This window comes from Dendropsophus ebraccatus, chromosome 2 (genome assembly GCF_027789765.1).
Source record: "Dendropsophus ebraccatus isolate aDenEbr1 chromosome 2, aDenEbr1.pat, whole genome shotgun sequence".
NCBI classification, from domain to species: Eukaryota; Metazoa; Chordata; class Amphibia; order Anura; family Hylidae; genus Dendropsophus; species Dendropsophus ebraccatus.
The window spans coordinates 204,590,810-204,732,556 of NC_091455.1; the positions used below are offsets into that span (position 1 = coordinate 204,590,810).

A 141,747-nucleotide genomic window follows, 5' to 3' on the forward strand; every position below is an offset into this window, starting at 1 on the left:
TATAACCCCTGAGTAAGGGCCCTATTCCACCGGACGATTATCGTTTGCATAATCGTTAGCGATTAACGATCTCAAACGACCGCTATTGTGAAAGACCTGAAAACGTTCACTCATTTCCATGGAACGATAATCGTTACTTATGATCGTAATTACAATAGTTTTTCTTCGCTATTTATTCACTATTGCGTTCGTATCTATTGCAAACGACCGAACGACGTCTTATTCAATGCGAACGATTTGCGAACGTTTTGCGAACGAGCAACGATAAAAATAGGTCCAGGTCTTATAAAGCGATCAACGATTTCTCATTCAACCGAACGATTATCATTTAGATTCGAACGATTTAACGATAATCTGAACGATAATCGTCCGGTGGAATAGGGCCCTAAGGGTAATTGTAGTCCCCCCTGGGATTTTGGTAAGGCTAGTTTAGTATATGCAATTCTGGGTTTCTTCTTTCTCCACAGAAAATGAACAAAGGCCGATTGTAGTTTGAGGTGATCCGAATGCTTTAGCAAAAGAGGAATTGTCTGTAGAGGATACAAGAGGCGGGCAAAGCTCACCATTCTCAGAAGGTGCGCTCATCCTGCCAATGATAATGGCAGGTCCGTCCATCGGGATAATTGAGTAACGATTTTAGTTTTCAGCGGTGGAAAGTTCAGGGCGTAAAGATGGGAAGGTAGTCTACCAGGCCGGATACCCAAAAATTGGATGGCTGTGGTCTCTGTTTGCACTCGAGGGGCATAGTCAGCAGGGGCTCCTTTCAGAAAGAGTAATTGGCTTTTGGACTCATTAATCTTATATCCTGTAAACTGGCCTAACTCAGCCAAGCATGCCAGGATCCCTTCCAAGTGATCTTGCGGGGACTCCAGATATAGCAGAAGGTCGTCTGCAAAGCAGGAGACCTTAACCTCAACACCACCCACTGTGATACCTTTGAACACCGTTGATTTAATCAGGTAGTTGACAGATTTTTTTAAGCCAAAGCCAGGAATGGATCTGAAAAGAGGAGAAATCTCAGTCTTTCCTTTATTACCTGTTCTCTGTTTATGGTCTGTTCCTGGCTTTGGCTCAAAGAAATCTGTCAGATAATCTGTTGGTGTAATAGAGCCCTAACTATTGGTGGGGGGATCAGCATCCAACTTCTATGACTTGCCAAAAGTTTTTTCAACTGACAGGGACACTTTACAACACTGGGTAAAACACAGCAAAAGTCTTGAGGAAAGACTCACGAGATGCACGTGTAGCCATCATGTCAACCATGAGAAGTACCTGCTCACAATCTTACAGTCTATATTGTAACTCCCCTGACACCATGAGGTCTGGTAAAACCGGGTATTTATAGGAAGCCATGCAATAATGCTCCTCCATCCACAATAGAAAGTTCTAAGATGCAAATTAGAGAACATGCTGTTCATCTGTAGGTGGCAGCAGAGAGCATAAATATCTATGCATGGAATAGGAAAATACTATATGGGAACTGCACAAAGGGGCATAATACTATATGGTGGCTGCACATAGGTGCCTAATACTATATGGGAGCTGCATGAAGGGGCATAATACTATATGGGGGCTGCACATAGGTGCCTAATACTATATGGGAGCTGCACAAAGGGGCATAATACTATATAGAAGCTGCACAAAGTGGCATAATACTATATGGGAGCTTCACAAATGGTCATAATACTATATGGGAGCTGCACATAGGTGCCTATTACTATATGTAAGCTGCAAAAGAGTAGCCTAATACTTTATGGGTGCTGCACAGACACAGATGAGCCTAATACAATATGGTTCTACATAGAACGGCCTAACTATTTAGGGGCATAGAGGGGGCCTAAGGGTCCCGTGTACAAGGCCCTCAGTACTACAAGGGGGCACAGAGGGGGTAATACAGATCTAATGCTTCTAAAATGATGAGGATGGAGCAAAAGCAACGAGCCTAAACATTTGTCTGTCATATTCTGCTGAGATGAGTCATGACTGGGAGAAGTTTTCATGCAGGCCTAGGTTGGATGGAGAAGAAGAGGTGAAGTGAATGACTATGATTTTAAAAAAAAAAAAAAAAAAAGAGAAGAATTGCTCCCTATGAGTCACTGGATGCAACTGCACTGTAATCACTTATATGGTGTACAGAGCCTGTGTAGAGTTGGATCTACCTCTAGATGGTCATTGTATACGTGATATTGATTTTTGTACAATGAATTTTATTCAGTATCGGTCCTTTGCCCCTTGTATACTGATGTTATTGGTATCATTGGTATACTGGATTTGCTCAGTAAGTGTTGGAGCAGAAGGGTGGGCCCTAAGAATGATTTTCTCTGATTAATTTATGCAAAATCACACACCCGATACATGCCCTGGCCAGTCCAAGATGATGGGACAAACTTCCTGCCAAGTTCTTTCAAAAACTGTGCGCAAGTGTACTGTGTACTGCCCCCCACACGATTTGCTTCATTCACTGACATGTATCTGTTGCACTGCTCTTGCTGTGTGTATGGCTTTCTTATGTTTGTCCCTCTTGTTTCCCTATATCCTAGCGGTGATGTAATAGCTTCCCCTGCTGGTGGCAGCCATCTTTCTTCATCATTGTACATGTGCTTGTTTGTATCCTGTGCTTAGTCCTGGCATGCATCACTGCTTCACTCCTGGTTCACTTCGCATCTTGTTAATTGATCAAAATTAAACTATTAAACCTTCTCGTTCTACAATCTTCTTACTATGCCGGAATTTTTCACACCTTCCTAAACTATTTGCACAATACTATAACTCTGTCGAGTCTGAATTCACAGCTTAAACTGCTTAATACTGCTCTATAATGTTCCCAGTGCTGCTGCTGATGTTTAGGAGTACACCCTACAGATATAGGAGATCAGGATCCCCTCTACCGTGTGTCCAATGTATGGAGGCGTCACCTACACCCACCAACCAAGACACTATAGATGGAGATGTAGTATATGTCACCTGCAGTCCTATGTAACAGCACAGATAACACAGTGATAACTCTCTGAGTATAGATAATGTAGGATATGTCACCTGCAGTCCTATGTAACACCACAGATAACACAGTGATATCTCTCTGAGTACAGACAAGGTAGTAGATGTGACCTGCAGTCCTATGTAACACCACAGATAACACAGAGATAACTCTGAGTATAGGTAATGTAGTAGATGTGACCTGCAGTCCTGTGTAACGCCACAGATAACACAGTGATAACTCTCTGAGTATAGATAATGTAGGATATGTCACCTGCAGTCCTATGTAACACCACAGATAACACAGTGATATCTCTCTGAGTACAGACAAGGTAGTAGATGTGACCTGCAGTCCTATGTAACACCACAGATAACACAGTGATATCTGTCTGAGTACAGGTAATGTAGTAGATGTGACCTGCAGTCCTGTGTAACGCCACAGATAACACAGTGATAACTCTGAGTACAGATTATGTAGTAGATGTCACATGCAGTCCTATGTAACACCAAATATCACAGTGATAACTCTCTGAGTATAGATAATGTAGTAGATGTGACCTGCAGTCCTATGTAACACCACAGATAAACACAGTGATATCTTTCTGAGTACAGCTAATGTAGTAGATGTCACTTGCAGTCCTATGTAACAGCACAGATAACACAGTGATAACTCTCTGAGTATAGATAATGTAGTAGCTGTGACCTGCAGTCCTATGTAACCCCACAGATAACACAGTGATATCTCTCTGAGTACAGCTAATGTAGTAGATGTCACCTGCAGTCCTATGTAACAACTGTCTTATAGTAGACATTATCTGCAGTCCTATCTAACACTAGACACATGCAGTATTTCTGTTAATCTTTTTTCAACCAAAACCAGGAGTGGAGCTGACAGGGCAAAATTATAATGTATAGATTTGCACAGTTTCTGACGGAAATACTATGTGTGAACCTAGCCATACCATGATTTCTGTCAAATGACAGCCTGGGCTGTGCTCCGCCTGTGTGCTGGGTGTGTGGGTGGTCAGTGCGGTGTCAGAGCTGACAGGGGGTGGAGCGCAGCGTGCAGGGTGAGGGGGGGGTGAGGAGCTGCAGCTCTTGATGTCAGGCTGAGGGAGGAACTTCCTGCTTCCTTTCCTCTCCAGCAGATCACTGAGGGGTTTCTCAGGCCTAGGCTCTGCTGCGGGGTATCTGGGGGTGCAGCCCCGGTTCATGGCACAAGCGGAGGGGCCCTCGGCCGTCGTCAAGTTGTGTTAGGCAGGCGTCAGCCCCCGGCCTGGCCCCCACATGATCTGCTCGGTGACAGCTGGAGACAGGCTGAGCCTCTCGTCCGCCCGGAGAGAGCTGGAGAAGCCCCTACCGGAGGGAGACGTTGCGCAGGTATGAGGAGGTGGGCAGGGGTGGCACAGCCGGGCACAGGTGTCAGCTGCTACCTAATGATCTGGTATATAGCGCCAACATATTCTGCAACACATGTAACCCATCACATCAGGGTCTATCTATCTATCTATCTATCACCTATCTATCTATCTATCTATCTATCTATCTATCTATCTCCTATCTATCTATCTATCTATCTATCTAATATCTATCTATCTATCACCTAACTATCTATCTCCTATCTATCTATCTATCTATCTATCTATCTATCTATCTATCTATCTCCTATCTCCTATCTATCTATCTATCTATCTATCTCCTATCTATCTCCTATCTATCTATCTAATATCTATCTATCTATCTATCTATCTATCTATCTTCTATCTATCTATCTCCTATCTATCTATCTATCTATCTATCTATCTATCTATCTATCTATCTATCTATCTCCTATCTATCTATCTCCTATCTATCTATCTATCACCTAACTATCTATCTCCTATCTATTTATCTATCTATCTATCTATCTATCTATCTATCTATCTATCTATCTCCTATCTATCTATCTATCTATCTATCTATCTATCTATCTATCTATCTATCTCCTATCTATCTATCATCTATCTATCTATCTATCTCCTATCTATCTATCTATCTATCTATCTCCTATCTATCTATCTCCTATCTATCTATCTATCTATCTATCTATCTATCTATCTATCTATCTATCTATCTATCTCCTATCTATCTGTGGTGGCTTACTACGTAAAAGTCTCTGTCACTATTGGTATTACTCGACCGGTGATGTGTCGTGACGCCAGTGCTAGTCCAGCACACAGGTGTGATGTTGGTACCTGCTTTAAAGAGGATGTACCACCTGGTACATCCTCTTTAACCTAAACCCACTGATCGAACGGCGCGGGCACGGGGAAGCTGATGCCGCTGTCCGTTTTTCGGACCGAGGCCCTGTTCCCGTGCACCGTGTTCACCGTTCTATGCACCGGAACCGGCCGGTGCTCAAGCACTGAAGGCGGGCCGGGCCGCCCCCAGTGGGAGGGAATTCCCTCCCCTGTATGATGCAACTCCCTTAGAATGAATGGAGCCGTGTCATACAGGGGAGGGAATTCCCTCCCACTGGAGGCGGGCCGGCCTACCTCCAGTGCTTGAGCACCGGCCAGTTCCGGTGCATAGAACGGCGTCGTGCACGGGAACCGGGCCTCGGTCCGATAAACGGACCGCGGCACCGGCTTCCCCGTGCTGGCGCCGTTCGATCAGTGGGTTTACGTTAAAGAGGATGTACCTGGTGGTACATCCTCTTTAATGTGGCTGGTCTGTAGTGTTCCCCAAATGGTTGGTAACCTGCCAGGTTGTGATGTGTCGCTTAGGCTCTTGTCATGGTAGTCCTGAGTGGCAAATGACCCACCCGGACTATCGGTACCTCCACCTATTGTGTATAAGTGCTGGTGTGGAGGAAAAGATGACTGAGCTTTACTGTACAGTCTCTTGATAGTACAAAACCCTTTTGTAGAAAATAGATAAATCTTTACACAGGCTTTAGTCCTTGAAGTTGTGTGTGCTGAGGAGATGCTTGAAGAAGTAGAGTAGAGTAGAGGTAGTTGTAGCGGTGCTTGAAGAGTTGAAAGTAGAGTAGCGTAGAGGAGAGGAGTTTGCCAAGGGAGTCCCAACCCAATGTAGCAATGTACTCTGCTGGAACTTGAGAGAATACTTTAGAGTTAGAAGTTTACTTGTACCTGTATATAGACTGTTGTCTGACCACCTTGTGCCCTACAGTGTGACTCGTCCTCCTAGGGTGATACAAGCCCCAGTCGTGGTTACCTGGGTAAAGCTAAGCTCCAGGGGGTGTCCCAGTTACCTGCACTCTGAGATAGGATACGTAGACCTTCTGGTAGTTTTGTCCTATCCAGGCTAGTTCTCTTGTGTATCAGGATACTGCCCTGCACTTTTTAGACTGCTTCACAGTGTGGACTAGGATGTTCCCAGACTCTTCTCCCTTAGTAGTGTTTAGCACTGCATAGTAGATATAGTAAAAGTACTGAAAGAACTAAGGGGGATATTTATCAAACTGGTGCAAAGTAGAATTGTCTTAGTTGTCCCTAGCAACCAATCAGATTCACCTTTCATTCCTCTCAGATTCTTTGAAAAATATGAATATGATTGGTTGCTAGGGGCAACTAAGACAATTCTACTATACACCAGTTTGATAAATCTCCCCTTATGTGTCTCTAGCTGCATCTGACCACAAGTGTCTGACGCGACACCTCCTCCCACCAAGTGACTACTTTCTACAGGGCTAAGTAATCTACTCTGTGAGTGGTGGAAAGGAGTGTGTGCAAAAGAAAGAAAGATAGGCTACAAGTAGAGAGAATCTCTGATAGGTCAGCAAAAGCAAGTAGTACACATAAAACAGTAAAACTGTAAAGTGCACTCCATCACCACTTAACCAGGAGTAAAAAGCTTTTTTGAGAGGTGCAAATGAGAGATAAAGAACACCCGTGGTGGGACACCACATATCTATTATCTATCTATCTATCTATCTATCTATCTATCTATCTATCTCCTATCTATCTCATATTTATTAGTGCATATAAGATAAGAGCTGAGTTACACTCCATCCCTGCAGGACACAATACGTGTTCTGTACATATTGGGTATACAGCACCCATACTTTACAATATGTCTACTTTCCTTCACTGTACTGTACAGTCATGTGTCAGATGCCGCAGTGCACAGCTCTGACATATACACGGGCTAATGTACTAAGAGCTATATACCACCCTCTTGTCCTGAGGAATATACAGGGGTCTGCTCTCACAGTATGGTTGGCATCTGAGCAGTGCAGTACCTTCAGTGACCAGTAGTTGACACCAGAGACAGCAGTTTACTGATTTTTTTTTTTTAGTGATATCTGTTTCTGGGAAAGCTGGATGAGAACCAGTTTGGCCGCCATTACAAATCCTACAGGGGAGTCCTGTATGAGAGCTCAGCCTTATGGTAGCGATGGTTGAGCGTTGACATACAAGACTGAAGGGGGATTTGGAGGAGTCCATGGAAATGCTAAAAATAGGGGACTGACCATGGACCGACCTCTGACCCCGTTCTCTTTTTTTTTCCAGGTCCCGGTCACCTTCGATGATGTTGCTGCGTATTTTTCGGAGGATGAATGGAAGGACCTGGAGGAATGTCAGAAGGAGCTGTACAAGGACATGATGAAGGAGAACTATGAGGCCCTCATATCCCTGGGTAATGAGATATCCTGCAGACTATTACACCCCTGACTGCTCTAGAGAACTGCAGAACATTTCTCTCTACCCCCTGACATACCTAGTGATATAACCTGCAGAATATTATATCACTGACCTCTATAGAGATCTGCAGAACATTGCTCTGTCCTCTCTACCTCCTGTCATACATAGTGATATATCCAGCATATTATTACACCTCTGACCTCTCTGTAGTACATTGCTCTGTACTCTCTACCTCCATAGTGATATATTCTGCAGATTATTACACCCTGTCCCCTGTAGAAATCTGCCAAACTTTGCTCTGTCCTCTTTGCTCCCTGACAGATACATAGTAATATACCCTGCAGATTATGAGACCTCTACGCTCTGCAGAACATTGCACTGCTAACACTGGGTCCATTTTCCTCTGCAGAAGATGCGTCAGTCAGCGAGAAGGACAAGACGAAGTACGGTGATAAACTGGAGAGCGTTGACTCGTCTTCACTTCCGGTGCTGGATCAGTCTGCATGTCCAGAGATTGAGGACGACCTCCGGCCAACCCCCAGCAACCTCTCCCAGGCCGGACACCAGGTCGATAACACTTCTGCTTATCCCGAAAACTTCAGCCCCGGGACCGTTCAGCCCGACTCTACGAAAGACGAGGTGGAGAAGCTTTACCAGTGCACCGAGTGCGGCAAGAACTTCAGAAAACGAGACAGTCTGAAGCGACACCAGCAGACACACACCGGGGAGCGGCCATATAACTGTATAGAGTGTGGCAAAAGCTTCATCCAGAAGCAGCACCTAGTGACCCATCTGAGGACTCACACGGGGGAGAGGCCGTACAAGTGTGAGGAGTGCGGGAAAAGCCTGAGCACCAATGAACGTCTGAAGATCCACCAGAGAATTCATACGGGGGAGAGACCATACAAGTGCGGGGATTGTGGGAAGAGCTTCAGAGCTCACCGAGTACTTAAGGTTCATCAACAAACGCACACGGGGGAGCGAATCCACAAGTGCGAGGACTGTGGGAAGAGGTTTAGGCACAAGCAGACTCTCTTGGCTCACCAGCGGAGTCACTCGGGGGAGACCACCTATAGCTGCAATGAGTGCGGTGAGAGCTTCCGCACCTTCAAGCACCTTAAGTTCCACCAGAAACAACATCGGGGCGAGAAACCGCACGAGTGTAAGGACTGTGGAAAGGGCTTCAGGAAACGAGAGCATCTGAGACGCCATCAGCAGATCCATACTGGTGAACGCCCCTTCTCCTGTGAAGAATGTGGCAAAGGCTTTATACAAAAACATCACCTTGTGAGACACCAGAGAACTCACACCGGTGAGAGACCGTTCACTGTGGTCATTGTGGAGGAATTCCCCTACAATAACTCCTCCACCGGCATGTGCCGCGGTAGCCCTCATATCTGCAGCGAGTGCGGTAAGAGCTTCACCACCTACGAGCATCTAAAGAGGCACAACAGGATACACACCGGCGAGCGGCCCAATAAGTGCAATGACTGCGGCAGGACCTTTAAGTCTCAGAAACTGCTTAAGGCACATAAGAAAGCACAGGACGAGCAGACGGGACTCTGCAGGGACGAAGACAGTGAGAACAGCGAGAGCCAGAGGGCAGGACCCGGCGAAAAACCATTTGAATGTGGCGAATGTGGCAAAACTTTCCGATTCCTGAAGCACTTGAAGTTCCACCTCCACACTCACACCGGGGAGAGACCCTTTAAATGTGAGTCGTGTCAGAAAACGTTCCGGAAACGTGACTGCCTGAAGAGACATCAGCAGATACACACGGGGGAGAGGCCCTTCACCTGCGCGGACTGCGGCAAGGGCTTCATCCAGAAGCAGCATTTAGTGCGACACCATCGGACGCACACGGGGGAACGTCCTTATATCTGTAGTGAATGTGGGAAGACCTTCAGCACCTGTGAGCACCTTAAAATACACGGCCGGACCCACACGGGGGAGAAACCCTATAAGTGTAATGACTGTGGGCAAAGCTTCCGCAAGAGAGAATACCTCAAATGCCACCAGCAGACCCACACCGGAGAGAGACCCTTCACCTGCTCGGAGTGTGGGAAAAGCTTCATCCAGAAGCACCATCTCATCGCCCATCTACGTACTCACACAGGAGAGCGGCCATACCAGTGCAATGACTGCGGCAAGACCTTTAGGCACAAGCAGAATCTCACCACACATCAGAAGACCCATGGGATTGGCCTGTAGAGAGGACGCGGAGATCTGCTCTCCTCTACCCTCCATTATCTAGTCCTTATAGTCACGGCCAGACTGTGTAGCGCTACTCAATAATAAGTTGTTTGTGACCGGTCCCACCAGACTGCAGGTGCCTCAACGCCAACAAGTCAGGTTCATGGTTCTTATAACATTGTTGCGTCTCTACTTGAGGGGTAAAAGGGAAACGAGATGTGCCAAGTGTCAAGTTGGACTTTTGTCTTAAGCTTCTTCCACCCGTATTATGAAGACTTTGCTTTGTTACAATGTAACGTGCCGATCCCTACCCTGGTTCTCTGCCCTTCACCCTTACAGGGCCTTGCACCAAGAGGGGGCCATGTTGCTCAGTATAAAACGGTTCACTTTATGGTGTATTGTGGCGCGTGCCAACATACCCGAGATATGCACTTCTGGCGTTTACCCACATGGTATTACTAGCACAGGCGCCATTGTTGGACTCCTCCCCTATTTCCCGATCGCAGGACGTCAGGACAGGTGGAGTATCTCCAGATATAAGATCCTCAGGGGAGCAATGGCCGACCTTGTGTGAGCCGCCATATAACATGTTACATTGTCCGCCGGTTATGTGGAATGTGCAGGTCCAGACCGTACCATTATTTTTATAATATAAATGCAGTATTTACTTTATGTCTCCACCTTTATTTCTCCTCTGCGAGCTCCATTTCTTCCCTAGTGAACGGGGGCGTAGCTAGGATTCACGGGGCCTCATAGCAAAAATTTTAAGGGGCTCCTCTCTCCTATGCACATCACCAAGCACTGCACATATATATATATATATATATATATATATATCTGCTTTACTGCTGGTTTACTGATAACCCCTGACCTCTGCATGGAGCTCTGCACATTTTCCTTTTCTACTTGTTTGCCATCTGGAGAACAGAGGTCAGAGGTTATCGGTGCAGTGAAGCAGAGATCTCTGTCTTTTGCTTGTTAACCCTTTTTTTGTGTTGCATCATGTAAGTAAAATTGGGTCACTTACACACTGCAGTACATAAGGGGTTAAGCAGAAGGACGCACACTCTTACTATCATATGATGTATCATGTGCCCCCACTGCTAGACAATGCTCTGTGAGCTCTACAGCCTGGACACCAGAATGATACATTGTACATAGCTAGTCCTGCTCTCAGCTGTATCCAGTGTAGACAATGCTCTGTGAGCTCTATAGTCCTGCCCTCAGCTGAGAAGTGATACAATTGTATCCAGTCTATCTTAGAGTGCATGTCCCTTTAAGAATCAGCTTCTTTGAGCATTGGTCAGATATGGGGGCCCAATTTGCCAAAGCACGGACAAGCAGAGCCCAGTATCATTCAGGGTATAGAGGGGTGTGTGGGCAGCCCCCATGTGCTGTGTCCATAGCTTGGCAGCCAGTTTATGAGTGAACATCCAGAATACCAATGTGAATACAGCCCAGGACTATTAGGGTTTATACTGGATAAGTTTTGAGTACCTCCAGTATGTGAGGTGTGAACTGCAACACAGACAAGTTAATGCCCTCCTGTGGTGCAGAGATGAATTGCAGAGACTACTACTGCAATACACAACTCCCAGCATCCCAGACATTATACACACATTATACTTTATATACATGAAGGAAGGTATTTTCTGTAAGACTTGGTCTATATGGATCCAGAATTAAAGGGGTATTCCAGCTATTTTTTTTTCTTTCTAGTCAACTTGTGCTAGAAAGTTATATAGATTTGTAAATTACTTGTATTATAACACATCAAGTTTTCCAGTACTTATTATCTGCTGTATGTCCTACATGAAGTGGTGTATTCTTTCCAGTGTGACACAGTGCTCTCTGCTGCGACATCTGTCCATGTCAGGAACTGTCCAGAGCAGCAGCAGAAAATCCCCATATAAACCTCTCCCTCTCTCCAGACTGGAAAGAATACACTACTTCCTGCTGGACATACAGCAGCTGATAAGTATTGGCAGACTTGTTTTAATAGAAGTAAATTACAAATCTCTGGCACCAATTGATTTAAAAGATTTTTTTTATAGAGTACCCCTTTAAGGTGCTATATATCTTCAGTAGCTGTCAATAGCTATTTCTACATACACATAAGTCTTAAAGGGGAACCCCAGCAATCCTATAAAAAATAAAATGCACAAAAAAGCATATAGGTGCATTCATTGACACCCCCCCCCCCCCACCGTTTGTTTGATACCTTTGCCACTTGTCTATGCTGATCCTAGTCCCAGATTCACACTTTTACAAATGATCCCAGTTTTACATCATAGCAGTCAGCCAGGAAACTACATCTCCCAGCACCTCACAGCCAACTGCTCTACTACTCAGGAGAGGCTATTGTTTCTCCGCTCCTTAGCCAGGTGATCCCTTATTGGTGCGATGTCAGTGGTGGGTGGGGTTACAGATGAGGTGTTACAGCTTACCTGGCAACAGAAGAAACAGAGATCATGTGATCTCTGTCTCATAAGGGAGGGGGAGGACAGAGGAGTGGAGACAAAGTGGACCAGGAAGTGAGGCAGGATGTGCTGCAGACAAACAGCCCAATTCATGTAATAGAAACCTATTACAAACAAGCTTAGATTATGGGTTGGGATTGAACAGGGTTAAATCTTTCTTATCTGGAGTTGCCCTTTAAGGTTGCCTAAATGTTCATGTGTCAGTCCCATCCGCTGAGTGTCCCTATAGGCAGTGTCAGTCATGTAGGACCACAGCTGTAACAGCCAATCAATACCCAGAGTGGTTCCAAGTGCCTGTCTGATGGTCAGGGTGCTCAGAGAACAGGCCGCTTTGCAGTTTATTAGCAAGATAGTGAACATGTGAGCTGCGGTATTTTTTGCTCAGCATTTTAATGTATTTACAGTAAGGCTTACTACTCATTACCCACATTGTACAAACAGTTCTGTACTTTACAAAACAGCCTGAAACTAAGTCTGCAATGTTAGGGGTAGACACTCACCCTTCACCTGTAATAATAACCTGTATACAAAGCTCTGCAGACCTGTTCGTGCTCACACAGCTGCTTCTCACTCCCGTTACAATGTAGCAGTATGAGAAAGAGCTTTCAGTCAGAGATCCAGACAGAAGAAAAGTAAGTGTAGCCGCAGAGGAAGATGGTGGACAACCCAGGGCCCCACTGCCACTCACATAAGAAGGCAACTGTATCATATGGCACATAGTGAATGCCGACCTCGATACAGAATTTGTACTGGGGCACACGCTTCACCTGTTAATTCTGCAGCTGCATTAAACTGGCAGTAATTGGAGTTGTTTCCTGTGTTCTGTCCTAATTTAGCTGTTACTAGAGACAGAAATCCCCTGACAACATTCAGTGGACAGCAGATTGCAGAGAAGGGAGACACCTAGTGGTCAGTGGTTTAGGGTCATTTATCTGGGGTGGGGAATCATAGTTGTTAAAATGATTTACAAATATATTAGGAATCACATAGATGATCACATGTTTGACAGCACGGCAACCATTGAATGATACGATGAAGCTTTATTTATAAAAAAAAGCTGAGGAAAAACTGACACTCACCCACACATTAAATTGTACCTGTCACCATAAAAAAAAAAACATTTTGATTTCATAGAGACATGTCAAAAGTTTTGATCGGACCAGGTCTAAGTGTTCAGACCCGTACCGACTGGAAAAAAAGTCACGGTCCATAGACTTACATTATGAGCCCGACTGTTTTTTCTACGGCAGAGCTGGAGCAACCTATGCTGTAGCACGTCCTCTCCCGCTGGTTCTCCCGATGGGAATGGGACTTGACAGATCAAAACTTTTGACATGTGTCTACAACATGTCAAAAGTTTTCATATAATACCCAAGGGCTGGAGGTTTTACTTCTTTAGTAAGATCTTTGAGAAATTCTGCAGTTTTTGGATTCAACAAAGTAGAGAAATTTTGAATGATTTACGTCTTCATCCTTAGGGTACAACAATGGGACCTTAACTAGTGCCACACAATGCCAGGCTATTCCAGTTGCAGCTGTAGGAGTAAGAGAGTCCATTCCTCTACCAACCACATCAATATATGACATTATAGCTGTGATGATCGGTGGTGGACCCAGTGCCAAGCATCTAAGATCTTAATAACAGTAAAGCATAAAAAAATGCAACCTACAAGGTAACAGTGTTCATCTATACTCGCTATATAGGTGTCTCCTCTTCTTAAAGCAGGACTCCTGGGAATTTTTTTCCTGCATTCCATGCTTCTTCAACTGCAGCCATCTTATACGGAGAAGCGCTGTCAAGATAAGACTAGTTAAGCAATTGATGTGACTTCGGCCTCTTCCAGCAAGATAATGCCCCAGGGGCCATTAGACATTAGAATGTAGACATTGTCCAGGAATGAAAACATGATAAAGAGATCAAGGTGGTGACTTCAGATTCTCCAGATCTCCCCGATCGGTTATCTGTGGGATGTGCTGGAGAATCAAGTCCCATCAATGGAGGTCACACCTCACACCTTGCAGGATCTGATGCTGATACCACAGGGGACACATCACGGAGATATGGGGTCTGGGCCCCATGGGACAAATACAGCATTATGGGGTCCAGACTATAAGGGACACATCACAGGGCTACGGGGTCTGTGCCCCAGGGGGGGGGTCACATCATAGGACTACAGGGTCTGGGCCCCAGGGGACACATCACAGTTCCAATGTATGGGGTCCAGGCCCCTGAGAGGTCATAGCATGAAAGGGTTGACACAATATTAGGCCAGGAGGGGGTGGCTGAGGTTCTGCCTTGAGCCATCACTAGGTGGAGATCACAGTATATGGATTTATGCCGCTAATATTAAACTCAAAAAGGGGTTTACAAATCTGTATGAAATGAGCTCCCCCTATTGGTGGCTGCATGTATGTACTATAATAGTGTCAAAGCAAGCAGTGGAAGTAGTTCAGTGTCGCCTCTTACCCTTCCACTAGGGGCCTCAGAGCAGTCCTGTCCTAAGCATAGACGTTCCATAACCTGGAGTAACCCTATTCATACAGACGGTCCTGTCACAAGTCTATAGGCCAGAAGACTGTATAACAGAGAATGTAGTTCCACTTGAAGTTTATGTAGCTGGGTAAGGAGTTATCCAATCCAAATATGTGTAACTTCCTTTTTTTATTTTCGCCCAATCTTTAGATAACTTCAGTCCGATATGTTCTGGTCTGTAATAAAAATAAATGTAAACTTGTAGAAGCAGATGAAGCAGGTGTAATATGGTGGGAATACAGGCTACCTGTGAGCTCAATGTCAGGCAGCAGCTGCAAAAGCAAAACTAAATTTAGGATGTATAAATATTGAAATCTGTCAAGATATTGATTTATGGTGCGTTCACACCTACAGGATCTGCAGCTGAGTTTCTGCAGCAGATTTCATTTAAATAACTGAACACAGCATCAAATCTGCTGCAGATCTGCTGCAGATCCTGTAGGTGTGAACGAACCCTAAAAAGGGATTCTTTTACAGTAAAGGCATTAAATTACTGTATACCTGATGCTATAAATTATTGGCCTTATTGGAGTGGATAATATGCGGCATATGGGAGGAAATTGCTGCAGACTGGATTTTGAATTGACGTAATGGAAAGGGTTCTTTACAGTAAATGTATTAATCTAGGTGAAATGCTATTTTTAACCTAAATTGTTTGTATCTATCCTAAATGGAACAGCCAATATGTGAGGATATTGAGGTAGATGGTGATTTTCATCTGCATGCTGGAAAGGGTTCTTTACAGTTAAAGCATTCAAGTCCAACACCTATACTTTAGGTTGAAAACAGTATTTCCTACACATAATGAATGTGAAATAGGATACTGACCTGTCTCCACCATGTACAGTGCAGAGCCATAACAAGCAAAGCAAAAATGGCTGCACATATTGCTCTTACTGCCAGGGATTGAATAAAACATTGTCTGTCATCATCCTCTTCACAGGAGTTTTGGGTGGAGACTGAAAAGACAAGACAGGATAAACTCAAAAGTAACCAAACCACCACTTTGAATTGTTAACATGTGTTTGCTGTCAGTGAATGAAAACCTAAGGACTGGAAACCTATACTATCCCAATACTTCTCACAGCAGAACAGCAGAGGGTTCGTTACAATTTGACCAGTTTAAAAAAAATTATTAATTTACTGTATATGACTCCATGACTTTTAACATCCAGGGCTTCATACCGGGGTCACTGGACGCCGTCTCTGGGTCGTGTATGATGAGCATCATGGATCGGCTTTGGTTCAGCTCCTGAAAGGTGATGGTGTATCGTCCTGAGTCATTCTGCTGGACGTTCCTGAGCAGGAGGGAGGCGTTCTCTGGGTAGAAGACCACTCTATCCTGATACTTCCCCACCAAAACATGGTACTCATTGATGATCTCTAGCTTTGGTGGCTCCCCTCTGACACACGTGGTCATCTCCGAAAACAGGACCATAGACTTCTCATGGCCCCACATGACCTGCAGAGTGGCTGGAGGCTGAGCGAAGCTGTAGGTGACCGGCAGAAGAATAGATTCACCGACGATCCCCTGTATAGGCACTGTAGGCACTGTAATATGTAGGCTTCCAGATAATTCTGTAATAAGATGAAAGGTGTTATCAATAAAAAGCAGGTGCTTAAAGTGGTAGCTGGTTTAGAAAACCCCAAATCATACACCCTATTAGGGAATTCTGAGTTAGTAGATGACAGCTTTTAGGTCAGGACAATCATCTACAATCAGGAGATGCTGCAAAGAGTGTCTACCTCTCTGGAGGACTCAACTAGCCTATTCACACAAACATTAACACATCTCCGTATAGGGCCCCGCCGGCTCTGTTAAGCATAGAGCCAGCATGTCACCTGTGGCTCCTTCACTTCTATGGAGCCGAGGACAACACTTTTCCGGCATACTCGGCTCTTTAGGAATGAATAGAGCCGTGGGTCATGCGCCGTGCAAGCGGCTTTATTCATAATAGAGTAGGCGGGGCCCGATACGGAGATCGGCTGTGGGTACAGAGGTCAGCCCCCGCAATCACCTACTTTTCTTCTGTCCTGTGGATAGGGAAAAAAAATATTTTTTCTGAAATACCCCTTTAAGTCTAGTCTGGGGTCTGTATTAGTTTAGGGGTCTGGGGTGTGCATTTTATTTTTCCTGGAATACCCCTTTAAGACTAGGACTTTCTGAAATATTACCTGTCCCATGAACCACACCAGAGAGACAGCAGGAGATTAGGGAGGTAAATAAGTTGCTTTAAAGCTGGTGTAGGGTAGAGGGGTTTGGGTTCGTGGAGAACTGGGCCAACTTCTCTGTCTGTTACAGGCTCTATGGTAGGGATGGGCTGCATCTTAATGGGGAGAGTGCAGCTGTGCTGGGGGAGAAGATGGCTAAGAGTTTGGAGGAGTGTTTAAACTAGAGACGAGGGTGGGGGACATCTACAATATAGAAGGTGAAGACAGAGTAGATGGAGAGCTGGGGTTAGATTATAGACCTGGAGGTGGAGCAGAGAGAGGGGATAGAATAGTCACTAGTGATAAAAGGAAAGGAAATATGGACAAACATATTAAATGTATGTATACCAATGCAGAAGAAATGAAGAGGAATACAATATAGTGGGGATAAGCGAGACATGGCTGGATGATAGCGGTTAATCTGCAGGGTTATAGTCTGTTCAGAAATGTTAAATCCTGCCTTAAGCCCATACTGCGGGAGGATATATGTGATGATAATGTGGAGTCTCTTTGGGTAGAAATAAGGGGGGGGGGGGGGAGAAGGAATAATAAAATACTTATAGGAGTGAGTTATAAATCTCTAAGTATAGTGGAAGAAGCAAAAAATCTCCCAAATCTACCCAAATATAAACTGGAAAGCAGAGACCTGCAACTCCAGCAAAGGAAATGGATACTGGAAATAATAAAATATAATTACCTTTCCCAACTAGTACAGTAACCAAAAAGAGGGGAGGTACTTTTGGACCCAATTTTAATCAATAGGCCAGACAGAATATCAAAAATAGAGGTGGGGGCCACCTAGGTAATAGTCACCACAACATAATAAGTTTTCATTTATCCTTTTATAAAATTATTAGTATGGGGGCTACAAAAAAATTAAACTGCAGGAGGGCTAATTTCCAAAAACTAAGAGAGGACCTTGGGAACATAGATAGGAAAAATGCCCTCAGAAGTAAACATACACAAGAGAAATGGGAAATTTTTATAAGCGTCCTATGTAGATCTTGTGAACGACACATACCCTATGGTATCTATTTTGCAGGAATTAAGTACTCTGTCAGAAAGACCCTTATTCCTAATATTTAAAGATTCTATACTAACAGGGATTGTTCCACATGAATGGCGCATAGCTAATGTGGTAACAATAATCAAGAAGGGGTCAAAAAGTGATCCTGGAAACTATAGGCCTGTAAGTCTAACATCTATATTGGGTAAAGTATTTGAGGGATTTGTAAGACATGCTATATTGGAGTATCCTAATGAAAATAAGCTTATATTACCAGCATGGGGTTTATGAGGGATCAGTCCTGTCAGACTAATCTGATCCACTTCTATTGGTTCCACTTCTATTTAATATGTTTATTAATGACCTTGTAGAGGGGCTACAGAGTATTTGCAGATGATATTAAACTAAGTAAAGTAATCACCACACAGGAGGATAATATCATATTACAGATGGATTTGGAGAAGCTAGAATCTTGGGCAGAGAAATGGCAAATGAAGTTTAATGTGGATAAATGTAAGGTTAGGCCGTAGAAATAATAAGTACAGTTATGTGCTAAATAATAAAACACTGGGTAACACTGCTTCCTGAAAAGCACCTGGGGGTATTGGTGGACCATAAACTCAACTTTAGTGATCAATGCCAGGCAACAGCTGCCAAGGCTAATAAAATAATGGGATGCATCAAAAGAGGCTAAGATGTTAAAGATGAGAACATAGTTGTGCCTCTTTATAAATCACTGGCCAGACCACATGTGGAATACTGGGTACATCACCGGGCACCTGTATATAACAAAGACACAGCTGAACTGGAGCGGATGCAGAGGAGGACGACAAAGGTCATTAAGGGAATGGGTGGGTTACAGGACCAAGACAGGTTATCAAGATTGGGGTTATTTATGCTAGAAAAAAAGACGTCTTAGGGGAGATATGATTGCAATGTAAAAATGTATAAATGAACAGTACAGAGATCTTTCTAGTGATTTTTTACTCCTAGGCCTGTAACCATGACAAGGGGGCATCCTGTATGTCTAGAGGAAAGAAGGTTTCACCATCAGCACAGACACGGATTCTTTACTGTAAGAGCAGTGAGACTGTGAAACTATCTGCCACATGATGTTGTCACGGCTGATTCATTAAATAAATTCAAGTGAGGCCTGGAAGCTTTTCTTGAAAATTATAATATTACAAGTTAGGGGCACTAGATTTCATGTGATAGGACGCTGATCCAGGGATTTGTACTAATTGCCATACTGGCAAGAATGGCTTTCACTGATGCATTGTAGCAAACACCCAGCTGTGTGAACAAGACATAATAAGAATTCAGGGACGTAACTAGAAATGGCTGGGCCCCATAGCAAACTTTTGATTGGGCCCCCCCGCCCCCGGTAGTATAACCCTATGTAGTATAGCCCCCATGTAGTATAGCTCCCCCTGTAATATAACCCCATGTAGTATAGCCTCCCCCTGTAGTATAGCTCCCCCTGTAGTATAGCCCCCCCTGTAGTATAGCTCCTCCCTGTAGTATAACCCCCATGTAGTATAGCCTCCCCCCTGTAGTATAGCTCCCCCCTGTAGTATAACCCCCATGTAGTATAGACTCCCCCCTGTAGTATAGCTCTCCCCTGTAGTATAGCTCCTCCCTGTAGTATAACCCCCATGTAGTATAGACCCCCCTGTAGTATAGCTCTCCCCTGTAGTATAACCCCCCTGTAGTATAGCTCCTCCCTGTAGTATAGCTCACCCCTGTAGTATAACCCCATGTAGTATAGCCTCCCCCTGTAGTATAGCTCCTCCCTGTAGTATAACCCCCATGTAGTATAGACCCCCCTGTAGTATAGCTCCCCCTGTAGTATAGCTCTCCCCTGTAGTATAACCCCCCTGTAGTATAGCTCCTCCCTGTAGTATAACCCCCATGTAGTATAGCCTCCACCTGTAGTATAACCCCCATGTAGCATAGCCTCCCCTCTCCCAGTGAAAGTATTGAAAAAAACAAAAAAACAACTCACCTCTCACCGGATCCCAGCAGCTTCCAGTGGGGCCCTCTCCCAGCGCCCGGAAGTCACCTGGTGCGACGTTCCCTCTAGCTGTACGTGCGTCTTAAAGACGAACGCACAACTAAAGGTCACGCTTGCCCAGGGATCTGGCATTTGAATGCCAGATCCCCGGGAAGGCTCCCCCCTTCAGTGGCGGTCTGGCTCCGGCGGCGCTACACAGACACTGGAGCTGTGTACATCGCAGCTGTGAGCGCTCACCAGGAGCACTCACAGTGAAGGAGCAGCACCCGGTCGGCCCGCTCGGCCGCCGGGTGCTAAACAGGATATCAGCGGGCCCCGTAGCAATGGTTATCGTTGCTACGGCGGTAGTTCCGCCACTGTACGAATTGGGTCTTACCATCTAAAAATTTAAAAAAATTATGTTCCCATTCAACAAAGGTTATGTTCATATTACATGATCAAGACATTGCCACATTGCAAAACAAATCAAAAATCATTGGTACATGACTCCAACATATAAACATCAGCCATGGCCTCATACCCGGGTCACTGGACGCCGCCTCTGGGTCGTGTATGATGAGCATCATGGATCGGCTTTGGTTCAGCTCCTCAAAGGTGACAGTGTATCGTCCTGAGTCATTCCGCTGGACGTTCCTGAGCAGGAGGGAGGCGTTCTCTGGGTAGAAGACCGCTCTATTATGATACCTCCCCACCAAAACATGGTACTCATTGCTGATCTCCAGTTTTGGTGGCTCCCCCCTGACACGCATGGTCATCTCCGAAAACAGGACCAAAGACTTCTCATGGCTCCAAACAACCTGAAGAGTGGACGGAGGCTGAGCGATGCTGTAGGTGACCGGCAGAAGAATAGAGTCACCGACTATCCCCTGTATAGGCTCTATAGGCACTGTTATATGTAGGGTTCCAGATAAACCTGTAATAAAATGACAGGTGTCGTAAGTAGAAGTACTTAAAGCGTAACTGTCATATTTTTTTTTATTGCAGAAATCAGTAGTATAAGCGATTTTAAGAAACTCTGTAATAGGTTTTATCAGCCAAAAAAGCCTCCTTCTGTACTCAAGAAGCAATCTCCCAGCCTCCCCCCCTGACTTCTTATCTGTGCAGTATCAGGCAAACACGTCTTCATTACAGAGAAACCAGTGAAGACGGGCTCTGCTCTCTCCATTGTAAGCCTATGAAGGGGGGAGGGGCCGAGGGAGATGAGGGAGCAGGAAGAGGTGACATGAAGGTCAGCTGTTTGTAGACTCTCTGGGCACCTAAAACGCAGGATTCAGGTGTCAGAAAGGTCAGTGCTTATCTATGAACTTACTGAGAGAAGATTGCAGGATGTTGTGCTGTGCAGAAATCCTCCGTGCTCAGTCACTCTTAACAGCCCCTCCCCTCTCCATAGCCACATAATGGAGACAGAAATCCTGCTTCATCTAATGTGAGGGGGGAGGCTAGGAGATTGCTTTTTCAGTCCAGAAGGAAACTCTTTTAGTACATAAAACCTATTACAGAGTTTCTTAAAATCGCTTGTACTATTGATATTTAATGTTTTCAGAAAAATGACCCTGAAATGACAGTTACGCTTTAAAGGAGTAGCAGGGGTAGCAGTGTAGTTTACTTCAGAGTAACAGAGTAGTAATTCACATGCTGGACTAGATTGGTGGGAAAAATGCTGAAATGCTGAATGTGATTAAACAGGGAGTTTCTGTAATAAGGTTGAACAGTGCACCGTGCACAATTATTGTCCTGATACCCGATCACTCATATAGGATACTTATTATACAGCATATGAATCATACATAGTACATGTGACCTCCTCACACCAATATGAATATGCTCCCAGTTAAGCACCCCTAAATACAGGACCCTTTTAACATAGTCCCTAAAACACTAGGATAAAGACATTGGGGAGATTTATCAAACCTTGTGGAAAGCAACAGGGGAGCAGTTACCATAGCAGCCAATCATCTTACTTAGAATCCAGACGCCCCTAAATTAATACAGACCCTAGAACAAACCCATGAAATTAATAGATTTAGTACAGAATATAGACATCCCCAAAGCACATATACTGAGACCCCAAACCAGTCCTCTGTAAAGAGCTCAGATCCTGCTTAGTACACACACCAGACCCCTAAACTAATACAGACACCAGATCAGACCCCTTAACTAATATAGACACCCGACCCCTAAACTAATACAGACCCCAGACCAGACCCCTAAATACAGACCCCAGACCAGACCCCTAAACTAATACAGACCCCAGACCAGACCCCTAAACTAATACAGACCCCAGACCAGACCCCCAAACTAATACAGACCCCAGACCAGACCCTCAAACTAATACAGACCCCAGACCAGACCCCTAAACTAATACAGACCCCAGACCAGACGCCCAAACTAATACAGACCCCAGACCAGACCCCCAAACTAATACAGACCCCAGACCAGACCCCTAAACTAATAGAGGTACCAGACCTGATTCCTAAAATAATACAGACCCCAGACCAGACCCCTAATGCAGATTGTAGACCAGATCCTCTGATCTAATACAGAGCCTAGAAAAGACTTCCAAACTGGAACAGACCCCCGAAATAAAAAGTCCTATGATTCCCCAAAATAAATGTCATTTTTTTTTTGTTTTGTTTTTTTCAAACCTGATAAAGTGATCAGTTGTACCTCGAAAAATGTAAAAAAAAAAAAAAAGTTATTGCCACATTATACCGACATGTGCAGGGCTTCTTCTTTTTTTTTTTTTATAAATTCTTTATTTAAATCGATGTCAGACAAAAACATCTCCAATTCCAGATACAAATATACGACAATGTAACATAAGAGTATTCACAACAGCTAAAGACAGAGTTTAAGTCACTCTTGAGTGCGACCAATAGTTTCCAAGAAAATAAAAGCTATTTAGGGGCGAAGTTCCAACATTTTTTGCCCAACATACAAAATTTTTGAAATTTTATATAACAACGAAATAATACAAGAAACAGGGGCCCCAAGATCAGGGTCTAGGGCCTGAATAGAAAGCGGAGGCGTAGGCCTCGCACAGAAGGGAGAGCAAGGATCGGAAGAAGTGAGAGAAGGTTGAAAGAAGAAATGTAGCGCTTCTGTAGACAGCAACATTTAGGTGTTCCAGGATTAATGGCACTATATGAGTCATCCACTACGACAATAGTGGCATCTAGAAGGGGCAAATACCTTTGCCCAGCCCTTATTTTTTTATAGCCATAGGTAGCGTATAGACATACATCCACGAATCCTTCCCTGATATCCATGTTCCCCACCATACAGGTTACTTACCTATAAGTAGCACATAGAGGCACAGACGCAGGGGCGAAGGCAGCGGTGCAGGATTCATCTCTGAGGCTCGCTGGCTGCAGGGGATGGGGTGAGTGACAGGAAATAAGCAGCTTTAAGACTATATACTTTTACTTGTTGTAGACTTTCTTCCACTTTCCATCTACATTACAGTCAAGCAATGACGTAAAGCCTTGGGCATGGTAGCTGAGTCTCCACACACTGCCAGTTCCCTATTGAAAGTTCTTAAGCTTTATGTCTATTTGGCGGCTTTTTTACTTCTATTTCTGGGAAAGCTGGGTAAGAACCAAAATGACTGCTGATACAGCAAGAATTGTCCTTCAGTTTCCCCCCTCTGCTTTCACCTGTAAACACTCCTCATATAAACTATTCGCTGAGCTTCTGCTCATACACAACAGCCAATCTAAAAAAGCAGACACTATGGGGGGGATTTATTAGGCCCTGGTCTTATATAAGCCCCGCCCCCTTTTTACAGGCAGGATTCACAAAGAGTCGCACGCCTCTTAGTGAATCCGGCCGGCCGGGCGCCCGAACCTGCACCCGGTGTACTTAATCTACACCTGCTTCTGGCTCGGAGAATTGATAAAAGTGACACTGATCATCTGAGGATGGGAAAAACATCCAATCTTTAGTTGATTTTTTATAGGCCACATATCGTCCTATGTAAATAGCCGATGTGAGGCCCCTAACGATAAAATAAGACTTATAGTATAGCCATGTATATATTGGTGCTGTCAATTTCCAGAACATAAGCAGCAGTATATACTTAGCATGTGCGCTGCTTGTGATCCGGAATCCCATTCTCCAGTCTTCCACCTGTATCAGGCACCGCCTCCTCCAGAATGATTGACAGCTGTAGGAAGCGGGGCCTGGAGATACAGCCGGTGGCCGGATGCTGCTTCACAAGCAATGGGCATGGTAAGTATGTACTGCCCCTTCATTTTTAATAGAGGAGCGCCGTATTTGGCCGATTATCGATTGGTGTAATAGCTCCTATTCAAAGGTAATGATCAGCTGACATGCACAATCTCCGCTGATCCTTGTCTTTCAACATGTTGAAAAAAAAACCGAAAGAGGAGCAACAGGAACAGAAACAGACGACCGTCTCTCTTTCCTATGGGCTACCAGGACAATCTAACCGTCGACTGGGCAGCGCATAAACATCGGGCCATGTAATAGGGCCTTTGGTTTTTTAAGACGTCATGGGGCAGACCCGTCTATTGGTATTGGGATTATATATTGAAAGAGCCACTTCTAACCTTACAGATCAGGGCCCCATGATGTAACACTATTGCCAGGAACCCCATGTAACCTGTGTCTTATGAGAAGTCTAGCTAGAGTCCGGAAGCTTGGCAGCTATGGTGGAGGTGTGAAATGGCTAAATTGGTCAACCACGGCTATGTTACTATAGGAAATAGAGATTTCTCTAAAGGAAACCTGATACAACTAGCAGCTAAGCGATAGTAATAATCACAAAGATCTTGGGTGGGATCCTGCTATTAATATAAGAGCTATGTGTGGTGAGTGTGTTTCACAACTACAATGTAAAGCACTGGACATCCAACTCCTACTTAAATGGACTATATCACCTAGTTTTTATTTTACTGATATTTTTATTAAATTTTTTAACATTGTTATGGGGCTGCCATCTTGCCCGAGCAGGTAAAATTTTTCAGGGCTACTTAAAATGGAAAATGAGAAAAAATATCACAAACTACTCACATTTAACACTTCATTTAAACAATAGGCTATTTTCTGATGTCACTTTCGCTTCAAAGGAGAAGTCCAGTGAGACTAATTTTTTAGCAAGTGCTGGGGAGGGAGAGGATAAAAGAAATGCTCTTACCTCCCCCACTTCAGCACTGGTGGCTGCATACTGCCGCACCAGTCCCCGTCTGCTTCCTGTTCTCAACGAGGACCTGGTTCCTTGTCTTTCAACATGTTGGGAAAAGAAACAGAATGAGGAGCAACAAGAGCAGAGGCAGACGACCACTGCCCTCTCCTATGGGCTACCGGGACAATCTAACGGTCGACCGGGCAGCGCATAAACCATACCCCCCCCCCCCCCCCCCCCCCCCGTAGCTCGCTGGTGAGCAAGTGAGCGCTGATCCGACAGGTCAGCACTCGTTGGCTCCTAATTATTGGGCCATGTAAAAGGGCCTTTGGTTTTTTAAGACGCTCCTCAAAGAGTGGATCCCATTCATAGGGTCTACTGTGAGGTGGATCTGGCAAAGTGCCCCGGCTGCCTTGTTACATGAAGCACAATGTGCACAACATCACCTACAACTTATTCTTGTCCAGACATGTCCTAATAGTTTGTTACAATGTGTCAGTGCAGGTTGCATGTATTTGTCTTAAGTGAGGACCAGTCACTATATGTGTTGCCTTCCGCTGCAGGCCATGCCTGAAACATATCACCGCCACCCCACCTCTGGCTCCAGTGATACGCTGGTAATGTCATTGTTGTGGTGTTGGTGTATGACCTGGGACCTCTGTATATAACCACAGCTTCATCCCCCCCAACAGAACACAATCACTTCTGTCTTTTACTTCTGTTTTTTTTTTTTTAAATCAGATTTTCATCACCCATAGTGTCTATAGGTAACAACTAATCTAATGTGTAATGTTCAGGGTTTTCACTATGAGGATGATCAGTCTATTTGGTCAGTTCTGCTTGTTCCATCTGTAAAACCACAAAGCCAAAAACTACGTTGTGAAAAAAGCATTCAGCATGCACATAATAAATGGAATAAGAATGCAATAAAAATGCAATAAAAAAAATGCAGAAATACTGCAGTGTGAGAACACAGTCTCAGCCGTCTCTTCTTTCTATTACGCATGAAAATAAATGGCTTGATACACACATACGACATCACAGTATTTGAACAGTACAGTACATTAGTACAGTATTGTATTAGTACTCCACACACAGGCCGCTCTAGCACTAAATTTCTTTCCTGGATCGATTATGGCATCCAGAAAAGATATTTAATATAGCTGAACTGGTTTATCAAGTACCTTGAAAAAAAAATTGTAACTTTTCTGAATTTTTCAATAAAAAAAATTTGATTGTTACACTTTATGTTCACACTATGTAAGTTACATATTAATCACGGCCGTTGTTGCCGATTTGCAACAACAGACGAAATTACTACATAACTTACGTAGTGCTGCCCTCTATGGAATCCCAGCCGCAGTGTATACACATGGTATGCACTCCGGCCAGGATCCCTAGCGGCAACGCAAGAAACTGTCAGTGCACACAATGGAGAGTGCGCCATCGGCTACACGCTTCATTGTCTGTAGAGGGGAATTCGGATGTGGGCGCACACTGATGCTCTCGCAGCCAAATTTAGTGGTAGTGAAGATCATGCAGTACCGGCCAGGATGATCTTCTCTGACACCAGCCGTTCTGTAACCTGTCCGGGTCACGGAACGGCCAGTATCTTATACGTGTGAACATAGCCTAAAGCCTATTTGCACAGGCCAACTATTGGGAGAATGTTACAGCTGCGGCACAAACCTCTCTCCGTGGTCTCCCTGTCATCCCTGTCTGCGGTCATATGTGTTCTCTCGCTCCTGCCCCATACCGCGCCGCCACCTCCTCCTGCTCCCTGCTGGCCTGGCACACACGTCTCTGACTCCTAGGGAGGGAGTGTGCACGCGCCGCCTCTGCTTCAATTTAAACCGCCAGAGCGCCCTTAGTTGGTGGTTACAACCAAACATTCTCCTATAAATCCCAACACCTCCATAACCCCTAGGTTTAAGCCTCTGTATGCTTCCTAAAGCATGTGGTCCGAGCTCTTCGTGATTCCTGCTGCCTGTTGTTCCAGCCATCAGTCCTGCTGTGTTCTTGCTGCATGTGGTTCCAGCCATGAGTCCTGCTGTGTTCCTGTCTGCTTACGTGTCTCCAGCTGCACCTCGCCAGCCGCCGCTAGCAAGCCAAGCCAGGGGTAATGATCTAGGGGTCGCCTGCCCCAGCAAGTCCATCCTGTGGGCATTGGTGTAGACCTGCGGTCCCTTACACTCCGCTCCCTGGTGCAGCTTATGCCATCGCTAGCGGTGGTACAGTGGATCCACAACTCCAGTCGTTACAGAGAATAAGTATTTATAGAATATTGCTTTCCTGAAATTGAGAAAACCAGCGAGAAAACACTTTTTTGTTGACTGATCGCATCTCTTGTGCAGCCATTTAAATTGATAAAGACGCAGTAACAATTAGTAATACAGCCCAGCTTGTGATTGATTGAGTATTGGCAAGGTTCATAAAACGAGAGCTGATCTTGATGATCGGAGTTATTGTGCTTCCATCAGCCATGTCACACCCAATGCTGTAGTCACAATTCTGCCAGTGAGCTGAAATGTCCTTTGAATGTAGCTTGTCCATAGTTGGGTGGCGCACTGAATTGACACTTAAGATTGATGCTGGTTGAAAATGTTGGTTTTAGTGGGATGTCAATCATCTAATATGTATTGGGGACTCCCAATGTGGATCAAGCATGTCGGATTTTAATGTGACAAAGAGAAAAGCTGCAGGCAAAGCAGTCTGACAATCGCTTTCTTACTACTTCCTATTCAGAATATATGAATGTTCAGCTGAGCCAACTGTGCAGGTGTATGTGGGAATCGGGAGAGTTGTGTTGTACTGAAACAGTGCGTGCTGCTATCACTTCTAACTATAAGTAGGTCACCGGTGGTTTATACAGATGTACAGCGCACAGCAAAGACCACAGACTAATATAGTCGTGAGTCACAATAAGCTCTGCTGAGGTTATGTGTGACTGACTTCTGACTGAGTGGAAACCTGCCGTGTCCGTCATTGACACAGCAACCTCACTTTTACAATAAATACCTCCAGTCTGATCTGAAGCGAGGGGGAAATTAGCCTCAGAAGGTGTCTTTGCCTCTCTATGGGCAGCCAACACATAGCAGCCAGGATAGGTTTTAGGGGACGGTAACTCCCCAAGTATGGAAAACCCATGAGTGAACTAAAACCACCTATTATGGTTATGTATGAAGATGTGAACCCTCCAGGCCTTAATGAGACTGGAGGGTGGAGTATAAAGATATCCCTGGATTTCATCCTTAATCTTCGTAAGGAGATGTGGACTTTGGAGATTTTTGGGTTGCAGCCCTTACAATAGTCATGAATTAGAAGCTATAGTATTGTAGGTGAGGAACAAAGTAGGTAAACGTCTACTGAATAAAAAGTTATGAAATAACGGGAAATCACAGGGTCGGCAGACAATATATTGGTATGTAAATGCTGAAAAATGGAAATAAAGCACCCAAAATATCTGTATTTATTCAGTAAGAAGTATGAGAACCACACGTAGATATACACGCACTTACATGTTTTGGTATGCCATCAATGAAGTTATTCATGGTTGTCTGAGGAACGCAAGTCATCAGGATCCACTGCTGGAAGTTTTCTTCGCAAGTGCTGACCAATGACATCCCAGATGTGCTCAATGGGAGACAAGTCCGGAGACGCTGCAGACCATGGTAGCATGTTTCAAGACTTGGTGTTGCCAAGTTCAAAGACGGCTCCTTAAACACATCAGAGAAATGGCTGCATCAATGGTTAGACAACCGAATAGTTGTAACTCCAAGTTTAGTGTACCTGGAATAAAGATTTATATACCCCACAGCATAATCTTGCAGTGTAAGAAAGAAAACAAAAAAAGGAGGAAGGACCACACCTTGTGTAATCCTGTTTCCTACAAGTATACAGTAGTTAAGGTGTAGATGGACTCTCACCTTTTACTACCTTGGCCTTTAACCATATAACTCCTATGCAAAGGGCTAGCTTGTTGTCTTGGAGAGGGCTGATAGATGGACGATCCAGGTACCTGGATGCTCCCACACAGTATGCCTGTTTACAAGTAGGCAGAAGAATGGAAGAAAATTGGAAGATGTCCTGGCGCTGCTGTACGATGTCTCCAAGTCACACGGCTCTATTTCCATCTCTCATAACTTCTTCATCTAGTTCTTCACTCTGATGTAGCTGACTGTGGTAGCTGCTTAGGAGTAAGAAACTATCCTTCGTCTGCACACCATAATCTTAGGAGAAGGACAAGTGCGATGTTCCTTCATGAAGACCTCTTCATGGCATTGACCACATGGTCCCCAGACTAATCTCTGAATATCTTTGTGTCCAGGACAAAAGCGGGACTCATTGCTAAAGAGGAATGACCTCCACTCCAGCCTCTATTGTTGCCTTTTTCTGCACCATAACCTTACTACTTTTTCTTCTTAGCTTTGCAATTTTAATGTTAGGCTCCGTTCCCACTGAGGAAAGGTAGCGGAATTCCGCAACATGTTCATTCTTCAGCGCGGACAGGGCAGGAGCGCGCGCCTCCCATAGACTCCCATTATGAGCGGGAGGCTAACGGCATTCCGCGGCTGACAATTTCGTCGCAGAATTCCGCTACCTTTCCTCAGTGGGAACGGGGCCTTAAGGAGGAAACGTCACACTGTTTTGTATGTGTTTCTATAAATCTAACAATAAAATATCCTCTTTACAGAGTAAACAAATGAACCACTTGTAAATAATCCTTCTTAATGTAGAATGAGGGACTTTACATTATTTGGAAACTGCCATAAAAGAAGGTAATAAGTGCTGGGGAGCAGAAAGTTTCAGGCATCTTCTGTTCTCCCGACAACCTATTTAAAACACACCCAGGTGGTTCACACCAGCAAACTTGCCCAAACTTCTCCTTTTAGGCTAGATTCACACAGGACGGATCCATAGCAGATTTCACGCTGGGAATTGCAGCGAAATCCGCTGCAGATCCTTTCGATGTCACTTTGAATACAAATACATACTTGCAGCGAAATTGTCATCCCACTGCGAGTATGTAAAAGGCAACCCCCCCCCCCCCCCCCCCGTGCGCGCAGCCCGGTGTATACAATACCGGGTCTGTCCTCCGGCTTGCTTCAGGGGCTCGCGGCATCTGGATGTCCCACTCAGTCAATCAGCACGCTGCCCCACTGACTGTCCAGACGCTGGGACTACAGAATTCAACTGACCATAGAATGGAGCCTATGTGACCAGCGGAACTTCAAGCGGGAGCGCGAATTGGCGGAATCCGTGGCAGGCTATTTGCATGATTTCTTTAGTGTGCAAGGGGCCCTTAATCCCTAAGAAGCAGTAAAGGTGCACTTCATTTTTCACATACTGCTTCTGGTACAGTTTTGTAAAGTGTTGTGTTGTTCATCTGAGGTTATAGTCTTCAAACATAAAGGATCAGGTTCTAAGGACCAGTCTTAATTCAAAACCAAACAATTCAAAAAGAGGGTGTACTTTCTTTTTCTCATGACTGTGTATGTGGTGTTCATGTGATAAAACAAAACACACAGCCAAGTACAAAAATAAAGTTAGCCTCTATATTCTTACCAAAGTTCACACTTTGGTTTCACTACTTGTAAACCACATGTAATGGTCAGCAGATATGGACCTGCTGTGGGCTTTCGGTCACACCAGGACACAACAGTGCCAGGGCCAGTGACTGGCTGAGCGGCCTGTCACTTTTAAACTGGCTCAAAAGTTCCAGTGGTGCCTGCAGGTAGAGGACAGAAGCAAGAAGGACATTGGGGTACATAGACAGGTATGTACAAAGTTTATTATATTTTTTACAAAGGCATCCGCCGTCAGCTGCACACCGCTATGTGTAATTGCCCAGCGGCCGATTATTTTTAGGCTGGAATAAACAATAGCGATCGGACGATAATCGCTTCATCAGCTGATCATTGTCTTTATTACATTGGGTGATAATGTGCGTAACCGTCCTGATTTGGCAAATTATAGCTCCATGTAATAGAGCCGTTACTCTCAGCTTCTTCAATAGTCCCATGTTCGATACAAGGCCTTAAGGCTTATTGAAATGAAACACAAACGGCATTGATAGGAAAGCCCTGTCGTCCATTCTTTCCCGGCGCAGCATGATGTATCAATATTGCATCGGTGTCATTACAGTGCTGTGAATATTCAAACACTTTCCCAGTTCCAGGCATGATACTAAGGCCTAATTCACACGTGCGTTGTTCTGTCCGCAATTGCGGACAGAACATAAAACCGATGTTATTCAATGGTCCCATTCACACGTCCGTACGTGTATACAGGGCCACAATCCGTGCTGCAAAAAATCTGGACATGTTGTAATGCGGACCGGTTTTTGCAGCACGGATTGCTAGGGTGAATGAAGTGTAATGTAGTGTTCTGTGAAGCACGGAGCGCTACGGATACACATTCGTAGTGCGGGCCGCGGTCGCGGACTGCACTATGGGTGTGTGAATGTGGCCTTATACATCATGCCGCATGGGGAAAGAATCCACGACAAGGCTTCCCCATCCATGCTGTCTGTATTTCACAGAAAGTGGGGATAAGCCCTTAAAGCGTAAAAATGTTGAGGGGTCAACCTGTGAGGTTAAGAAATAAAAGAGGTAAGAATTTGGGCAAATAATTGTTGTACACAGAGATTCGCCAGGGTAACCAAAAAATAAAATTGACATATAAAAGAAAACTAAAAAAGACCAGTTCAGTTGAGTGCACAATGAATCTGGCGTACACAATCCTTGGGGGGAAGGCATATGAGTGGATGATAAGTAGAATCTGTGTGTAACATTCACTATGTTTTCATACACACTGAAAATGTCATAAGTAGGCAATTTTTTTGTGTAATTTATTACCCTATTGTGTTTACTTCATTGTTCTGCACAGCATTACTGTGTCCCTTTATACATCACTAATTCTTCATTCTCATTAACATTATTTGTGCACAAAAGTCAAGTGTCCCCAGGTCAGTGTGACCCACGGCTTATTCCTTATGCTTAACCATTAAGTTTATTTTATGGTTAATTAATAATCAAAAACTTACAGTACATTAACTGAGTTCTCATATTATTATTATAGCATTGGGATTTATTATTTTCCCTGTCACATATGGGGCAGTATTGTAGTAGTTATAATCTTGTACATAGGGGGCAGTATTATAGTAGTTATGGACAAGTCAATAGAAAGCAGAGCCCGCACTAGAGGTGTATGCGGCTATATGGCTAGGCTACAGATTATAGTAGTTATATTCCTGTATATAGGAGCAGTATTATAGTAGTTATAGGCAGGGGCGGTCTTGGCATTTCTGGGGCCCCAAGCAAAGTCATGTCTGGGGCCCCCCCATGCCCCCCCTCCTCGACATGCGCTGCCCCCCCCCCCCCCCAGTAGTCCTCTTATAACCCTCTTACCACCATACAGAGATTACATATCACCTCAAAACTGCTCTGAACAAAACAGGAAGATATTACCAATGATGCCATAACATAATACTGCCACACCATGACCCCTATCACTACAGACCCTATAACAGAGTGCAGTTACATCCAGTGACTTACAGGAGGAGTCTTCTCTGATCAGCGTCTTTTACTTTTTTTTCCTTTCTCTCTCCATCCAGCCTGGGCCACCTTGAAGTCTTCTCCCGGCTGGTAATCTTCCCTCCAGAATCTGTCAGAGAAATATTTTAGGCTCCAACACATACAGTAGTTAGGTCCCCTCTACGTCTATATAGTAGTTACGCCCCTCTGTGCCCCCACAGATTAAAGGTGTCCCTGTGCTCCCACTTAATAATTAGGTATGTTCTGTGCCCCAGTATAGTAGTGAGGCATATAGGCACTTCTGTGCAGTCCCAATGTAATTAAGACCACTGTGTGCTGCCCCCAGTTATATAGACCCCTTGTGCGCTGCCGACAGTAGTAAATACCACTTGTGTGCTGCCCCCTGTAGTATATACCTCTTGTGTGCTGTCCCCAGTGGTATATAGACCCCCCTGTGTGCTCCCGCAGTTATATATAGACCTGTGTGATCCCCCAGTTATACATAGCCCCCCTGTGTGCTCCCCCAGTATACTATATAGACCCCCTGTGTCCTTCTCCCAGTCGTATATACCCGTGCGCTCCCCCCAGTTGTATATACCCCCCGTGTGCTGCCCCCAGTTGTATATACCCCGTGTGCTGCCCCCAGTTTTATATACCCCCTGTGTGCTCCCCCACTTGTATATAGCCTCCCTGTGAGCTCCCCCACTTGTATATAGCCCCCCTGTGAGCTCCCCCACTTGTATATAGCCCCCTGTGAGCTCCCCCACTTGTATATAGCCCCCTGTGAGCTCCCCCACTTGTATATAGCCCCCTGTGTGCTCCCGTTTATATAGCCCCCCTGTGCGCTTCCCCCGTTTATATAGCCCCCGTGCACTACCCCACTTATATAGAGCCCCCCTGTGTGCTCTCCTGTTTATATAGCCCCCCTGTGCGCTTCCCCGTTTATATAGCCCCCCACTTTGTGCTCCCCCCGTTTATATAGCCCCCCTGTGCGCTCCTCCGTTTATATAGCCCCCTGTGTGCTCCCCCCGTTTATATAGCCCCCCTGTGCGCTCCCCCCGTTTATATAGCCCCGCTGTGCGCTCCCTTGTTTATATAGCCCCCTGTGCGCTCCCCCCGTTTATATAGCCCCCTGTGCGCTCCCCCCGTTTATATAGCCCCCCTGTGCGCTCCCCCGTTTATATAGCCCCCCTGTGCGCTCCCCCCGTTTATATAGCCCCCCTGTGCGCTCCCCCCGTTTATATAGCCCCCCTGTGCGCTCCCCCCGTTTATATAGCCCCCCTGTGCGCTCCCCCCGTTTATATAGCCCCTCTGTGCGCTCCCCCCGTTTACATAGCCCCCTGTGCGCTCCCCCTGTTTATATAGGCCCCCTGTGCGCTCCCCCCATTTATATAGCCCCCTGTGCGCTCCCCCCGTTTATATAGTCCCCCTGTGCGCTCCCCCCGTTTATATAGCCCCCCTGTGCGCTCCCCCCGTTTACATAGCCCCCTGTGCGCTCCCCCCGTTTACATAGCCCCCTGTGCGCTCCCCCTGTTTATATAGGCCCCCTGTGCGCTCCCCCCATTTATATAGCCCCCTGTGCGCTCCCCCCGTTTATATAGCCCCCTGTGCGCTCCTCCCGTTTTATATAGGCCCCCTATATATAACACACAAAAAAACCCCAAAAAAAACATTTTTACTCACCTGGGTCCGGCGTCTCCTCTTCTCTTCTCTTCTCGTCTCTTCCCTCTTGTGGCCGCGGGAAGTGTTTCCCCTGCGGCCACATAAGGCCGCTCTCCCGTTGTCATGGCACCGGCGCTCCAGTGACGCCTCGAGCGCCGGCACCAGAGACACAGAGCAGCCTCTTGTGACCGCAGGGAAAACACTTCCTGCGGCCACAAGAGTGACTGACAGGGAGGGAGCCAATGGCTCCTGCCCTGTCAGTGCCGCTGCTGCCTGTAACTATGTGCACTCGTTACGAGCGCACATAGTTAGCCGCAGCGGTCTTGGGCACCAGAGCGGGGCCCCCCTGGATGTCGGGGGCCCCACGCAATTGCGTGGTATGCGTGGTGCCCAAGACCGCTACTGGTTATAGGTAGCAATGAGAAAATAGAGGCGGTCACTCACCACAAGGTTGCCGTGAATTTGCTTTATTGGTCCGGCTAGTGAACATTGCAGGGAAGGGGGAAGGTGGAGGAGCGGGTACAATCAGACAAACGTTTTCACGTGGTCACGCGCTTCGTCAGGTCTGGCATACGTCACACCGGTAGAGGTGTGTTTATAACAGGTGCATACTTAATGTAAATATACAAAATGAAATAAATATACCAAAAAATCACATTAAAACCAAAGCTGTAGCAGTTTCAAAATAAGAGGGCATTTAAATTGTTTCTTTATTTTAAGCCGGATACTCCAGTTGCATCTAGCCGAATTATCCATTTAGTTTCACTTTTTAACAGAAATCTCAGCCAGTCACCACCGCTGCCGGGGGGATTAACTCTTTCTAAGCCTATCAGTCTAAGGCATTTAGGATTGTTAGCGTGGATATCACGGACATGGTTGATAAGACGCGGAACACTCTTGCCAGATCGCAAGGAGTACAGGTGTTCCTTGAACCTTATCCACATTGCCCGTTTTGTCTTACCGATATAATATTGGTGGCATGGGCATATGACAGCATATATGACATGCGTAGTTTTGGAAAATCGTCATTTGAGAATCGTATAGTCTCCCTAGCCGAAAAAGAAGTCCGTCTATTTTGGACTGTTAACTCATTGAAGTCTTACACTGCCAGTAATAGAGTCTATCGAGGACTACGATCCTTCAAACCCCCGTCACAATTTCTGGAGGATGATACTTTCAACAAAGCATGGCAAGAAGCGCATCAGATGCATGCGATGAATTTGATGGCACTCGTTTTGAACAGAAATCAGATAGAACATAAACAAGTTACCGCTGATTTACTGAAGGCTAAGTCAGAGTACCGATCACGCATTACTGATGATAAAGTCGCTGCATTTATGTCTAAACTTGATAACCATCTACTATCTTTCCAAGATGAATTAAAGGAAATCAAGAAGTCTAAATTCCTCAGAGATAAGCTCGATTACGATCAGGGCAGAATCTTCACCTGGAACAACAAACAAAGGAATAAAACAGCTAACAAAAAGAAAGTTACCTTCCAGCAGAGGGCCATGGATTATGGCACTACCGATTCCAACTCCAGCCAATCCGATAATGGCACTAAACGAGCTACATCTTCCTCCAGAATGCAGAATAACCCTTTAGGACGAAGATCCGGAGAGGCCGCTCGAGGGGGAGGAAACATGCCCAACAAACAAGCCTCCAAGAGGAAGCAAGTATCATGGAGGTAACGCAGATGACTCCTGTAGATCCTCCAAATGTGGTTAACATTTCAGGAATTGAACTACCCGAAGGCTGTGAGAGCTTGCTTAACAAGGGCCTGAATTATGGTCTACATGATAAATTCTCTTACGAGACTTTTGAAGCTCAGGAAGTCCGTGAGGAATATCAATTTGCATAAGTACTTCAACATCCATAAGATGCCTTCCGACAGTTCTGTACAAACCAGACCACAATACAACATCGGCCCTTTGGGATTTCTCTGACCAGAAGAACTATCCGAACCTATTCGCCAGACCACGGACTCATTCAGAGGGGGTAAACCATCTACATTCTCCCCCCAGATCCCACCAGGTGGAGCAATCGACATTTTTCATAAAGCTGTACTTAGAGATGCTAAAGCATTGACATATCCCAAACCATTAAAAAAACCTTACCAGTACTGAGACCCGTGCCCTCGAGTGGCTCAGGAAACGTCCGGACCTCAAAGTCATCAGAGCAGACAAAGGAGGATCGACGGTAATTATGCAAAGAAGCTATTACCTGGAAGAGGCTCACCGGCTACTCGACGATAAGAAAACTTACGTGAGGATCGAAAAGGACCCGACAGTCAAGATCAAAGAACACCTACGGGGACTGCTGCATAAAGCACCTGGATAAAGTCCTGGATCAGAAAACTGCTGAGAAACTAATACCTAATTCCCCCGTACTCCCAAGTGGTATCTTTTACCCAAGATCCACAAGTCGCTGAGCCGGCCGCCGGGCCGTCCCATCGTCTCGGTGACTGAAGAAGTATCCCAGTTCTTGGACTGGACTCTTAGGCCATTATTATCCTCCTTTCCCACATATTTGAAGGACACAAATTACTTTTTGCATGTTCTTGAGGCCATCTCCTGGCACCCTGAATACTCCTTGGCGTCTGTGGATGTCAAAAGCCTCTACACCCGCATCCCTCATGATGCGGGTGTGGAGGCTCTCGATCATATCCTCAGGCACACTGGTGAGCCCCTTAATTTCAGATCTTTCATTAAGGATGCACTTTTTGTTTTGGGCAATAATTGCTTCACCTTTGAGGGAGATTGGTATCCTCAGGAGACCGGCACTGCCATGGGCACGCCGGTCTCCTGTACGTATGCCAATCTCTTTCTCTCCTGGCTCGAACAAGATTTAGTATTTTCTGTTAACAACCCCTTTATCAAATATATTGTCTCGTTCCACAGGTACGTCGACGACATATTCGTTATATGGCGTGGCACTCCCATTATGTTCGAACAATTTGTCACATATTTAAATACTCAGAATAGGGCTAATATGTTCTTTACTTATAACTTTGGAGGGAAATCTCTAGAATTTTTAGATGTTAAAGTAGAGATAGTTAATGATGCTATAGTAACATTAGTCTTCCGCAAAGAGACAGCATCTAATGCTATACTGCATCATTCTAGTTCTCACCCTTCCTCTGTAAAAAAAAATCCATTCCTTATAGCCAAATGATAAGACTGAGACTTATAAATAATACAGATGAATTATTTCAGAAACATGCCCAAGAACTGCGTTGCCGCCTTATAACCAGAGGCTATGCGCTCGCAACCATTAATGAAGCCTATATTAAAGCATCTGAAATGAGCCCCTCTAGCCTCCGTAAAAAAAGACACAAAAACACTAATCTTGACATCTGTAATACTGACCATAAAAGATTTACCTTCTCATTGCAAAATTCCTACATCAACGATACTCTGATGAATATCATCCGAAAACATTGGTATATTCTCGAAAAAGATGATGACATAAAAAACGCAGCCCTTCGTAAACCATTGTTCACTTTTAAAAGAAGCTCCACTATAGGTGATAAACTCGCCTCCAATAAAGTTACTCATACTAAATCATTGTTAACTCGTTTATTGCCATCTGGTAACAGACGATGTGGCCAATATCACTACTGCCCCCAGTTAATAACATCATCTTTCATCATTTTGGGAGGCGTAGAATGTTTTATGAGACAATTTATCACATGCAAAACTACGCATGTCATATATGCTGTCATATGCCCATGCCACCGATATTATATCGGTAAGACAAAACGGGCAATGTGGATAAGGTTCAAGGAACACCTGTACTCCTTGCGATCTGGCAAGGGTGTTCCGCGTCTTATCAACCATGCCCGTGATTTTCACGCTGAGGATCCTAAATGCCTTAGACTGATAGGCTTAGAAAGAGTTGACCGCGTGAAAACGTTTGTCTGATTGCACCCGCTCCTCCACCTTCCACCTTCCCTGCAGTGTTTACTACCCGGACCAATAAAGCGAATTCACGGCAACCTTGTGGTGAGTGACCGCCTCTATTTTCTCATTGCTACCTATGTTGGACTGTTTACTTGGCGTTGGGCACCTCCACTAGCCGACTTCACTATGGTATACGGGTCTTTGTAATCTGCTGTAGTAGTGCCGGCCACCGGACTCTTTCATTTACATTATAGTAGTTATATTCTTGTATATAGGGATCAGTATTATAGTTGGTATATTCTTGGATATAGGAGCAGTATTATAGTAGTTATATTCTTGTATATAGGAGGCAATTTTTATTTGTATAAAACAAACATAAATACAGAAATACTTTTCCATCAGAATAAATAAATAAATGATCTTACAGTATAACTTATACTTGTGCAAAGGAAATTGAAATTATACTAATTGTACCTTAAGTGCTTTTTAACTAAAGGGGAAAAGAAAAAGAAGTAAATAATAGCCTCCATGACAATATACAATACAATACATCAGTCCAGATGGACGTTCCTCCATAATCTGATGTTCTCCCCTTTTTTCCTGACCTCTAGTGCCTGGATCCACCTGAGCTCTGACAGAATGAGGGATATGGCTTTGCTGTGATTGAATGGCTCACTATGTATGGAGACTCTTGTTCTTGTGTGCCAGTGGTAATACTTGGTCACAGAGATGATCAGATACAGGGTCCCCCGGTTGATGTTATACCCATTAGATGTGACCCCATAGATGATTTCTGGGTATTTCAGGGACTGTAATGTGGGGATCTGTAGCTTGGTGGATATGTCACACCAGATTTTCCGTCCACCCCAACACTCTGAGATGAAATGATCCATAGTCTCCTCCTGCTGACAACCCAAGGGACACATGCGATCTGACACACTGAGGAACTTTAGATTTCCCCTAACAAAAAGCTTCCCCTGTAATGACAGCCAGGAGATATCCCAGAACTTAGGGGGGAGCCGCGGACCATTGAGAAGCCTCAGACTGTCCTGCAGGGTTGTGGTCGGACAGTCTCTAAGTACAGGCTGTACACTGTAGAAGGTCTTACACACTCTGGAGTATAGATCTTTCCTGGTTTTACTCTCAATGAAACACTTATCTATACTCCATTTCTTGAGACATCGTATTCCGTACTCCAGATACTGGGGAAGGTGTCCAGGAGTCAATCTCCCCCTCTTGAGACTGCCGCCTCGCATCCAAGGTTCTGCAAAAGGCAATATCCAGTCCCTGATACTATTTACCCACAGAGGACTGTTGTTTGAGTCCAGGCAACCAAAATTTACTTTAAGAAACATGGAGTCAAAGAACACCCTTGGATTTAACATATCTAGCCCACCCTCTCTCCTCTGCAGGTAAGTTATCCCTCTTTTTACTGGGTTCAACCTGTTCCCCCATAAGAGCTGGAAGAACAGGCTAAAGAGCCTAGCCGAGAAAGATTCTGGCAAAGGAAAGACGACAGAGACGTACAAGAAGACGGGGACCAGGTAAGTCTTCAGCATTGAGATCCGCTCTCTATAGGTCAGCCTCCAGTTCTTCCACCGCTGAACCTTTATATTTCCGGCATCCAACTTCACTTCCCAATTTAGCCTGGAATTATCGTCCCTCCCGAATTTAACCCCAAGGATCTTAATATGGGTGGAGGCCTTGGCAAACTGCGGCAGATCAAAATCTGGGTCTTTATTCAATGTCCAGAAAGCTTGACTCTTCTCAAGGTTGACCAGAGACCCTGAGGCCTCCGAGTAGCTTCTGATGGCTGCAGACAACATCTCCACCTCACGAGGCTCAGATATCACTACAGTCACATCATCCGCATAGGCAACAACATCCAGGGGCAGGCAATGGGGGACCGGTACCCCCTGAAAACCACACCGCTGCAGCGATCTCAGGAACGGATCGATAGCAAACACATACAGCAGTGGACTCAGTGGGCAACCTTGTCGCACCCCTGCCTCTACCCTGAATGTGCCACCCCGCCAACCATTGATCAGAGGAAAGCTCTCAGCCTCACAATACAAAGTTCTCAGCCAATCTATGAATTGTCCGGGAATACCGTACTTTGATAAAGTGGCCCATAGATATGCATGATCCACTCTGTCAAAGGCTTTAGCCTGGTCAAGACCTACAACATATCTCCCACACCCAAGGGCTTTACATCTCTCAAACATCTCCCTGATGGAGAGCACCGCTCCAGAGATGTTCCGCCCTTGTACTGTGCCATACTGACAGCCTGCCAACAGTGCTGGGGACAAACAAACTAATCTACAGAACAGAATTTTTGCCAGAATCTTCCTGTCGACATTCAAGAGGGCAATTGGCCTCCAGTTCTTGATGTCGCTAGGGTCTTTACCTTTAGACAGCAGAATCAACGATGAGACCCTCATGGATGGAGGCATCAGGTGATTTTCTAGACAATTCCTATATACATCCACTAGGATTGGAGCCAAGAGATCTCTGAATTTCTTATAAAATTCTGCTGTAATACCATCTGGACCTGGTGCCTTCTTCAGATGTAACTTATCAATGGCCTCTTTGACCTCCTCCACCGTTAGTTCTGCTGTCAAAGGAGAAAAGTCCAAATCATTAGTATCAGGCACTGGAGTTGCCTCCAAGAATTGGGTCACTTTTTCCTTATCCAAAGCCTTCCTCTGAAACAAGTCAGTATAGTAAGATCTCACGACCCCCAAGATACCCTCCCGCGATTCCTGCAAAACACCCTGGGAGTCAGTGAGACCCGAGATTAATTTCTTTGCCACCCGCTCCCGGCAATTCTCATAGGGATCAGGAGACCCTAAGGACCCATAATCCCGTTCAACCACCAGGGAGGTATACCTACTGTACTGATACTGGCTCATCTCAGATTTCAGCCGGTCAATCCTTTGTTGGTCACCCCCACCCACCGAATAGAGTGACTCCAATTCTTTACGCAGTCTTAGATACTGGCCATACTTACTCTTCCCTCTCTTAATAGACAGTTTCTTCAAGAGGGAGCAGATCTCCTCCTTGACATCCTCCCACCAGTCAGCCATACTGTCATAAAAATCCACTCTCTCAAGTTGGTTCTGGAGGAGGGAGTGAACACAATTCTGGACATAAACGTCATCCAGGAGGCTGGAATTAAGTTTCCATAACCCCCTACCAAGATCTGGACGTTTAGCGACTCCCAGGCAGAAACACAAGGCCAGGTGGTCGGAGTATGGGACGGCTTTCTCACTCATCCCGCTAACAGTTTCTGTAGGATTCACGAACGCCAGATCTATTCTACTCCTCCTGTCACCACAGCAATATGTGAATTTTGGCCTCCTTCCACCCTGTGCAAAGACGTCACTCAGACCAGCCTGCAAAATGATGTTGTTAAGGACTGTAGAGTCCCTGGCCACAGCTCTGCCGGAGGACCTGTCACCCGCTGACCGGGCAACGTTAAAGTCTCCAGCTAATACAACGGGAATAGAAGTAAACAGGTATGGCTTCACCTCATTAAGGACATGGATCCTTTCAGTCACTGTCTGTGGGCCATAGATGTTAATAAGCCTGAGCCGTCTGCTATGGACAGTGACCTCAAGGACCAGACACCTCCCCATAACAACCTCTGTCATCCTATGTACAGTCACGTCAGTGGTGTTAAACAATATGGCTACTCCCGCATAAGGCTCTACAGCCAGCGACCAAAAGGACGGACCAGACGTCCAATCTCTCTGGGCCTCAGACAACAGTCCAGATGACGTTAGACGTGTCTCTTGTAAGAAGATTACATCAGCATTCAGGTGTTTCAGATGGTCGTATACCGCATGTCTCGTCCTTCTTACTTTTATGCTGTTGGCATTACTGGAGATGATGTTTAAAGTGAACCCAGCCATGAGAAGACAATAGAAAAGGACCATATTAGTGACTGCCATCATCACATGTCAGAATCGCTGTCTCTACCTCCAGTCTCCATATCTGACTGTGTCGGAGTCTCTATAGTGGGGGTTTTCTTTTTTGTGCGGGGGAGCCCTGTGTCCTCTTCACACTCTTTGTCAATCCTTTCTAGCTCCTTCTCATAGTCACCATCTGATTCCGAGAGAACATCATATCTATTAGATAAGACCATGACTCCATCACCGCTAGTGACTGGTTTCTTGGCCCTCTGGCCTGCACTGGGACTCTCCTCAGGTTTGCGGGAGGACGGGTCTTTTTTCTTCCTCTTATTGCTCTTAATTTCCTCAAAAACAGATGGTGACTTAGAGGAGACTGTCTGTGACTGCTGTTGGTCTGAGGTGGCCTCTATGGGTGCTTGTACCCCCTCTGTGCGTCTCTGTACCCCCTGTGTGTGTGCTTGCACCCCCTCTGACGATGGACCTGGATGTACATTATCTGACCCCTGCTGGACCTCCTGTCTGGTCAGTATTGTCCCTGAAATTAGAGCCTCCTCCTCTAACACATCTGTCGCTGCCAGCAAGTCCTGGTCAGGGAGATCTCCACATATGTTGTGCCAGGCATCTGGGCATTCCCTGTGCGGGTGGCCAATCCTACCACATAGGTTACAGCGGATGTTCTTGCAGGTGGAACTGACATGGCCGACCTCCCCACACAGGTTGCACCTCAGCACCGTGCACACACTCGCCACATGACCAAGTTTACCGCACTTGAAACATTTCCTGGGCTGACCGGGGTAGAAACAGACCCCCTTCTCCCTCCCAATAAAGAAGGAATTGGGGAGATGCAGCGTAATGTTATTGTGCTGGCGCAGTTTCACCAGTGCCCGCCACCCTCCAGTCCAGATACCATCATCGTCACGGGCTTTGGTGAGGTCAGACATGAGGTCACAGTGTCGCCTGAGCCATACCACTATATCCTGGGGGGGAACAGACTCATTCCAGAAGATGATATTTACTGTGGCCGTATCGGGCTTAGAAATGGGAATGAGAATGAACTTATTCCAGCCCTCTGTGTCCCTAAACCTTGGAAACTGCGCCCAAAACCGATCCAGACTGGACATGAGCTTAAAGCTAACGTCATAGCCCTGTCTGTCTGGAAGGTTTATTACGGCCAGGATGTCGGCTGGTGTAAACCCCATCTGGTGGCACAGGAGCTCCCGGATGACTAGTCTCCTGGCAGGGAGGTCTTCCTTGTTGCCCTTATGTTTGAACCTCACCACGTTCCTCCTCTTAAACGCCTGGCCGGTATAATGGGCACTGGGGGTGAATGATGGAGCACCCCGACTCCAGGCGTTTCTGGGGGGTTCCTGATGGGGGGCACTCTCAGGGGGTTTAGGGTGAAGGTCTGTACTAGAGGGGGCAGCCTCAACATGTGGGGGGCTTAATGGGGGGAAATCACATGCAACATTATTTTCTATCGCCACCACCCCATCTACCATGGCATCATCAGATGGTTCCATCTCCCACACAGACTGTGTATCCCCTCCAACCCCTGACCCCTCAGCTACACCATGACCACCACTACTGTCCACAGTCTGACACCCAGATGATTGTCCACTGTCCTGCTGCTGTGCAGTGTTGGCTGGGACTTGTGGTGCCGATGATGCTTCTCCTGGGACTTGTAGTCCATGTGCTGCTGTCTGAGGGTCAGACACACCATGATCACCATTACTATCCACAGTCTCACACAAAGATGACACTCCACTGTCCTGCTGCTGTGCAGTGTTGGCTGGGACTTGTAGTGCATGTGCAGTCTGAGGCATAGTTTGTTGCTCAGGGACAGCCAGAGATGTTTTTGGCTGTTGTCTCTGCTGATGTTTCCCCTCCTGGAACACAAAACTTGGGGCCTGCAGGATGACACGGGGCCCTCGCTGGGACATAGACGCAGTGTCTGAGGGTCTGGACTGGGATGATAGAGTCTGAGCTTGGGCAGCAAAGCGTTCCTGGTTGTGGTAAGTCTCAGCCAGAGGCCCCATCCTCTCCAGGACACAGTCCATCTCCCTCACCACCTCAGCCAGCTCAACGCTCAGGGAGTGCAGCTTAGCATCATACAGGGTGTTACTCTCAGGGTGGACAGTTTTTAGATTGTATATACAGTCTATTTGTACTTGCAGCAGTTGCTTATGGTGTTTTAGCTCCCCCATCCTCCTTACCAGACCTGGGATCTCCTCCGCCATCTGCAGCTCAGGTGCTCTCTCTGGCTCCTTCTCTGCTGGTCTCTCTGGCTTCTCCTCAGGTGTAGGCCTCTGTGGTCTCTCAGGCTGTTTGCAGTCACCTGGTTCCAGCTTTGTTGCAGATCTGGTCTTGCCTTGACCCACCATCCTGGAGACCATCACCTGCTGCCTGATGTTCTCCTGCAGGGTCTGTCTCTCCAGAGATGTCCTCTTCTGTCTGGGTGCAGGAGTGGGGGGCTGTGCACCTGCTGCTTCTCCTGCTTGTCTCACCATGCACTCACTTTGCTGGCTTGGCCTTGGGCTTGCTGCTGCTTTCTCACTAACTTCCATCTTGTTATCTTTCAGTTTACTTGTGCTTCTTACGTTCTTTTCATTACTAGAAACTTTGGGATTTCCATCCACCTTAGAAAGAGCTTGGGAGTTGTCTCCCAGTGTAGGCCTTGGAGCCTGGGCCTCGCTTGGGGAGCTTCCCCACCCAGGGTGGCCCCGCCCTGGGCTTTCTCCAGGCATGAGAGCAATGCAGGAGAGCTACCAACACACGTCCTCACAGGTAGGAGGCAGTATTATAGTAGTTATATTCTTGTACACAGAGCAGTATTGTAGTAGTTATATTCTTGTATATAGTGAGCAGTATTATAGTAGTTATGCGGTTCAGGGAAGAAACAGAGTGCTGCACCTCACACCTATGGCTGATACTAGTGCCGCTAGGCTAAATAAAAAACACATCAGAATTTTGTGTATGAATTGATCAAGCCATACTGCCCCATGTACCACGTGCCGGTATCTGATACACATGGGTCCCTACACTAAGTCCACACCGTGCCAGTCAGTGGCCACCAACCCCGCAGGCGTGCACAGCCAGGGAACGGGGGCCATGGGACGGCCCTGCGACCCCCATGCCACAGGACCAGACCCACAAACACCACACCAGAACCCGGCCAGCACCGCCGGCGGAGAAGGTCGCCCCCAAGCAGCACAAGTCTGGATAAGGAATTACACTCACCATAGCTGCAGCAAACAGAATGGGAAAAAACAGGAGGGATTAAAACCATGTGCACTCAGGTGTCTCCTGCTAATTGCGGTCATGTGGGTCTCACCAGGAGGAGCGCAATACACGGAGAAAAGAGAGAAACAAAATGCGGTTCAGGGAAGAAACAGAGTGCTGCACCTCACACCTATGGCTGATACTAGTGCCGCTAGGCTAAATAAAAAACACATCAGAATTTTGTGTATGAATTGATCAAGCCATACTGCCCCATGTACCTCGTGCCGGTATCTGATACACATGGGTCCCTACACTAAGTCCACACCGTGCCAGTCAGTGGCCACCAACCCCGCAGGCGTGCACAGCCAGGGAACGGGGGCCATGGGACGGCCCTGCGACCCCCATGCCACAGGACCAGACCCACAAACACCACACCAGAACCCGGCCAGCACCGCCGGCAGAGAAGGTCGCCCCCAAGCAGCACAAGTCTGGATAAGGAATTTCACTCACCATAGCTGCAGCAAACAGAATGGGAAAAAACAGGAGGGATTAAAACCATGTGCACTCAGGTGTCTCCTGCTAATTGCGGTCATGTGGGTCTCACCATGGCCCCCGTTCCCTGGCTGTGCGTGCCTGCGGGGTTGGTGGCCACTGACTGGCACGGTGTGGACTTAGTGTAGGGACCCATGTGTATCAGATACCGGCACGAGGTACATGGGGCAGTATGGCTTGATCAATTCATACACAAAATTCTGATGTGTTTTTTATTTAGCCTAGCGGCACTAGTATCAGCCATAGGTGTGAGGTGCAGCACTCTGTTTCTTCCCTGAACCGCATTATAGTAGTTATATTCTTGTATAAAGGGGGCAGTATTATAGTAGTTATATTCCTGTATATAGGAGCAGTATTATAGCAGTTATATTCTTGTATATAGGAGCAGTATTATAGTAGTTATATTCTTGTATATAGGAGCAGTATTATAGTAGTTATATTCCTGTATATATGAGCAGTATTATAGTAGTTATATTCTTGGATATAGGATAGTATTATAGTAGTTATATTCTTGTATATAGGAGCAGTATTATAGTAGTTATATTCCTGTATATAGGAGCAGTATTATAGTAGTTATATTCTTGGATATAGGAGCAGTATTATAGTAGTTATATTCTTGGATATATGAGCAGTATTATAGTAGTTATAGTCTTGTATATAGGGGTAGTATTATAGAAGTTATATTCTTGGATATAGGAGCAGTATTATAGTAGTTATAGTCTTGTATATAGGGGCAGTATTATAGTAGTTATATTCTTGGATATAGGAGCAGTATTATAGTAGTTATATTCCTGTATATAGGAGCAGTATTATAGTAGTTATGTAAACAATGAAGACGGAGGTCCGAGCACTCACCGATCTTCTGGAATCTTTATTCAGGCACAATAAACATCAGGGAAGGTAGGACAGGTGGAGGTGCGGGCGTACGCTACCCCAGGACAGCTGTTTCACATAGTTATATTCTTGTATATAGGGGGCAGTATTATAGTAGTTATATTCTTGCATATCAGAGCAGTTTTATAGTAGTTATATTCTTGTATACAGGAGCAGTATTATAGTAGTAATATTCTTGTACATAGGAGCAGTATTATAGTAGATATATTCTTGTATATAGGAGCAGTATTATAGTAGTTATATTCTTGTATATAGGAGCAGTATTATAGTATACTGTAGTACATAGGAGGCAGTATTATAGTTTATATGGTAGCAGTTATACTCTTGTATGTATGGGCAGTATTATTGTATATAGTAGTATTATACGGCAGCAGTTATACTCTTGTATATATGGGCAGTATTATTGTATATTGTAGTATTATACGGCAGCAGTTATACTCTTGTATATATGGGCAGTATTATTGTATATAGTAGTATTATATGGCAGCAGTTATACTCTTGTATATATGGGCAGTATTATTGTATACTGTAGTATTATATGGCAGCAGTTATACTATTGTATATATGGGCAGTATTATTGTATATAGCAGTATTATACGGCAGCAGTAATACTCTTGTCTATATGAGCAGTATAATTGTATATTGTAGTAATATATCGCAGCAGTTATACTCTTGTATATATGGGCAGTATTTTTGTATATAGTATTATACGGCAGCAGTTATACTCTTGTATATATGGGCAGTATTATTGTATATAGTAGTATTATACGGCAGCAGTTATACTCTTGTATATATGGGCAGTATTATTGTATATTGTAGTATTATACGGCAGCAGTTATACTCTTGTATATATGGGCAGTATTATTGTATATAGTATTATACGGCAGCAGTTATACTCTTGTCTATATGGGCAGTATTATTGTATATTGTAGTATTATATGGCAGCACTTATACTCTTGTCTATATGGGCAGTATTATTGTATATTGTAGTATTATATGGCAGCACTTATACTCTTGTATATATGGGCAGTATTATTGTATATAGTAGTATTATACGGCAGCAGTTATACTCTTGTATATATGGGCAGTATTATTGTATATAGTAGTATTATACGGCAGCAGTTATACTCTTGTCTATATGGGCAGTATTATTGTATATTGTAGTATTATATGGCAGCACTTATACTCTTGTATATATGGGCAGTATTATTGTATATAGTATTATATGGCAGCAGTTATACTCTTGTCTATATGGGCAGTATTATTGTATATAGTATTATATGGCAGCAGTTATACTCTTGTCTATATGGGCAGTATTATAGTGGTTATAGAGTATCATTAGTACAGTACATTCTTGCCTATAGGGGTGTTAGAGCAGTTATCTTGCTGTAATGACAGTGTTATATTCTTACTATGGCTGTACATTATAGTATATTACATTACACCTCTCAGTCACTCATGCTCCTGTAGGCTATTAGACACACATTACACAGCGTCTTTACCGCACGACGATTTGTCACGTGACGGGTTTCACATTACTGTCTCATCCGGGGATTTTCTAGCTATTTTTCTCGGCTCCGCCCAATGTTTATTGTTACTATAGACTCCGCCTCTCGTCTCATCCAATCCGCTGCCCCGTGCCCTTCCCCCACCTTACACTACCCGCCTTTTCCTGTGGAAACAGTTTGACTCCGCCTCTTAGCTACAACCAATCGCTGGGGACTTCACGCTTCTCAGATAAATCCACGCCCACTAACTCCGCCTATCGCGTTGATCCAATCCCGTGCCAGACTCTCATCTCCCGCCTCATTGTCGCCCCGCCTCTCTCCTAAAGCCAATCGCGTGTAGCCAACTGTCTCCGCCCCGTGCCTGTCTCCTCCTCTCGTGGCTCCGCCTCCCGTACCCCTCGCTCCTCCCCGGTTCTCGCCCAGTTTTCGGGCTGTTGTCGGTGACCGGGAGCAGCGGAATATGGAGCGCCCGTTACTGTCGGAGAGCCTGGCACAGGTAGGAGCTTCCCCCGTGCCTCGGTACCCGGAGCGGCGCCGCTTTGTTCTGTGTGGCGGAACGGGCACCGGCAGTCCTGTGTGGTGTGTGCAGCCGCCGGAGCCGAGCACGGAGTCTATAGAGTGTGAATACAGCTCTATATACCGCCCTGTGCAGTGTGTGCGAGCCAGGAGCCGCTCTGTACAGCCTCCTGCATCACTATGGTATCTATAGCTCCTGCAGCTATACATTGTGTATGGTATATAGGAGGTCCTGCAGCTATACATTGTGTATGGTATATAGGAGCTATACATTGTGTATGGTATATAGGAGCTATACATTGTGTATGGTATATAGGAGCTATACATTGTGTATGGTATATAGGAGCTATACATTGTGTATGGTATATAGGAGCTATACATTGTGTATGGTATATAGGAGCTATACATTGTGTATGGTATAGGAGCTATACATTGTGTATGGTATATAGGAGCTATACATTGTGTATGGTATATAGGAGCTATACATTGTGTATGGTATATAGGAGCTATACATTGTGTATGGTATATAGGAGGTCCTGCAGCTATACATTGTGTATGGTATATAGGAGCTATACATTGTGTATGGTATATAGGAGGTCCTGCAGCTATACATTGTGTATGGTATAGGATATCCTATATATCCTGCAGCTATACATTGTGTATGGTATAGGAGCTATATATTGTGTATGGTATATAGGAGCTATACATTGTGTATGGTATAGGAGCTATACATTGTGTATGGTATATAGGAGGTCCTGCAGCTATACATTGTGTATGGTATATAGGAGGTCCTGCAGCTATACATTGTGTATGGTATATAGGAGGTCCTGCAGCTATACATTGTGTATGGTATATAGGAGCTCCTGTATATCCTGGAGCTATACATTGTGTATGGTATATAGGAGCTCCTGTATATCCTGGAGCTATACATTGTGTATGGTATAGGAGCTCCTATATATCCTGCAGCTGTACATTGTATATGGTATATAGGAGGTCCTGCAGCTATACATTGTGTATGGTATATAGGAGGTCCTGCAGCTATACATTGTGTATGGTATATAGGAGATCCTGCAGCTATACATTGTGTATGGTATAGGATATCCTATATATCCTGGAGCTATACATTGTGTATGGTATAGGAGCTTCTAGAGCTATACATTGTGGATGGTATATAGGAGCTCTAGAGCTATACATTGTGGATGGTATATAGGAGCTCTGGAGCTATACATTGTGGATGGTATAGGAGCCCCTATGGGATCTATAGGTACGGCACATATATAATTTTTATTTTATGGGGAACTCTATGGAATTTATGTTTACATGTACTACCTATGCAATCTATAGGTCTGATAGCTTTATGACTTGCAACTATAGTCTGTATCCTATAGGGCCCACTATATATACTACAGTTTGATATTATTTATTTATTGTTAAAGCGCCCTACCGTATATATGTATATCTTATGGAGAGTGCAATACGTAGTATCTGGTGTCTGTATAGGTAGGTATACATATATTTACATAGTCCATATACACAGTTTTCCCTCCCTTGTCTATATAACCCATGCCTATAGGTAATCCTTACTTTCACATGTATATGTGTATATAATATATCAATTTATCGTCCCCATTAGGTAATGTATAGGACCTATTTCTGTAGTGGGATTATACCATACGTGTGTGTGTATATATAGTGTCCTACATCTGTATGCAGTGAGCTCCCTCTAGTGGTGACAGCAGGTAGACAATAGATATGTTTCTGCAGGGGATTTGCAGGTTTTGTCTTCAGATCACCCCTCCTCTTATTGACATGACTCTGATCACGAGGGGTGGGGGGCTTCAGCCCTGCGCTGATATTTGTTACAGTGTGTGTAACCAGATAGCAGAGGATTGGATGACTGATACACTGCAGCAGCTTACAGTGTTTCCAGTGTGACAGCATCAGGATCCTCCCATGTCACCTCACTCATCCTGATGGTTTAATGGCTTTATACTCCAGTCACACCCAGAGCTGCATTCATGATTCTGCTGGCTTGGGTTAACCCATAGTGCTCTGTGATGATTACTGTTTACAGCTTTCCTGGATTGCTGCTGGTTCAGTGTCTGTCGGAGAACATGCGGCTTTCAATGAACGTAACCCTGTTCTAAAGATATTGTTGGCAGCTTTTTGTGTGGCCTACAACTGGGATGGGGAGCCATCATGCCTGGATAGCCAAAGCTTTTTGCTTCCAGCATGCTCTGCTGTTGTAGTGGGCGGAGTCACATTGGTCTGCCCTGCAGGCTGCAGTTCTCAATCCGGCACTGTGTTGCACTTCATTCTGGAGGGTGTTGGGTGCAGTGCAGACATCACTCATCCTGGGTACACCATCAGGTCACACCTATTGCATTGCTTCTTGTTATATAGTGCTGCCCTGGAAGGAGTTGAGCTTCATTCCTACATAGTTTATTATTAGTGTTTTATACATAGATAGTATAAACTTAGACTAGACCATCTGGTGCCTCTTCTGAATGTCTAGTCTAAGTTTAGATTATTAGTTGGCTTACATTACAGTACAATTTTGGGGTTCTAATTCATATGCAAACATGCCCCTTTATCATAAGCCACACCCCTTACCAGGTAAGCTCCACCCATTGCCGAACAAGGCGTAAAAAAGTGAAGGCTAGTCATATAATGTGGTGTATTTTTATTAAGGTGAAAATTTTAACTTTGCAAATAATAGACAACTAATAAGGGACTCGCAACTTATCTTAATTGCAAAAATCTTTCACTTCCCCCTCTATCATGGGTTACAGGGAGGGGGAAAACATTTTTAAAACTGGAGTCAAAAAGTCATACAGATTTGTAAATTGCTTCTATTAAATAATTTCCAGTCTTCCAGTACTTATTACCTGCTGTATGTTCTGCAGGAAGTGATGTATTCTTTTCAGGTTTACACAGTGCTCTTTGCTGCCACCTCTGTCCCTGTCAGGAACTTTCCCAAGCAATAGCAAATCCCCATAGAAACCCTGTCCTGCTCTGGAGCACTGTGTCAGCACTGGAAAGAATACACCACTTCTTGCAGGACATACACCAGCTGATACACCATGTCACTTGCTTATCTTCTCTAAGTGACATGACTCACTGAGTCCACTGGGCAGCAGGAGGGGGGTCCTGTAACTGGCTATGTGCTGGGAGTCAGTCGGAAAGAAGATAAGCAAGTGACATGACTCAGATGGCTTGCGGTTGCTCAGCCAATGGGAGCTGAGCAAGCTGAGTCACTTGACAAGGCAGGGGAGGGGGAGGCTGGTGTAACAGGAGCTAGACCAGCCCTCCTGCTGATGACTCATCGTCACAAGAAGAAGCTGAGAGAAGAGTCTGGTGACCACAGTAATTAGGGGGAAAAAACAGGGAAGGGAGGCAGATAGGTGATTGAAGCACATAACAGAGTAATATAACTTTGTAATGTGCTTCAATTACTGGGAAAAAGTTTTTCATGGGAGTTGTCCTTTAAGTGAATGTGTCGCCTAGATTTTAATTTTTTTTTAATTAGAGAAAGATACTCAAACATGTATTATTTTTTAGCACATTACTACAAGGCAGCTGTCTTGCCTGAGCTGAGCTTTTTTTTTTTTTTTTTTACTTTTTCTCAAACCTGTTTATACATATGCATAGCAAACATTACATAACATTTTAAAATTTTGCGCAAAGGTCTTGCAGGCCCTTTAAAATGTAGAGGGTAGACAGTCAATGGTGAGCTGAGCTTTTTAACAGCATTTAAAGAGGTGTTTTACAACAGTAAACATGGATGTAGGAAACAGTAGACAGGAGCTGCCCTATTTATATAAATGCGAAAGGCTTCTGAGAATGCCAAGTGACCTTTTGAAGAGGTCATTCCACATGGAGGAAAGGCTGAACTGCTGCTGTCTACCTGTCACTATAATGCTTTCCCGTAGTCCCCTGCAAAAACAGCACCTCCCCTTTCCACAGGTTGTGTATGGTATTACGATTAAGCTCCATTGAAATTGAGCTGCAATAAAACACCCAAACTGAGGACGAGAGGTGCTGCAGGTGTATAGTTTCTTAAACAAGAGAATGTGTCTTTAGAAAATCTCCTATTGTTCAAATCAAGTTTTTATGTGTTTTTTTTTTTTTTTTTTTTTTTTTTAATCACCTAAATGAGAAAATCTTGCAATATTCTTGCCACTAGGCCTGAAACCTCCCATGGTGGTGGTGAGGAGGAGGAGGAGGCTGCTGTAAAGTGATCTGTGTAGAATTTCAGTGAAAGGTGACACTATTAGATAGAGGAGACAATAGATGACACTCAGAGCTCAGCCTCCCCCTCTTTAAGGGCCCTATTACACCAAAAGATGTCTGACAGATTTATTCTGCCAAAGTCAGGAACAGACTATAAACAGAGATCAGGTGATAAAGGAAAGACAGAGATTCCTCCTCTTTTGAAATCCATTCCTGGCTTTGGCTGAAAAAAATCTGTCAGATAATCTGTCAGACATCTGTTGGTGTAATAGGTGTGCCCAATTATGTTTCCTATTCATGTCAATGGGACGGGCTCTGTCCAGTGTTGTTTATGTCCATGGGACTTGCTGTAAAGCAGATCACTGTTAAAAACAGCTCGGCAGGATGGTAGCACCAATAATAATGTAGAATAAATAAAAATGGAAAATCAGAAAATATAAACAGATTAGAAAAAATAACATGTTCCAGTGTCTGCTGCTAATCGGTAAAAAATACAAACAAAAACTAGGCTATGCATTCTCTTTAAGGCCCTGTTACATGAAACGATTATTGGCTGTATTTGGCCGATATCGTCCGTTACTGCTGATAATCGTCTTGTGTAATAGAAGACAACGATCAGCCGACGTGAATGATCTGCTGCCGCTGCCCCGTGAAATAGTATCGGCGGCAGCAGACCGCTGCTATCTGCTATGGGCTGCCCAGACGATCTAGCGATCACCCGGGCGTAATAGCGGTGGCAGCGAGCAGGGAACGAGGAGAAAACGAGCCCCAGTCGCCTCGTGTAATAGGGGCTTTAGGCTAGCCATAGCACTGACCTACCATCTTGTCTTACTGGCAGATGTTGGGGGAGGGAAGGAACAGGGATGTTGAATTTTTGACTCCCCACCCCCATCCTTTTGTTTTGCAGACAGCGGAGTCTCCATCCTGAATTTATTACCCATCTGAGTTGAGTGCGCTTGTAAGGATTGGGAAAGATAGCCATTGGCTGAACAAGCGTGTTATTTAGCAGTTTTCCACTGTATTAGATGGACGATCCTGTCTGTAAACGAGCGCCCATCTCTATGATCAGAGATTGTCTGTACAGCCTTTTCCTGCTGTCAGCTGAACATTACAGCGTAGATATGTGTCATTCAGAGTGTGTGGACAGCCAGGGGACCGTCCCTATGGGCACAGCTATGGCTTTTAGTTCAGGATGTGGAACTTTAGAAGTTTTCACAGAACAGGATGAAGTTAATTACTTTTCTCCAAGTTGGGAGTAATGAAAGACACCAAAAGAGGATTTCCTTGATGATTCGGAAAGGATGTGGCCGGTAATATGACTTCCGCTGCAGCGGGAAAGAAGATGTAACAGGATGGATGGGAGGACCTATGCAAAGCAGCACATATAATTACTACTATAGAGTATCTGATATCCAGGAAAATCTATGGGATGAAGACACAATACTGGAGAAGACCAATATGGTCAATGCAGCTGTACAGAATGTCTGCGTCCATTACAGGAGTTATGCAAGGTCCATAGTGGTCTTTTATCCATAGTATAGGTCATCGGTGGAGGTCATGACCACTGGGCGCATAGGTCCATCGTCCCCCAGTTGTAAAGAGCAGCAGGAGACTTAACCATTGCTCCATTTATTCCTTTATGGGACTTAAGAACAAGCACAGTATGGTGGTGTATGGGATAGTTGTCCTATCCCGCGGATGACCCCTTTAATATATACTGAGAAGTGGTACTGTGCAGCCACCAGAAGCAGAGATCAGGCTGTATGGACACAATCCTCTGTGGGTATAATCCATAGTACAGGAGGGATCGGTTGGGTGTGACTGTGTGCAAAGATGTCACACCCATTAATAAGTAATTGAAGGTTTCTTATATTACCCCACCCTATAGGAGGTGCCGGTCTCGCCCACCTACTAAATGTAAGATCCTAAGTTAAAGTGACGGCGTTGTCAAGGTTTCATCCCTGTATAATAAGTTTAATTCTTCATACCAAGACCTGTTTGCTAATGCAGTAGTGAAGTCTCCTCTTCCGTTCATTTATTGATAATGTGCTGTAACCCGTGGCACGATGAGGGTTGTGGTTTTACAATAGCAGGAGGCGCTGTATAGGGGGGACTAAATCCACTTTCACACATCGGAGCTAATTTTTCGGAGTCATCTTTTATCATAGCCAGAAACACCTAAGAGGAATCTAGAAACTCTTCCCTGGTTGATGTTTCATGTATATATGTTGCCCAGGTGGTTTGCGACTACACCGGGCAATGGGCTTTACCCATAACATGGAGCAGCACCAATCAATGATAGAGGGAATTGATTGCTTAGTACTTTCATCTTATGATTGCCAAATATCAGAAAGGGTTTCCATCGCCTAATATAGGTGACAGCGGCAGGGAAAGTGCCATCGGCAAAAGGCCCTATTCCACCGGACGATTATCGTTCAGATTATCGTTAAATCGTTCAAATCCAAACTATAATCGTTCGGTTGAAATGCAGTTAATTATTAACGACCGAACGAGAAATCGTTGATCGCTTTATAAGACCTGGACCTATTTTAATCGTTGCTCGTTCGCAAAACGTTCACAAATCGTTTGCATTGAATAAGACGTCGGTCGCAGTAGATATGAACGCAATAGCGAAGAAATAGCGAAGAAAAAACAATCGCAAATACAATCATAAGTAACTATTATCGTTCCATGGAAATGAGTAAACTCTTTCAGATCTTTCGCAATAGCGGTCGTTTGAGATTGTTAATCATTAACGATTATGCAAACGATAATCGTCACGTGGAATAGGGCCCTTTACTCATCCCTTTGCTATGACCGAGACGCATGCATTCTTTGTTATCTTTGGCCCATGTTAAAGAGCTTTCTTCTCTCCGTATAGAGAATGCATGCTTGGTCAAACAGAGGAATAGGGATGGTATGGTAGCTGGTCCACCAGGCTGATTATTGAGTATGGTCACCTTAAAGTGCTGTTCACATGATCGGTGTTGGGTTTTGTTCAGTCCGGATTTAAGTGTTTTCTGGATGAAGGCCATCAATAATATAGTGTGACCTATTGTTGAAGTCGCTGGGATCTGTCAGGATCTATTAGCAGGTTAGCTTTGCCGAACCTGCAGATATTTTCCCCTTTTAAAGGGGAATTCCCATCTCAGCCAATTTAGCTATACTTGTAGGACTTTACAAGTTAAATATTTTTGCAAATACATGTATTTAGAGAACTTACCTTCTCCTGATATGCCGATATAGCCCTCCCTGACAGCTCATTGTCTAGGTTACCAACCACCACTCTGCTCTACAGTTCCAATATGGCCACCTCCAGGAAAGCTTGTAATAAACTCACATTGTAATAGTTTATGCTGTTACATTTTAGTGTTGGTACCCCCCCCCCCCCCCCCCCACGGATTTTACAGTACAGTGACACATGGTGACCTCAGGATACATGATTAATTGTCATACGTTCCATGTTCATGCTGTATATCAGCCCTGAGCTGTACCAATCCGTAACACAGAGCTGGAGAACTTGCAGAAAATTCCGGTTTGCATGATTCCGAACGATCCGAATTTGAATCCTGCTGCCTGGAGAAGGTGGATGCAGCCCTGGGGATTCGAATGCTGATCGTTCTGTATCGTGCAAACACGAACCTCTGACAATTTCGCTCATGTTTTTACAAAACCGATAGATGCCTTTCACATAGGAGGACTCCATTATGATTGGCATAAGCGACAGGTAATTAAGTCTGTGCGTGTTTTTTATCCTCAAGTTGAGGATGCTGGGAGTTGCGGTGCCTGCATCCCGGTGGGTTACCTGCGGAGTCCCCGCACAGAGCATTAGTCGTGTGGTGAGAATCATTTACGCTCAATATTTCTCTTTATTTGCTCATTATCCGCTCTAATTGCCGCTCTGCGAGGTTAATAGCCGTCGCGTGAAGAACGCTAATTGCTGTGAGATTATTCACTGTGAAAGCGGCTCCGCACACAACGGGACTGGGGAAGAATACAAGACGCAGTCTGTGGACTGCTGGAAGAGCTACCGGGAACTACAAGTCTCAGCAGGCTGTGACAGCCAGGAGATGACTAGCTTGAGGTTTAGATACATTGTAGCAACCACAATCTTCTTGATGATGATGTCAGGCTACACATCCATAGCAACCAGTCCGTCTCAGGTCTGCAGTAAGGGTCCATTTACACAGACAGATTATCTGCCAAAGATTTGAAGCCAAAGCAAGAAACAGACTATAAACAGATCAGGTCATAAAGGAAAGCCTGAGATTTTTCCTATTTTCAAATCCATTCCTGGCTTTGGCTTCAAATCTGTGAGATAATCTTTCTGCATGTGTTTTTTTGTTTGTTTTTTCAATGAAATTGCACCTCACCTGTCTGCAGGCTGAGTCTGGTATTGCAGCTCAGTTCTATTAAAGTAATTTGGACTGAGCTGCAGAACCTGAGGACAAGGGGGGGGGGGGTGCTGTTTTTTGGAGAAATCTTTTATGTATTTTCATCCCTGGAAACCATTTGTACCACCTACAGCCATACTTTAGTAATATTAAACTGCTAACCTCCCGGTATCCCGTCTCTTTCAGGTGACCTTTGATGATGCTGCAATTTACTTCTCAGAGGAGCAATGGCAGAACCTGGAGGAGTTTCAGAAGAAGATCTACAAGGAGCTCATCAAAGAAATCTACGAGACGATGCTGGCCCTGGGTAAGGATTATGGGTATATGCGGTTACTGGAGGAATCTCCACTACTAGAGGCGACTCTACTGTCCACATAGTCTCCACTAAGAGACACAGACGTGTCGGCGGCTCCTGACTTTGCAAAACACAGGACAGATTTCCAGCAATCTGCAGCAAGTGGTCCATTATGGATTAATCAATGGCCAATGATTATGAACAGTTGCCCGGTTATTGATTATAATCAGCTTGGATTGTCTCTTACTGTGTTAATGAGTTCCAAGATAGTCACCACATATGGCCAAAATCACAGACATGGTACCAGTGGCTGCACAAGCCTGCCAGTAATACTGTTATACTATTGGCAAGGGATTGCCTACAATATGGGGTCCAGCCCTTACACCATCACAGCCGGCTGCCATGCTGTATAATATCTCCTTTGCCTTTTTGCATGGTTTTAGCATTACCATTGGCCAATGGCTTTTGCCTGTCTCGTAATAACTCTCATTTTCTCATCCCCTGATTTGCCTTTGATCGGTAATGCTTAACGCTAGGTAAATTAATGTAACCAAATCTGCACCAGGTTCACAAGATGGAAACTTATTTCCATATAAACAGAGTGTCTGCCACTTGGTGCCGAGGAAACGTTATCCCCTATAAGGTGCATTGCCAAGGTTGACTGCGGATATAGCCTTAGTCTAATGGCACAAAATATTCTAATATACAAAACAACTCTGCTGCACGTATCTGATTCTTAAAGGGACTTTCTGGTACTTTTACATTGGCAGCCTAATCCAGAGGTAGACCACCAGTGTCTGATCATGGGGTTCCAACACTTGGCATGCCATAGATCATTTATACAACAGCATATACACTATCAACTGGGCCATAAGCAGACGCCATTCCGTGCGTAGTAGTGGCACTGGGTTATTGTAGTGCAGCTCCAATTGAAATGAATGGGAGCTGCACACTAGTTACTTAACGCTGTGACTACACAAAGAATGAAGCTGTCTGCTGCCATTGCCCTTCATTGACAACATATTAAACGCCCTGGAAAACCCCTTTAGTATTCTAAACAATAGTGGCAAATGAATTTTCAAAACCGCCAAATTTTACACATAATCTGTACCTGCAAACATATAAGTAACATTGTGGTGTGTGATTATGTCTGCTTATTGTAAAACAGGATACCGCATCCCGAAACCAGAAATTGTGTCCCGAATTGAGCGCGGCGAAGAACCATGCATGGACGCATGCAAGAAGGCAAAACAGCAAGAAACTCAGCCACAGGGAGCTCCGGATGGCAGCAAAGGTGCCTACATAGTGTCTTATTATTGCCTCTTATATATTAATTACATACATGAAACCGGAATCATTTCTTAACTACGTGGGGAAGACATAGGGATTAGCAAATCCTGTACAGTAATTTAACTTATGTACAAGAAAATACTATAATACTTCTCCTGTATACAAAAAAATATACTATAATACTGCATATACATGTAGAAATGCGGCACTCGCCAGCTACTTCTGCACTTATTACTTTATTGAAGCATAAAGAAGCTCAAGTGTGGACACACATACAGGTGCGGGACAGTGACAATCGTTCTGTGCTCGTGCACACTTCGTCTGAAACACTCACCACACTCCAGCAGGTAGAATGGGAAGGATAGGAGGTACAAATCATGTGTGCACAGGTGTCTCCTGCTAATTGCGGTCATGTGGGTCTTACCAGGAGGAGTGCAAAACACGGAGAAAAGGGAGAAATGTAAAATATGGACAAAAAGAGAAAATAGCACTGCACCTCACACCTATGGCTGATACTTATGCTTCTCAGCTACATTTAAAAACCAACTCCAGGATGTTGGTATATAATTTGATCAAAGCATATTGCCCCATGTACCAGCGTTTAGGTCTCCTGCCTCACATGGGTCCCTACACTAACTCACCATCGTGTCAGTCAGCTACCGCCATCCCCGCAAGGCGTGCACTACCAGGGAAGGGAGGCCATAGAACGGCCCTGCAACCCCACTGTCACAGGACCAATACCAATTTTAAAATAGGCCTAGCGGCCATAGATGGGATGTGCAGCAGTTCTTTTCTCTCCATGTCGTGTATAACTACTATAATACTTCTCCTATATACAGGAATATAACTACTATAATATGCACAAGCCAAAAAGACAGAAATGGCTGCACATCGCACCCATGGCTGACACGAAAGCTTTTTCAGCTACATTTAAAACCAACATCAGAAGTTAGTATATAATTTGGCCAAACCATATTGCCTCATGTACCACGTGCAGGTCTTCTGATACACATGAGTCCCTAACCAAAAAACATCACTGTGCCGGTCAGCGACCACAATCCCCGCAAAGCGTGCGCAAGCAGAGAAGGGGGGCCACGGAATGGCCCTGCAACCCCATTGTCACAGGACCAGACCCTAAAGGGCCCCCCCAGACCCCGCAGGCGCCAACGGCGGAAAAAGTGGACGCCAAGCAACACAAGTGTGAACAAGCTCTTACCTCTCTCCATTCCTCTGCAGGTAGAATGGGAGAAAACTAGGAGATCCTCCCCTTATGTACACAGGTGCTTCCTGCTAATTTGGATCACATGGGTCTTACAAAGCACGAGTGCAAGCCACAATGAAAAAAGGGACAGAATACCTAAAATATGCACAAGCCAAAAAGACAGAAATGGCTGCACATCGCACCCATGGCTGACACGAAAGCTTTTTCAGCTACATTTAAAACCAACATCAGAAGTTAGTATATAATTTGGCCAAACCATATTGCCTCATGTACCACGTGCAGGTCTTCTGATACACATGAGTCCCTAACCAAAAAACATCACTGTGCCGGTCAGCGACCACAATCCCCGCAAAGCGTGCGCAAGCAGAGAAGGGGGGCCACGGAATGGCCCTGCAACCCCATTGTCACAGGACCAGACCCTAAAGGGCCCCCCCCAGACCCCGCAGGCGCCAACGGCGGAAAAAGTGGACGCCAAGCAACACAAGTGTGAACAAGCTCTTACCTCTCTCCATTCCTCTGCAGGTAGAATGGGAGAAAACTAGGAGATCCTCCCCTTATGTACACAGGTGCTTCCTGCTAATTTGGATCACATGGGTCTTACAAAGCACGAGTGCAAGCCACAATGAAAAAAGGGACAGAATACCTAAAATATGCACAAGCCAAAAAGACAGAAATGGCTGCACATCGCACCCATGGCTGGCACGAAAGCTTTTTCAGCTACATTTAAAACCAACATCAGAAGTTAGTATATAATTTGGCCAAACCATATTGCCTCATGTACCACGTGCAGGTCTTCTGATACACATGAGTCCCTAACCAAAAAACATCACTGTGCCGGTCAGCGACCACAATCCCCGCAAAGCGTGCGCAAGCAGAGAAGGGGGGCCACGGAATGGCCCTGCAACCCCATTGTCACAGGACCAGACCCTAAAGGGCCCCCCCAGACCCCGCAGGCGCCAACGGCGGAAAAAGTGGACGCCAAGCAACACAAGTGTGAACAAGCTCTTACCTCTCTCCATTCCTCTGCAGGTAGAATGGGAGAAAACTAGGAGATCCTCCCCTTATGTACACAGGTGCTTCCTGCTAATTTGGATCACATGGGTCTTACAAAGCACGAGTGCAAGCCACAATGAAAAAAGGGACAGAATACCTAAAATATGCACAAGCCAAAAAGACAGAAATGGCTGCACATCGCACCCATGGCTGACACGAAAGCTTTTTCAGCTACATTTAAAACCAACATCAGAAGTTAGTATATAATTTGGCCAAACCATATTGCCTCATGTACCACGTGCAGGTCTTCTGATACACATGAGTCCCTAACCAAAAAACATCACTGTGCCGGTCAGCGACCACAATCCCCGCAAAGCGTGCGCAAGCAGAGAAGGGGGGCCACGGAATGGCCCTGCAACCCCATTGTCACAGGACCAGACCCTAAAGGGCCCCCCCAGACCCCGCAGGCGCCAACGGCGGAAAAAGGGGACGCCAAGCAACACAAGTGTGAACAAGCTCTTACCTCTCTCCATTCCTCTGCAGGTAGAATGGGAGAAAACTAGGAGATCCTCCCCTTATGTACACAGGTGCTTCCTGCTAATTTGGATCACATGGGTCTTACAAAGCACGAGTGCAAGCCACAATGAAAAAAGGGACAGAATACCTAAAATATGCACAAGCCAAAAAGACAGAAATGGCTGCACATCGCACCCATGGCTGACACGAAAGCTTTTTCAGCTACATTTAAAACCAACATCAGAAGTTAGTATATAATTTGGCCAAACCATATTGCCTCATGTACCACGTGCAGGTCTTCTGATACACATGAGTCCCTAACCAAAAAACATCACTGTGCCGGTCAGCGACCACAATCCCCGCAAAGCGTGCGCAAGCAGAGAAGGGGGGCCACGGAATGGCCCTGCAACCCCATTGTCACAGGACCAGACCCTAAAGGGCCCCCCCAGACCCCGCAGGCGCCAACGGCGGAAAAAGTGGACGCCAAGCAACACAAGTGTGAACAAGCTCTTACCTCTTTCCATTCCTCTGCAGGTAGAATGGGAGAAAACTAGGAGATCCTCCCCTTATGTACACAGGTGCTTCCTGCTAATTTGGATCACATGGGTCTTACAAAGCACGAGTGCAAGCCACAATGAAAAAAGGGACAGAATACCTAAAATATGCACAAGCCAAAAAGACAGAAATGGCTGCACATCGCACCCATGGCTGACACGAAAGCTTTTTCAGCTACATTTAAAACCAACATCAGAAGTTAGTATATAATTTGGCCAAACCATATTGCCTCATGTACCACGTGCAGGTCTTCTGATACACATGAGTCCCTAACCAAAAAACATCACTGTGCCGGTCAGCGACCACAATCCCCGCAAAGCGTGCGCAAGCAGAGAAGGGGGGCCACGGAATGGCCCTGCAACCCCATTGTCACAGGACCAGACCCTAAAGGGCCCCCCCCAGACCCCGCAGGCGCCAACGGCGGAAAAAGTGGACGCCAAGCAACACAAGTGTGAACAAGCTCTTACCTCTCTCCATTCCTCTGCAGGTAGAATGGGAGAAAACTAGGAGATCCTCCCCTTATGTACACAGGTGCTTCCTGCTAATTTGGATCACATGGGTCTTACAAAGCACGAGTGCAAGCCACAATGAAAAAAGGGACAGAATACCTAAAATATGCACAAGCCAAAAAGACAGAAATGGCTGCACATCGCACCCATGGCTGACACGAAAGCTTTTTCAGCTACATTTAAAACCAACATCAGAAGTTAGTATATAATTTGGCCAAACCATATTGCCTCATGTACCACGTGCAGGTCTTCTGATACACATGAGTCCCTAACCAAAAAACATCACTGTGCCGGTCAGCGACCACAATCCCCGCAAAGCGTGCGCAAGCAGAGAAGGGGGGCCACGGAATGGCCCTGCAACCCCATTGTCACAGGACCAGACCCTAAAGGGCCCCCCCAGACCCCGCAGGCGCCAACGGCGGAAAAAGTGGACGCCAAGCAACACAAGTGTGAACAAGCTCTTACCTCTCTCCATTCCTCTGCAGGTAGAATGGGAGAAAACTAGGAGATCCTCCCCTTATGTACACAGGTGCTTCCTGCTAATTTGGATCACATGGGTCTTACAAAGCACGAGTGCAAGCCACAATGAAAAAAGGGACAGAATACCTAAAATATGCACAAGCCAAAAAGACAGAAATGGCTGCACATCGCACCCATGGCTGACACGAAAGCTTTTTCAGCTACATTTAAAACCAACATCAGAAGTTAGTATATAATTTGGCCAAACCATATTGCCTCATGTACCACGTGCAGGTCTTCTGATACACATGAGTCCCTAACCAAAAAACATCACTGTGCCGGTCAGCGACCACAATCCCCGCAAAGCGTGCGCAAGCAGAGAAGGGGGGCCACGGAATGGCCCTGCAACCCCATTGTCACAGGACCAGACCCTAAAGGGCCCCCCCAGACCCCGCAGGCGCCAACGGCGGAAAAAGTGGACGCCAAGCAACACAAGTGTGAACAAGCTCTTGCCTCTCTCCATTCCTCTGCAGGTAGAATGGGAGAAAACTAGGAGATCCTCCCCTTATGTACACAGGTGCTTCCTGCTAATTTGGATCACATGGGTCTTACAAAGCACGAGTGCAAGCCACAATGAAAAAAGGGACAGAATACCTAAAATATGCACAAGCCAAAAAGACAGAAATGGCTGCACATCGCACCCATGGCTGACACGAAAGCTTTTTCAGCTACATTTAAAACCAACATCAGAAGTTAGTATATAATTTGGCCAAACCATATTGCCTCATGTACCACGTGCAGGTCTTCTGACACACATGAGTCCCTAACCAAAAAACATCACTGTGCCGGTCAGCGACCACAATCCCCGCATAACTACTATAATACTTCTCCTATATACAGGAATATAACTACTATAATACTGCTCCTATATACAGGAATATAACTACTATAATACTACCCCCTATATACAAGGATATACCTACTATAATACTGCTCCTATATACAAGAATATAACTACTATAATACTGCTCCTATGTACAAGAATATAACTACTATAATACTGCTCCTATATACAGGAATATAACTACTATAATACTACCCCTATATACAAGTATATAACTACTATAATACTGCTCCTATATACAAGACTATAACGACTATAATACTGCTCCTATATACAAGAATATAACTACTATAATGCGGTTCAGGGAAGAAACAGAGTGCTGCACCTCACACCTATGGCTGATACTAGTGCCGCTAGGCTAAATAGAAAACACATCAGAATTTTGTGTATGAATTGATCAAGCCATACTGCCCCATGTACCTCGTGCCGGTATCTGATACACATGGGTCCCTACACTAAGTCCACACCGTGCCAGTCAGTGGCCACCAACCCCGCAGGCGTGCACAGCCAGGGAACGGGGGCCATGGGCGGCCCGTTCCATGGCCTCCCTTCCCTGCATGTGCACGCTTTGCGGGGTTGGCGGTCGCTGACCGACACGGTGTGGAGTTAGCGTAGGGACCCATGTGTATCAGATACCGGCACGAGGTACATGGGGCAGTATGGCTTGATCAATTCATACACAAAATTCTGATGTGTTTTTTATTTAGCCAAGCGGCACTAGTATCAGCCATAGGTGTGATGTGCAGCACTCTGTTTCTTCCCTGAGCCACATTTTGTTTCTCTCTTTTCTCCGTGTTTTGCACTCCTCCTGGTGAGACCCACATGACCGCAATTAGCAGGAGACACCTGAGTGCACATGGTTTTAATCCCTCCTGTTTTTTTCCCATTCTGTTTGCTGCAGCTATGGTGAGCGCAATACCTTATCCAGACTTGTGCTGCTTGGGGGCGACCTTCTCCGCCGGCGGTGCTGGCCGGGTTCTGGTGTGGTGTTTTTGGGTCTGGTCCTGTGGCATGGGGGTCGCAGGGCCGTCCCATGGCCCCCGTTCCCTGGCTGTGCACGCCTGCGGGGTTGGTGGCCACTGACTGGCACGGTGTGGACTTAGTGTAGGGACCCATGTGTATCAGATACCGGCACGAGGTACATGGGGCAGTATGGCTTGATCAATTCATACACAAAATTCTGATGTGTTTTTTATTTAGCCAAGCGGCACTAGTATCAGCCATGGGTGTGATGTGCAGCACTCTGTTTCTTCCCTGAGCCATAACTACTATAATACTGCCCCTATATACAAGAATATAACTGCTATACTACTGCATATATACAAGAATATAACTACTATAATACTGCTCCTATATACAAGAATATAACTACTATAAGCACAAGCCATTGAGATAGACAGTTTTCCTATTCATGCTGAGCACCACCGTGATGCAGACACTGTACTGAGATCACTCAGTAAACAGAGATCACAACGCTCCCTATCACATAAGGTCACTTAACCTGGACATACAAACAATTTCAGAATACTACGGTCTGCTGATAGTGCCAGCACATCTACTTGCTTGTATATATAACTACTATAATACTGCCTCCTATATACAAGAATATAACTACTATAATACTGTCCCCTATCTAAAAAAACATATAACTACTAAAAGCCTGCATTCGTAGCAGCTGTTTTTCTTCCCTCTCTCCCTGCCCCAATGTTCATTTAAGATAAGTCTTTTGCGGTCAGTCTGGTAACTACTTATTATGTGATCATCTTAGTATAATAGTCCTGCCCTATATTTCAGCAGTATATCTTACCTCCTGTACTTTCTTCTCTACAGACTCCGAGACTGTGATAAAGGTTGAGCGGGAGTCTCCAAAAGCTTCTACCCCAGTGGCCCCCAGTGAGATTTCATCCTCTCAGGAGCGCAGTGGGGCTCAGTGCCCTCGCTGTGGGACATGCTGCAACAACCAGTGTAGAGTGGGAGTTCAGTGGAGCAGTCAGGGGATGTATCCAGTGTCGCCTATGGATGGAAATCACGGGAAACCGTATATGACTTCTCCAAACCCTTACTTTAATGGGAGCCCGATATCTCCTGGATTTGCCAGTAGAGGTGAAGGAATGCCACATCCCACCTCCCCGATGGGCACCTATGGGAATGCAGGAATGGTGCCTCTGTCTCCTCACTATGCTGGTCCTGGATACAGAAATGCCGCTGACCCCAGCTCTCCATTTCATTTGCCTGAGAGGCCAGGAAATCCAGTCTTTGCTTTTGACCAGATGCCCATGGCCCCCCCTAGTGGTCATATTGGTAAGTATCCAATAGGATGGGAGCTTTTTGTTAAGGTCCAACACTGGGAGATTGTGTTTCCCTGGATGCGTTCTTCATTTGAGAGGTTCCGTGCATGAGCAGTCTTCTAATTAACAAAATTTGGCTTCCGTGGGATGTATCAAGGGAGATGCAACTTTCTGGCTGTGGCTGTGTTTTGCACTGATCTTAATTTCAAGGGGGTGCCATACAATGCCATTTTCGTTGTTATTAGACTGATCCACACTGGCAGAAGATGCCGTCCAATCTGTGGGCAGGAAAAGCTAAGCAGCAATACACAGTTTTGTGGAGTAGTTTCATTATAACCTGTCATTTATTCATGTAAATCTTCTCACTAAGTAGTCAAGTGGGTGGTCCTATCAGTGATTGACAGCTGTGTACGCTCTTAGAGCTGTCAATCACTCAATAATAATATTTATTTGTATATCGCCAACAGATTCTGCAGCGTTTTGTGTTTTGTTTTTTGTTTTTTTACACAATACAAATTTTATATTTATATTACATTATACAATAAATAAATAAATATACAAAAGGAGTTAGAGACCTTCTTGCAAGAACTTACAGACTTGGATGACTGCGGGTGACACGAGAGGCAACAAGTGCTTTATTTGCCAATGGTGCAGCCATAGTCCATAGAATCGCTAAGTACCTATTGGTGATTGGGCTAGCCAGTCACACACCATTGTCTGAGGTCAAGTAGAAAGTTCAAAGTACATGATACCGAGGAAGGTAGAGAAGATGGAGAAGGGATAGCATAGAGGTCGGCGAGATTAGGGAATGTTATAAGCGAGCCTGAAGAGATGAGTCTTCAGGGCTTGCTTGAAACTCTGGGAGTTGTAGATAAGTCTCAGGTCTTTTGGTAGGGCATTCCAGAGAACTGGTGCAGCACGAAAGAAGTCTTTGAGGCGGGAGTGTGAGGTTCTGATTGTGGAAGATGTTAGTGTTAGATCATTAACAGAACGCAGAGCACAGGTAGGATGATAGGTGGAGATGAGGGAGAAGATGTATGGGGGGACAGAGTTGTGGAGAGCTTTATGGGTGAGGGTGAGGAGTTTGAACTGGATTCTGTATTTAATTGGTAACCAGTGCAGTGACTGGCACAGGGGGGAGACATAAGTATAACGGCTGGAGAGGAAGATGAGTCTGGCTGCTGCGTTCAGGATAGACTGGAGAGGGGAGAGCTTAGAGAAAGGAAGACCGATTAGTAGGGAGTTACAATAGTTAAGATGGGAATGGATCAGGGTCAGTCAGTCTGAGCTGTGTCAGGGGTGAGAAATGGGCGGATTCTGGAGATATTTTTTGAGATGTAGGTGCCAGAATCGTGCAAGAGCTTGGATATAGGGAGTAAAAGATAGATCTGAGTCTAGCATAAACCCCGGTCAGGTTTGGGTTAGTAAGAGGGAGGGAATACAAGAAGTTCAGTATTAAAAAGGTTTAGTTTGAGAAACAGAGAGGTCATAGTGTTAGAGTGGATAGACATTCACTAATATTTTGTAAGAATGTAGGGGTGATGTCACGGAAAGAGGAGTAGAGCTGGGTGTCATCAGGGTAGAGATGGTCTGTCCGATGGGGGCTGTAAAGAGGGAGAAGAGGAGGGGACCCAGGACTGAGCCCTGGGGAACCCCAACAGAGAGAGGTAAGGGAGAAGAAGTAGAGCCAGAGAAGGATACACTGAAGGAGCGGTCAGAGAGGTAGGAAGAAAACCAGGAGAGAACAGAGTCCTTGAGGCCAAGAGAGCTGAGCATGGAGAAAAGGAGCTGGTGGTCCACAGTGTCAAACGCTGCTGAAAGATTCAGGAGAATCAGCAAGGAGGAGTTTCCTTGTGACTTTGCCTTCAGGAGATAGTTTGACACCTTGGTGAGAGCAGTTTCAGTAGAGTGAAGGGATCGGAAACCAGACTGTAGAGGGTTAAGAAGAGCGTTATCAGAGAGATAGCGGGTTAGGCGAGAATAGAACAGACTTTCCTGGAATTTAGAAACGAAAGGCAGATTGGAGACAGGTCGATAGTTGCCTGGACAGGATGGGTCCAGCAATTTATTTTTCTTTTTTCTAGTAGTGGGGTTATAATAGTGTGTTTGAATGAGGAGGGGAAGATACCAGAGGAGAGGGAGTGATTGAATATTTTTGTGAGGTGAGTAGTAACAGCAGGAGAGAGAGACTGGAGGAGGTGTGAGAGAATACGGTCACTAGGGCAGGTAGTAGGGAGAGAGGAGGAGAGGAGCTTGGCAAATTCTTCCTCTGTAACTGGATCAAAAGCAGAGAATGAAGAGAAGGTGGGAGAGGGAATGGGATCTATGGGTCTTTGGGAGGTCATGCCAGGATGGATAGTGTCAATTTTAGATTTGAAGTAGGAGGGCCAGGTCTTCAGCACAGAGGTCAGTGATGGGTGTCTGAACCTTGGGCTTAAGAAGAGAGTTAAAGGTATCAAAGAGACGCTTTGGGTTGTTGGAGAGTGAGGAAATGAGAGAGTTGAAATAAGCTTGTTTAGTGAGGTGGTGGGCAGAGTAAGAAGATTTGAGAGTGAATTTGTAGTGTAGGAAATCTGCTGAGGTTCTATATTTCCTCCACAGACGTTCAGCCGTCCTAGAGCATCGCAGAAATAAGCGAGTTTCTGGCGTGTGCCAGGGCTGCTGGCATCTGTGGCGGGGTGTGCGGAGAGTAGGGGGAGCTACAGAGTCTAGGGTTGTTGTCAGGGTGTTGTGGTAGTGTTGTGTGGCCATGTTTGGGCAAGTGAGGGATGAGATTAGCACCATCCAACTAATCACAGAATGAACAGATTTTCATAAATGACGACATCCTAAAAGTTTTATCACTCTTCTTTGCACTTCCTCTATAGCCGTCCACATATTGCACTGCATTTTTATTGCGATGGGTTCCCTCTAAGGGGTTTATTAGAATGGATTATCATATTGTGCCTGCAATTCTATTAAAATAGATAGACTTTTCTGTCTAGACCAGGGGTGTCAAACTCAAATACACAGTGGGCCAAAATTTAAAAAAATTGGACAAAGTCGGGGGCCAACCTTGATAATTATTGAAGCGTGAATTTGGCGGTCCTGGCACTGTCAGAGCAGCGTGCGGTGTTCCTGGCACTGTCAGTGGTGTGTCCCCCAGCTCTGGGCACCCAAACCCATGTAATAGCCAGCTCCCCCAATATTGGCCCATGTTGTAGCCAACCCAACCAAAATTTCCCCACATATTAGCCAGCCCTCCCGATAGTGCCTTAATAGTAGCCAGCCCCCCAAGTGTCCCATATAGTAGCCAGCATTTCCCATAGTCTCATATAGTAGCCAGCCCTCCCCCATAGTCTCATATAGTAGGTAGGCCTCCCCCATAGTCTTATATAGTAGCCAGCCCTCCCCCATAGTCTTATATAGTAGCCAGCCCTCCCCCATAGTCTTGTATAGTAGCCAGCCCTCCCCCATAGTTTCTTATATAGTAGCCAGCTTTCCCCCATAGTTTCTTATATAGTAGCCAGCTCTCCCCAGTAGTCTCATATAGTAGCTAGGCCTCCCCCATAGTCTCTTATATAGTAGCCAGCCCTCCCCCATAGTCTCTTATATAGTAGCCAGCCCTCCCCCATAGTCTCTTATGTAGTAGCCATGGTGGGCCAGATGTAATTCAAACTCTGAATTGCCTGGCGGGACAAAAATAATGGCACCACGGGCCAGATTTGGCCCGCGGGCCAGAGTTTGACATGACTGGTCTAGACCAACATGATCTTTAGTCACTAATAAAGCGAGACAAAAGACCCTGAGGGTTCACAGGACAATAGAAAGGAAGAAACTTTTGCAGTTTGAACCTTACCAAAGGTGAAAATAGGACCATGCCCTTCATAGGTTCAGCTTCTATAGATGCTACAACAAGTAGAGATCACTTGAATCCAACCTTACACATTTCATTTGTATCTTTACAGATCTGGATAACAGGAATAGAAACCCTCACATGCGTGATCCGGTGTTCCACGATCGGAGGAATCCTATGCCACCTTGTCCCGGCTGCGGTGCGTTCTGCAATAATCAATGTGGGATGAACGTTCACTGGGAACAAAGAAGGCTGCACCATCCTGTTCCCGGGCCGGTTGACGGAGCTCAGGGACATCGATACGCATCTCCTCCAAATCCGTACTTCAGCGGAGGACCAAATCCTACCCCTTTCTCGAATGTACGCCCTCCCGTCAGACATGGCACTCCACCAGTAAATGTTCAAGGGAATACTGCGATGATCCAGATGTCCTCACCATATTCAGGATATCGCCGGCCTGGTGATGCAAAGTCTCCAAATGTTTTTCCCAACAAGCCGGAGCACTCTGCCAGCAGTGGCATGCATGGAAACAATACAGGAGCCTCGTCACCTCATGGGCCTAACCAGGGTGTTAAGTATGGAATGGTTCCTGCAAACAATAGTGGGAATCATAGGAAGTCTCAATCTATGTCTCCGTTGGCAGCTATTGAAACAATGCCAATGTTTGCTGCCAATAACCATTCCGGTGCTGTTGGTGACCAGAGAAATAGAGCTCTACCACAAACCGTAACCAGCAGTAATAATAGCATAGACCGAAATACAGTCAATCTCTATAGTAATGGGCGACAAAACCAACTAAATTACTCTATCCACAGTGGCAAAATCACCAGAGTACAGCCAGCGACATCAGCAACTGGCAACACCGGGCAGATGGCTGGAAATAAGAACTCCGTGTCATCAGATGGATGGGGTTCAGCTTCCAAAAACACTATTTCCTCTTCCTCTGCATTTGTGGGTCAGGAGGTGGAGCAGGTTATAGTAAATGAGAGTCATGCCACTAAAAGACCTGCCCCCCAGGCGGCTTCAGAAAGTGGGGTTCCAACAAAAAGAATCAGTCCTGCAGTGATTATTGTTGACTGTGATGACGAACAACGCACTCATACTCAAAAAGCCAGCGTCAGTAGCCAAGCTCCTGCTTACATCGCTCTTTCCTCCACCAGATCGGGTCTTCCTTCAGCTCCATCTGGCATTGGTGGAGGCCAGGATTTTAAGAAAACTCCACCACCTGCAAATAAGCGCCCAGAGACGCCACCCATTACTATCAGTAACGTGCGAAGTGGCGGCATTTTTATTACTCCACCTTCCAGGGGACCTAAAGAAGCAAAGAAGGACTCTAATCCAATCATAATAATAGATGACAAAGATGAAGGAGTAGCAGTGCGTCGCGCTTCGCCCGCCAGTAGCACAAATATTGATGCTAGAACTTCTAAAGCCATGACGCCACCAGTAACCCATCCTAAAAGTAACAAGGGGCCTTCTCCTGCCCCTGCGCCTCCTTCCTCGAACAACAAAGCCATGCAACCTCAAGGCAACCAACAGGGAGCTGCAGTTTTGGTCAATAAAGTTCAAATGCAGCAGCCATCGCCTATTATAGTCACTGGAGGTACCGGTATTGGCAACCAACCCTTGTCTGTGCCTGTAAATGGCAACCAAAGTATCATGCTTACATTCCCCGTCACAGTCGGTAGTTCAGGAATCATGCTCGCGACACCCATGAATATTGCAGAAAACCAGATTTCGGGCATGAAACAGAACAGCAGAGTGCCAATAAGTAAGAACACTAGGCTTGTGCCAACAAGCACTGCTACCACTACGAGGACTGTCAATCCTAAATTCAGTTCGGTGGCGGTGACCCCAGTCATGGGTCAGACAAATACGCTTCCTGTTACTGTGCCCCCTGGGCATGCAAAACCTGTGGCCATCAATGTTAACCAGTCTGGGAATATCACCAACGCTCTCAATATAAAGAACTCCAATGTCGGTGGTGGAACTCTCAAGGCGGTGCCGGTATCAGCTGCAGGAAATGCGCCTGTGGGACAAACAATTCCGCTCTTTGTAGATGCCAATTCTGGTCTAATTCTGACCGGATCTGCCATTCCTTCCAAGGATAACGTCTCCTCTGGTATTGGTAATGCAACCGTGGTCGCTGTTAACGGGGGTGTTGTTGCTGGAAACGTTGCTCCTGTAACTTTGGGTGGAAACCTGGCGTTCAGTAACATTGCGCCTGTCAATGGACTTTACATTGGCGGTAATTCTCCCGTTGCTCTTGCTGGAAATGCCAACAAAGGGACATTGAGTATCAACAATCCCACCATCCTCACCTTAAATAGTGGCTTGGGTATTGGCAATTCAGGGTCTGTTGCGGCACCCATAACGAATATCTCTTCTGTCAATACAAACAGGACTTTGCAGGTGGCCCAGCCACCTGCGTCTACCGTTGTAGGTGGTGCTAGTCAGCAGAATAGCAGCATTATTATAAGGAAGGTTGGAGAAAAGAACGGGGTATCTAACCAGGCCACCAGCGAGCAGCAGCCAGCGGTTGTAGTGGAAAGACTGTTTAAGTGCAGCGACTGTGACGAGAAGTTTAATTCCCTTGAGAACTTGACTTCCCACCAAGCAACCCACAGGCCGAGAGACGTCCCGGCAGGAGGCCATGTTGGCCAGTCGGCCTCCAAAGACTCTGGTAACAACGAAGTTCTTCCAAAAACAGGAGACAACGATGCTCCGACCATTTTGTACACTACACAAGGGGATGACGGCAGCACTGTGTATGTGGTGACCGTGTAAATGTGGTCATCATTATGGTGTTACACATCATTTTTTTAATTTTTGTAATGGTCTTTTTAGTTTTTTGGGTTTTTGTGTTGGGGGGGGGGGGGGGGGGGGTCAAAACTTTCTTTGTGTGTAAAAGACCTACTAGAAATTTTAGATTTTCAATGTGTCGTTTAAGATTTCAGCATTACTCTAGAACGTCGGCATGTTCGTCGCAGGTGACCTGCCTTTTCACCACTGAAAGGGACAAGTAAGTCGTAGTTTAGAGATGTAAAAAATGTAAATAATACAGCATAGATTTAGCAGAGAATGCACTCCACATAAAGCGAATCGCTTTAGCTGATAGACAGCCTCCCCAACTTCCGTAAGGTCCCTGATTCAGGTACAGCTCTGAGGCAGATTTACTTATTACGGTGTCTCTTAGCTAATGTGTTATAACATGGTGAAAGTAGTGTAAGGTTGTATTCACACTATGCGGTGGTCTTATAGCAGTTATAATGTATCCTGTCCTATGAACACAGCTTTAGCAAAAAGTCACTCAAGCAGAAAATAAAAGCTTAAGGCCCCTACATACATTCTTATACCTGTCTATTATGGATAGTAGTCCAAAGCTGACCATATGTCTGATAACCAGACAGTCAGTACGGTGCTATTAGACCCACAATCTGGTCCGACTTCTATTTGTAATACGGATGTCTGCGAGGGGCCTTCATCCTTTTTTTTTTAATACACAAAAACAAACAAAACAAAAACTACTTGCATGTGTGATTCCAGTCCAGGGATGGGGATTCTCTGGCCCTCCAGCTGTTGCAAAACTACGATTCTCAGGCTGTCCAGGCATGATGGGAATTGCAGTTTTGCAACAGCTGGAGGGCGGAAGGTTCCCCATACCTGTTTAAGTCATATAAACATTGCGTATACTGTAGTCAGGACAGGCCCTCAATATTAGATCGGTAGGGGTCCGGCCCGTGGCATCCCGCTGATCAGCTGCTTTGAAGGCAACGTGGCACGTGTGAGTGCTACAGCGTTTACCAGTGCACGTATCTGCATTGCTGTATGATTAGTAATAGAGATGGGAAGTATCACTGCTTCGTCTCATATCGGTGGATGTGGCAGTGCAGTACTATATAAAAAGAACTTTAAAGAGTTACAAACCCAATATACACAGAACAATTAGTCAGATATATATTGATGTCTGTCCATTTCGATTATTAAACACCAGCATGGATTTGGTCAGAATCCTCTTTTTTGAAAAGATAAAACATTTATACGTAAAATATATGGCTGCCAAGGGTTCTGTGCTGCCCCTAGTGTATGGACTTGGTAGATACAACTATGCATGTTGTATTATCGCATCCCTTCTCCTACCTTTGAGTTGTTGGAAATCCTCAACCACCCCTCTTGTATCGGTAAACCAAAGTATTCAAGCATCTGCAACAGTTGATATTGGAGGTGTCATGATGGCCATACTAGTTTCAAGAAACATAACTATACAGCTAAAACTTTAGAACTACTGAATGCACATGCTTTCCAGTAACCTTATATCAGTGTATGGCTTACAGACAGACGACTATATACAGTAGTATATGAAAACCTGGTTAAACAATAGAGATGAGCGAACCGGGTTCGGGTTCGAGTCCATCCGAACCCGAACGATCGGCATTTGATTAGCTGGGGCTGCTGAACTTGAATAAAGCTCTAAGGTTGTCTGGAAAACATGGATACAGCCAATGACTATATCCATGTTTTCCACATAGCCTTAGGGCTTTATCCAACTTCAGCAGCCACCGCTAATCAAATGCTGAAAGTTTGGGTTCGGATCGACTTGAGCATGCTCGAGGTTTGCTCATCTCTATTAAACAACCATGCAGTCTTTGAATGCATAACAAGTCTATACTTTGCTCCCCTCTGGCAGGCTATAGACAAATAACACTATAGGATATTTTCCTGTGGTTGCCTATTTCGGTTCTTGCAAAATTGTCTCCAGCACAGAATATCGTGGATTTTGCAGTAATTTAGTGGGGTACTAGTCAGATCTTCGGTAGCTGACATGCAGATTAGTGATCACTACACATCTCGGAGAATGACTTCTGATTCTTGCAGATGAGGGTTCTTAAGAATTAGAAAAATTCAGTGTTAACAAACTATGATGGGACGACGATGGTTGCTTACTAAGACTGGGGCTACACAGAGATTCCGGGTCACGTGACCAGGAATCGCAGTGTCATACCGCCTGTTGTGTGACCTCTTTACTCATACAGGCGAATGGGGTCGTGCTGCACTGTGACCACACAGCTGTAAGAATTTTTTAGTTTTTTGCATCTGCCTGTGGTGGCCTCTTGTGGGTCACAGCGCGACTCCATTCACTTGTATGAGTGGTGTGACTGGGAATCCCTGTGTAGCCCCAGCCTTATTGCTTCTCTTAGGGGAAAAAAGCCCCATTAAATCTTAATACCTGAAACTATATTTATTTTGGAATATCTTTCGACTTCGTGCACATTTTGTGTATGGCCATGGGCCGACGTAGTTCACCTATATGGAGATGGTGTTACTTAGTTTGAGGGACCAGGCGCCGAAATGTCCCTGTGAATTCTTGAGTATTTGAGCCTCTAACTGGAGGCAAAAGCAATGTCCTTTATGGTGTCCAACGAATACACGTGTGACCAAGCCTGACATTGGGTAACGCTAGAACAGATTTTGAACTAAATGCACTTAGTCTATATAGCAATGTATTTCCTTACATACCTGACCCCAGTCGATGTAAGAGCCATTGGTGTCCTGACCAGGACCTCCCGGCCTTCCTATCGTGGTTGTCGCACAGAGCGGTTTTGCCCTTATTACTGCACACAGCAACTTTGTGTTTTGGTTGCTGCCAACGTATGAACCTGTAAATATTTTTTTATCAGTGTTTTATTACCCAATGTAGTGTTATGTACCTGACCTGTCACTTCTACCTCAACATATGGTCCTGGGGTACACAGCCTTCTGTTTTCGATTTTCACATAACTTTGTACTCAATAAATATTTTAAAATCTGACCGAGTCCTGGTTCATTTCGCTCCAAGTTTCTTAATGTAAGTGACGCTACTCTATACTGAACAGTTTATAAGATGAGGTGTGCTAAAAAAACAAACATAAAGGTCAGTAGGCTACATAGCTATGAACTTGTAATGGCTCAGACACTTGCCCCTTGGCAATCAAAATTACAACTTCCCATCCTAAGGGCCCTATTCCACCGGACGATTATCAGTTGCATAATCGTTAACGATCTCAAACGACCGCTATTGCGAAAGACCTGAAAACGTTTAATCATTTCCATGGAACAATAATCGTTACTTATGATCGTATTTGCGATAGTTTTTTCTTCGCTATTGCGTTCGTAGTGGTAGATGGAGAACAGGACACTTTGTCTTTCTGCACTGACAATTTGACAAAGGGAAAGGCACTAACCTAAGGTGAAGTTGAAGGCAGTAAGGAAAAAAAAAAAATGATATCAAGATCAGGAGGGAAGGTGTGGTTAGTTAGTAGAGCTGAAAATCTGCCCCTGGGGAAGAACCTGTATTAGTCTTGCTGGAGTCCAAAATGTATAGGGACTGCTGAGGAGAGTATCGAGGAATGGCATTGTACTTGTATAAAAGATGTACTATGGATTTATGCAACTGAAACATTGTCTTATCTACTGAAGAGCACATATACCACAGAGGGTACCCATGGGGATTATGGTGAGCAAGGCCTATTCATGCAGGTAGTATTCATGCAGCTGCTATGAGGCCTTATAGCCGCTAGGGTACCCCACTATATTCATAATTAAAAAGTGATGTATCCCTAACCTAAGCAGGTTTTCATAAAAGCAACATAAATGGCTTAAAAGGGGTTTTCTAATTAAAACGTACTTGTCCCCTATTCACAGGATAAGTAAAAGATTGCAGGGGTCTAACGGCTCCTTTTGTTTTGAAAACAGCCACATGGATAGGGGACAAGCAAATGGGAAAAGCCCTTTAAGAAAAAAAAAAGTTAAGTTTGTTAAAAATAGTACAAAATGTAAAGAGTTCAAATTCTCTGCAGTAAGTATATCAGCAGCCCCATCTCCAGCAAGATTATAGTTATTTATTATTTGTACATCCAAACCACTGGATCCTCCAGGAAAGCCACGCTTTGCATGACTATAGTAGCCACATGTTTATGAAAAGGGGGGACTATGTAAAGCAGACCCTTAAAAACAATCATCTTTTGAGTTACACCCAAACAGATGTAAAAAAGTCACACCTTGTCTATACATCTACAGGCTCACCCCCCCCCCCCCAACCCTCCGACACTAAACAAAACATCCTAGTGTTAGGCCCCTATTCCACCGGACGATTATCGTTCAGATTATTGTTAAATCGTTCGAATCTAAACGATAATCGTTTGGTTGAAATGCAGTTAACGATTAACGACCGAACGAGAAATCGTTGATCGCTTTATAAGAACGCAAAGTGTCAGCTCAGCATGGCACATGTCTGTAGTGAGCCCCCCAGGCGGTATCAGCACCCGGTAAGTGCGGGCCCCCTGCTCCTGTGGGGCCCACTTAGTGACTGGACGCTGTGCCCAGCAAAGGCTGGTTCTCCTCTGTCCTCCTTTCCTCCTGCACACTGCTGCTGCTGACAGCCCTCCTGTACTCCACTGTCCGGCATACCTTGTGTGAGGAGGAGAGGAGTGTGATGACTGGGGCTGGAGGGATCCTGCTGGGTTATGGCTGCCAGGGACGGGACTGTAAAGAGGAGCAACAGCAGCAGCTCTGACAGTGAGTGATTATTGTCAATGTGTCTGTCAGGCTGCTGGAATTTGCCAGACAGAGAGTGGACTGAGTAAGAGAAAGCACAGGGCCCCCCACCCTCTGATGCTGATGTTTGATTATAAGTTTATATATTTTTTTTTTTTTTTTTTTTGCCAGTAACTGTGCCCCCCCCTCCCCCCTGCAGCATGGTTATTTTTCTCTTTCATCTTCCCTCTAAGCAGCCACATACAGTACATGTATCCCACCTGTGCAGCCACATACAGTACATGTATCCCACCTGTGCAGCCACATACAGTACATGTATCCCACCTGTGCCCCATTTTTTCTATCCCCTATTAGTGCTGTTCTGGGGTCACTTTCACACTCTGAGCTATATACTCTCATCCTCCACACAGCATACAGTATATAATGCACCCAGCACCCTCCAAGTACAACAGCTGCAAACACTACAACCTCCAGCATTTACTGCAGTCTGCAGCCCTCAGGATGTGTTCAAATTTGAAGTACAAATGAGCAGACAACTCAAGGGGTTGTCATTTTGGAAACTATAACTCCCAGCATTCTCTGAGAGCTTCATAAGTGTAAGGCATTCTGAGAGTGTTAGTTGTTGTTATTCCAGGAGTTGTGGTCAGCATGTTGCTTCTGATGGGTTCTTTATGTGGGTGCCCCCCCATGATCAGTTCTATTGGTGGGCCACAGGTACCCCAGTCCCACACTGGGGCCTGCACAGACTACAGTACAGTCCTTTAGTGGGCCCTGGCATCTGTGCTGTGCTGTAGGGCCCTCTTGGAGAAACCAGGACACATGTACCGGATACCCGGGTGTACATATGTGTGCGCCTTTAAGGCAGAAAGGTTGAGAAACGAATAGGTTATGGAGGCCCAAAACACATTTTTTGCACAAGGGCCCTTTGCAGACTGTGTCCGCCCCTAGCGTAGGGGGTTTCTTCCAGCCATGTTCTTTCTTTTGACTGTGTACCCATACTGTGTTTTAGGCAGTCCCCTATAGTCTCTGTCTGTAAGAAAACAGAGGTTGCCGTTTGGCTGTCTCTACTTGGTCATTATCGCTTTCAATGAGGTGCCAGTGCCGTCTGATCACTTGTTGAATCACTCTGTCCATGTGTGTATGTGTAAAAGACAAATCTTTTATTATCCTCTGACTCATTTACCTCCAAGTAAGGGTCCTATTCTGGGGGCCCGATGAATAATATAAACGAGCGATGATCTGCTAGATCGGCGCTTGTCTACTGGGCCTATTCCACGGCCTGATAATCGGTTAGCGAGGGCTGCAGGGACATCGTTATCGATGTCCTTGCAGCCCTTGTTTAAACACCATACTTTACCTTTATGCTGCAAGTCTTCTCCTGCGCTCCTTCTCCCTGGGTCCTGCTCGCAGCAGCAGCTTCGGAGAGGCCTGCATGAGCTGACAGACTGCTCAGCTAATCACTGGCCACGGCGGTCCCAGCCAGTGATTGGCTGAGCGGTATGTCTGCTCAGACAGGCCGCTCCAAAGCTGCTGCTGTAAACGGGATAGGGAGAAGGAGCGCAGGAGAAGACTTGCAGCATAAAGGTAAAGTATGGTGTTTGTGAAATTGTTGTTGTGCAAATGGAATAGACAACAGGTGGCAATAATTGGTATCAAGCAAGACACTCAATAAAGGAGGGTTCTGCAGGTTGAACCACAGACCATTTCTTAGTACCTATGCTTTCTGGCTGATGCTTTAGTCACTTTTGAATGTTGGTGGTGCTTTCACACTCGTAGTAGCATGAGATGGACTCTACAACCCACCGACAAGTGGCTCAGGTTATGCAGCTCATCCTGGATGGCAAATCAATTCAAGCTGTGGCAAGGTTGGCTGTGTCTGTGAGTGTAGTGCCCAGAGGCTGGAGGCGCTACCAGGAGACGTGGAGGAGGCCAAGGGAGGGCAGCAACTCAGCAGCAGGACTGCAACCTTGGCTGTTGTGCAAGGAGGAACAGGAGAAGCACTGCCAGAGCCCTTCAAAATGACCTCCAGTAGGCCACAAGTGGGTCTTGACAAGCGGTTAGAAACCTGTGGTACTCGACTAATGACGTGCTAAGGTGTTGCTTGTGATGTCACTTCTATGGTGATTGGTCGGTGTTGTTGGGTCAGCTCAGCCAGAGGTGTAAGTGTCGTGACGCCAAGTCCAGCACACAGGTGTGATGTTGGTACCTGCTTTGTATTGTGGCTGTCTGTGTTCCCCAGAAATGGTCGGTGACCTGCCAGGTTGTAGTGGGTCACTTGGGCTCTTGTCACGGTAGTCCTGAGTGGCAATTGACCCACCCAACCTATCGGTACCGCCACCCACAGGAAGGGGAAAAATAACCCAAGGTGTGTATAGGTGCTGGTGCGGAGGAAAGGATGAGTCCCAGTGATGTAAAAATATATAACAGCTTTACTGTACAGTCTCTTAATAGTACAAAACACTTTGGTAGCAAATAGATAAATCTTTACACGGACAACAGCGCTTTTGTGCGGAGGAGATGCGTGAAGATGTAGAGTAGAATAGAGGTAGTTGTAGCAGTGGTGGAAGAGTTGAAATTAGAGTAGCGTAGAGAGGAGTTTGTCAAGGGAGTCCTAACCCAATGTAGTACTGTGCTCTGCCGGAACGTGAGAGTTTACTTGTACCTGTGTATAGACTATAGTCTGACCACCTTCTGCCCTACAGTGTCGAGGTACTCGTCCACCTAGGGTGATACAAGCCTTGGTTACCTGGGTAAAACTAAGTTTCCGAGCCTTCCCAGTTACCTGCACTGCAAGATAGGATACGTAGACCTTCTGGTTGCTTTGTCCTATCCAGGCTAGTTCCTCTTGTGTATCAGGATACTGCCCTGCACCTTTTAGACTGGTTCATGACGTGGGCTAGGTTTTTCCTAGACTCTTTTCCCTCTTGTAGTGTTTAGCACTGCATAGTAGAACTGTGGGGGAGATTTGTCAAACATGGTGTAAAGTGAAACTGGCTGAGTTGCCCCTAGCAACCAGATTCCACCGTTCATTCCTCAGACTCTTTGGAAAATGAAAGGTGGAACCTGATTGGTTGCTAGGGGCAACTGAGCCAGTTTCACTTTACACCATGTCTGATAAATCTTCCCCTAAGTGTCTATAATTGCATCTGACCACACTTGTGTCTTAGACTCGACTACACTAGACTGAACTGAACTGCACATACTCATCCCGGACAAGGGTCCTGGCAGAGCCAGGCCCTGGTTTGGCTACATCAGGGACTGTCTTGTTTGTGTCAGTCCTCTCTAAGAATCTGGATAAGATGGAAACTACACTTCCTCCCAACAAGTAACTACTTCCTACAGGGGATGTGTTATCTACCCTGTGAATAGTGGAAAGGAATGTGTGCAAAAGAAAGATAATAGGTTGGAAGTAGAGAGCATATCCTATAGGCTAGCAAAAACACATGGTACACACAAAACAGTAAACCATTCCTAACTTCAGCTGTGCAACACAAGAGCATACATATAAAATACTGACATCTAATGGTGAAACTCTAAAGTGCGCTAAATCACCAATTAATCTGGAGTGAGAACTTTTGCAGCAGGTGTATGAAAGAAAAGAACACCCGTGGTGGGACACCACATACCGGCTCCATGAGGATGGCATGGGGGCCCGACATCCACAGATGGGTGTTGTGCTCACAGCCAAACACCATGCAGGATGCTTGGCACTTAACAGAGAACACAAAGATTGGCAAATTTACCACTGGCACCCTGTGCTCTTCACAGATGAAAGCAGGTTCACACTGAGCACTTGACAGAGTCTGGAGACGCCATGGAGAGCGATCTGCTGCCTGCAACTTCCTTCAGCATGACCGGTTTGGCGGTAGGTCAGTAATGGTGTGGAATGGCATTTCTTTGGAGGGCCACACAGCCATCCATGTATTCGCCAGAGGTAGCCTGACTGCCATGAGGTACCGAGATAAGATCCTCAGACCCCCTTGTGAGACCATATGCTGGTGCGGTTGGCCCTGGGTTCCTCCTAATGCAGGACAATGCAAGACCTCATGTGGCTGGAGTGTCAGCAGTTCCTGCAAGATGAACACATTGAAGCTATGATCGGGCCCACCCATTCCCCAGACCTGAATCCCATTGAGCACATCTGGTACATCATGTCTCACTCCATCCACCAACATCACATTGCACCACAGACTGTCCAGAAATTGTAGGGAGGTCATACAGGCACATGGAGGTCACACACGATACTGAGCCTCAGTGTGACTTACAGTGTTGACATACATTACATCAAAGTTGGATCATCCTGGAGTGTGTTTTTCCACTTTCATTTTTGTGTGTCTCCAAATCCAGGCCTCCATTGGGTAATAAAAGTGATTTCCATTGATGATGTATGAGTGAGTTTGTTGTCAGTACATTCAGCTTTGTATGGAACTAAGTATTGAATGTGAATATTTCATTTATTCAGAACTAGGTGTTTGAGTGTTCCCCTTATTTTTTTTTTTTTTGAGACATGTATTTATTTAAAATATACAGTATATTATATATACTTCCCGCCCTAATCCCTCTATATAAAGGAGACCATTATTCCACGATCCCCCCCACCCCTCTATTTAAAGAGCCCAGTATTCCGTGGACCCCCCCTCATCCCTCTATATACAGGAGTCCAGTATTCTGGGGTCAGCCCTCTATATAGAGGCACCCAGTACTCCTCCGTCCCTCATCCCTCTATATCCAGCAGCCCTGTACTCCGCTGTCCTCTTCTATTTACAGGCTCCTAGTATTCCGCTGTCCTCCTCTATATACAGGCGCCCTGTACTCCGTCGTCCCTCACTTTCCCGCCCTCATCCCTCTATATCCAGCAGCCCTGTACTCCGCTGTCCTCTTCTATATACAGGCACCCAGTACTAAGTCGTCCCTCATTTTTCCACCCTCATCCCTCTATATCCGGCAGCCCTGTACTCCACTGTCCTCTTCTATATACAGGCTCGCAGTGTCCCTCTGTCCTCCTCTATATAAAGGCTCCCAGTACTCTGTGGTCCCTCACTTTCCCGCCCCTTTCTTTCTATATCCAGCAGCCCTGTACTCCTCTGTTCGCCTCTATATATAGGCTCCTGATATTCCGCCATCCCCCACTTTCCCGCACTCATCCCTCTATATCCAGCAGCCCTGTATTCTGCTGCCCTCATCTATATACAAGATCCCAGTATTCCGCTGTCCTCTATATACAGGCGCCCTGTACTCCACTGTCCTCTTCTATACACAGGCTCCCAGTATTCCCCTGTCCTCCTATATACAGAGGCCCTGTACTCCGCTGTCCTCTTCTATATAATTGCCCCCAGTACTCCGCTGTCCTCCTCTATATACAGGCGCCCAGTACTCCGCTGTTCTCCTCTATATACAGGCGCCCAGTACTCCGCTATCCTCCTCTATATACAGGCGCTCAGTACTCCGCTGTTCTCCTCTATATACAGGCTCCCATACTCCGTCATCCCTTACTTTCCCGCACCTGCCCCTCTATATACAGCAGTCCTGTACTCCACTGTCTTCTATATACAGGCACCCAGTACGCCACTGTCCTCTTCTATATACAGGCGCCCAGTACTTCGTCTTCCCTCTATATACAGCAGTCCTGTACTCCGCTGTCCTCCTCTATATACAGGCTCCCAGTACTCCACTGTCTTCCTCTATACACAGGTACCCTGTACTCCGCTGTCCTCCTCTATATACAGCAGGCCAGTACTCCACTGTCCCTCACTTTCCCTCGTCCCTCTACATACAGCAGTCCTGTATACCGCTGTCCTCCTCTATACACAGGCTGCCAGTACTCCTTCGTCCCTCACTTTCCCGCCCTCATCCCTCTATATACAGCAGTCCAGTACTCCGCTGTCCCTCACTTTCCCTCGTCCCTCTACATACAGCAGTCCTGTACTCCGCTGTCCCTCACTTTCCCTCTACATACAGCAGTCCTGTACTCCGCTGTCCTCCTCTGTACACAGGCTCCCAGTACTCCTTCGTCCCTCACTTTCCCGCCCTCATGCCTCTATATACAGCAGTCCTGTACTCCGCTGTCCTCCTCTATATACAGCAGCCCTGTACTCCGCTATCCTCCTCATATACAGCAGTCCTGTACTCCTCTGTCCTCCTCTATATACAGCAGTCCTGTACTCCGCTGTCCTCCTCTATATACAGCAGCCCTGTACTCCTCTGTCCTCCTCTATATACAGCAGTCCTGTACTCCGCTGTCCTCCTCTATATACAGCAGCCCTGTACTCCGCTATCCTCCTCATATACAGCAGTCCTGTACTCCTCTGTCCTCCTCTATATACAGCAGTCCTGTACTCCGCTGTCCTCCTCTATATACAGCAGCCCTGTACTCCTCTGTCCTCCTCTATATACAGCAGTCCTGTACTCCGCTGTCCTCCTCTATATACAGCAGCCCTGTACTCCGCTGTCCTCCTCTATATACAGCAGCCCTGTACTCCGCTGTCCTCCTCTATATACAGCAGCCCTGTACTCCGCTGTCCTCCTCTATATACAGCAGTCCTGAACTCCGCTGTCCTCCTCTATATACAGCAGCCCTGTACTCCGCTGTCCTCCTCTATATACAGCAGTCCTGTACTCCGCTGTCCTCCTCTATATACAGCAGTCCAGTACTCCGCTGTCCTCCTCTATATACAGCAGTCCTGTACTCCGCTGTCCTCCTCTATATACAGCAGTCCTGTACTCCGCTGTCCTCCTCTATATACAGCAGTCCTGTACTCCGCTGTCCTCCTCTATACACAGGCTGCCAGTACTCCTTCGTCCCTCACTTTCCCGCCCTCATCCCTCTATATACAGCAGTCCAGTACTCCGCTGTCCCTCACTTTCCCTCGTCCCTCTATATACAGCAGTCCTGTACTCCACTGTCCCTCACTTTCCCTCGTCCCTCTACATACAGCAGTCCTGTACTCCGCTGTCCTCCTCTGTACACAGGCTCCCAGTACTCCTTCGTCCCTCACTTTCCCGCCCTCATCCCTCTATATACAGCAGTCCAGTACTCCGCTGTCCCTCACTTTCCCTCGTCCCTCTATATACAGCAGCCCTGTACTCCGCTGTACTCCTCTATATACAGGCTCCCAGTACTCCGCTGTCCTCCTCTATATACAGCAGCCCTGTACTCCGCTGTCCTCCTCTATATATGTCCTCCTCTATATACAGCAGCCCTGTACTCCGCTGTCCTCCTCTATATACAGCAGTCCTGTACTCCGCTGTCCTCCTCTATATACAGCAGTCCTGTACTCCGCTGTCCTCCTCTATATACAGCAGTCCTGTACTCCGCTGTCCTCCTCTATATACAGCAGTCCTGTACTCCGCTGTCCTCCTCTATATACAGCAGCCCTGTACTGCGCTGTCCTCCTCTATATACAGCAGTCCTGTACTCCGCTGTCCTCCATCTATATACAGCAGTCCTGTACTCCGCTGTCCTCCTCTATATACAGCAGTCCTGTACTCCGCTGTCCTCCTCTATATACAGCAGTCCTGTACTCCGCTGTCCTCCTCTATATACAGCAGCCCTGTACTCCTCTGTCCTCCTCTATATACAGCAGCCCTGTACTCCGCTGTCCTCCTCTATATACAGCAGCCCAGTACTCCGCTGTCCTCCTCTATATACAGCAGTCCTGTACTCCGCTGTCCTCCATCTATATACAGCAGTCCTGTACTCCGCTGTCCTCCTCTATATACAGCAGTCCTGTACTCCGCTGTCCTCCTCTATATACAGCAGTCCTGTACTCCGCTGTCCTCCATCTATATACAGCAGTCCTGTACTCCGCTGTCCTCCATCTATATACAGCAGTCCTGTACTCCGCTGTCCTCCTCTATATACAGCAGCCCTGTACTCCGCTGTCCTCCTCTATATACAGCAGCCCTGTACTCCGCTGTCCTCTATATACAGCAGTCCTGTACTCCGCTGTCCTCCTCTATATACAGCAGTCCTGTACTCCGCTGTCCTCCTCTATATACAGCAGCCCTGTACTCCGCTGTCCTCCTCTATATACAGCAGTCCTGTACTCCGCTGTCCTCCTCTATATACAGCAGTCCTGTACTCCGCTGTCCCTCACCCCTCTATATACAGCAGCCCTGTACTCCGCTGTCCTCCTCTATATACAGCAGCCCTGTACTCCGCTGTCCTCCTCTATATACAGCAGCCCTGTACTCCGCTGTCCTCTATATACAGCAGTCCTGTACTCCGCTGTCCTCCTCTATATACAGCAGTCCTGTACTCCGCTGTCCTCCTCTATATACAGCAGCCCTGTACTCCGCTGTCCTCCTCTATATACAGCAGTCCTGTACTCCGCTGTCCTCCTCTATATACAGCAGTCCTGTACTCCGCTGTCCTCCTCTATATACAGCAGCCCTGTACTCCGCTGTCCTCCTCTATATACAGCAGCCCTGTACTCCGCTGTCCTCCTCTATATACAGCAGTCCTGTACTCCTCTATATACAGCAGTCCTGTACTCCGCTGTCCTCCTCTATATACAGCAGCCCTGTACTCCGCTGTCCTCCTCTATATACAGCAGTCCTGTACTCCGCTGTCCTCCTCTATATACAGCAGTCCTGTACTCCGCTGTCCCTCACCCCTCTATATACAGCAGCCCTGTACTCCGCTGTCCTCCTCTATATACAGCAGTCCTGTACTCCGCTGTCCTCCATCTATATACAGCAGCCCTGTACTCCGCTGTCCTCCATCTATATACAGCAGTCCTGTACTCCGCTGTCCTCCTCTATACACAGGCTGCCAGTACTCCGCTGTCCTCCTCTATACACAGGCTGCCAGTACTCCTTCGTCCCTCACTTTCCCGCCCTCGTCCCTCTATATACAGCAGTCCGCTCTCCTCAGTCATGCCACCAGCTGCGCTCCTCCCCTCAGGGGGCGGGATTAGGAGGTGCCGCTAGCAGGACCACGTGCCTCCGCTCATGCGCACTAGGTGTAGTACGTTTTAGCAACGCGCTTTACGGCCAACCTGTTGGGTCGGGAGGCGCATACGGTAACAACCGTTCGTCTCCCGTGTGTTTCCGTTACTTGCTCGGTACCCCCCAACCGTCTGGTTCATCAGTTCTCGCACGTGTCACCCGTGTCTGGCTCCTCAGTGCTCGGCCAGAGCCATGACCCCGCCTGTCCAGGTGAGTGAAGGGTCGGATCCCCCAAGTCCAGCACCACGTGATCCCTGTAAACACCACACCCTGCATCCCCCATACTGCAGCAGATGGCTACTGTCCGGTATATAGTGTATCCTATGGCTTATACCATACTGTGTGCGGCATACAGACCAGTATATAGTGTATACAGCATCTGTAGCATCAGGTGGGCGCAGTATGTGATGTGTACACCTGATAATCCAATATATCATGTATACAGCATCCTAGTATCAGGTATACAGCATCCTAGTATCAGGGGTGTATAGTGTATTCAGTGTCCTAGTATCCAGTATATACTGTATACAGAACCTGTAGCATCAGGTGGGTGATGTATACTCATAATCCAATATATCATGTATACAGCTGCCTAGTATCAGGGGTGTATAGTGTATTCAGCATCCTAGTATCAGGTATATACCGTATACAGAACCTTTAGCATCAGTTGGGTGCTGTATGTGATGTGTACACCTGATAATCCAATATTTATTGTATACAGCTGCCTAGTATCAGGTATACAGCTGCCTAGTATCGGGCATATAGTGTATACAGCATTGTAGTATTAGGTATATAGTGTATACAGCACCTGTAGCATCAGATGGGTGCTGTATGTGATGTGTACACCTGATAATGCAATATATCATGTATACAGCCCCCTAGTATCAGGCATATATTATGTATACAGCCCCCTAGTATCAGGCATATATTATGTATACAGCCCCCTAGTATCAGGCATATATTATGTATACAGCCCCCTAGTATCAGGGGTGTATAGTGTATTTAGTGTCCTAGTATCCGGTATATACCGTATACAGCACCTGTAGCATCAGGTGGGTGCTGTATGTGATGTATACTCATAATCCAATATATCATGTATACAGCCCCCTAGTATCGGGCATATTGTGTATACAGCATTGTAGCATTAGGTATATAGTGTATACAGCACCTGTAGCATCAGGTGGGTGCAGTATGTGATGTATACAGCATCCTAGTATCAGGCATATATTATGTATACGGCCCCCTAGTATCAGGCATATAGTGTATACAGCATCCTAGTAGTAGGTTGATAGTGTATACAACACCTGTAGCATCAGGTGGGTGCAGTATGTGATGTATACAGCATCCTAGTATCAGGCATATAGTGTATACAGCATCCTAGTAGTAGGTAGATAGTGTATACAACACCTGTAGCATCAGATGGGCTCAGAATGTTTTATTATTATTATTATGATAATGATGGAGATGCATTAGGCTGCATTCACACGTTCCGTGATTTGCCTGGTCCGTGATTGTGGTCTGCTAGCTACCTACGTGATCCATGCAAAGCAGTCCGTTTTCTCATCCGTTCTGCATTCGTGTCCGTGTTTTTCACGGATCTGTTCAAAGCATTTTAAATTACATTGATTACATCACATCCGTGTTTTTCACGGATGAACACAGATGTCACATCCTTGAAAAACACGGATCTCATTCATTTCTATGGGGAATCCTTTCCGTGCATCCGTTCTGAGTAATGATATGTCCTATTTTTTTTAACGGCGCGGATACGGGAAATCACGGAACATCTAAATAGCCCAATAGAAAGCAATGGGCTGTAAAATTGTCTGCGAGCACGGACAACTTTACAGAACGTGGGAATGCAGCCTTAGTCTTCTGGCCCCCATCAGGTTTGGTTGCCACATGTTTGCCCGCTGTCAGTGGTCCCATCCTTTGGTTTTACCGTTGGGTTCACATGATGTGTCAGTGACTGATTCCTCTTTTCCCGCAGTATCCTCTCACCTTCGATGATGTTACAGTCGTCTTCTCTGGGGAAGAATGGGAAATGCTGAACGAACAGCAGAGGTCGCTCTATATGGAAGTGATGAGAGAAAACTATGAACATTTCATCTTTCTGGGTAAGTTCTCGTTCCTTGAAATTATTTTCATTCATAGGAATAAAAGGGGAGCTCTGACTGTTGTCAGAAACGTATATAGACTTGTGATTTACTTCTATTTAAAAAAAATCTTCTCATACTTATCAGCTGGTGTATGTCCTACAGGAAGCGGTGTATTCTCTCCAGTCTGACACAGTGCTCTCTGCTGCAAATTCCAACAGAAAAACTCCTGCTCTGGACAGAGCACTGTATCAGATTCAAAAAGAATATACCACTTCCTGTAGGACATACAGCAGCTGATAAGTACTAGAAGGCTTAGGATTTTTATATAGAAGTAAATTACAGATCTGTATAACTTTCTGTCACCAGTCGATTTTAATTTTATTTAATTTTTTTGCTGGAGTACCACTTTAAAAGGGTTATCCGGCGTTAGATAAAAATGGCCATTTTCTTCCAGAGACAGCACAACTCTTGTCTCCAGTTTGGGTGAAGGTTTTATTCCATTGAAGTGTATGGAGCTTAAAGTGAATGTATCACCAGGCCCAGGCTGAAGCACTGGAGGCGGGCCGACCCACCCGTAGTGGGAAGAAACTCCAGCCCCTCCATGACGTGACTCCATTACAATCAATGGAACCCTACCATAGAGGGGCTAGGGTTTCCTCCTACTAAGGGTGGGTCGGCCCGCCTCCAGTGCTTCAGCCTGGGCCTGGTGGTACATTCACTTTAATTTCAAACCACTCCTGAACTGGAGACAAGAGTGGTGGTATCTCTATTAAAAAGTGGCCATGTTTTTCTATAGCTGGAGTACTCCTTTAATTTCTTTGCTGTTGGATTCAGGAGCTTCACAGCAGAATGATTTGGGCTTCCAGGCTGAGCTAATAGACTGCAGTATAATTGTGCTATACAGACATGCATTTTAAAAGCTACAACAACCGAGAAGTGATGTTTGTGAATCTCTCTGCCTGTTAGGAGTCTCCTCTCATAGACAGTCAGCACCAGCTATGGCACTAGTGATGCAGCTATAGCCCCTTTATTCAGAATAGGCACAAGATTCAGTCACAGAATGGTTGCCCTCTGGTTGCCCTGACGCTGTAGGAATATTTGTCAAATCGCTCCCAAATAGACAGCCATGTCTCTTAGCAGGGTATATAACATGCCATTTATATTGACGAGCCTGAGTATATCTAAAGGCCACTGACATACAACTAAAGAATAGGGCATGTGTAAGTACTGTTAAAAACAGTAACTTTCCATGAAACATTGATTAAACTTTATCTGTTTATAAGATTCCTTTACCATTCAACCCAGTAATTTTACTTGTGATTGTCTATCTTCATTCAGGTTATAAGGTTCCTATCATATTATCCTGGCTGCAGAGCAAACCCAAAGGGGCAGTATTATCTGCCTCATCTACTACCCGAGGTATGAAACTTCTTTAATTTTTTTTCTTCTTCTGTTATTAAACTGTACGAGGCTCTTTATGTATCGTCTGACTCGTTACTTTGAAAAGTTTTGTGAAGTTTATGTTCTATAGAGCTTCTATTACTTGTGTTCACCCAGTTTTCCTATGCTAAAATTTGATAGAGGTGAATGTATCATTGCATAAAGACATTTGCCTGTCCTTACTCACTTTGTAGCTATAATAGCAGCCATATTGGTATAGTATGGTTCGATCTTGTACCTTGGAAACTGACCATTCTTTATTTTGCTTGTCATAGGGACGAAAATCAGTGAAGCGAAGCCTGTTGGTTGCTGTACAAAGACCACGGCTGTTCAGCCACAGAAAGTTCAACCAGAGTTACCTAAAGAGACTGAAAAACCAACAAGAGCTCCCACCAAAAGGCCCCGACCCGATGAACACAAAGACAGCCAGAACGAGAACTTATATGATCCCATCTCTTCTTCAAGAAATCCAACAAAGCATAAAAAACTATGTTGCTCGCAATGCGATAAAAGTTTCACATACAGTTCGGCTCTGGAAGCCCACCTCAGGGTCCATAGTGGAGAAAGACCCCATAAGTGTGACCTCTGTAACGAGACCTTCAGCTATAAGTCTGGGCTGATCGTGCATCGACGGAAACATTCTAGAACCTTGGCAGTTGTGCCGCAGGGTGTGGAAAATATGATGCCAGTGCAAACAGCCGACAAAACTACATTCGAAGACCCCAATCCAAAATCAAGAAGAAACAGTAAAAACAGCTCGAAAAAAAAGAGAGGAAGAAAGAGAAAGGGAAAGAAGGGGAAGAGTAAGGAAGTCCGCTCGGTGGATAGTAAGGACTCGAAAAGAAACTCTGCGGATAACAAAGCCTCAAAAAGAAGTTCGACGCATAGCGAGACCCCCAAAGGAAATTCTGTGGATATTAAGGCCTCAAAAAGCTCAGTAGATGGCGAAAGCTCGAGTAGCATGAAGGATAACATGGCCTCAAAAACTAGTTCAACAACTAGTGAATCCTCTAAAACAAGTGTGACTGAGAGCGAGACCTCAAAAACAGTTTCAGCGGATTCCGAGGTCTCCAATTCGGTGACATCTCCAAAGACCCTAAACAATGGAACAAACAAGCAAGACGAAAGCGAGAAGCCCCTCAAATGTAATTACTGTGAGAAGAGGTTTAACAGCCGATTGATCCTGGAAGCCCACCATAGAATCCACACCGGCAAGCTAGCCCACCCTTGCCAATATTGCGATGAGAGTTTTTCGAAGGCATCTCTTCTTGCCAATCATGTCAACAAACACAGGGAAGAGAAACCTCACCATTGTGACCAGTGTGACAAAACCTTCAATGACCATTCACTTCTGCTGGCTCACAAAAGGACACACACTGGTGAGAAGCCTTACCAGTGCAACGAGTGTAGCAGCTGGTTCCCAAGCCATAGTAGCCTAATGGCACATGAGCAAACCCATCTGAAGCCCAAGCCTTACAAGTGCCAGCACTGTGATAAGAGCTTCAACGACAAGTCCCTGCTCATCACTCACGAGGGAGTACACACAGACACTAAGCCTTACAAGTGCACAGACTGCAGCGAGAGCTTCTTCCTGAAAGCCCAGCTGATAGAGCACCAGGCCAAGCATGCCCCCGACAAACCCTTTCCATGTAGCCAGTGCGAGAAGAGCTTCTATAAAAAAGCAACTCTTATGGCGCATATTAGAGTTCACAATGTGCAAAGTGTACAGCTACAGAAATCTCATGGACAGTGAGATGGTGACTGAGCTACTGCCCTGGTGGCTCCAGAGACACGTGGCCTTTTTGTCCTACAGGTGGCACTGCATACTTGTCTGCCTATGTATGCGATGGCAGTAGCCTTAGAACTTTGAAGCTTATTGCGGTACTGGAGCAGTATGAGATAAGCTGATTGAGGTCCTTCATTTCTGAACTGCTTTTTGCTTTCTGGATGAATGCAATGGAACTGAGCCATAACTTCGAGGCAGAACATTGAAAAATAAAGGGGTCTTCTACCCAATTTTATTGTTACCAAAATTTGTTACTTAGCGCTGCAAGGTTGCTTTTTACCCCTGGAGATTCACGACTTCATAGTAACGAGTTCTCACCTGCAATAGACTAGTTGGTGTCATGTTGCCAGGAGTTACCCAGCTTGGCAGTGGACCCCTTTAAGCCATAGTCCGTCTCAACCTGTGGTATTAATCAGGGTTACAAAAATAAGCAGAATAACAGGAACATGTTAATTTTTTTTTTTTTTTTTTTACTTTTTGTAATGTTAAAGGATTATAAAAAAAAAATATGCAGGCATTACTGTAGAGCAATAGCGAGGAATGTGCCATACAGGGAACCCAAATTATCTCGCTCTGGTCGATTAAAGTGTCACGGTCGTTTCATTTTTTATTTTTTGAAGGAATCAATAGGACAGGCGATTTTAAGAAACTTTGTAATTCGGCTTATTAGGCAAATATGCCATTATCTGCATTCAAAAAGACTTTCCCCAGATCCCCCCTCCCTCCTCTCTCTCATCCACTGCTCATTATTAGGAAATCTTTACTGGTTTACATCAGTCAGGCCCTGTCTGTTCTATGGAGAGGGAGGAGGGAGATTAGTCGGCAGCAGAGAACAAAGGATTACACAGCAGGAACTGTGTGAAAGCTGCTATTCAGAGGTCAATGCTGACCTCAGGAGAGAGCCTGGTGATGTAGCTTTAAATTAACTCTTTGTTGTCCTGTTTTTTGTGCCTGATCTCCCTCTACCCTTCCCCTCTTCATAGAGAACAATAAAGACAGGGAAAAGAGCGTCAAACTGCTTTTTCATGATAAAAATGCATTTTTCGGCTGATAAACCCCATTACAAAGTTTCTTAAAATTGCCTCTACTATTGATTTCTGCAAAAAAAAAAAAAAAATTAACGGCAGTGACATATTAAAGGGAACCAATCACGTCGAAATTGCCCCCATTGATAAGGAAGCGTGCTGGTACATCAGCCAGCACGCTTCCCAAACATCCCCCTGTCCCCTCTTTTGTTAGCCCGTAATCTTACTTTTGTGATGTCCCGCGCCGTATGCTAATCAGCCCCAAGTAGTCAAGGTGGGCTGTACTAGTCACGGTCCTGGGCGCTGTAATCACGCCCAGAGGGGCGTGATTCAAAGACCTTCGCTCCGCCGACGTCATCTCTGGCCCGCGCTCACGTAGTCGGCGCGCCGCGTCTTTCGCATGCGCAGTGCGGCGGGAGAAGACGCTGACGTACTGCGCGTGCGCCGCGTGCGGAAGACGTCGGTGTTGGAACGCAAGTGCCGCCGACGTCTTCCGCACGCGCAGTACGTCAGTCTTCTCCCGCCGTACTGCGCATGCGCGGCATGCGAAAGACGCGGCGCGCCGCCGACGTGAACGCGGGCCAGAGATGACGTCGGTGGAGCGAAGGTCTTTGAATCACGCCCCTCTGGGTGTGATTACAGCGCCCAGGACCGTGACTAGTACAGCCCACCTTGACTAGTTCAGCCCACCTTGACTACTTGGGGCTGATTAGCATACGGCGCGGGACATCACAAAAGTAAGATTACGGGCTAACAAAAGAGGGGACAGGGGGATGTTTGGGAAGCGTGCTGGCTGATGTACCAGCACGCTTCCTTATCAATGGGGGCAATTTCGGCGTGATTGGTTCCCTTTTAAAGCTTGTGTTTTCTGTAGATTAGTGGTGTCGATCCAGGGGGCCCTCTAGCTGTTTTAAGGCTTTGGCTGTCCAGAGCATGATGGGAAATGTAGTTTTGCAGTAGCACTTACTATCTACCTCCTCTACTTGGACCAGGACTTTACCTTAAAGGGGTAGTCCACCAAAAAAATTTTTCTTTCAAATCAACTGCTACCATGAAGTGCCAGAGATTTGTAATTTACTTCTATTAAAAAATCTCAAGCCTTCCAGTACTTATCAGCTGCTGTATGCCCAACAGGAAGTTGTATTATTTCCAGTCTGGAGAGCAGGAGAGGTTTTCTATGGGGATTTGCTCCTGCTTTGGACAGTTCCTGACATGGACACAGGAGGCAACAGAGAGCACTGGGTCAGACAGGAAAGAAAACACCACTTCCTGCTGGACACACAGCAGCTGATAAGTACTGGAAGACTTAAGATTTTTTAATAGAAGTGAATTACAAATCTCTGGCACTTTATGGCACCAGTTGATTTGAAAGAAAAAAATTTTTGGTGGACTACCCCTTTAAAGGGCACAAAGAGTGCCATCAGTATTGCCAGTGCATGCAGTGGACAAGCAGAACAGGAAGTTTGTTTGGTGAGGCTTCAGCCAAAGCAGGAAGTGATGTCGTCATTTGAGCAACTTCTGCTACACAGCCCAGCAACATACAGCAGTAGTTATTGGACCTATAGTGTATACAGACTGAAAGAATTAGTGGCCCTAGTATGTCATGTGATTCTAGTCGCTCCATTATATAAGTTGTAAACTTTAAGGGCATGTTCAGAATTATAAATTACAATATGTGAGGGAGAGATTTAAACTCCTTCAAGACGTAGCTGAAATTTCTACAGAAGAATCGGCCTTTTACTCCTTCAATATATCTGGATGAAATCTGCAGAAATCCCGCATGTTAAACGGGACATTTTTGCTGTGGATTTGCAACCAGATCCTCAATGGAGAATTTCTGCCACGATTGATCTCACCATAATGCACTTTATATTTTTTTTACCCGGAGAAATGGAAGACCCTTTCATTTAGGTCCGTAGACTATATTGTGGCTGCTTTGTAGCAAGTTTAGTTTGTGACGCGCTGCCAGAATCTTAGACACGGGAACGTGTACGCCTCACTAAAAACAATAAAGCCTATGTTTATTATACTTTCATGAGACTTTTTATTAGACCATATGAGTTTTCTACAGTTGTGTCCCCCCAAGCTTTGACACTTCAGCTGTTGTAAAACTACAGTTACCATCATGCCTGGAAAGGCTGTCCATGCATGATAGGAATTGTAGTTTTGCAAAAGCTGGAGGGCCGCAGGTTGTACGCCCCTGTTCTAAAGCTCATCCGCAACCCCTACCGTTCACCAGTAGCCTTTGGCAGTTAGGGCACACTGATCACAGGATCAGTCACAGGCTCTTGGGACATGATGAGAGTTGTAGTTTTGTAACAGCTGTAGAGGCAAAGCAGTGTAAGGGGACTAATTCCTGTTAGGGCCCTTTTACACGGAAAGATTATCTGACAGATTATCTTCCAAAGATTTGAAGCCAAAGCCAGGAATGGACTATAAACAGAGAGCAGGTAATAAAGGAAAGCCTGAGATTTCTCCTCTTTTCAAATCCATTCCTGGTTTTGGCTTCAAATCTTTGGCAGATAATCTCAGATAATCTTTCTGTGTAAAAGGGCCCTTAGTATGTGCATGTTAACAACCAATTCAATGCGTTACTGTACTTAAAGTGTCACTGTCATTTAATTTAAATTTTTTTTTTTTTTTTGCAGAAATCCATAGTACGGGTGATTGTAGGAAACTTTGTATTTGGGTTTATTAGACGAAAAATGCATTTTTATCATGAAAAAGCAGTTTGACGCTCTAACCCCTGTCTTCATGGTTCTCTTATGGAGAGGGGAGGGGTTGAGGGAGATGAGGCACCAAAACAGGACTACAAAGTGTTAGCCTGGTGATGTAGCTGTAGATTATCTCCTCTGAAGTGAGCACTGACCTCTCTGACCTCTGAATAGTGACTTTCACACAAGTCCAGCTGTGTAATTGTTTGTTCTCTGCTCTCTGTTGCTGACTAATTTCCCTCCTCCCCCCTCCCCTCTTCATAGAACAGACAGGACTCGACTGATGTAAAAGAGTGGAGATTTCCTGATAATGACCAGTGGATGGAAAAGAGGAGGGGGGGATCTGGGGAAAGTCTTTTTGAGTGCAGACAATGGCATATTTGCCTAATAAACCCAATTACAAAGTTTCTTAACAACGCCTGTACTATTGATTTGTGCAAAAAAAATAAAAAATACGACCGTGACACACTAAGTAAAGAATTGTAGAGGTGAGTTGCAATGTGCAGTCGGGTTGTCTCTCCACAAGTCCTATTGATTAAAAAAGAGCTTAGACATGGACCTTGCTGGGTGTTGCATGGTAGCCAGGGCTCTGTCTGTCCGAACTGTGTCACTGCATTGCTGGACTGACACTTTAAAGAGAATGTATAATAAGAAAATGACTTGTTAATTAATGTTTTGATTTTAAACATATTTTTAACATTTTTCTATCTATGTTATAAAATAATCCTCTGCTCCTGCAGTTTTCATTCTCTCCACTGGGGCTAAAACTAAGCGGAGATTTCCTGTTGTGTCTTTGATAAGAGGAGGCTGCTGTAAAGTGAACTGTACAGCATTGCTGCGTTATATGACATCAATAGGTAGAGGAGACAACAGCAGCAGGATTAAGGGTCCTATTACACGGGGTGATTTTTTTTTTTTTTTTTTTTTTTTTTACCGCTAAACGATCGCAAACGATATTGTTTATCGTTATCCTGAAATCGTTCACCATATTACACGGAACGATAATCGTTAGATACCATCGTTACTATGATCGTTTATTCCTTCTGATCCCAGCAAAACAATGAACAATGTGCAATTACACTGAACGATTAGTGCAAAAATGCGGAACGTAAGTGAAAGTATGTGGAATTACAGCGAACGACTAACGATAATTTTAGGTTCAGATCTAAATCAATGATCAACGACATACGAACGAGTTTTTGGATCTCGTTGATTTTTTTTTTTTTTAATGTGTGTGTGTGTGTGTATATGTATGTGTATATATATATATATATTGCCGAGGATTTGCTGATTGTTTAGAAAATGCGGGTAAGATAATGTCCTTGTGTTTGTGGAATTCAGACACAACCTTGGGGAGGAAAGAAGGCAAAGTTCTCATGGCCACTCTGTCGTCCAACATCTCTTTATAGGAAAGATAGGCAGAAAGGGATTGTAACTCCCCCACCCTGCGTGCTGCTATCGCAAGTGGGAATGCATCTTCAAGGTTAGGAAGATCTGGCAAAGGCTCAAATGGAGGAATTGTTACTCTTCTGGGGGGATCCAAGGAGGAAGCTGCAGCGGTAAATCTTTTGATAAGCGAGCTGTCTGCTAATTTATAGTCCAAGAAGGAGCTGACAGCCGAGATCAGCACTTTCATCATGCTGCGTCTGAGCTGCTTATCCAAGCCAGTCTGGAAGAAAACTTACTATTAGGGGAATATTTGGTTCATCTAACGGTTCTGCTTACCCCCAGAAAACTTTAGGAAAGCCTTCCAGGTCTATAAGTAAATGGCAGACGTGACTTCCTTCCTGCTGGCCAATAGGGTACTAATGGCGTCTTCCGATAAGCTTCTCCTAAGAATTACCCTTTCAGTCCTCAAGCGTTCAGATGGAACCTGGGAGAGGATGGATGCAGAACTAGCCTCTGAGACAGAAGGTCTTCTCTCTCCGGCAGCACCCATGGTTGAGCTACTAAGAGCTGTCTTAGGGCCCTAATCCACCGGATGATTATCGTTCGCATAATCGTTAACGATTAACGATCTCAAATGACCCCTATTGGGAAAGACCTGAAAACGTTCACTTATTTCCATGGAACGATAATCGTTACTTATGATCGTATTTGCAATCGTTTTTTCTTCGCTATTTCTTTGCTATTGCGTTCATGTCTACTGCGAACGACCGAACGTCTTATTCAATGCGAACGATTTGCGAACGAGCAACGATAAAAATAGGTCCAGGTCTTATAAAGCGATCAACGATTTCTCATTCGGTCGCTAATCGCTAACTGCATTTCAACCGAATGATTATCGTTTAGATTTGAACGATTTAACGATAATCTGAACGATAATTGTCCGGTGGAATAGGGCCCTTAGACAAGTAAACCAAGGCCACCTGGGCCAGAATGGGTCAATCAATATCATAGATGTCCTGTCTTCCCTCACTTTCCTGATGACCCAAGACATGGGAGGGAAAGAATACCTCATTTCTGCCCCCCAATTCTGTAAAAAAAGGTGCCCACAGCAGTTGGGTAGTTTTTGGACTGAAAAATCTTTCCCGCTTTCCTGTTGTCCCTGGATGAGAAGATATCCACCTTCAGCAAGCTGAACCTGTTTACAATGAGATGAAAGACTTGATGGTTTAGGGACAATTCTGTCTGTCTCAGTCTCACCCTGCTTAAAAGCGCCGCCGTGCAATTTTCTTCTCTTAAAGGGGTACTCCGGGCTGGGGTTATTTTTAGTGTATGGCCGGGGAGGGGGTGATATAGAGGCCGCCGGTCACTTACCTCCCCGGGTCCCGGATTGCGCCGCCCCGTTCTCCCGTCCCGCAGCCGCTTTCTGGTCTGAGCTGCGGTTTGAGACGTGACATTTCAAAGCAGCTCAGCCATTCAGCGGTTGCAGCGGGGTCCCGCCTCGGCCACTGAATGGCTGAGCTGCCTTGAGACGTCATGTCTCAAGCCGCAGCTCAGACCAGGAAGCGAGATGGGAGAATGGGACGATGCAATCCAGAACCCGGCCCTGGAACCGGGGAGGTAAGTGACCGGCGGCTTCTATATCCACACACACACACACACCCCAGCCATACAATAAATATAACCCCAGCCCGGAGTATTTCTTTAAGTGAACTGCTGAGAGAGCAGAAATTTTGTTACGCAAAAAGGCAAAATTTGGTGAGACTCGCTAGTAAGGGGGACCTAGTGCCGCCCTGTTTAACATATGCTATCGCTGTTGCGTTGTCTGAATACACTGGGACACTTCCACCACTTCTCCTGATCTCTTAGAGCTTGTAGTGCCAGCAATATTGCATACATCTCTTTGTAGTTGGTGGATGAATGAGTCAGATGACGGCCAAGGACCCTGTAGAAGACTTTAAGAATAAGCCCCCCCCCATGGCATGTATAGTAACTTTATGTCCTTTGAGGACCACTCTACCCTACTGGTATGGTTGAGGGGATCTAGCCACCGACGATAGAGAAAAGGTGTAATCTAGGGAACTCTGACACTCTTCCCGCTTCTGAATGGTCTCTGTCTGTAGCTGCCTGCTCCTGAACTGTGCCCACTTTACTGCTGTGATGCAGGAAGTGAGGAGACCTGGCACTGGCATTGCCTCACTGAATGTTGGTCTGTTTGTGAGAAAGAGATCCTGAGCTCCTGTCCTGACTATCTCCTCTCAGGCTAACACTCCCGGCATCACAGAGCACCGAGGAAGGCGGCCAGGATGCACTTTAAATGACTGTCTCTGAAGGGAGGAGGGAGACGGAGTGAACAGCTCACACAGTTTTCTGTGTCTTTAGCAGAAAGCAGCAGCTCCGAACTGGGGGAAGGAGACAGAAAAGTTAAGTAGTATGGAATAAAATGTTAGGTTTCCCTCCTGAACCTTATTTAGTCCTTTAACGTTTATAAAGGTTTCCATCATGTCCCCCCTTTCCCTTCTTTCCTCCAGACTATACAAATCCTTAATTTTTATGTATGTTTTATGCCTGACACTATTCACCATTCAGCCAAATGAAAACCCACTGTGAGAATGCAAAGCCATAGGCTATAACAGTACCGAGGATAGCAGCGGATTTCACTGTAAACTCTCAGCAAGAAATTCTCTGCGATACAGTACATGTTAATCCACCCTTACATTTTATTTTACAGTCCAACCTTTTCTGATTGCCTGATGACAGGCATAATACATTACAGTGCTGATCTGCATTGCAATGTAATGTGTCTGTCATGGGCATAGCTGATCGAACTCTGCCTTAGTGCTGAGGCTGATCAGCTTCTGTAGCTATGACACTGGAGGCCTTTTGTTGTGAAAGCTACCATCAGGGGTGTAGCTAAGATTCATGGGGCCCCATAGCAATAAAACATATGGGGCCCCCTCCCCTAAAAAATAAAATCTTTTGTGGCCAGTGGCTGAATCCTGCCTGTGGCCAGAGGGACTGGCAGAACAGAAAGCCAGTGACTCTGGCTGCTTGCTCTGTCAGTCCACTGTATTTAATCATAAGGGCCCATTAGGAGCAACACAATAAATTACTGTATAAAATATTGAAGACCTCGGAGAGTGTACCTGCAGATCTGCCATGGATTTCATGCGACGGGTCGGTAGAGTAAATATATAGAATACAATTCACAGCTTTTGAGTTAACTTTTCTATACTTTTGAAAAGTAAGACCTATTCTAACCCCTTAAACTGAGGACTGAAGGTGTTCTAGAATTTCCCAATAAAAAACTCAGGTCACGTCCCAGGAGCAGTGTGCTTTAGCAGAAGCTTACATAGGGGGAAGGTTATGGGGTTAGGACCGAACACTTGTGCCCTGACTCCTGGGTCTTCTTCCTGGCTCTCCTGTTGGGGAAGTTGTAAGCAGCAGATAACAGACAACGCTACATTTCCCTGAAAATAACGAAGTGTTTTACATTAATTTTCACTCCCAAAAATGCACTGGGTTTTATTTTCAGGGGATGCTTTATTTTTCCATGAAGAATAATTCACATGCCACAAGCACAGTAGGGACAGAGCGTACAAAATCGCGACAGGTGACGGGAAAACAGCAGGCTGTGTGCAGCTGTACATCTGGCATTAGGGGACAACAAGGGGGAGCTCACCACAGCACACTTATACAGCACAGCACAGATAGAACGTATGGTTTGATGGCTTCCGGCCACCAAGGGGAGCTCACCACAGCACATGCCCTGGTGTTCTGTTGGGCGGGCATGCTTCCAAACAAAAACTTTGCTAGGTCTTACTTTCGGGGGGGAGGGGAGCCTTAATGACAAAAATCCAGATGGTAAAAATAAGTCACAGTTTGAGTATATGTGATGTAAGTGGCATAGCTATAGGGACTGTCGCACCCACAGGCTTGCCTAACCATATTAACATTTAAGTTACCTAAATATTAACCTTAAAGGTAGAGCAAAGTGAGTAGTTTTGTACCCCCCCCCGGCAAAATAATAATAATAGTGAGCACTATACAGGTGTAGCAGAGCTTGATAAGTCATTTGGCACAGTTATGTACTGTACATGAACCTATAAATTGTGAAACCGTGCAAGTAGGGCTTGCCCGAGCAGTGAGCCACTGGACGCCCGCCGCATCACCCCCACCCCCCGGACGCCACTCTCCACCTGTACGGCGTCCTGGGCAGGGCCTCCCTCTGCAGTGCTGCGTGGATGCGATCTCTCCAGCAGGCGCAGAGCTATGACATCATCGCGCCTGCTGGAGGATGCATCCCTGCTGCGTGCACAAGGGAGAAGACAGGAGGGAGAAGAGAAGAGGACCCGTCCCCTTGCCGGATTAGGTGAGTATGATTTTTTTTTCCTGTGTTGAGGGAGAGCAGGGGTCATTTCTATGGGGGCAGGGGACATTACTATGGGCCAGAGCTCGGGCATTACTATATGGAGGGCACAGCATGGGGACATTATTACTATATTGGGGGCACAGCGCAGGATCCTACATACAGGACCCACAAACCTCCTTACTTCACTGCACATGACACCAAGTAGCGGAGTTACTACTGCATGAAAGCCTATGGGTGGGAAAAAGGGAAGGAAGTTGCTGGAAATGTGCGAAGCCTAAGATGTTTGTCTGACAGGTTCTGAAGAGATAAATTGTAGCTTGAAGAAATCATCATGGGGGTCTGGGCAAGATGGAGAGGAAACGGAGAGCGATCGCCTCAGATCAAAGAAGACGTCACCTGTGAGTTACTGAATTACGTTTTTTTTTCCGGTATTTTGTCAAACTTTATTTGGTAGGTGTGCCCCAAGGTGTGCTATACAAAGGGGCCTGCTGAGGCTCTCTCCACCAAGGGCCCACAAAAACCTGGAGCCAACCCTGAGTGCAAGCAATGCAACCTGCACAGAGTCAAGTGACAAACTCGCTCCCTGCTTTGTGCATCCTTTTAGCTGGTTCTGTGCCTTTACAAAGACGCAGACACAGATCACAGCAAAGGCCACCATACAGTACAAGAGCAGGGAGTACGGCATCAGACTGAAGTCCCTGCTTCTGTACGCATACTCCATTGTGCGGTATGCTATTAACAGAGTGCGCAATGGAATATACGTAAAGAAGCAGAGACACCAGTCTATTGCTGAACTCATTGCTCCTGTTCGGTAGTAAGTGGTCAAGCATAGAATATATTAATGTTCTCTCACTGTGAAAAGCTGCGGTTGCCACCCCCTCAAGGGCCTTATTATAATCTGCCATAGTTTTTACCAGGGACACTTTCACTTTGACAATGAGGGTGTGGCTTATTGTAGGTGTGATTTGTGGGATGTGGCCTATTGTCACTATGATTTGCAAGGGATGTGGCTTGTCACTTGGTGGTTATTTTTGCAATTTTTTTTCCTATATTGTTACTGAGGTGACCACTTTAAAAAAACAAACAAAAAAACAACAAAAAAAAAACCTCTGTCAGGGGACGCTCATGCTATATGTGGCCACCCAATGGTTGTGATGTGAATTGCAGGATGTTAAAGCATTTGGTAAACAGTAATGAAGATAATGTTATTATTTCACCATTTATTTGATATCATGACTTTGTCTCTTGTGCAATTACATAATTGTGATAGTAAAAAAAATGCCATATAGAGTAATAATATTAAAAACATTATGGCCGGTCCGTACTCCCGGTATTTTCCGGTATAGGGGACACGGTATCAATTCTGCAAGTTACTGCTCTTATATCAGTGTGAACAGCATCTATCAGGGCTGTCGCCACGGCAACCATCATCTTGTATTGAGTCATAGATTCCTGTGACCTCACTGACATCGACATCCTTCCACAGAAAACTCTTCCACATTGGTCTCCTGGTGTCAGTCCTCAGTGAGACATTGCTGCCTGATAGAGTTCTGACTCTGTTTGTGATTTTCACAAAGACTTGCGTGAAGAGAGAAATATTAGCCGTGGTTGGCGCCATGTTGTGCCGGAGGAGGAGAGAAAGAAGGACTAACAGTAATGAAGGTAATAGGTCACATATCCCACCGACCGCCCAAACACCCAACACAAGTTACATAAAGTCTATAAAATATATGGATTTATTAACCCTTGTGCATTGGAGCAGTTACCATAGCGACCAATCAGATCCCAGCTTTCATGATTCTGAGGACTTTTCAAAAACGAGAACTGGGATCTGATTGGTTTCTATGGTAACTGCTCCGCTGTCCCATCACACAAGGTTCCATAAATCTTCCCCACAGTTGTGGGGGCAATATCCCTGCCTATGTCTGTCAGCGTCTGGATTATAGATAGGGCATGGAAGACCTGGGAGCTGATGGTAACATAACCCCGGTGTCATGGAGGTCCGCAGAGGCGCCTTCGAGCGTAAAACAGGCCGTCACCACTCCGTTCACGCAGCGTCTGCTCTAATTCCTGCCCGCACTATGTCCGCTTTATAAGAAAAATAAACAAAAGTTTTAGAAGACTTCCTGGGTGAGTGCAACTTTTTTTTTCTATGTTGTTGGATAACCCAGCTGTCCATTGAGATCCATTAAAAGTGATGCATATCTGTTTTCAGGAAACATTACTGTGAGGAGGAGAAGAAGAAGGAGGAGGAGGAGGAGGCAGACCCCAACATCTGTCACCAATCTCCTACTGAGGTATCTGATTCAGGGGAGTATGTGGGATATCCTCGATGATGTCAGTGATCCATCGCCATCACCCACCACCCCAAACAGCGAGGAGGAAAAGTGCCCATATGACTGGACACTCTGACAGGATATGTGTACCAGCTTTCATGTTCCATCTGACCTGTCTAGACACATGGCGGCAGGAACACCAGACATGCCCCATGTGCCGGGCGGCCATCAGCAGCGAGTGATAGGTAAGTCTGCTCAACTAAGTTATATGTGACACATCTAGTGATTCTATAGTTGTAGTTACAGTAATAATAATAATATGGCAGTTTACAGGTTAGAAAACATGGCAGCTTTGTTCCAAAACTAGTAAAAAAAAATTCTGCCCATAGCAACCAATCACATCTCCATAGCAACCAATCACATCTCCATAGCAACTAATCACAGTTCAGGTTTCATTTTACCAGAGCAACGTGAGAAGTGAAAACTGAGCTGTGATTGGTTGCTATTGCAGCTTTGATTGGTTGCTAGGGTAGATATCAAAATACTATACATTACAGTTGGCGGCCTCATAGTCCACCAAGCAGCCATAACATTAAAACCAACCGACTGTTTGTTTGTTTATTTTTTATTTTTTTCAAAGATGGCGAATAAATAAAGGAGAAATAAGAAGCAGACAGAAAAAGGAAAGGAAGAATTGAACAACATTTAGTAAATTCTCATTCTTCATCTTTATCATATTGGATTTTAAAAAAAAAGAAAAAAAAAAAGCTTTTTTTCCCACCACCAAAAATATAAATAATTTGTTTCCTAATTAAAAAATTTACATTTATATTTGACACTGATGTGTACAGAATCATCCACCCAAACTATTAAAATATAGGGAGACATTTATTATAAGGCTAAGAAGCCTTTTTATGGTGCAGATGGGCCTGATGCATGTAAAAATATTCGCAAACGCTGTTTTGTGCAAATATTTTATGCACATCAGGCCCATCTGTGGCCTCTGCATGCTCCACATTTAACATTTTTCCAGTGGATAAATGTCAGTAAAAACTACACCAGCTCTGAGCTAGCGTAGGTTTACTTTGTGCGCATGGAGGGGCTCTGATGTGGATGGAATTTTTTTAGAGGCGTTTCACCTCTACATAAATCCTTACAACCTCAGCACTGCGCGGACATTTTTAGGCCTGGTGCAAAAAACGCCAGACTTAATAAATGTCCCCCATGATCTTTATAATCCTACATGGTGAACATGAACACACAAACTGTGTACATTACATATACCATATATACACAGAACATACATACTGTTTACATTACATCCATAATTACACTCACAACACACATACTGTATACATTACCTCCATCATAGACACACATACTGTATACATTACCTCCATCATAGACACACATACTGTATACATTGCATACAAAATGCACACAAAATACATTTACAGGGAGATTTATCATGATACACCCCTGGTATACGCCATTGAAAACAATACGCCCCTTTTCCTCTGCATAATCAAGCCGTAATCCCCTATTGCCAGAGTTTGACAGTCTTGATAAATCTCATCCATACTGTATAAATTACATACATCAAAGATTAGGAATGAAGAAAATATTATTTCGCCATTTATTTGATATCATGACTTCGTTTCTTGTGCGTTTACATGATTGCGATAAAAAAAAAAGACGCCATATAGAATAATATTAAAAACATTTTCATGCAATAAATTATAATTTAGAGTTATTTTTCACCATTATTAATTCACTATTATAAGAGCTTTGTTTTTGCCTATTTTTGTGGGACGATGCACTATTTTATTTACCAGAAACAATGGCCGGTCCGTGTTCCTGGTATGTCACTATTTTCCGGTATAGGTAACACGGTATCAGTTCTGCAGGTTACTGCTGTTATAATATCAGTGTGAACAGCATCTATCAGGGCTGTCATGGCATGGCAACCATCATCTTGTATTGAGTCATAGATTCCTGTGACCTCACTGACATCGACATCCTTCCACAGAAAACTCTTCCACATTGGTCTTCCGGTGTCAGTCCTCAGTGAGACATTGCTGCCTGATAGAGTTCTGACTCTGTTTGGGATTTTCACAAAGACTTGCGTGAAGAGAGAAATATCAGCCGTGGTTGGCGCCATGTTGTGCCGGAGGAGGAGAGAAAGAAGGACTAACAGTAATGAAGGTAATAGGTCACATATCCCACCGACCGCCCAAACACCCAACACAAGTTACATAAAGTCTATAAAATATATGGATTTATTAACCCTTGTGCATTGGAGCAGTTACCATAGCAACCAATCAGATCCCAGCTTTCATGATTCTGAGGACTTTTCAAAAACGAGAACTGGGATCTGATTGGTTTCTATGGTAACTGCTCCGCTGTCCCATCACACAAGGTTCCATAAATCTTCCCCACAGTTGTGGGGACAATATCCCTGCCTATGTCTGTCAGCATCTGGATTATAGATAGGGCATGGAAAACCTGGAAGCTGATGGTAACATAACCCCGGTGTCATGGAGGTCCGCAGAGGCGCCTTCGAGCGTAAAACAGGCCGTCACCACTCCGTTCACGCAGCGTCTGCTCTAATTCCTGCCCGCACTATGTCCGCTTTATAAGAAAAATAAACAAAAGTTTTAGAAGACTTCCTGGGTGAGTGCAACTTTTTTTTTCTATGTTGTTGGATAACCCAGCTGTCCATTGAGATCCATTAAAAGTGATGCATATCTGTTTTTCAGGAAACATTACTGTGAGGAGGAGGAGAAGAAGAAGAAGGAGGAGGAGGAGGCAGACCCCAACATCTGTCACCAATCTCCTACTGAGGTATCTGATTCAGGGGAATATGTGGGATATCCTCGATGATGTCAGTGATCCATCGCCATCACCCACCACCCCAAACAGCGAGGAGGAAAAGTGCCCCATATGCTTGGACACTCTGACAGGATATGTGTACCAGCTTTCATGTTCCATCTGACCTGTCTAGACACGTGGCGGCAGGAACACCAGACATGCCCCATGTGCCGGGGCGGCCATCAGCAGCGAGTGATAGGTAAGTCTGCTCAACTAAGTTATATGTGACACATCTAGGGATTCTATAGTTGTAGTTACAGTAGTAATAATAATAATAATAATATGGCGGTTTACAGGTTAGAAAACATGGCAGCTTTGTTCCAAAACTAGTAAAAAAATTTCTGCCCATAGCAACCAATCACATCTCCATAGCAACTAATCACAGTTCAGGTTTCATTTTACCAGAGCAACGTGAAAAGTGAAAACTGAGCTGTGATTGGTTGCTATTGCAGCTTTGATTGGTTGCTAGGGCAGATATCGAAATACTATACATTACAGTTGGCGGCCTCATAGTCCACCAAGCAGCCATAACATTAAAACCAACCGACTGTTTGTTTATTTTTTATTTTTTTCAAAGATGGCGAATAAACCCGATAAAGGAGAAATAAGAAGCAGACAGAAAAAGGAAAGGAAGAATTGAACAACATTTAGTAAATTCTCATTCTTCATCTTTATCATATTGGATTTAAAAAAAAAGGAAAAAAAAAAGCTTTTTTTCCCACCACCAAAAAATAGAAATAATTTGTTTCCTAATTAAAAAATTGACATTTATATTTGACACTGATGTGTACAGAATCATCCACCCAAACTATTAAAATATAGGGGGACATTTATTATAAGGCTAAGAAGCCTTTTTATGGCGCAGATGGGCCTGATGCATGTAAAAATATTCGCAAACGCTGTTTTGTGCAAATATTTTATGCACATCAGGCCCATCTGTGGCCTCTGCATGCTCCACATTTAACATTTTTCCACTGGATAAATGTCAGTAAAAAACTACACCAGCTCTGAGCTAGCGTAGGTTTACTTGCGCATGGAGGGGCTCTGATGTGGATGGAATTTTTTTAGAGGCGTTTCACCTCTACATAAATCCTCACAACCTCAGCACTGCGCGGACATTTTTAGGCCTGGTGCAAAAAACTATTACTAGAGCTTTGTTTTTGTCTATTTTTGTAGGACGGTGCGCTATTTTATTTACTAGAAACAATGGCCGGTCCGTGTTCCTGTTATGTAATTATTTTATATGCTATAGGTAACACTGTATCAGTTCTGCAGGGTACTGGTATTATAATATCAGTGTAAACAGCATCTGATATCAGGTCTGTCGCCATGACAACCATCGTCTTGTATTGAGTCATAGATTTCTATGACTTCGCTGTTGTAACATTGACAACCTTCCACAGAAAACCCTTCCACATTGGTCTCCCGGTGTCAGTCCTCAGTGAGACATTGCTGCCTGATAGAGTTCTGACTCTGTTTGTGATTTTTACAAAAACTTGTGTGAAGAGAGAAATATCAGCCGTGGTTGTCGCCATGCCGCGCTGGAGAAGAAGAGAAAGAAGGACTAACAGTAATGAAGGTAATAGGTCACATATCCCACCGACCGTCCAAACACCCAACACAAGTTACATAAAATCTATAAAATATATGGATTTATTAATCCATGTATATTGGAGCAGCTACCATAACAACCAATCAGATCCCAGCTTTCATGTTTCGCAGGACTTTTCAAAAACTAGAACTGGAATCTGATTGGTTGCTATGGTAACTGCTCCGCTGTCCAATTGTACAAGGTTTCATAAATCTCCCCCACAATATCCCTGCCTATGTCTGTCAGCATCTGGATTATAGATAGGACATGGAAGACCTGGCAGCTGATGGTAACATGTCCCCGGTGTCCATTGAGATCCATTAAAAGTGATGCATATCTGTTTTTCAGGAAACATTACTGTGAGGAGGAAGAGGAGAAGAAGGAGGCAGACCCCAACATCTGTCACCAATCTCCTACTGAGGTATCTGATTCAGGGGAATATGTGGGATATCCTCGATGATGTCAGTGATCCATCGCCATCACCCACCACCCCAAACAGCGAGGAGGAAAAGTGCCCATATGACTGGACACTCTGACAGGATATGTGTACCAGCTTTCATGTTCCATCTGACCTGTCTAGACACATGGCGGCAGGAACACCAGACATGCCCGATGTGCCCGGCGGCCATCAGCAGCGAGTGATAGGTAAGTCTGCTCAACTAAGTTATATGTGACACATCTAGGGATTCTATAGTTGTAGTAATAATAATAATCCGACAGTTACAGGTTAGAAAACATGGCGGCATTATTCCAAAAGTAGTAAAATTCTTTGTGGCCCATAGCAACCACTCGCATCTCCATAGCAACCAATCACAGTTCAGCTTTCATTTTACCAGAACAACGTGAGAAATGAAAACTGTGCTGTGATTGGTTGCTATGGCAGCTGTGATTGGTTGCTAGGGCAGATATCAAAAAAACTATACATTACAGTTTGCGGCCTCATAATCCACAACATTAAAACTACGCGACTAATGTTTATTCATTTATTTTTTTTCAAAGATGGCGAATAAACCGGATTAAGGAGAAAAAAAATGTAGGAAGAAAGTGAAAAGAAAGAATTTGGTCAACAGTCAGCAATATTCATCATCTTTATCATATTGGATTTAAAAAAAAAACTTCCACCCTCCCAAAAAAATAGAAATCACTTGTTTCCCAATTTAAAAAAATAAATGTGAATACAAAATAAAGAAATATATTTTACACTGTTGTGTACAGAATCATCCATCCATTCAGTACAGTGTGATACTACATGTCCTGTACTGCTGTGTGTGTCTAGTATCTCCTCTCTACAGTACAGTCTGATACTAGATGTCCTTCACTGCTGTGTGTCTAGTATCTCCTCTCTACAGTACAGTGTGATACTACATGTCCTGTACTGCTGTGTGTCTAGTATCTCCTCTCTACAGTACAGTGTGATACTACATGTCCTGTACTGCTGTGTGTGTCTGGTATCTTCTCTCTACAGTACAGTGTGATACTACATGTCCTTCACTGCTGTGTGTTTAGTATCTCCTCTCTACAGTACAGTGTGATACTACATGACCTGTAATGCTGCGTGTGTCTAGTATCTCCTCTCTACAGTATAGTGTGATACTACATGTCCTGTACTGCTGTGTGTTTAGTATCTCCTCTCTACAGTATAGCGTGATACTACATGTCCTGTACTGCTGTGTGCGTCTAGTATCTCCTCCCTACAGTAAAGTGTGATACTACATGTCCTGTACTGCAGTGTGTCTAGTATCTCCTCTGTACAGTATAATGAGATACATGTTCTGTACTGCTGTGTGTGTCTAGTGTCCTCTCTATAGTACAGTGTGATACTATATGTCCTGTACTGTTGTGTGTCTAGTATCTCCTAGCTACAGTACAGTGTAATACTACATCCTGTACTGCTGTGTGTCTAGTATCTCCTCTTTACAGCATATTGTGATACTACATGCCTCCTTGTCATAATGACAGTCTATGGAAGGCTCGCATGCCTCCTCTCTCCGCTCTGAAGAATGGATATGTCGGAGAGACGCGGCGTGCGAGCCTCCCATAGACTGTCATTATGACAGGGGGGCTGGCTGGATTCCGTGGCAAAGAATTCCGCCTGTTTTGCTCAGTGTAAACGGAGTCTGATACTACACTTTTTTTTACAGCAAATTCAAATGTAATGAAATGTTAGGGTCCTATTCCACGGGCCGAGGAGGGCCAGATCAACAATGTAAACGAGCGGCGATCTGCTAGATCGCAGCTCGTTTACTGGGCCTATTCCACGGCCCGATGATCGTTGAGCGAGGGCTGCAAGGACAAAGTTACCGATGTCCTTGCAGCAGCAGTAATACACTACCTGTCCAGGCTTCTTCTCCGCGCTGTCTTCATCCAAGGGTCCCGCGGGCTCTATCTTCTGAATGGCCGGTCAGCTGACAGGCCACACTCAGCCAATCACAGGCCGCAGCGGTCCAGGCCTGTGATTGGCTGAGCGCTCCATCAGCTGACCGGCCATTCAGAAGATAGAGAGCGCGGGACCCTGGGATGAAGACAGCGCGGAGAAGAAGCCTGGACAGGTAATGTATGATGATGATGATGCTGCTGCTGTCAAATCGTCGGTCGCCCGCCGCGCACCGCTATTCAACCGTAGCGATGCGCGGTGGGGGAACGATGATTTTAGGTCTGGCCCTAAATGAACGATCAGCCGATGACACGATCATCGGCTGATCGTTCTCTCTATTTCACTGAACGATAATCGGCCGAATCGGGCCAAATGGGGCCGATCCGGCCGATTATCGTTACTGTGGAATAGGGCCCTTAACCTTACCTAACATTGAGTATAACCAACTATTATGCAAGTGATGTGATGCCACCTAGTGGGAATAAAAAATATACAGACAAAAATGTAATAGTTTATAAAACAATATAGAAAAAAGAAATAAAACTCTAGTACTGTCTGTGTGAGGTACTGGGAAGCGCACTGGGGAAAGACGGGATCACCTGTGTATCCCAATATAATGGTGACAGCAACTAAGTAAATATGCCCGTTCCACAGCGGCAGTTGATTGGAGCTAAATGTATCTAGCACTAACCTCTGTGGTGACAGATCTCCGTCCGAGTAGGTCGTGCACCACGGAGGTTAGTGCTGGATACATTGATACAGCATTCAAGTGTGTGTTTTTTTTTCAATTTAGCTCTGATCAACTGCTGGTGCTGAACGGGCATATTTACTTCAACTAAACATAACACTTTTATCTCCACAATTACAGCCCAGCTTACCCTACCTTCCCTACCTGATAGAATTGCCAGCCGACTGTTTTGGGGTCACGGACACCATGGACGCCATGAAAACAATTATGGACGATATGCAGCGGCTCAATACCCTGGTCCAGGAGCTCGCTGAACGGGTCTAAGAACAGGAGACTGCTCCTTGACAGCTTACTATGACCTCCCCGGCACCTACTGAGCCTCCCGTACAGCTCCCAGAAAAATTCAAGGGGGACAGGAGAAGCTTCCGTACCTTCCTGGAGGGATGTAAACTATTTTTTAGATTGCGACCTTGCTCCTCTGGAGACAAGGCTCAGAAAGTGGGTAGTTATGTCCCTTCTCCAGGAGCCACCTCAGGAATGGGCCTTCTCCCTACCACTTGACCACCCTGACTTACAGACTTTCGACAGGTTTTTCTCGGCATTAGGCTTACTGTATGACGACCTGGACAGTGCAGCCAATGCCGAGTGACATCTAACTATGCTACAGCAAGGTAAATGTCCAGTTGAGGACTACTGTTCTAAATTCAGGCGGTAGAGCGGCCCTTCCACTTGGAACTATAGTGATAGACAAGGTTAGCACCACCAAAAGAATATATATTGAATAATAAGATATTCAGCATTAGGGTGCCATCCCCTCCCCTATGAATAAACTATGTATGAACAAGAGGAAAGAAGAACCATAGGGTATATGAGTGAGGCGCACACCTGAGTAAATCATAAAATAGCTTTATTGGCACCGGCTACAAAAAATTAAAAACATTAAAACCACTATAATGCAGCCTCCTATGATGCAGGAGAGTGCTCACTGCTACACCCAAGCTGAATTAGCAAAAATGGGACTAAACAAAGAGATAATTAGAAAATAATAACAAACGATTAGAGATGAGCGAACCTGGAGCATGCTCGAGTCGATCCGAACCCGAACTTTCGGCATTTGATTAGCGGTGGCTGCTGAACTTGGATAAAGCCCTAAGGCTGTATGGAAAACATGGATATAGTCATTGGCTGTATCCATGTTTTCCAGACAACCGTAGAGCTTTATCCAGGTTCAGCAGCCACTGCTAATTAAATGACGATCGTTCGGGTTCGGATCGACTCGACCCTTTCCCTTTCCTCCTGTTCTACTCCTTCTGGGGGAACATATGCGAGTTGAGGCCAAAGACGCCAAGGCCAGACGGGCATACCGTCTTCAGAACAACCTCTGTTTGTATTGTGGCAAAGCTGGGCACCGCATAAGAGAATGTCCTTCCAGGCCGTAACCACTGCAAGAAAGCTTTAGGCGCCTGAGTGACTATCGAGGGGGCCACTCAGGCGCACAGGTAACCTTCCTGAGAAGGAACAAGCTACTGTTACCTATTTCTCTGATGTTGGGGGATAGATGCATTTCTGGGTACGCCCAGGTTGATTAAATTGTTCGGTGGGTGAAACCTTTAAGTATGTTAAAGGAATAAATAAGGTTCAAGAGGGTAATGTTTTAAGTAAAAAACTGAGCTCAAGAACAAGAGGACACAGTGAGAGATTAGTTGGGGGGAAAGATCAGAAGCAACGTGAGAAAATATTTTTTTTTACTGAAAGAGTAGAAGATACCTGGAACAAACTTTCAGCAGAGGTGGTTGGTAAATCTACAATAACAGAATTTAAACACGGCTGGGATAAACATATATCTCTCCTAAGGTAATAAGAAACAAAATACTAAAAGGGCAGACTAGATGGACCCAGTGGTCTTTTTCTGCCGACAATCTTCTATGTTTCTAAGTGTGGTTCTCATTGTATTGCTGTGTCACTTGCAGAATGTTCCTATGGGGAGGGGGAGATTCCAGAGTTTTTGGCTGACTGTGCAGATATATTTCATAAGAGTTCAGTGAAAGGGTTACCCCCCCATCCATCCTATGATCGGGAGTTAAAGGGAACCTGTCACTGGGGACGCAGACACAGAGCCCGCCTGACCCCCCGGTGCAGCCCCCGGATACTTAACCTTTCCGACGAGTCTCGTTCCTGGAGCTAGTCCCGGGATGAAGATATCAGCGCCAAAGCCGTGCATAGAGATTGACAGCTCCATTCATTCTTTGTCCAGGGATCGGCTCCACGAACGGGACTCGTCGGAAAGGGTAAGTATGCGGGGGCTGCATCGGGGGTTTGGGCGGGCTCTGTACCCGCGTCCCCGGTGACAGGTTCTCTTTAAACAAGATCACGGTTAAGAACCAGCACCCGCTACTCCTTATCCCTGACCTGTTTAACCAGATTGTGGGTGCTAGATGGTTCTCCAAGATAGACCTATGGGGAGCATACAATCTTATTAGAATTAAGGAAGGTGATGAATGTAAGACTGCCTTCAATACCCCAGAGGGTCATTTCGAGTATCTGGTCATGCCTTTTGGGTTATGCAATGCCCTGGCAGTCTTTCAACATTTCGTCAATTATATCTTCCGTGAATACCTTGGTCGTTTTCTGGTTGTGTATCTGGACATTTTGATTTTTCTCCCCGATTGGTCTTCTCACATCCTGCATTTCTGTGCTGTCATGAAGCTTCTGAGAGTAAATCATCTCTGTGCTAAGTTGTCAAAGTGCTAATTTAGAATACAGGAGATCTCATTTTTGGGGTATAAAATAACCTCGAACTTTAGTATGGACCCTCTGAAGGTCATAGCCATTGAAAACTGGGAGCGACCCAATAACCTTAAGGCTCTGCAGAGGTTCTTGGGTTTCGCCAATTACTTTAGGAAATTCATCAAGGGGTTCTCACTCATTGCCAAACCCCTTACGAACTAAGAAAGGGGCGGATTTCGAAAACTGGACCGCAGACGCTATCATGGCATTTAACCAACTAGGGCCCTATTCCACGGGACAATATCGTTCACATAATCGTTAATGATAAACGATCCAAACGACCGCTATTGCAAAAGACCTGAAATTGTTCACCCATTTACATGGAACGATAATCGTTACTTATGATCGTTCTTGTGGTCGTCTTGTCGTCGCTATTGCGTTCGGCACTACTGCGAACGACCTAACGACATCTTATTCAATGCGAATGAGCAACGATAAAAATAGGTCCAGGTCTTATTAAACGAACAATTTCTCGTTCGGTCATTAACTGCTATTCAAACGAACGATTATCGTTTAGATTCGAACGATTTAACAATAATCTGAACGATAATTGTCCGGTGGAATAGGGCCCTTAGGCAGTGTTTCTCAGAGGCTCCAGTGCTGACACAGCCGGACTTTGAGCGTCCTTTCATTGTTGAAGTGGACGCATCCGAGGAGGGGGTAGGAGTGGTTCTATCTCAAGGGTCCGCAGCTCTTACCAACCTCTGGCCAGTTGCATTTTTCTCTAGGAAGTTCTCCAAGGCAGAATGTAACTACGACGTAGGTAACTCGCTGTAAAAATGGCTTTTGATAAATAGACACTTTGGCTCTGATTTGGCTTGTTGACTCCTCTTTATTGTGTTTGTCTGTCTTACTTGTTCTGTGTTACACTTATTCAGTATAGGGAACGCCTAGTGCCGAGTGAAGCAAGTAGGTAGGGACAGTGGGTGGGTTCAGGCTTAGGGCTCACTGTCTCGTCTTGTTCCTACCTCCCCTTCCTGAAAATATTGTGTCTGATCGAGGTGTTTAATTTGTTGCTAAGTTCTCGAGAGAGTTCTGTGGTCGATTGGGTATCTCCTTGTCCTTTTCATCTGCCTTTTACCCGCAGACGAACAGGCAGACGGAAAGGATTAACAAATCTCTTGAACAGTTACTGAGATGTTTTGTGGCTGATGCCCAAGACAAATGGAGGGACTTTATATCTTTATATGCAGAATTTGCACTAAACAATCACGAGCAGCGCTCGCTAAAGATGTCATTATTTTTCTGCAATTATGGTTTTAACCCAAGGTATTCTTCTATTCATGCCGTTGAGTCAGTTAACCCTTCAGCTGAAGCCATATTTTCTAAACTGTGCACAGTTTGGGCCCAAGAACAAACCCAAAAACATGCTAATAAAAGACGCATACCTGGCCATCAGTACTTGTTAGGAGAAAAGGTTTGGCTTTCTACGAAGAACCTAAGGTTAAGGGTGCAGTCCGGCAAACTAGCCCCCAAATATATTGGTCCATATACCATTATAGAAATCATTAATCCGGTTACCTTTAGATTATAATTGCCTGCTTTATTCCGGATCCATAACATGTTCCATAAAGCAGTTCTCAAAAAGTATGTTTCTCCAGTGTCTCCATCTAGTCCTCCTGCTCCACTGGTGAGGGTGCTGCTCAAGGGTCAGTTGGAATATGAAGTGGAAAAGATTCTAAATTCTCTCTGGGTACAGGGTTCCATACAGTACCTGGTCTACTGGAAAGGCTTTGGCCCAGAGGAACGTACGTGGGTTTTGTACCGCGTTGCCCATTTGGTTCTGTTTTGGCTTGTTGACTCCTCTATATTATGTTTGTCTGTCTTACTTGTTCTGTGTTACACTTATTCAGTATAGGGAACGTCTTCGTGGTTGTCCACGGCTGCCTAGGGCCGATTGAAGCAAATAGGTAAGGACAGTGGGTTGGTTCAGGCTTAGGGCTCACTGTCTCGTCTTGTTCCTACCTCCCTATCCTTACACCAACATACCATTATATATATATATATATATATATATATACAGCCCAGCATACATATATATATATATATATATATATATATATATATATATATAGCCCAGCATACCATTATATATATTATATATATAGCCCAGCATTCCTTTATATATATATATACAGCCCAGCATACCATTATGTGTATATACACACCAGCCTACCATTATATATATATATGCAGCCCAGCATACCATTATATATATATATTTATATATGTAACAGAAAATCTAAGCAGCACTGCTCAAAAATATTCGGCTGCCAGCGGTCCTGGATCCTGACCACAGATCGTTCCCAAATAGCAAATAGATAATCCACGGCACTCACGGGGTTAAACGGTGAATAAAGTAAGTGATTTATTGCAGCATTCCAAAACAAGACACGATGTTTCGGTAACCTCACGTTACCATCCTCAAGTGTGGTAACGTGAGGTTACCGAAACGTCGTGTCTTGTTTTGGAATGCTGCAATAAATCACTTACTTTTTTCACCTTTTAACCCCGTGAGTGCCGTGGATTATCTATTTGCTATATATTTATATATATATATATATATATATATATATATACACACACACACAACCCAGCATTAGGGATGGTCCGAACCAAATTCGGTTCGGGTTCGTACGAACCCGAACCCTCGGTAATGATTCTCGCTGTCTGCCCGCTCCGTGGAGTGGGCAGATCCAGCGGGAGGACCTGCTGGAAAACTGGGATACAGCCATAGCCATAGGCTGTATCCCAGTTTTCCAGGCGTTCCTCCCGCTGTATCCACCGGAGCGGGAATCTGCTGCCGAGCGTTCGGGTTCATACGAACCCGAAACTCGGCAGGTTTGGACCATCCCTACCCAGCATACCATTATATATATATACAGCCCAGCAAATACCATTATTTATATATATATATATATATATATATATATATATATATATATATATACACACACACACACACACAACCCAGCATACCATTATATATATACAGCCTGGCATACCATTATATATATATATGCTAGGCTGTATATATATCTAATGGTATAATAGGCTGTATATATAATGTTATGCGGGGCTGTATATGTATAATGGTATGCCGGGCTACATATATATATATATATATATATATATATATATATATATATAAAATGGTATGCCGGGCTGTATATATATATATATATATATATATATATATATATATAATGGTATGCTGGGCTGTGTATATATATACAATGGCTGGACCATGGACAAATAAAGCACTTATGCCTGGTGCCAACCCAAATTATAGTCTGTAAGCTCCAACGAGCAGGTCTCGTTTATACTTTGTATTTTATGTTATTTTTATCTATTATGATGCTTTTATTTATTCGAATTTAACTGTGTATTATGTACTCTCTGTACTGTATGCATAAAAAAAAAAAAAAAAAAGCTCTGCGGAATCTGTTGGCGCTATACAAATAAATTTTTTATTATTATTATGTATATATATACACAGCCCAGCATACCATTATATATATATATATATATATATATATATATATATATATATATATATATACAGTGGTACCTTGGTTTAAGAGCGTTTTGGTTTAAGAGCTCACAGTTTTTTTTAAAATTGTGACTTGGTTTAATAGCATTGTTTTGGATTAAGAGCTCCCTGTACTGGGTGGGAGGGGGAGTGGGGGAGGAGCAGAGTCTCCATAGCGTGGTCTACAACACTGTACTCTGACCCAGGAAGTCTCCCTCACCTTCCAAATCATAGCAGATCCACTGCAGGCTGGGGCTTACATCAGGGGACACGACTGTGGAGGTAATCTCTATATAGCTGTAACCCCTCTCTCGCCGGACTGAGAGTGCTGCATTGATGTGCTCACATCTGCCCTGCTCATTCCTTCATGCTCCCTGCAGTCTCTATCAGTCCTGATTGGTCCATGCTGAGCACACACCCCTTCTCCATTGCTGTCATGTGACCACACAGACCTCTGAGAGCAGCCCTGTTTCTCTATTCTAGCCTGTTGTACTAAGCTACTGTATTATGGGGATTTGGAGCTCCATCCTGTATCTACAAACTGCTGCTGTGTTATCAGGGTTGTGCAGTTACTATACATCAGGGGTCCTCAAACTTTTCACACAGGGGGCCAGTTCACTGTCCCTAAGACCGTCGGAGGGCCGGACTATTAAAAAAAAAAAAAAAAAAAAAACTATAATCAAATCCTAGTGCAAAATGCCACAACGCCCCCCCCCCCCCCCCTTCCAAAAAAAAGTAAAAGCATCGCAGATCTCGGAGCAGTGTGAGATGTCAGCCCTGCCGCCAGCCTCCTCCGCGCCGCACGGACCACCAACCCCCCCGCCTGGGATGTAACCTGGACATGATCTCTGGGGGATCCTCCGGCAGGGGCAGTGATGACGTCGCTGTACCTGCTGGGGGATCCCTTCGGCGGGGATGTCGGCAGCAGTGTGGATGTGGGGCAGGGGCTGGCGTGATCCGGAAGGGGGAACTCTTTTATTGGTGCTCAGTGAGAGCAGTCTTCTCATTGACCACCAATGAAAGAGTTGTCCCTTCCGGAAGTGCGGTAGGGGCCGAATAAAAGGCCTCGGGGGGCCGCATGCAACCCACGGGCCGTAGTTTGGGGACCCCTGCTATACATTATACTCCACATGCTGATTGCTATACTGCATAGTAACTTATAATATCACATATTCAGTTGTTTATAAATGTTTGTTTCATTTGTTTTACATGTTATTCAGAATATAAAATCCTAATTTTTGGGGTGATTTCTTATGGAAAAATTTGCTTTAGTTTAAGAGTGGATTTGGATTACAAACATGGTCCCGGAACAAATTATGCTCGTAATCCAAGGCACCACTGTATATATATATATATATATATATATATATATATATATATATATATATAGCCCGGCATACCATTATATATATACAGCCCAGCATAACATTATATATACAGCCCATTATACCATTATATATATACAGCCCAGGATACCATTATATATACAGCCCATTATACCATTATATATATATATAGCCCAGCATACCATTATATATACAGCTCAGTATACCATTATATATATATATACAGCCCAGCATACCATTATATATATACAGCTCAGTATACCATTATATATATATATACAGCCCAGGATACCATTATATATACAGCCCATTATACCATTATATATACAGCCCATTATACCATTATATATATATATATATATATATATATAGCCCAGCATACCATTATATATACAGCTCAGCATACCATTATATATATATAACTCAGCATACTATTATATATATACAGCTCAGTATACCATTATATATACAGCCCATTATACCATTATATATATATACAACCCAGCATACCATTATATATACAGCCCAGCATACCATTATATATATATAACTCAGCATACCATTATATATATATAACTCAGCATACCATTATATATATACAGCTCAGTATACCATTATATATATACAGCCCAGCATACCATTATATATACAGCCCATTATACCATTATATATATATACAGCCCAGCATACCATTATATATACAGCCCATTATACCATTATATATATACAACCCAGCATACCATTATATATACAGCCCAGTATACCATTATATATATATATAACCCAGCATACCATTATATATACAGCCCATTATACCATTATATATATATACAACCCAGCATACCATTATATATACAGCCCAGTATACCATTATATATATACAACCCAGCATACCATTATATATACAGCCCAGTATACCATTATATATACAGCCCAGTATACCATTATATATATATATATATAACTCAGCATACCATTATATATATACAGCTCAGTATACCATTATATATATACAGCCCAGCATACCATTATATATACAGCCCATTATACCATTATATATATACAACCCAGCATACCATTATATATACAGCCCAGTATACCATTATATATATATAACCCAGCATACCATTATATATACAGCCCAGTATACCATTATATATACAGCCCAGTATACCATTATATATATATATATATATATATATATATATATATATATATATATATATATATATATATACCCCAGCATACAATATGTTTTCCCTACCGCCTGGTTGCACTGGTGACTCATTTTAAGGCTGTCAGAGCTCCCTACCCCTAAATCCTTCTCCTCTGAAGTCTTTGCCAACACAGTACTGTAGATACAATACTCGGATAGAGGATTCCTCCTCCCCAAGTGCATTATTTTACATTTGGAAACATTGAACTGCAGTTTCCATTGTTTGGACCACGTATCTAGCAAAGCGAAAATAATTTTCCATATTACTGACACCTCCAGGAATATCATCGCTATTGTGTCATCACCTCACCTACCAAACCTTCTATGACGGGTCTGCTACACTATTATAACAGATATAATAGATATAATTGTTGAGATAACTGTTGTATTATGACGTTATAATATATTGGGGGCTGTTACTTCATTACACACTGTTTTCTATCACTTTTACGATATCATAATCGCGATACTCTTCCCTCCCCCCTGTGTGCAGGCCGGGGCCGCCGCCTCAGTCTCCTCACACAGAGAGCGGCGGAGGGCGGGGCATACGGTGACGTCACGACGCTGGGACCGTGCTGTGTCGTCACATCCGGGACCTTTCTCTCGCCGCCGATCTCTTTGGCGCTTCATCTGCATCGCCCTGGTGTTCGGAGGACGTCGCTGCCGCCGGGTGGGTGATCGGGAGGAGCCGCTGCCGCCGCTCGGCGTCCTTGTTCCTCAGCCTCTAGCGCCGCTGTGCCGGGGCGGTATATCACTCTGTACAGGGCGCTCCGAGCCCGGGCACTGCGTCCGCCCACATAAAGAGCGAGGAGCCAGGCCGTGGCGGGCGGCGGGGAGATGTGGTGAGGAGGCTGCGGTGTGGGGGGGCGCTATGGAGCTGGGGGGATGCGGCTGCAGATGGAGGTCGCAGAGGATTTGGCGGCTGCGGGAGGGAGGCGGGAAGGCCATGTGTGAGGCGGCCGCGAGTATTGGGAGATCCCCTCTGTGCACCTCCAGCCCCTGTACTGAGACCCCTGCTGTGCCCCCTGGGGAGCCCCCTATACTCAGGAAGTCTCCCAGCGTGCACCTGGATAGAGGGACTGCATGAAGTGGGGAAATCTACAACCCCCCCTGGTGCCCCCTTACCCCAGAGGGTAACTTTACAGTATATACCCCCTAAAAATAGTGACCCCCCCCAATCATAGTAATTGTAGATCAGGGACCCCCACAAAATGGGTTCAAAAGTGTCTTCTCTAAATATTGGTAGAGCTCCCCCAGGTGGTGATGCAGAAATATGCACCTGTAATACAGTACCACACATCTACTCCAGAGCTGCACTCACTATTCTGCTGGTGGGGTCACTGTGTACATACATTACATTACTGATCCTGTACTGATCCTGAGTTTCATCCTGTATTATACTCCAGAGCTGCACTCACTATTCTGCTGGTGGGGTCACTGTATACATACATTAGTTATCTTCTACTGATCCTGAGTTACATCCTGTAATATGCTCTAGAGCTGCACTCACTTTTCTGTCCACTTTCCAACAACAGAATAGTGAGTGCAGCTCTGGAGTATAATTCAGGATAGAACTCAGAACCAGTCATGTATGTATACAGTGACCCCACCAGCAGAATTGTGAGTGCAGCTCTGCAGTATAATCCTTTACTGATTCTCAATTAGATCCTGTATTATACTCCAGAGCTGCGGTCACTATTCTGCTGGTGGGGTCACTGTATTCATAAAATACGTTACTTCTGTACTGATTCTGAGTTACATCCTGGATTATACTCTAGAGCTGTACTCACTATTCTGCATTTGATTAGTGGATAGAATAGTGAGTGCCGCTCGGGTGTATAATATAGGATGTAACTTAGGATCAATACAGAATAAGTAATGTAATGCATGTACATAGTGACCCCACCAGCAGAATAGTGAGTGCAGCTCTGGGGTATAATACAGGATGAAACTCAGGATCAGTAATGTATGTACACAGTGACCCCACCAGCAGAATAGTGAGGGCAGCTCTGCAGTATAATACAGGATGAAACTCAGGATCAGTACAGGATCAGTAATGTATGTACACAGTGACCCCACCAGCAGAATAGTGAGGGCAGCTCTGCAGTATAATACAGGATGTAACTCAGGATCAGTAATGTATGTACACAGTGACCCCACAAGAAGAATAGTGAGTGCAGCTCTGCAGTATAATACAAGATCAGTAATGTATGTACTCAGTCACTTTTCTAATTTTATAGATATATTCCACATTTGACTTAGTGTTCAGTGAATAAGTGTAGCATTTTATCCAGCACGTACTTTTAGCTTTTGCGATCTGTCAGGTGTCACCATGGAGAAGCATCAGCAGTGACATCATGAATTTACATGGCCGTTGTGTGTTGCCTGCAGGGGGCACCAGTACAGAGATCTACCTTGTATAACATTTATAACTGATAGGCTATATCGATGAGTGAAGGGGGGTTATTAGATGGTCTCTCTTCATTGGCAGATTTCACATTGTATGTTACAGTGATGTTCTAGGTCAGATTGTTCATGATTTTACACGGACACAAACAGTGGTTTTCTATTTTTGTCACATAGGGTCTGAGTTTTCTTTCTTTCTGCAGGTAGCTTCCTGTTCGGTGCTGTGATCTCTATTAATCATTCTGATTGATTGTGATTACCTGGTAAGTAGATTATTGTATAGCAATAGAATCAGAAGCAATCGGCACTACAGGTGTGAATGAGGACTAAGACATAAAGTCCCATGGTGAATGATGCATCCTGGAGATTATTGTATAGCCGTGTCCTGGTATCATCTCTGCTCCTCAGTGTCTGTCTGTGCTCACAGGACTTTAAAGGGGGAGCTATAAATGTAGTTTTCTATTATGTGCTGGAAGGTGAAGCAATCCTAGCTGCTTTTAATCCAAGATCTGTCCTGGGGTCCGTTTGGCAGGGGATGCAGTTATTGTCATAAAAACAACTTTTAATCCTGTAGCGCTGTTTCTTATGGCCGGGGCTTACATTTGTGTATGCATTAGGCTGGCACAACCTCTCTGTCCTTCCTCCCCACCCTCCTCTTCATTAGGAATGCTCCTGGCAGATTGCTTCCTATTCCCACCTGTGTGCATAATGAACATGGGCTGCAAAGCTCAAACAGCAGTAAATGTTCCTGGATCATTACTAATGATGAAAAGGGTGGGGAGGAAGGACGGAGAGGGTGTGCCAGCCTAATGCATATACAAATGTAAGCCCCGGCCGTTACACACAGTGCTGCAGGATTAAAAGTTGTTTTTAGGACAATAACTGCATCCCCTGCCAAACGGACCCAAGAACAGATCTTGGATTTAAAGCAGCTATCCGAAGGTAGTGGCTTGGGGGGGGGGGGGGGGGGTCAGATTATGGGTACAGAGTTGCTTTAAATCTATTGCACATGTGGAGCCTTAAAAAATGCCTGTAGCAGTCTGCCCCCCCTCTAAATATACCAACTTTTTTTTTCTTTTTGACAGACTACATAGAAGCAGCTGTCAGGAAGCAAGTCTGAAGTCCACGGAAAATGGATGATGACAGTCCTAGCCATGTGGAAACCATTGACGTCTACATCGAGCCGGACCCGGAAGAGGAGGAAGAGCCGCAAAGAAGGCAGATAAAGAGGGCACGAATTGACGAGGATTTTGTTCCTTTAGATGAGGAACTGGAAGATGAAAACCTTCAAGATGACGACGGAGATAGCGACTATTCCCCCCCTACCCACGGACGAAACCTGAGAAGACGTAGACAGTATTACTGCCCGGAGTGTGAGAAGTGCTTCAAGCACAGCGCCTCTCTGGAAACCCACCGCAAGATTCACAGAATGGAGAAGAACAATGTCTGTGATATCTGCAACGCCCGCTTCACCTCGAAGTCTGACCTGATAATTCACCGCCGGCAGCACCAACCACCTATCACACCTATGGTACCTATCGCACCTGCCATTAATCGCATTGAAATTGCCATTCCAATGACCAGTAGAACCCCGACTGAGAGCTCCAACTCCAGTGGCAGCAGCAGCCCCCTCCTCCTCCTGGATGAGAAGCCTCATCAGTGCAACTTCTGCGAGAAAAGGTTCAGAGATAAATCCATTCTGGAGGCCCATCAGAGAATCCACACTGGAAAACTGGCCTACCCCTGCCCGTTGTGCGAAGAGAGCTTCTCCAAGCCGGCTCTGCTAGCCGCTCACAGCAACATCCATCGAGAAGGGAAACCTTACCACTGTGACCAGTGCGAGAAGAAGTTCAATGACCAGACTCTTCTCATCGCCCACAAGAGAACCCACACCGGGGAGAAGCCGCAGAAGTGCAACCATTGCAACAAATGGTTCCCCAACCGTAGCAGCCTGGAAGCTCACGGAGAGTGCCACCTTAAACCCAAGCCTTACAAGTGCCGGCACTGCGAGAAGAGCTTCAACGACAAGTCCCTGCTCATCACTCACGAGGGGGTGCACACAGACACTAAACCCTTCAAGTGCACCCAGTGCAGCGAGAGCTTCTTCCTGAAAACCCAGCTGGTGACCCACCAGGCCACTCACGCCCCCGATAAACCCTTCCCGTGCAGCCAGTGCGAGAGGAGCTTCAACAAAGAGGAAACGTTGTTGGCGCACATCCGGGTGCACAACATGCAGAATGCGGAGAGGCCAAAACCCTTCAATTGATTTCTTTAATACTGGTTTTAAGTTTCAAGTCTTGTAACTGATGAACTTCATTGGCAGTATCCAAAAGTTTTCTTTTCTTACCTGTATTATCACCATGTCCTTCTGATGACCGGGACGTCGCACACAGTGAATGTTGTGAATTAAGTTACTCGTGTATATAGTCACAGGAGAGAACATCAGCAGGAAGGAACTTGGAAGATACAGCGGGGGTCTTGGAGATAGCTGCATGCCAAGTGGTGATCATACTGGACTTCCCCTGATGTAGATAGTAGTAGATTATAGGTGGGTGGGCGGGGGGGTTACTTCTCTTGATACAAATCAGAATCCAAAAAACTGAATCTTGGGAAGGAACAAAGTGGACATTTACCAAGTGCTGCAGTATGGAATAGCATTGGCTAAAGCAGCAGCATGTACTTGTGATACTAATCTTTGATATTCTTTCTACAAACCCAACGTGTTCATCATCCTCTCAGCTCATCGCACCACTGCTCACTACCACTGTTGCCTCCATTTCTTTCTTACATTCTGCAGCAGGACTTGACACCCGGCGCTGATTGCCGCCTCTACCGGAGTTTTACGCTAGTAGCATTTAGTGTTGATCTAGTTACTTAATATCCCAGGGGTGGAAGAGATTCCTTTTTCTTTTATATTCAGGAGGGGGACATAAAAAAAACACACAAAAAAAGCCATTTCAGTCCATACCCGATAATTAGATGACGTTCGTTCTGTCCATTCAGCTTTTAACAAATCTCCATTTGATCTGTATTCTGCAAAACGTTAAAGACACTGCTGGGTATGTGTTAAAGGCTCTACAATAAAGTTACTCTAGTTGTTTTTTTTTACAATTCTTTTGTCTTCTCTTTGTTTTGTTTTTTGTTTTTTGCACCTGACCTCAACCTATATGAAAGGAATCTAAAGCTCATAGCTGTGCGTAGGATGGCTGTCGCACGAATGGCGCTGACTCCTGATTTTCTCTTTTTCGCGTAGCAGAGCTTGTTCAGCTGACTGCTTGCTCTCCTGATCCGACAATACACATGGAGCAACAGCGGCCTTTGCAGATTCTTTAAACGCACAATGACATTTGTCGGCAAAGTCTCCCAAACCTCCCCCCTACATGAGAGCTCAGCTGTTGGCTATCGTTCTTAAACTCATTCAGCCGAAAGTAGTCTCTTCTGACTTGCCCACACCTCGTGTGTGTCTCCCAGTCCCTCTCTGTACATATAAACGCATGTCTGACGGCTGTGTTTCCTGTGCTCTCCATGTACATAAGCATCCTGTCTCCCCTCCCTATAGTCATATGAAAACCATTTAGCAGCCATACAAGGTGGTTGGACTGGACTTTTTCTTTCGATCCTAACACTTGTGATAGATAATAGTTGTTCAGTCGACTGATCCTCTGACATACAAGCACATATCTAATGTAGGGCCAGCTTAAAGGTTTTATCCTTACTTTCACAGCACCCAAACACACATTGGGAGAAGGAACTGTGGCAATAAGTACAACTATATTTCAAGTCTAGTTTTGTCTTTCGACCACAGCCATATCTGTTGCATACTGAGGAAGTGTATACCACCTATTTGCAAAAAATGCCACACTACGACAAACTATATTAAATTAGTAATCTTTGTTGGGTTAAAAAAATATTTAAGCAAAGAAAAAGAAGAATCAGCACCTATAAAGTGGCATTAGGATATAGGAACATGATTATAAGCAACTGTTGTGTAAACAATATAAGTAATAATAAATACAAAGTCCATAGGACCTGAACAAAGTAAAGTGCTACATGCAAATAAAAAACAGATCCTTGTGAGGCCCGATGCTATCTAAAATTCTCATTTACCCATAATGGATCCCAATAGCCACAACCTCTGACACGCGTTTCGGCATCCTCCTTTTGTCAAGAAACAATCATGTTCTTATATCCTAATGCCACTTTTTATCGATGCGGGTTTTTCTTTTTCTTTGCTTTAATATTTTTTAACCCAATAAAGATTACTAATTTAATATAGTTTGTAGTAGTGTGCCATTTTTTTGCAGATAGGCGGTATACATTGTATTGGCGTGTAGCTACACAGGAATATACATGATCTGTTATTCACTTAGCAGTATTACATTTATTACTATTATGGCAAAGCGGGTATGCCTTTAATCTCCCCCCCCCCCCCCCCCCCCCAAAAAAAAAAAACAAACAAACAAAAAAAAAAAAACAATGCAATTGCGGACAGGAGATCCTTTCTACTGAGCCGGCTGGAGCTTAGCACCGGAATGAAGCTGATCCTGGGTCTGCTACAGACCAGAGTAATAGAGCACTGATCTGATGGATTAGTGTTCTATTATATACACAGCTTTGATTTTAATGGGAGGTCAGTGCTGTGTATATAGAAGTCCCCCAGGGGGCTTCTAATTATTGTGTGTGAAAATGAGCGATCAAAAAGTCACACATACGCAAGCAAGATACCGAAAGAAAGAACAGATCATGGCACAAAAAATGACACCTCACACAGCCCCATAGACCAAACAATAACAGCGTTATAAGGATGGGAATAGAGCAATTTTAAACACATTTAGGTTTTTCTAAAAGGTTTAACTTTTTAAAAAGCCATAAAAAAAAAAAAAGTTATACAAGTTACATATCGTTGTAATCGTACTGACTTGAGGAATATAGATAACATGTCAGTTTTACCATAGGGCGAACAGCGTAAACACAAAACCCCTCAAAATAAAAAGACTTGCAACTTTTTTTTTCCAATTTCACTGCATATATAATTGTTTTTCTGGTTTCGCAGCATATTTTATAGAAAAATTAAGTCTGGAATTGCAAAGTATAACTGGTGTTACGAAAAATAAGGTCTTATGTGGGTCTGTAGGGAAAAATACGCAAGTGCTATGGCCTTTTAAACACGAGGAGTAAAAAATGAAAACTGGCTCTGTCCTTAAAGGGTTAAAAAAAAAATCTTTTTGTGTGAATTTATAAATGTTCCTCATCAATATATTTTGTTCTGTTCATCTAAACCCCTTATTTATATCAACCAGAAAAACCCTTTCTCACATACATCGTTTTCTCCATACATCAGTAATAAAGCACTGGCCCTATAAGATAAGGTGGTCGGGGGAAGTTTGTCGGTCACTATTTGGCAGCTTTTTTCTGAGCTGGAACAGTCCATTGTGTGGAGAAGATCTGTATTGTTCTCTTCCTGGATGCTGGATGATTGTATATGAGCAGCAGTGTAATATGAAGTAATATAAAGGAGGAGGAGAAGACAAGTAGTCTAACAGTAAACTACTGCAGCAATGTGTTTTCTCTCTGGGAGAAAATTGTGTGTTTTCTTCAGTATGCTATGGCTGCAGCAGGCTGTGCCCGCGTGTGCTGTGGCTGCAGCAGGCTATGTGTGCTATAGCTGCAGCAGGCTGTGTGTGCGCTTGCTATGGCTGCAGCAGGATGTCTGTATGTGTGCTATGGCTGCAGCAGGCTGTGTGTGTGGACTGGCTGCAGCAGGCTGTGTGTGCTATGGCTGCAGCAGGCTGTGTGTGTGTGTATATGTATGTGTGGTATGGCTGCAGCAGGCTGTGTGTGTGTGTGTGTGCTATAGCTGCAGCAGGCTGTGTGTGTGTGTGCACTTTGGCTGCAGCAGGCTGTGTGCGTGCGCTATGGCTGCAGCAGGCTGTGTGTGTGTGTGCTATGGCTGCAGCAGGCTGTGTGTGTATGTGTGCTATGGCTGCAGCAGGCTGTGTGTGTATACCATGGCTGCAGCAGGCTGTGTGTGTATGTATGTGTGGTATGGCTGCAGCAGGCTGTGTGTGTGTGTGTGGTATGGCTGCAGCAGGCTGTGTGTGTGCTATGGCTGCAGCAGGCTGTGTGTGTATGTGTGCTATGGCTGCAGCAGGCTGTGTGTGTATACCAAGGCTGCAGCAGGCTGTGTGTGTATGTATGTGTGGTATGGCTGCAGCAGGCTGTGTGTGTGTGTGCGCTATGGCTGCAGCAGGCTGTGTGTGTGTGTGCGTGCGTGCACTTTGGCTGTAGCAGGCTGTGTGGCCCCATACAGAAATGCCTGCTCAGCCAATCGGTGAGTGAGGTGGGACACAGCTGCAGTCTGACTGGCTGAGCGGGTATTTCCTACGGGCCTTCATGATTTAGGAACGCAGACACTGACAGAGCGCTGATAAATCTGGGCCTATGTCTGACCCCTCTATATCACTATGGCTGACCTTTATATCATAGGTATCTGGCATTGTTAGCAGTGTATCTTTGTGTATGGTGAATACTTAGCTAGAAACATAGAAGACTGTCAGCAGGAAAAGACCACCTGCTCCATCTAATCTGGTTGTGAGTTGTTCAGGACATGGAGGCTGGAGACTGGCTGCATCCACTGCACACATAGGAGAATCTGCTTTTTATCTTTGGTGTATTCCTTCAGAAGTTGCCCCAAATCTACAGCAGTGTGATAAATATCCCCCCAGTAGTAATCACATTCGGGGCTCACATCTCTGCACCCCCTGCAGCAATCACAGTTCACCCACCTCCAGTAATCATCTTTAGTAATGTCATGAACAACACAGCAGTTTTTGTTTGTACCACTCCTGTGTGTAAGGGGGGGGGGGATCTAAAAGTGAATACTGGTGGGGTTGGGGGTAGCAGAGATGTGATTTCTGCTTCATTGGGGGGGAGAGAAATGAGCCCTGAATGTGATGACTTCAGAGGGAATAAGATGCGAGCCCTGAAGTGATTACTACAGGGCAGAGATCATCTTTGAATGAGATTACTAAATGGGGACCCCGGCGAAAATCTTTTTCTTTCAAATCAGCAGGTTTTGGGAAATTATATAGATTTGTAATTTACTTTAAATAAAAAAAAAAATTCAAGTATTCCCTTTCTTTCCAGTCTGACACAGTGCTCTCTGCTGCCACCTCTGTCCTTGTCCAGAACAGCAGCAAATCCCCATAGAAAACTTCTGCTCTGGACAGTTCCTGACATGTACAGAGGTGGCAGCAGAGAGCACTGTGTCACACTGGAAATAATACACCACTTCCTGCAGGACATACAGCAGCTGATAAGTACTGGAAGACAAGATTTTTAAATAGAAGTAAATTACAAATCTATATATGATTTAAAAGAAAAATATTTTCGCTGTTGTACCCCTTTAATAAGGTGGACGAGAGGAGTCCTGAATGCGAAGAAACGGGCAATGTTGAGGACCCTAGACATAGTGGTGAGCGAAGGAAGCTTAGTGCAGCAGATCAGAGGTACATCCTGATCCTCCCTACTATTCGGAGCTGTAATGGGGGGCAGAAATGTATCCTGGAAGTGATGATATGGTTCCCTTTCAATAAGCTATAAACTCCTACTAAAATTTAAATAGAGATCTCGGTTATAAGAGACAGATGAGTTGTTAGTATATACAGTATGAGCGCATATCCTAGTAATAGATTCCAAGAGCCCTATCATTGTTAGGGAGGAATATTTTGTCATGTCCTCCACTTTGTATTACCCCCAAGGCTACTCTTCAAGATAGGCTCTAAGGAATACTGCCACCAATGCAGATTCTCATTGATCCCCAGAGGGTTGACTGAGTCCATGGCAAAGATCCATTTGCTTTCTGTCTGAAGAAAATTTTTGTCTTATGTCTTAACATATACGCCGTATTTCCCAGTCTCTGAACTGGAGACAAGAGTTGTGTTGTCTCTCTTGTCTCTGAAAGAAAGTGGCCATGTTTTTGTAGTGCTGGATAACCCCTATAAAGCGACTCTGTACCCACAATCTTACCCCCCCCCCCAACCAATTGTACCTTCAGATAGCTGATTTTATTCCAAGATCTGTCCTGGGGTCTGTTCGGGAGGTGTTGCAGTTATTGTCCTAAAAAACTACTTTTAAACTGGAAGCCCCGTGCCCAACGGCCAGGGCTTAGATTGTGTATGCATTAGGCTGCCACACCCTCTCAGGCTGAGAGCTTTGATGTCTGCTCTGTTCCGTGCTGCCCCTCCCTAGGTGCTGGGAAACGATGGATCAAGTCTTTCCCAGGACTGGATCCATCTTTTTCCTAGCACCTGGGGGAAAGGGGGGGGGGGCATCAGAGCAGAGCAGACTTAAAAGCCCTCAGCCTGATGAGCAGAATCCTTATAGGAGGGGGTGTGGCTTAGTCATGGAGCTGTAAGGACGTGTCCCCTGTGAGCTCCGTCCCTTCAGGCCCTCAGCTAGAGACTACTGATACAGCACACCGACCCGTGACCAGATCCCCCACCGATAAACCCGGGATTGACCGTTTTTTCAGGCCCGCGGCTCCCTTTCCGCAGGCCGCACTACATGGTAACATGGCGGCGGTCCATGCATCCTTCCGAGGTGGTCTGGACCATGCACCTAACCCAAGGCCAGGGGTAAGTGACCCCATATCCATGTCCCAACTGGAGGACTTTCCTTCCCTGCTGATGGGCACCGACTGGGGAGTGGACTGTAATGGCGCACAATCCAACGCCACGGTTCCCCTCTCCACTGCGTCACAACCTCCCTCTGCGGCAGCCATTGTTCAATCAGAGCTGCAGCTCCTCCGCGCCCTCACACAAGCTCTCCCGTCCCGGCAGGACCTAGACACGGCAGTTCAGCAGATAGAACGGGCGCAGCAGCAGCAGGTGCTGGAAGCGGTCAGGGAGGACCTCACTAACCTCACCTCCCGAGCCACGGGATCTGAAGACTCCATTTCTGCCCTAACAGATAGGGTACAGACCCTGGAAACAACGTCAGCCTAGTCCACCCAGCATATCCAAGCCCTGACAGCTCCTGGATAACCAAGAGAACCGGGGACGCAGAAATAATATACGCCTGAAAGGCTTACCGGAGAGGGGAGCACAGGATGATTTATCCGACCGAGTGACTACCCTATTGAATATGGTTACCCGCAGACCTACGGACGCCACATTTACCATTGACAGAGTCCACAGGGTATCCAAGGCCCAAGCTACTGATATGGGATCCCCACGTGATGTATTGTGTCGTTTACACTACTTTACAGACAAAGAGCTAATCTAGTGGTGTGCCAGAGACTATGGCCCTGTACACTTTGAAGGGACTCAAGTGAAATTGTTCCCGGATGTTTCCTCGCCCACTTTATACATGCGGAGACTACTCCAGCCCCTGCTGGCGCTCATCAAGGAATGTGGTGCAACCTACAGATGGGGCCATCCGTTTCATATTGTTGTCAAGAAAAAGGATACCACATTTTCCCTGAGATCTCCTGATGACCTGAACGGACTCTTCCGTTTCCTGGTTGCCTCACCCATTACAGTTCCTAATTGGCTCGCACACGATCGGGTGCAGCTACAGCCTGCACAGCGGAGGAGAAATTCTTCGGCAGGTAGAAGAAGAGTACCGTCGACGACCCCGAGGAGGGAGCCGCTGTTGGGGCCTGACCTGTCGGCAGGTCTTCCGTTTGAAGCCTGAAAGTATCATAGTCCCTTCAGAGACTGCTCCAGATAGACATGGGTGAAGGGTCCTTAGGGGAAGTATGTGCCCTGCCTGGGTAATTTTCTGCCTTGTGATTGTGTTTGATTATCAATCTGGACAGGTTGCTGCCCTGCCCCCCTTACAACTTCCAGTCTTCCCTTTCAACCCCCTCCCCCCTTTTTGGTCCCTTCCCCCCTCCTTCCCCATTGCCTGTGCCTCTCCTCCTGGCCCCCACCCGACACTGTGATGCCTTTACATAAACTGTGTTTATGAGAGGGTACCCGGCTGAATAAGGGATAACATGCTAGAGAAGGGTGGGACCGGTTATGTTGGGTATGTGATGCATATTAGGATCCATAAATTATCCCGGTCGATATTTTTTGTAAGTGGCCTGTTTAAAGTTTTGTGCCCTGGGGGGGTCTGCACACCTCCCTGCACAGGAGTGTGTGTGGGGGGCCCTGGGCGTCCCCCAGTGATGTTTCTTCTGAGGTGGCACGTTGGTGGCGGAGCTCCTTCATGGTTTTCCACTTCCTCACCTTTCTGCCCCTCGGACTTGCCCTACTGGGTATCTCCGTAGTGGGACACGTTTGGGTTAAACCCTCCCTACTAACCTTCTTTTTCTTCTTCTTTTTCCTTTACTCTTCTCTCCGACTTACCTTCTCTGGTCTCTAGGCCCCCTCTTTTTCCCAGCTCTTCTTCCCGTTCTCCGTTCTCTTCTCTCATTTCTTTCTTTTTCCCCTCTTTCCCCCTCCTCTTTCCTGCCCCCCCCTTTCTTTTTTTATTCCCCTTCCGCTAATGATGGAATCCCTGGATGGCTTTGTTGAAGGTAATTTAGTGTTGGGGGGAGATTTCAGTGCAGTATTAGACCCTATCTTGGACTCTTCCACGAGATCTTCCCACCTTAGTGCCTCCACGGTTAGAAGATTTAATGACATTCTACATGCACACTGCGTGGTAGATACTTGGCGTCTCTGTCACTCGACGGAAAGAGACTACTCTTTTTATTCCCCTGCCCACAACATTTATTCACGTCTGGATTACTTTTTCATGCGCCACTGTGACCTTGCTTTGTTGGTGGAGGCCACTATTGATAGTATTACCTTCTTAATAAACCGGGTAGAGCACTGGCAAGGGCGTTGCGCACGCAACAGCTGAGATCATACATACCTATGGTTAGTTTCGGACGAGGTGCCCCCCTCCATCTGCCCTTGGAGATTGTGGAGGCATTCCAGGGAATACTATGCCTCCTTGTACTCCATTGATTCCTCAAACCCTAATATGACTAGTCCTGGCTTTAGAGACCGTATTCAGGAATACCTGGATGGGGGCTGCCCAAATTGGATGATACTGCATTGGAGGGACTAGAGCGACCTATTTCCTTAGTGGAATTGGATTTAGCTATTAAGGACTCACAGACCGGAAAGGCCCCGGGACCTGACGGGTTCCCTTTGACCTATTACAAGACCTTCCAGTCACTATTAGCCCCGCACTGTTTCTGCCTATAATTCAGTATCTCACATGGGGGGTCTACCAGTAGACACCACGCAAGCTCACATAACTGATTCCAAAGGAGGATAAGGACACGACACAATGTGCTAACTATCGTCCGATTTCCTTGCTAAACGTAGACCTGAAGCTATTCACCAAAATCGTTGCCACGCGTCTATCTGGGTTGCTGGCAGAGGCCATTCACCCGGACCAGGTGGGGTTGATGCCTGAAAGGGAGGCGAGAGGCAACGCCATTAGGACCATTGACCTTGTCCATAAGGCAAAATCCGTGGGCTTACCCTTGATGCTCATTTCCACCAACGCAGAGAAAACCTTCAACAGGGTTAATTGGCTTCACTATGATGGAGACCCTGCGCTATTTAGGCCTTGGACTCATTTTTTTGAACTGGATTGCTGCATTATATCGCGCCCCCCTTGCAAAAGTACGGGTGAATGGCCTTCTTTTTAGTGACTTGAGGATACCAAATGGCACGAGGCAGGGATGCCGTTGATATTCATCCTGACATTGGAACCTTTGTTTTGTAAGGTTAGAGCCAACACAGATATTGGGGGGATTTAAGTCCGTGATACGATCCATAAGGTCACAGCGTATGCGGATGACCTCCTTTTCTTCATCTCAAACCCACTTATCTCTCTTCCCACACTGATGGAGGAGCTGAAAGAGTTCTCGCACCTTTCTAATTTTAGGATTAATTTTAGTAAATGTGGGACTCCCGACCGAGATGGTTTCACAGCTCCAAAATGCATTCCGCTTCAAGTGGGCGGCGAAAGCTATACGATATTTGGGCATATCTCTTCCAGTGGATCTTAAACTATATAGCTTGAACTGTGCCAGTTCTGTTAGCTGTAAATTCTTACTGTCTAACAGATCCATCTGCTTCCCAGTGCTAGGGAACCCAAACTTCCCATTGAGTCTGACTGATCCCATTTTTTTCAATTGGTTAAAATCGGACAAATTTAGGGTGGACTCATTCCGATCCGGCTCGGATTGGCTCTCCCCATCGGACCTGTTGGATATTTCCGACCTAGTGGCGCTTGGCCTGTGGCGCGTCCTACAGCTTCGCCACTATCTCAGCTCCTTGCCCTCCCCGTCCTCTTTTGGTATCTCACGTACATATTTTGAATTATGCACGGACAGTGGAACTGTCCGCCACTCCCTGTCTGTCACATGTGCTGCGTTCATCTCTCCTCCTGAGCAACCTCCACATGAATACATACTTAAATGGGAAGAAGATCTTAACCTTACCCTTTCCCCTAATCAGAGGGAAATGGTGTTCACACTGTCACATAAGTCTTTGATCGAGGAAACGTAATATAAACTCCTGACCCGTTGGTACAGAGTGCCAACCAAGCTACATGCTATTTGGCCTCAGGTAGAATCGATGTGTTGGCGGTGTGGCCCAGCAGAGGGGACACATCTGCATATTTTTTGGTCGTGCCCTTACGCAATGATTACACAGGTAACGGGGACGTCTGTACGGCTTACTCCTGCGCTGTTTCTCCTTCAGCATTGTACCCTGTCGATATCGGAGTATAGGAAATCGCTGCTTCAATTTTTGGTAATAGCAGCTATTGGAAAAAGGGTATGTAGGGGGGGCGGAGCTAGCTGCCGAGGAGAGAGGACGTGTCGGACCTGAGCTCCCGCTGCATCGGCCTTTTAGCGACATCTAACCCGCTTATTCACTGACTTCACCCGTTGCCTGGGTAAGCCTGACTCCCGGTGCCGTCCCCGATGTCACGGCAGACATCGAAGAAAGCATCTGCGGCCGCCCGGAGGCGGCAACAAGCCTCCCGACAAACTACGCCATCGCTCCATCATGGCGCCGGCTCCCGCTCGGACCCTCTTCTGGACTACTTGCTAGCAGCTGCCGGGGATGGGTGGCAGACTCCTCCGGTAAGCAGCGGCTCATCAGCGGACGGCCGGGGGGGGACACCGGAGGTTCCTCCTTGGACTCCGGCTTCTCAGCAACCAGGAAGGGGGGACTCTGGAGGGGACGGCCCCATTCCTACTCGGCAACGCACCAGGCTTTCTCCTTCGGCCCCTGACTTCATCCAGCGGCAGGGACAGCAACCGCAGCCTTCACGGTCTCCTGTAATGGCTGCAGCCCGGCTCTCTACAAAGTCTTCTCCACCGCACCCCGCTAGGAATTCCGCTGGCACTTCTGGAGGTACAACACAGGCTGTGAGTGTTGACATGCCCGGTGGAGTTGATACCCCTAACTTTGGTGATTCAATTGGATTAGATGAGTTACTTGATTCCTCATCGCCATTAACCACCCCGTCGCTGAAGTCTATCCTGTTAAAAATGCAGCGCTTCATGCAGGAGGGGTTTCAGCACACCATTGCAGCCATTAAAGACTCTGTCGCTGTTATGGACAAGAGAGTGCACAAGCTGGAAGGGGCAATGGCTGAAGTTATTACTAACTACAACTCTCTGATTGACTCGCATTGGGCTCTACATGAAGAAGTGGACCATCTTCGCACTGCCTTGGCAATTGTTGACGACCGCTCTCGAGCACATAACGTTAAAATAAGGGGCATTCCCGAAGCTATCTTAGCTCCAGATCTTCCACAATATGTTCAGAGCCTCGTGGACGATCATACTCCACATTACGCCTCCAAGGACTCCAGCATTGATTGGGTACGCCGGGTACCTCGGCCCAAAAATCTGCCTATTGAGGTTCCTCGGGATACTATTGTCCGTATTCCACAGCTCCGCACGAAGACCGCCTTCCTTGCCGCAACTAAACAGAGTAAAGGATTGGTCCACAGGAACGTGGCGATCTCTGTGTACCCGGACCTCTCGTCCACCACCTTAAACTTTCGCAGATCTCTGGTCCCGTTTACTTCTGAGCTGAGAAAACATGCTATTCTTTACAAGTGGACCTCGCCGTCGACTCTGACTGTGTCTAGAGGTGTTGAGTCTTTCTTAGTTCAAAATTTGGATGAAGGGATGCAGCTTTTGAGCGACTGGAACTTACTGTCGGACGGTTGCGGAACTTTCCTTCCTCCTGATCCTGGAGGAGTTGAGCACACTGCATGAAGTCTTTATGTTTTGCCGTTGAGGTCTTGGCCACACAGGCCCCAGGTTTCTGCAGCCCATTTTGCTTTATTTGGCTTGGATATCTCCTCTTGCGGCATGACCGTTCGGCCTTGCAGCTAAACTTGAACAAATTTGTCAGCCTACACATCCTTCTACTCCTTGGCTGTCGCTGGACTCAGTGCCCCCTATACCCCTGTAGCTCTTCCCATCTTGAGCTACCTTACACACCCTAGTGTAATATTTCTAGGCGATTGTGTATCTGTTTCATGTTTATTGGTTGTCGATGTCCCCTGTCTGTCATTGGTAGTTCGTCTGTTGGTCCTGTATGTTTTTTTTTCGTGATGTCTTTCTCCTTCCCCCCTTCCTTTCCTTGGTTTGCGTTGCTTCCCTTGACCGTATCTGTACCAGCGTTTTGTGTTGCGTTTATCATATATTTGTTATTTACAGCGGCCTTGTTTTCCTTGAATATTGCAGCTATTGTTGCGACTTTACCACCCTTCTTTTGCAGTCGTTTTGCATTTTATTGTTCATCAATATTATTGTTCAGTATTGCTTTTTGTATTATATTATTAGCATGTGGGTCGCCCGCATCCCTCCCTCTTTTAGGCAACGTGACTCATGGTTTTTCGCTGCGTTTCTTAGTTTCCCTATCTTTCTTTCCCCTGTCTGTATCCCCTGCTCCCTTCATCCTTTCCCCCCCTTTTTTCTCCCTTCCCCTCCCCCCCTTCCCTCATACCTCCCCCCCCCCCCTCCCTCATACTTCTCTGTCCTTTTGTGTCTCGTGGCGACTGTGATTTTGCATTTTCTTGGGCTACACACTCGCTCCGCATTTGAATTTATTATGCTTCTTGTATGTGTTTGTAATTATTATGCTTACTGCATTGCTTTGCGTTTATTATAGCATTACTCTATTGCATTTCTGTTTTGTTTGGAAAAAATTCTGAAAAATACCTTCTTCAATAAAAATTTATTGAACCGGAAAAAGGGTATGTAGATTCGCTCAACTCTATTGTCCACATATACCCAGATCATGTACACTGTCCAAATATACCCCAGTTATGTACTGTTTGCCTCACATACCCTGATCATGTACACTGTCTGCACCACATAACTTAATCATATACACTGTCTGCCCCAACATACTCTGATCATATACAATTTGCCCCAACATACCTTGATCTTGTACACTATCTGCCCCACATACCCTGATCATGTACACTGTTTGCCCTGCATACCTTGATCAGGTATACGGTCTTTCCACATATGCCTCAATCATGTACACTGTCTGCACTCATATACCTTAATCATGTACACAATCTTCTTGCTTTAGGTCGCCTGTAGTCAGTACCTGCCTCCACTCTTGCACATATTGTGCTTAGTGGTTGCCCTCTTGGGGGTCAGAAAGTGCAGGACTTGATATCCTTGTATATTGCAGTGTCCTGTGGCGGTCACTGTCATGCTCATCCTATTATCAAGATGAATCCCACCTGCATAGTGTGGAGCCCTCTCAGTAGCTGGATTGGAGGCGAAGCTGAGGTCGCTGGTGATGTTGCTTCTTCTCACCATCATTAACTTTCTTTTTTAGATACCAGGCAACCCCCTTAAAGGAGAAGTCCGGAGAAAATGTTTATTTAAGTATTGTATTGCCCCCCCAAAGTTATACAAATCACCAATATACACTTATTACGAGAAATGCTTATAAAGTGTTTTTTTCCCTGAACTTACTACTGCATCAAGGCTTCACTTCCTGAATAAAATGGTGATGTCACGACCCGACTCCTAGAGCTGTGTGGGCTGTGGTTGCTGGAGAGGATGATGGCAGGGGGATGCTCAGTGTCCCTCCAGTGCCCTGTGTCCCTCAGTGTCCTCCTGCATCATCCTCTCTATCAGCTACAGCCTTCACAGCTCTGGGAGTCGGGTCGTGACATCACCATTTTATCCAGAAAGTGAAGCCTTGATGCAGTAATAAGTGCAGGGAAAAAGCACTTTATAAGCATTTCCCGTTATAAGTGTATATTGTTACATATATAAAGCTAGTGGGCACCACTAATCATCATGGAGTGCTAAACCAATGCATATAAGTAGTACATCATCCTCTCAAAAGAAAAAAAAGCATATGCACAAAAGATGGTAGCACATCACAAAAATCTTTATTATAACACTGACATAGATACAAAAATACCACATAAATATATGAATGTACAGGAGAAGTAAAATGAGGGAGACACCCCAAATACTGCTCTACATTAAAAACACTAAAATGTCACCATAAGTCCTGCTGGTGTTCCAGCCAGGACTAATCTACCACTCTGACGTTATTGCACATACAGTCCAGAGTCAGAGTGTTGTCTCCCTCATTTTACTTCTCCTGTACATTCATATATTTATGTGGTATTTTTCTATCTATGTCAGTGTTATAATAAACATTTTTGTGATGTGCTACCATTTTTTGTGCATATGCTTTTTTTCTTTTGAGAGGATAAGTGTATATTGGTGATTTGTATAACTTTTAGGAGGCATTTTAATACTAAAATAAATTTTTTTGTCGGACTTCCCCTTTAATCCAGCCACTTTTACTGCATTAAAGGGGTACTCTCAAAAAGAAATATTTTTTTGTATTTGTCAGAAAGTTATACAGATTTTTAACCCCTTCAAGACAGAGCCCTTTGATGCACAAAAGTCTAGGTCAGATTAATGCAATGTTCCTCTCCGCCTTCTAAGAACCATAGTGCTTTTTTTTTTTCCACCTAAAGGGCTGGTTAAGGTGTTTTTTGTATGATCTCTAGTTTTTCTTAATATCATATTAGTGTAACAGAAAAGTTTTGATTGCTTTTTATTAAATTTTTTGTGCTATATAATTTAATAAAATCAGTAATCCTGGTGCGTCCCCCCCGGTACACAGTTCACCGTGCGGGAACAATAATGTGATATTTTAATAGATCGGACTATTCCGCACGCTACGATATGTAATATGTTTTTTTTTATATTTTTATTTTTATAATGGGCAAGGGGGTCTTTTAAACTTTTATTGGGAGGAGGTTTATAAGAGGTATTTTAATACTTTTAAACTTTTTTTATTACATTTTTTTTTTTTACACTTTAAGGCTGCGTTCACACTACGTATATTTCAGTCAGTATATGTATATTTCGGTCAGTATATTTCAGTCAGTATTGCAACCAAAACCAGGAGTGGATTAAAAACACAGAAAGGATCTGTTCACACAATGTTGAAATTGAGTGGATGGCCGCCATATAATGGCAAATATTTGCTGTTATTTTAGAACAATGGCTGTTATATTGAAATAATGGCCGTTATTTACTGTTATATGGCGGCCATCCACTCAATTTCAACATTGTGTGAGCAGATCCTTTCTGTGTTTTTAATCCACTCCTGGTTTTGGTTGCAATACTGACTGAAATATACGTAGTGTGAACCCAGCCTGGGGCTGGGTTCACACTACGTTTATTTTAGTTAGTATATTTCATGCATGGCTGCAGGGGTCCCGATCACTCAGTGACAGATGCTTGATCTGTCACTGAGCACCTTAAACGCCGTTGCATTCCCGCAGCTGACTCTCATTACCTCCAGCCCCAGACACTGATGTGAGCGGGATCGCTCTCACTGCTGCGGTCCCGCTTACATCACAAAGCCCCGTCAGTGTCAGGAACGGGGTATGTGCAGTAGGAACATGCGTACAGATTACTGACGCAAACGGGTTAAACTACTTGCCTTCCAGTACTTATCAGCTGCTGTATGTCCTGCAGGAAGTGGTGTATTCTTGCCAGTCTGACACAGTGCTCTCTGCTGCCACCTCCGCCCATGTCAGGAACTGTCTAGAGCAGGAGAGGTTTTCTGTGGGGATTTGCTCATCCTCTGGACAGTTTCTGCTAGTGAACAAACATTAAAAACTAACCAATATACTGTGGTGCCTTGGATTAGGAGCATAATTCGTTCCGGGACGGCGCTTGTAATCCAAATCCACTCTTAAACCAAAGCAAATTTTTCCATAATAAATCATAAAAATGCAGACAATTAGTTCCACACCCCAAAAATAATGATTTATTATTCTGTATAACATGTAAAACAGATGAAACATTCAGAAACAGCAGAATATGTGATATTATAAGTTACTGTACAGTAATGGAGAGGATGGGAAACACAAGGGCTGACAGAGACTGCAGGGAGCATGAAGGAATGAGCAGGACAGATGTGAGCACAGTATAGCAGCTCTCTGTCCGGGGAGAGAAGGATTACAGCTATGGAGAGATTACCTCCACAGTCCTGTCCCCTGATGTAAGCCTCAGCCTGAAGTGGATCTGCTATGATTTGGAAGGTGAGGGAGACTTCCTGGGTCAGAGTACAGTGCTGTAGACCCCGCTATGCAGACCATGCCCCTCCCCCACTCCCACCCAGTACAGGGAGCTCGTAAACCAAAGCAATGCTCTTACACCATGCTCTTACATCTTACTGTTATAGTAATCCTCAGTGCCCACACATAGTAAGGACTTATGGTGGTTTTACACGGAACGATAATTCGCCGATCGCACGATTAACGATTTTGAATGAACAATGTTTTTTTTCTAACGATCAGCATTTAGACGGAACGATACATCATACGGAAAAATCGTTTTGCGATCGCTTAAGCCTATCTCACACATAGGTGAAATTGTTGAAAGAATGTTTACACGGAACGATCTGCGAATT

General features: G+C 45.2%; 5 protein-coding genes and 1 long non-coding RNA gene across 14 annotated transcripts; 5 read left to right on the forward strand and 1 right to left on the reverse strand.

Annotated features, from left to right (window-relative positions):
- The first annotated feature begins 4,090 nt into the window (after positions 1-4,090).
- LOC138783914 (zinc finger protein 665-like) lies at positions 4,091-10,487 on the forward strand. The gene is made up of 3 exons (XM_069959234.1): positions 4,091-4,356; positions 7,491-7,617; positions 8,032-10,487. Exons 1-3 carry the CDS (start codon positions 4,264-4,266, stop codon positions 9,831-9,833), a joined length of 2,022 nt encoding a protein of 673 aa, XP_069815335.1. The 5' UTR covers positions 4,091-4,263; the 3' UTR covers positions 9,834-10,487.
- Positions 10,488-13,315: 2,828 nt separating this feature from the next.
- LOC138783917 (carcinoembryonic antigen-related cell adhesion molecule 3-like) lies at positions 13,316-48,618 on the reverse strand. 6 transcript variants are annotated; one of them, XR_011361774.1, is made up of 8 exons: positions 48,536-48,618; positions 25,218-25,302; positions 23,354-23,427; positions 20,580-20,972; positions 16,014-16,406; positions 15,657-15,787; positions 14,763-15,004; positions 13,316-14,088 (listed from the first exon to the last, which is right to left on the reverse strand). XR_011361774.1 is itself a non-coding variant. In XM_069959237.1 (7 exons), exons 2-7 carry the CDS (start codon positions 25,244-25,246, stop codon positions 14,975-14,977), a joined length of 1,050 nt encoding a protein of 349 aa, XP_069815338.1. In that variant the 5' UTR covers positions 25,247-25,302; positions 48,386-48,496; the 3' UTR covers positions 13,316-14,974. The 6 variants fall into 6 exon arrangements, 1 of the variants encoding a protein (XP_069815338.1); XR_011361771.1 differs by lacking the exon at positions 48,536-48,618 and adding an exon at positions 48,386-48,496; XR_011361772.1 differs by lacking the exon at positions 48,536-48,618 and adding an exon at positions 48,368-48,402.
- An 84-nt stretch (positions 48,619-48,702) lies between these two features.
- On the forward strand, positions 48,703-73,264 carry LOC138783913 (uncharacterized). The gene is made up of 5 exons (XM_069959233.1): positions 48,703-48,887; positions 57,721-57,841; positions 58,998-59,123; positions 66,108-66,578; positions 70,513-73,264. Exons 1-5 carry the CDS (start codon positions 48,852-48,854, stop codon positions 73,185-73,187), a joined length of 3,429 nt encoding a protein of 1,142 aa, XP_069815334.1. The 5' UTR covers positions 48,703-48,851; the 3' UTR covers positions 73,188-73,264.
- Positions 73,265-86,894: 13,630 nt separating this feature from the next.
- LOC138784882 (zinc finger protein 436-like) lies at positions 86,895-93,320 on the forward strand. Of its 2 annotated transcripts, none has more exons than XM_069960578.1 (4): positions 86,895-87,092; positions 88,873-88,999; positions 90,320-90,400; positions 90,697-93,320. In XM_069960578.1, exons 1-4 carry the CDS (start codon positions 87,075-87,077, stop codon positions 92,172-92,174), a joined length of 1,704 nt encoding a protein of 567 aa, XP_069816679.1. In that variant the 5' UTR covers positions 86,895-87,074; the 3' UTR covers positions 92,175-93,320. The 2 variants fall into 2 exon arrangements, with proteins under 2 accessions (XP_069816679.1, XP_069816680.1); XM_069960579.1 differs by lacking the exon at positions 86,895-87,092 and adding an exon at positions 87,228-87,273.
- Positions 93,321-108,301: 14,981 nt separating this feature from the next.
- LOC138784884 (uncharacterized) lies at positions 108,302-109,563 on the forward strand. Its single transcript, XR_011361971.1, has 3 exons — positions 108,302-108,430; positions 108,791-109,087; positions 109,442-109,563. It is a non-coding gene; the product is annotated as an uncharacterized lncRNA (long non-coding RNA).
- Positions 109,564-120,952: 11,389 nt separating this feature from the next.
- Positions 120,953-125,902, forward strand: LOC138783920 (zinc finger protein 660-like). Of its 3 annotated transcripts, none has more exons than XM_069959239.1 (3): positions 120,953-121,055; positions 122,995-123,054; positions 123,877-125,902. In XM_069959239.1, exon 3 carries the CDS (start codon positions 123,924-123,926, stop codon positions 125,055-125,057), a length of 1,134 nt encoding a protein of 377 aa, XP_069815340.1. In that variant the 5' UTR covers positions 120,953-121,055; positions 122,995-123,054; positions 123,877-123,923; the 3' UTR covers positions 125,058-125,902. The 3 variants fall into 3 exon arrangements, with proteins under 3 accessions (XP_069815340.1, XP_069815343.1, XP_069815341.1); XM_069959240.1 differs by lacking the exon at positions 120,953-121,055 and adding an exon at positions 121,062-121,227; XM_069959242.1 differs by lacking the exon at positions 122,995-123,054 and having other exon boundaries at positions 120,969-121,055.
- The last annotated feature ends 15,845 nt before the right edge of the window (positions 125,903-141,747 follow it).

Bases quoted from the DNA above. Each gene is read 5' to 3' on its own strand.
- LOC138783914 (XM_069959234.1), top strand. From the start codon at position 4,264: ATGATCTGCTCGGTGACAGCTGGAGACAGGCTGAGCCTCTCGTCCGCC. The intron at 4,357-7,490 runs GTATGAGGAGGT...TTTTTTTTCCAG, and splicing joins CGGAGGGAGACGTTGCGCAG to GTCCCGGTCACCTTCGATGA. The intron at 7,618-8,031 runs GTAATGAGATAT...TTTCCTCTGCAG, and splicing joins TGAGGCCCTCATATCCCTGG to AAGATGCGTCAGTCAGCGAG.
- LOC138783917 (XM_069959237.1), bottom strand. From the start codon at position 25,246: ATGCAGCCACCAGTGCTGAAGTGGGGGAG. The intron at 23,428-25,217 runs GTAAGAGCATTT...CATCCCCTGCAG, and splicing joins CCAGTGCTGAAGTGGGGGAG to CCAGCGAGCCTCAGAGATGA. The intron at 15,788-16,013 runs GTATGAAGCCCT...TTGTCTTTTCAG, and splicing joins GACGGCGTCCAGTGACCCCG to TCTCCACCCAAAACTCCTGT.
- LOC138783913 (XM_069959233.1), top strand. From the start codon at position 48,852: ATGGAGCGCCCGTTACTGTCGGAGAGCCTGGCACAG. The intron at 48,888-57,720 runs GTAGGAGCTTCC...CGTCTCTTTCAG, and splicing joins TGTCGGAGAGCCTGGCACAG to GTGACCTTTGATGATGCTGC. The intron at 66,579-70,512 runs GTAAGTATCCAA...GTATCTTTACAG, and splicing joins CCCCCCTAGTGGTCATATTG to ATCTGGATAACAGGAATAGA.
- LOC138784882 (XM_069960578.1), top strand. The intron at 89,000-90,319 runs GTAAGTTCTCGT...ATCTTCATTCAG, and splicing joins TGAACATTTCATCTTTCTGG to GTTATAAGGTTCCTATCATA. The intron at 90,401-90,696 runs GTATGAAACTTC...TGCTTGTCATAG, and splicing joins TGCCTCATCTACTACCCGAG to GGACGAAAATCAGTGAAGCG.
- LOC138783920 (XM_069959239.1), top strand. From the start codon at position 123,924: ATGGATGATGACAGTCCTAGCCATGTGGAAACCATTGACGTCTACATC.